The sequence below is a fragment of the Chenopodium quinoa genome, unplaced genomic scaffold (genome assembly GCF_001683475.1).
Source record: "Chenopodium quinoa cultivar QQ74 unplaced genomic scaffold, ASM168347v1, whole genome shotgun sequence".
Taxonomy (NCBI): Eukaryota; Viridiplantae; Streptophyta; class Magnoliopsida; order Caryophyllales; family Amaranthaceae; genus Chenopodium; species Chenopodium quinoa.
In genome coordinates this window covers 1813658-1945083 of record NW_018744460.1, presented here as the reverse complement: position 1 = coordinate 1945083, position 131426 = coordinate 1813658, and the positions used below count along the sequence as shown (strand labels likewise).

At 34.0% G+C, this 131426-nt stretch overlaps 15 protein-coding genes and 1 long non-coding RNA gene across 17 annotated transcripts; 9 read left to right on the top strand and 7 right to left on the bottom strand.

Moving 5' to 3' along the window:
- Nucleotides 1-15900: 15900 nt before the first annotated feature.
- LOC110697372 (bZIP transcription factor 53-like) lies at nucleotides 15901-16395 on the top strand. The gene has a single exon (XM_021874754.1). It carries the CDS (start codon nucleotides 15901-15903, stop codon nucleotides 16393-16395), a length of 495 nt encoding a protein of 164 aa, XP_021730446.1.
- Nucleotides 16396-21180: 4785 nt separating this feature from the next.
- Nucleotides 21181-23195, top strand: LOC110697198. Its single transcript, XR_002506469.1, has 2 exons — nucleotides 21181-21339; nucleotides 22619-23195. It is a non-coding gene; the product is annotated as an uncharacterized LOC110697198 (long non-coding RNA).
- A 580-nt stretch (nucleotides 23196-23775) lies between these two features.
- LOC110697196 (probable ubiquitin-like-specific protease 2A) lies at nucleotides 23776-27282 on the top strand. The gene is made up of 7 exons (XM_021874543.1): nucleotides 23776-23964; nucleotides 25229-25475; nucleotides 25561-25728; nucleotides 25839-25970; nucleotides 26486-26567; nucleotides 26668-26778; nucleotides 26864-27282. The coding sequence occupies exons 1-7, from the start codon at nucleotides 23910-23912 to the stop codon at nucleotides 27017-27019; spliced, it is 951 nt and encodes a 316-aa protein (XP_021730235.1). The 5' UTR covers nucleotides 23776-23909; the 3' UTR covers nucleotides 27020-27282.
- Nucleotides 27283-27330: 48 nt separating this feature from the next.
- Nucleotides 27331-29694, bottom strand: LOC110697197 (probable bifunctional TENA-E protein). Its single transcript, XM_021874544.1, has 3 exons — nucleotides 28887-29694; nucleotides 28098-28315; nucleotides 27331-27841 (listed from the first exon to the last, which is right to left on the bottom strand). Exons 1-3 carry the CDS (start codon nucleotides 29007-29009, stop codon nucleotides 27523-27525), a joined length of 660 nt encoding a protein of 219 aa, XP_021730236.1. The 5' UTR covers nucleotides 29010-29694; the 3' UTR covers nucleotides 27331-27522.
- Nucleotides 29695-32048: 2354 nt separating this feature from the next.
- Nucleotides 32049-32540, bottom strand: LOC110697371 (leucine-rich repeat extensin-like protein 3). The gene has a single exon (XM_021874753.1). It carries the CDS (start codon nucleotides 32538-32540, stop codon nucleotides 32049-32051), a length of 492 nt encoding a protein of 163 aa, XP_021730445.1.
- Nucleotides 32541-36270: 3730 nt separating this feature from the next.
- Nucleotides 36271-37852, top strand: LOC110697417 (jasmonate-induced protein homolog). Its single transcript, XM_021874794.1, has 3 exons — nucleotides 36271-36656; nucleotides 36898-37287; nucleotides 37458-37852. Exons 2-3 carry the CDS (start codon nucleotides 36919-36921, stop codon nucleotides 37653-37655), a joined length of 567 nt encoding a protein of 188 aa, XP_021730486.1. The 5' UTR covers nucleotides 36271-36656; nucleotides 36898-36918; the 3' UTR covers nucleotides 37656-37852.
- A 10727-nt stretch (nucleotides 37853-48579) lies between these two features.
- On the top strand, nucleotides 48580-51430 carry LOC110697195 (ubiquitin-conjugating enzyme E2 32-like). The gene is made up of 5 exons (XM_021874542.1): nucleotides 48580-48828; nucleotides 49698-49829; nucleotides 49913-49997; nucleotides 50417-50580; nucleotides 50673-51430. The coding sequence occupies exons 1-5, from the start codon at nucleotides 48715-48717 to the stop codon at nucleotides 51084-51086; spliced, it is 909 nt and encodes a 302-aa protein (XP_021730234.1). The 5' UTR covers nucleotides 48580-48714; the 3' UTR covers nucleotides 51087-51430.
- A 309-nt stretch (nucleotides 51431-51739) lies between these two features.
- Nucleotides 51740-55699, bottom strand: LOC110697192 (pentatricopeptide repeat-containing protein At4g39530-like). Its single transcript, XM_021874540.1, is given in 2 exon segments — nucleotides 51740-53601; nucleotides 53604-55699. Coding segments are annotated over 2 exon segments (2535 nt in total). The 5' UTR covers nucleotides 55555-55699; the 3' UTR covers nucleotides 51740-53017.
- A 315-nt stretch (nucleotides 55700-56014) lies between these two features.
- LOC110697193 lies at nucleotides 56015-61053 on the bottom strand. Its single transcript, XM_021874541.1, has 7 exons — nucleotides 60677-61053; nucleotides 58280-58777; nucleotides 57359-57863; nucleotides 57043-57137; nucleotides 56864-56950; nucleotides 56664-56791; nucleotides 56015-56502 (listed from the first exon to the last, which is right to left on the bottom strand). Exons 2-7 carry the CDS (start codon nucleotides 58682-58684, stop codon nucleotides 56358-56360), a joined length of 1365 nt encoding a protein of 454 aa, XP_021730233.1. The 5' UTR covers nucleotides 58685-58777; nucleotides 60677-61053; the 3' UTR covers nucleotides 56015-56357.
- A 520-nt stretch (nucleotides 61054-61573) lies between these two features.
- On the top strand, nucleotides 61574-63080 carry LOC110697191 (albumin-2-like). 2 transcript variants are annotated; one of them, XM_021874539.1, is made up of 3 exons: nucleotides 61574-61814; nucleotides 61894-61933; nucleotides 62139-63080. In XM_021874539.1, the coding sequence occupies exon 3, from the start codon at nucleotides 62168-62170 to the stop codon at nucleotides 62885-62887; it is 720 nt and encodes a 239-aa protein (XP_021730231.1). In that variant the 5' UTR covers nucleotides 61574-61814; nucleotides 61894-61933; nucleotides 62139-62167; the 3' UTR covers nucleotides 62888-63080. The 2 variants fall into 2 exon arrangements, with proteins under 2 accessions (XP_021730231.1, XP_021730230.1); XM_021874538.1 differs by lacking the exon at nucleotides 61894-61933 and having other exon boundaries at nucleotides 61577-61814.
- Nucleotides 63081-63166: 86 nt separating this feature from the next.
- On the top strand, nucleotides 63167-64722 carry LOC110697190 (probable carboxylesterase 5). Its single transcript, XM_021874536.1, has one exon. It carries the CDS (start codon nucleotides 63212-63214, stop codon nucleotides 64133-64135), a length of 924 nt encoding a protein of 307 aa, XP_021730228.1. The 5' UTR covers nucleotides 63167-63211; the 3' UTR covers nucleotides 64136-64722.
- Nucleotides 64723-77261: 12539 nt separating this feature from the next.
- On the top strand, nucleotides 77262-78797 carry LOC110697370 (coiled-coil domain-containing protein 186-like). The gene is made up of 2 exons (XM_021874752.1): nucleotides 77262-77586; nucleotides 77632-78797. The coding sequence occupies exons 1-2, from the start codon at nucleotides 77262-77264 to the stop codon at nucleotides 78795-78797; spliced, it is 1491 nt and encodes a 496-aa protein (XP_021730444.1).
- An 11739-nt stretch (nucleotides 78798-90536) lies between these two features.
- LOC110697188 (transketolase, chloroplastic) lies at nucleotides 90537-94690 on the bottom strand. The gene is made up of 7 exons (XM_021874534.1): nucleotides 94111-94690; nucleotides 93230-93320; nucleotides 92888-92993; nucleotides 92506-92788; nucleotides 92116-92264; nucleotides 91885-92038; nucleotides 90537-91807 (listed from the first exon to the last, which is right to left on the bottom strand). The coding sequence occupies exons 1-7, from the start codon at nucleotides 94582-94584 to the stop codon at nucleotides 90848-90850; spliced, it is 2217 nt and encodes a 738-aa protein (XP_021730226.1). The 5' UTR covers nucleotides 94585-94690; the 3' UTR covers nucleotides 90537-90847.
- Nucleotides 94691-95814: 1124 nt separating this feature from the next.
- Nucleotides 95815-98050, bottom strand: LOC110697189 (40S ribosomal protein S20-2-like). The gene is made up of 4 exons (XM_021874535.1): nucleotides 97912-98050; nucleotides 97697-97830; nucleotides 96788-96901; nucleotides 95815-96297 (listed from the first exon to the last, which is right to left on the bottom strand). Exons 2-4 carry the CDS (start codon nucleotides 97803-97805, stop codon nucleotides 96155-96157), a joined length of 366 nt encoding a protein of 121 aa, XP_021730227.1. The 5' UTR covers nucleotides 97806-97830; nucleotides 97912-98050; the 3' UTR covers nucleotides 95815-96154.
- A 1522-nt stretch (nucleotides 98051-99572) lies between these two features.
- On the bottom strand, nucleotides 99573-103698 carry LOC110697186 (chloride conductance regulatory protein ICln-like). Its single transcript, XM_021874533.1, has 7 exons — nucleotides 103390-103698; nucleotides 103176-103299; nucleotides 102276-102408; nucleotides 102068-102127; nucleotides 101922-101984; nucleotides 101049-101143; nucleotides 99573-99986 (listed from the first exon to the last, which is right to left on the bottom strand). Exons 1-7 carry the CDS (start codon nucleotides 103554-103556, stop codon nucleotides 99909-99911), a joined length of 720 nt encoding a protein of 239 aa, XP_021730225.1. The 5' UTR covers nucleotides 103557-103698; the 3' UTR covers nucleotides 99573-99908.
- A 2011-nt stretch (nucleotides 103699-105709) lies between these two features.
- LOC110697185 (probable calcium-binding protein CML13) lies at nucleotides 105710-109175 on the top strand. Its single transcript, XM_021874532.1, has 2 exons — nucleotides 105710-106381; nucleotides 108829-109175. The coding sequence occupies exon 1, from the start codon at nucleotides 105920-105922 to the stop codon at nucleotides 106361-106363; it is 444 nt and encodes a 147-aa protein (XP_021730224.1). The 5' UTR covers nucleotides 105710-105919; the 3' UTR covers nucleotides 106364-106381; nucleotides 108829-109175.
- The last annotated feature ends 22251 nt before the right edge of the window (nucleotides 109176-131426 follow it).

The following is a 131426-nucleotide window of genomic DNA, read 5'->3' as shown; positions in this document are numbered from 1 at the left end:
ATCCCACTAAAGGCACTTTATAGTTGAAGATTCTTTTACATTCCTCCTTCTCAAGGGGTCTTGCGAATCTAACAAAATATTTCATGTTTCTTTTTTCTTATATACGAATATAATTACTTTATCAAACATGGTAAAAATTTCTAAATTTGACAAGTTGTAAATGCGAAGGATTTCTTGTTCAAAAAAAAAAAATGCGAAGGATTTCGGAAAATTTTTCAAACTAAGCTCCATTTACTTCTTCCGTTAACAGTTAGTTGCAACATATACTATAAATAGGTGCTACCTATTAGTTGCAACAAACTTATTTTTTTCCTTTTTTAGTAACTTTTTTATGGTAAAATGACTAAAATACCCTCATTTAAAAATTGTTAACACATAATACTACACATAATTACAAATTTTTATAACCCTAATCTAACTTAATTATCTAACTTTTTTCCCCAAAAAAATCAGATCAATTCTGAATTTCACCTCACTCTCTCCTCCATCTTCATCTCCCCACCATCTCTCTCCTCCATCTTCTTCGATCTTCATCTTCTTCCTATCATCATCATCATCTCTCATCTTCTTCCTTCTTCATCTCTCATCATCTTCTTCGTGGTTGTAGGTGGCTATTTCGTGGTTCGTGGATGGTTGCCTCGTGGGTGGGTGCAGATCGTGGGTGCGGTGGTGGGTTTGAATTGGGTTCCTGCGGTGGTGGTGGGTTCGTGGGTGCGGTGGTGGTGGCATCGTGGGTTTAATTTTCTGGGTTTGAAATGGGTTTCTTGCGGTGGTGGTGGGTTCGTGGGTGTGGTGGTGGTGGGATCGTGGGTTTAATTTTCTGGGTTTGAAATGGGTTTCTTGCGGTGGTGGTGGGTTCGTGGGTTTAATTTTTTGGGTTTGAATTGGGTTCCTGCGATGGTGGTGGGTTCGTGGGTGCGGTGATTGGTTCGTGGGTGCAGATCGTGGGTTCTTGGGTGAGGTGGTTGCGGCAGTGGTTTTGTGGGTTAGGTGGTTGCGGCGGTGGTTTTGTGGTTGCTGGGTTGTTTCGGTGCCGCTGGGTGGTGGTGGATTCGGTGCTGTAGGGTGGTGCTAGTGGTGGTGGGTTATTAATTTAATTTTAGTTGAATTTTTTTTTTTTTTGGTTGGATTAATACTTAATCATATGCTTTTAATCATGCTTTATAACTTTTGCTTTGGTTTCCGCAACAAGTACAATTGTTGCAATTAACCGTTAACGGAGGAAGTAGAATATATACTCCATTTTAGACGCGTGGCAAAAGTATTTACCAAACTAAGCTTGAAGGAAAAACGCCACCTAGGGTAGCATTTTACCCCTAACTGAAATGTTTGAAAAAAAATTCTGCCAAGGGTAAAATGCTACCCTGGGTGGCGTTTTTCAGCATAAAATGCCAACCAGGTTGGCATTTTTACCTTCAACATAAAACGCCAACCTTTACCTGCAAGATACTATTGGCAACAGCCTGCTCCCGAAACCTACAGGCTTCTTGCCAGCCTGTTGCCACTCCCACCACCAGTTCAACTACTGCCAACCACTCCCAACTAACACCAACCACCACAAACCACCACTTCGTTCACCTACAACCAACAATTTAACAACCTTCATCCACCAGTTCCATAAAAAGCATGAATGCGTACAGTACAGTTGATAAATGGGAAAAAAAATCAGTTAAAAAAAGCCAATTATATTAATAATATTTGTTTGTATACTACATACTAGAGAATCCAATTACAACAAACAAACAAAAGCAATTCTAAGATCCTAATTCATCTATTCGACGTAATTGCTCTCTATCAACTCACGGTCTCCAACGACGAACATACTGAGTTACGGTTCTAAAAGGATCTGGGGGAGGAGTTCTGAAAGAATTTGGGGGAGGAGTCTGTTGGCTGGATGACGGTCCCTCCTGTGATAAGTATGGCGCAAACATGGGTACGGTGAAATCCTTCGGGATTTCACCACACTGTGAGGACGCTGTAGGGGACGTGTGAGTCTGTCCCCTACTACTCTGGCCTACCTCACGGTGTGAATGCTGTTGGGAGCCTCCACCCTACTGTTGCTGTGATTGGTCCCGCCTCGGGATAAGATGACCATGACCATGTCTTTGTAAGCTAGTCACAGTCATCGCTTGAATTTCATCTATCTGCAGTATGGTGGGATATGATATGTTCAAGACTCCCAGTGCATCATGTATAGCCAGCATATCAAGTGCCTGCATAAGTCAACAATCAGTCAATTCAATAATATCAGAAATTATAAATTGATAAAAAAAAAAATTCATCTAAAACTCACATATCCACCGATGTCTCCAAAAGCTGACTGATAATGAGTTGAGGGTGGGGTATAGTTAGGGTTGATGAAGCGTCGGGTAATGCTCCTGTACCATACCATGTATGGATCGTGATACTCCATCCGGCCTTGGAAAGGCGCACCATCCACGACGTGCTGCAACCGCTGATCCCACATGTCAATGAAAGGGGCATGCTGAACTGCCCAGCTCACGTCCCCTTTCCTCGTCGGTCTGTCCTATACAAGTGGACACTCGTGTCACACGTGGTGGGGACAGCTTGACGAAGGCTGAACTATCGCATGAATCTGTCGGGGAGGTGAGCCTCCACTACCTCAAACCGGATGAGGATCGTCATGCCACGCCACTCCATCTGATGATCATGAAGATATGGGGGCATGGCATCGACTAAGTCAGCGACGTACGGATCCCACGTCATCTGCATACACGCCGTCAGTAACATCATAATTAACTTATTGAAACAATGAACGAGGTGTTAAATTAGTTTTTATAGTGTAATTGATCACCTGAGACACGCTCAGCCTGTCGAATGCGTCTTTGTAATACGATAGACTCCTCGCTGCATGCACACGAGTAAGTCTTCGCACCAACCACCTAATTATATATAATAACAGTGTTCATGAAAAATTATTAGCAAAATAAAGCGGTATGTGGATAACTTAATTGTAAGTCATACATACCTGCAACTGTATGCCTGGTCTTGTGAAGGGAGTGGCGGAACCTCATATGCATGCTCCCGATCATCTTCCTCCTCATGGCCACCCTGTTGTCGATAGTTAGCAACCCTAGCTGGCCTACCAACGTAGATGTGCTCCCAAGCCCATAACTGTAATAAAAAACATAAGTTAAGTTTAGTCACCGTTAAGTACGTAATAGTTAAAAAAAAGGTACAAAATTAAAGGGACTACTTGAAGCACAATCAAGGGACCACCGATCTCCCATCTACCTTGCTGGGATGCTTTGCATAGATGGCGATACAAGGTCGCCAGACATGCACTACCCCAGCTGTAGTCACGTATCCGCTCCCAGCTGTAGGTAGATCAACTATATGTGACTACCACTCTTGTTACTAAATAACGATCCTATCAACATGAATAGGTACGCTTGAGCGAATCTCTGAACGACTTCGTCATCAGCATCAGGAGGCAACACCCCAAATGTCTCTCGCAACCATATGTGTCTCAGCCCTGTGCCTCTAATATCGGCGACTTCAGGCCTCACCCCTAACACCCTCTCAACAAGTGATAACTTGTTATTTTCTATGATTTTAGAGTGATTTTGAGCCCTAGAATTGTGGGAAATCAATGTTTAGTTCACTAATTACTCTATTTTTATGCATTTTTTATGTATCATATGCTTCACGGGTTTGCTAGTGTTTTGGTGCATATTTAGGTATAAATATGACACTTTGAAGCTTTTGGACAAAGAAGAAAAGAAGTTGGAGACAAGAAGAGGAAATAAGGGAGCTATGGAAGAATGAAAGAAGCAAGGAAAAGTGTACAAGAGTAAAATAAGAGCATTTGGAAGGGTTTTGGAAGGATTATTTCACTAAGGTCAACTTCAAATGACTATAACTTTTTTTCTACTCAAGTTTTTGAAGTGATTCAAATTGAATATTAAAGTTTATCTCAAGAGCTTTCCAACGACTACTTACATGCCTTATTCCAATGAGTAATGAAGAAGTTATGACCTTCCAAAACGAAGTTGTTTCGCCAGAAAAAGTTGTACGTCCGTGCCAAGTGATGCACGTCCGTGCAAGGTCAGGCAGAAGCTACTGTTGTCATTTTTATAGGTCTGCACGTCCGTGCCGACCTGGAGACGGGTCGATTCTTGTTTTCTCCGCCCTTTTACTTGGGGGTTATATAATATCCCTTTAGCTTCATTTGTAGGGGGATCTTCTTAGTTTTAGTTTTAGCTTAGGTTAGGGTTTTTAGAGAGAGAAACTCTCATTTTCTAGAGAGAGAAAGTGAGAAAAGCTTGTTAAAAGCTTGGAATATGAAGAATTGAAGGAAAGAAACTTGAAGATTTGGATACTCCTTGCAATATCAATGAGAATTTCTTACTCTCTCTCTCTTATTTTGTTATTCTATTTACTTATTTTTGTACCTTTTTATCCTTAATTACTTGTTTATGTTAGATTAGTGTTTGATTTTATTTTCTTAGTTGTTAATTCCTTTAGTTTTGCAATTTATTATGATTTGTGAGTAGTTCTTTTACTTGGGATGGTTGAAACCATTGATGAATTCACAAATACTTGTTTGTATGTGTTGATTTAGCTAATGTGGGATGTTAATTAGTTGAGCTTAAGTGGTTTCATTGTTAGTTCTTGTAAGTGGCCATTGCTAGAACTATTTATCTAAGATTTCTCAACGAAGGATCGAGAGATGAACTTGAGATAGCTCCCTTATACTTAATTGACTTAAAATGCCATGAGAATAGGAATTTCTAGTCAAGGGAATGTTTATGTCATCGTGATTATGCTTTACCACTTGTTTTATGCTTTGTAACCACGAGAGTAGGTTATATTCATGACTCAAGTAATCCCTCTAGCTTGAGAGAGTAGTTGGGTGCCTTAGATGACTTCCCCTAATTTATCCCCAAATTGTTATGTCTTGTATGCTAAATTGTAGTTTGTGAATGACTTAATTGGTGGATACCTTCCCAAGATCCTTTTTATTATTGTTTGTAGTTTTTCTTCATAACTCATAACCCAAAAAGACTTGACTTAGCTTATCACAAATCGATATTTGTTAGTGCTCCCCTTAGTCCTTGTGGGATCGACCCTTACTTGCCCTTTCTACCCATTTGAGAGACCAAGTTAGATTTTTATCTTTGGTAGGCTCGACGACGGCCTATCAACAAGGTCACAAGGGTCCTCTATAATGGGCCCTATGACTGCCCTACCACGTATTGGGAGTCGTGTCAGTATCGCCACAACTCGGAGCGTGACGGTGGCCTCCCCAACTGGTAGATGGAAGGAGTGAGTCTCCTGTCTCCATCTCTCAACGAGCGTAGTAATTAGCGCTCGATCTATAGGTGTGAATGTCATCCTATGAAATCCGTCAAAACCCACGTGATCGATGTAACGTAGTACACGCGGGTCGACAACCCAGTCTTCCACCACCCTGCTAACATGGTGCCGGCAAAGCAAGCACCGTGCTGGATCAACCCGTAGAACAAAAAAAATTACATAGTTAGATAAATTAACATAAAAAATGCCAAAAACATTAAAGATTTGGTAGATGAAAACTTACTGACTGCTCCCATGTGTCACGGCTCCGATGGCTGTCCTAAAGTGTCAGGATATAAGGGTTAGCTGGTCCCGGTCCTTGATCGTGTCCCTCCATGATCTCTGTTCATTGCACAATGTAAAACAGGAAATCAGCAACATCATTGTGTTCGTAATGGACGAGTTCTCTTATTGTGTTCGTCCTGATGACAACGACCGCATTTGATTGGTGGACGATTAGTATCATCCATTTCATTTCGTATGTGCTTTGACTTGGCCGACCAAGTCCTCGGACCATGCTCTCATTAGGAATGATTTTAGGCCCTCTATATGTCCTCCATGTCGTTTCACAAAGAATAGGCCAGAACTTTGGGACATAAGTATTCGCATACGCTCAGATCGTAGGAAACTTTCCACCCATGGTTCCTCAGAAACTGAATACTTAAGACATACGGTTAGAACATGAGAGCACGGTAGGTGAAATATCATAGGTTTGTTGCATGTACATGTTCTCGAATTGAAATTGACGGTATGCTTATGGTTTCCTTTTCTGCCTATCCTCTCTCCTCGGTGTGTTTTTACTTGGTATATGAACCCGAATGCAACTTATCCATCTCGATCAGTAACATGAACCCGAATGCAGCTTATCCATCTCGATCAGTAACATGAACCCGAATGCAGCTTAGAAACCAAGACCAACTGGAAGTGTTTTCCCCTTTAACTATTGCAAATGCTAAAGGAAATACCTGAAAATTAGCATAAATACTTGTAGCAACCAATAGTGTCCCTTTATATTTCCCATACAAGTGTGTCCCATCGATAGAGATAACAGGCATGCAATGTTTGAAACCATTGATGCAAGGTTTGAAGGCCCAAAACACTCGTTCAAACACTTCCATGTTGTTGTAGTAAAAGCCTCCCACAATAGCTTTGGGTTTGACTCTTAGAGGGCTTACATGAAAAAAGGAAGTATGTTGTACGAACTCTCCCAATCCCCAAAAATTTCCGCAATCGCTTTCTATTTGGCATACCATGCTCTTTGATAGGGAACATCGAATTGAAATTGGTTAGAGATGAGATCTTGTATGAATTCAACTTTCAAACATGGATTTTTCTGCACAAATGACTTGACATAGTCATAGATTATGGAGGAGTCCAAGTGCCGGTGATTGCTGGGTGGAACTTCACTCACGCAATTCTCACGGTGTGGGCCCTTGTAAGATACAATCTTAAAGGCATCTGTGTTCAGATTTGTTTTTGTACCACGTATCGACCAACCACACTTCCTCTTGCATTTAAGATGAAGGACATTCTCATTCGATGTCACCGTGGTGTAGAATTGATTCTGCTGTATGGAATACATTTTCACCATTTCTTGAAGCACTTTCTTACTGTCGAAAATCATACCCTTCTCAAATTCTCCCCCGTCAACAAATGAAGTCTGGTTAACCTCCCCTCCCCCCCCCCCGAATACATGTCCACCTCATAGTTCTCTTTTATTTGAGTGAACCAAGGCAAGGGAGTTCTAGCCACAACATTATCAACAGAAATTTCGTTGTTTATACCATCTTCCTCATCTCCGCCCTCACCCTCATCATTTGTATCCTCATACATATCAAGAACAGACAATTCGTTGTTTACAACAGTTTCAACAGTCACCAAAGTTAGAGATGGTGTTGCTTGAACATGTTCTTGCATAGGAGAGTAACTATGCAACTGCATTGGTGATGAAATGTCATTGTTTGAGGTAGATGGACCAGATTGCTGCAACATTGACACCGACACCCCTTCATGTACAGGTGTAGTATGTGAACTGAATGGAATGTTAAATTGATCGTCGTGTAACATTCTACTGAACGATCCCATTCCATATTCAAATGACGGAATGTTGTATGAGGGAATTTGTAACGAGCTTGTATGGTATGAGGGAAGATATGTAGGTTGTTGTTCTGTCAATCGAATAGTCTGTAGAGTACATATAGGCACCATTTCCACATACATATCAGTGGGAAGACACCTCATTGCAACGACACTCCTCAGAACCTCCAAATGGTCATCATTCAAAACAGGTAAGATTTGAACCCCACTAACACTCTCAAACCTCATTTTAATGTTCAATTCAACATTTATTGGGTTTGAACCAGTTACAATATAAACCTTGTTCAACAAATCAATGTAAGTCATACAAGGTTTCAATGCCAATGGTTCCATTTTTCCTCCTCTATACTAGACGTTCGATCCGACACACAAAATTTCACCCCCCACCGGCATAACAAAACAATCAATTGTGAAGCCATGTTCTACATAAGAATCGGAACGCATATTAGATGACACAAATACACAACACAACTAAAACCACAATAATTCCATTAAACCCTCAAGCTAAGTGTATATACAAAGCAGTGTTCAACAATGTACTTATTTACCTAATTAATCAACAATGTAGTATATACTTAAATGTACCTAATTCAACAATGTAGTTTGTAAATATACTTAAATTACATAATTACACAATAAATATACATATTTAGCAAAAAAAAAAACACTACATACTTGAACAAGAATGTATGCTTCATATACTTAATTTGAAATTAAACAACATACATATATATATACTTAATTTCAACAATTAAACAACAATGTATTATGTAGTTATACTTATTTCGCATACTTAAACAACAATATAGTACATAAATTATATATTACAAACATAAATTCCCAAAAAACATCAAAAACAGGTAACATAGTTAACTTGAATACATACCTCAAATACGGTAAATTCACTGCGTAAAAGTGGTAAAGAAAGAAGGAGGAACAATTTTTAGTGAGTATGATGAAGATCTAAGCAATGAAAAGTGAAGGATTTGCTTCAAATATGGAGGATTGGGCGAGGTATTGTGCGCAGGTTAGGGTTTGGGAATTGGGGTTTTTTTTGTTTTTTTGAAGAACAATGAAAAAAATAGAACGAAACTGTCTGAAATACCCGATGCAAAAACGCCAACCAGGCTGACGCTTTTGGTACAATTTTTTTTGAAAATCAATTAAGATAAAACGCCAACCAAGCTGGCGTTTATGCCCTGACTGATATTTTTTTTAAAAAAATTGGCCTAGGGTAAAACGCTACCCTGAATGGCGTTTACCCTAAAAGTTTAGTTTGATAAAAGTTTTGTCAAGCGTCTAATATGTAACATTTCTCACTTTGAAATTTTTTCCAAGGAATTCTTGACACACTACTGTACTAGGCTCTAGGTACATAACTAACTACTCTAGTAATTCGGCAGAATTTTATACGAGGTTGTCTCATAAAATACTCGAATAATCTCTTGACTTTAAAATGTCATCTCTAAAGATAATGTCGCCTTGTTTTTTTTGTCTACAACCAAAAATTAATTTTAGTGCACGATTTTGGAAGGACGTAAAATCTAAGACCATGTCTAAAACTTTTTTAAGGAACTTTTGGAAGAATTGCAACTCAAGTGACGATGGAATCGCACAATCTCGTAACATTTTGTTGATTCTTTGATTTTGTTTGTCTCTGCTTTTAGTGGAACATGAGAGCAGTTCGCAATTACAAAAAAATAAATAAATTACGGTATATGTCTCTTTTTATACCTTTTGACATTGGGTGTCATTAACAATGAGTTATATTTTTAATGAATTTGACGTATATTATCTATTTGTATTTTCACCGAGCAAGATATGATCTAGTAGTAGAAGTTCTGCTGAATCATTTAATGATCTTGACTTCGAGACTATATAAATCACTTTATACAGTACCAATAACAATTTTTTATAATTAAGCCATAATTTTAGCTTTATTGATGGAGTTTCCCTTCATGTTACGAGGAAATAAAAGGTTATTCCTTCCTTTCAACTCTCAATAGAGAGTAAAAGATGATGTAAGACTTAATTGAAAAGAAAAATACACCAATATTTCTCTTCATGAACACTGCCTTATAAAATGAAAAAAAAAAAAAATTACGATTTGTGAAAGGATCTATATCTCGGTAAATTTGACAAAAATGACCTAATTCTACAAATGATGTAAGTTAAATGATGTAAGATTTTACCTTAAAAATTGAACATAAATTTTCAAATGAAATTGGAACAAAGTTGAGCATAGTCATTCAACCATTGTGATTACGGAACTCTCTCTTGCATATGAATATGATTGCTAGTAGAAAGAGAAAGTAGCAATGTGACGTTTTTGACAAACACTTTCCAAATTTTCAATGGATTGACTGTGTTGAACTCAGTTGAAGTTGACAACTTGTAGTTATAATTCTAAAATAAGCTTTTTGTATAAGAATATATTCTTTCTAGAATTTATATATGTACACTGGCGAATTAGGGAGTGTATGTACGTAGACAAGAAGAATCCATGGTTTTGATTGTTCTTATCCCATCACTTTTTAGTACATCATTCAATGGATTTGATGCAAGTTATTATTTAATTAACGGTTCAGATAAGAAGATATAGTAAAATACTATCATAATGTTCTTAATCAACTATACTACTGCTAATCATAAGCAAAATTAAACATTTAGTAATTGACATAATGGAATTAGTTTGATGATGTTTACGTACAATATATTGTATTTTAATGAATTGGGTGAATGTCAACTAAATCTGTTAATAAAGTTGTAGAGAAGTTATGTTAAAATTTTCGATATCAAGCAGCCTAAAGAATAAAATAAAATAGAATGAAATTTCTTGTGGTTGTCCTTAAGTCTGATAGATTAGAATGATGTTTTAAATTATAATGAATTTATTATATATAAGTAAATTATAAATATGATATTTTTTTCGTAATATAAAATCTTTAATGTGAAATGATAAATTTTTAATAATTTAAATCCTAAATCATTATTCATTGTTTTACCATATCTTTTATTTTGATAGAACACCAACCACGTCCACAACCAACCTACTACATCAATTGATAAATTGAACCGTGAAATGTTAGCCAAGCTGAAATTGATATAAATTAAATCTTTACATTTGTATAAAATAAATCAATATATTTACCAATAAATGAAAAATTGTTGCGATATAAAATCAAATCTATGCATTGGAATTTTTTATCATCTCCAAAAATAACCAAAGTCATCCATATATTAAGTATGCAACATTTAATCGTATGCCATTACATAAACAAATAATCGTTAAGTATCCTGAATAAATACAATGTAACTAATAATTACAAATATAAATTTAAACATAAGATTTTAAAAATTACCCGGACATTGATGACCCAAAACTAACACAAAATTACTAACACAAAATTCGTTTGATGGGGTTTTGTATCGATACGAAATATTTGTGTCGTATGATGTGTTAGATCTGCATGTAAAAAAATATTTAGTAAATAAAACATATACATATAATCGTTGAGTATCCCAAATTAATATAATGTAAGTAATAATTAGAAATATTAATTTTAACATAGGATTTTAAAAATTAAGCTAAAAATTACCTGGCCATTGATGACCAAAAATTAACACAAAATTACTAATACAAAATTCGCTTGATGGGGTTTTTTGTTGATACGAAATTTTCTTTGTGTCGTATGATGTGTCAATTTATAATGGTAGGTAAAACAAATTTTAATTTAATTATAATTAACGAACAATTTGTATTTCTTATCATAAATACTATCAAAATTTATCTTATAATGATAGGTATCAAACTTTATTATAAGTGTTTATCATTTAAATATTTTTTAGTATATGTTTTTTAGATTTCTTATACTCGTAGTATTGAATTAATAAATTTATCTTTTCCTATATTTTTACTTTATTTTTTTTATTAAAATAATTTAATTCGTGAATTATAATCTACGCGGCATTAAAATTTTAGAGATATCAAATCGAATTCTTTACTTTTATCTAGGTGGCGACATAATTTTTTAATTCAAAAATAAAATACAAATCATTCTTCTTATTGGTCGAAATAAGTATATTTCTTACGTGGCGCTCCGAATGCTCTCCAAAAATTCCTACTTTATTTATATAATAAACACAATGTAAACAATAATCACAAATATACACTTAAACATGGATTTGAAAAATTAAGCTAAGAATTACCCAGCCATTGATGACCTAATAAAATGACACAAAATTCGCTTGATTTGGTTTTAAATTGATACGAAATTTTATTGGTGTCGTATGATGCATCAATTTATAATGGTAACTTAATTATAATTAATAAATGATTTTTATTTCTAATTATAAATACTATCAAAATTTATCTTATAATGATAGATATATAAATCCTATATCTAAAGATGATTTTCTAAAAAAGATAATTTTTAGTTTTTAAATAAATTAAATCGTAATAAATCACTATTCGTTGTTTTTTTTATAATTATTTGATTTATTTTACAATTTAATAATTTCAGACAAAAATATTATAATAATAATTTAATTAAAATGATATTGCCAATTACAAAAGTTTTTTTTAATGTAATTTATAATGCGACTTAATTTAAATTATTGTTGTTTTGTATTTTATTCGTTGTTGTTAGTTATATGACAATAATATGACATCTTTCAAAAAAAAAAAATGTAAATATGATACAAAATTTTCTTGGTTTGGTTTTGTATTGATACAAAATTTTGTTAATGTCGTATGATGTGTCAATTTATAATGGTTATCAAAAATTTTAATTTAATTATAATTAAGGAATTAATTTTTATTTCTTATCATAAACACTATCAAAATTTATCTTATAATAGTAGGTATATAAATCCTATATCTAAAGATGATTATTTTATAAGATAATTTTTAATTTTTTAAATAAATTAAATCCTAATAAATCAATCCTAATAAATCAATATTCGTTGTTTTTACTTACGTGGCAAAATTCTTAAATCTCATTCGTCACTTTTGTTTAGGTGGCAAACGAATTTTTATAATTCCAAAATAAAATAGAAATCTAATTTTTAATTGGTTGAAAATATACCTTTGCTTATGTGGCGCGCCGAATGCTCTCAAAAAATGTCTACTTTATTTATATATATTAGATTAGATTAGATTTTCTTCACTTTGACCGGCATATTTATTGAGATATAATTTTGACCATCTTTTTTTTTTTTTTTTTTTTTTGAAACAATTTTGACCATCTTTTCTTTAATGGCCTATTAATAAAATATAATAGTAAAACATTAAATTATGAAAATAGACATGATATATAACTTAATACTCCCTCGTCCCTTTATTAGATGCCTATTTCTACTATTTATTACTCACATAATAAAGAGAAGTAGGCATCTAATTAAGGGACGGAGGGAGTAACATTTATTCAAAGAAAGCATGCAAATAGTATATAAGTTAATTTAAAGTTAAAGTGATGTAAATATCAAAAATAGAGGGAGTAATATAATAGACAACAGTGCATGCATTTCTAAGTGGGCGATTTTTGTTTGCATCATGCTTCTATTATAAAATGCAAAGTAGGGTCGTCACTCGAACTACTATCGATCTTCATCTCTTAGGACATCATCGGATTAAAGATAAAATTATTCTAAGCTTTTTATCTATACTATTGCTGGAGTCTTTGGCTGCTCCTAATTGGAGGATTAATAAGGCTTTAATGTATCACGGTCTTTAATTGGTGTATAATGTACTATTATACTCCTGGAATTGTTGTCCACTTGTAATCATCACAAAGACTAATTAGATTGTTAACTTGTTTTAGATACCTACTTGTATACTACAAGTATAATTGTCACTATTGCAAATGCATGCATTATTTTTATTGTTTGATTTTTATCTAACGTATTTAAATCTATAGACAACATACATTTTGTTACCTACAATATAGCTATAACTTAACAATTTTATGGTTTCAAAGTTTCGAACTAGTTTGTCTTTGTTTTCCTCACATCCACAATATATTACTATTAAACTTGTTGACCACTTACGCAAAATAATTAATATAAACAATAGTATGAATGATATTTCACATATATATATGTATTTAAGAGGGGGGGTGGGTTAGATAAACAAATACGAGTTGCATGCATAAGGTAGAAAGATTAAAATACGAGGAAGGGGTGTAAAAGCTTTTCTTTTCAAATGCGATGGTCAACATGTTTATATAACTTAACATGTGTCTATGAATAGTTGTGACTTGTGAACACTTATCAGTTTATATAGTAACGTGATCTAAGTATTTTATGACTTTACAAGTGTATAAAATTAATAAATTTGTTTTTGAAATCCAAGGAACACTTTTTAGACAAATGTAAAATCAAATTAAATTTCATACGTAGTATATAAATTGATAAATAAATATTTGGCAAATTTGAAGACTTGAAGTGGTTATCCTTACTTTGCATTATTGAAGTTGTAATTCTTGTAACTCTTATATATGATCTTATCTATCATGCTACTCACGCAAGCAAGACATTTGTTTGTTGGATTGGGAGATAAAAATTAAACAAAACAAAATTGTCACAATTTACATGAACAAAAAGTTAATTTATTAATTAGATTAGGATACAGACAAAATAGGTCTCTACTAGTCTAATCCATACTTTGCGTTTTAAAATTGGTTGTTAATCATCATGATGCAGAACGTCAGATTTTAATTTCTTAAAATTGTCCTTCTTATTTATTTATTTATTTATTTATTTATTTATTTTTACAGAATTCTTAATATTGTCCTTGTTATTAACTACTACTTGTATTAATTAAGAAGTGCTCCGTATTATTAAACGACGCAAATCCTAGAGAAACAAAAGTAACAAAGTCCAATCATTGTCGTTGAATGAGAAGATATACCGTACAATATTGTACGTCCAAAGTTTTAAATTAACAATTAGGAAGTATGTTGACAATAATCATTTTATTTTAGTATTAGTATGGTAAAAGTAAAAAAGTTACTAGGAGCTAGAGTATCAATGAATAAGATATTCTGTTTAGGACTAGCTGGTTAAGGGCAATTAGCTGGTTAAGGAATGAGAAATGATAAAGTAAGAGAGAGTGAGGACTAGGAGTGCTAATCGAGTTAATTGAGCAGCTTGCGAGGAACTCAAACTCGAATTGGTCAATGCTCGATCAAAACTCGACTCAAGTTCATTGGCTCGTGCTCGCTTGAATCAATTCAAAACTTGATAAGTGTAAAAGAAATTCTATATTATTCTGCTCTTTTATCTAAATCGAAAAACTACATTGATACTTTATAAATTTAAATTAATACACTTCAGTAGGTTCTCAAAATGTCATGTGTGCCCAATCATGTGAAATAAAGTAGTTACCGAGGAAGTGCCAAGAGACATAATCAACAAAGAAAAAAAAAAAAGGTGTCTCATTTAAAAGCCATATTAATTCCAAATGAAAAAAATTCATATATCAACTTTACATTTATCGAGAAATAGATCCTTGGTATCCGGAAATCATAAATAAAGAAAAAAATACTCGTACATGAAATTAATAAAGAATATCTACAACCATCTAAATGAAAAGCCGATAGTAAAATTTTGAACCATTTTGGAAACTAACTTTGAATACAAAACAACATGGTCATACTACTTCTATAGATCTATCCATTCATAATTCGCCGTACACCATTTAATGATACTACCTTCGTTTTTATTTAGTTGACACCTTTCTTTTATCACGCTTGCCAATGCACTATTTTAACGATTAATATCTCTAATTCTCGACATTGAAAAATTACAAAAACTGGATATTAATAAAATATATATTGAAACGACTCAAACAAGATTCCACTTGACTATGTTTTACTGTAGCTATAAATCACAAAAGCTAGTCAAAGCATAGTATGTGAATAGTGTAAAAGTCTAACGGTGCCAATTAAAAAAAATGGAGAAAGTATTATTTACCTATTATAAACCTATGCGTAAAAAAAGATAAGGAAGAAAAAAAAAGAACAAAAGGGCAAAAATGTCTTTTTTGAAGGAAAGGCGAAAACGTCATATTATTGTTCCTAAGTACACCTAAGGACTTGCCCATGGACGATTTTTTACCATTCTCATCCATTTTGTTTCTCCTATTTATACCCTTTTTTCAAGATAACTTCTCACCTACTCTCCCATTTTTCCTTCCTTCTTTCTCTCTCCTATCTAATCCATTTTCTCTCTCCTATATCTTTATCTCTCCAAAAACAAATAACAAATCCCATGAAATTTAACAAAAACCCATGAAATAATCATCTAAAAATCTCTCTGTATGAAACACATAACTTTGTTACGACGTGTTCGTCTTGCTCAATCTTTTTCCGTTGTTTTTCTCTACTGGTTTTACGTTTTCTCAGAGATTAACTCGTTTTAAAACCCCATTTTTTTTTAGATTTTTCAAATTTTTTTTTGTGAATTTTCAAAAAAAAAAAAAAAATGAGGGCGTCGAAAAGCAACCTAAGAAGCGACGGAAAAACCTCGTCGAAAGCAGTGGTAAGCTCAGGATCGTCAGGAGGGTGTAGCAGCATCGACGAAAAAAAGCGTCGAAGATTGGATTCAAACCGCGAATCGGCTCGAAGATCAAGGGAAAAGAAGCAGAAACATTTGGACAATCTGCTGAAAGAGGTTAGCGGATTGGAATTACAAAACAAAGAGATAATCTACAAAATTGATGAGATATCTGACGTTTTAGTTGGGTTGGATGATCAAAACAATGAGCTGAAAACGCTAAAAGATAAGCTCGAAACGCGATTGGATGCATTGGAGTCAGTTACAGAGATTGCTAAGGTTGTCAGAGGATCGTCTTCTAATAATAATAATTCAGCAGGAGAAATTAATAATTGTCATCCAATGATGAAGCCTTGGCAATTGCCTTGCCATTACCCTTCTCTCCCTATTTTTGCAACTTCTTTAAAGAATTTTAATGTTTAAGGGTAGTTTTGGGATTTCAATTGTTGTTCTTTTAGTTTTATCATTTTATGGGGTTTAAGGTTTTCTTTTAATTTTTTTTTGTTGTTGTAGGTCTTGGACCGTTTTTATGTGTTTTTTTAATTAATGTACTTTTTATTTAGTCAAAGTTTTTGTTTAATGAAGTACTCTAATTTTCTAGTGCTATACATTTTGTGTTTTTTTTTTCCTTTGCTTTATTTTATTAAATTGCTCTCAAAATAGTTGTATACTTGACCACCGTTTTATAATATATATTCTCACATTCTCACATTTTGAATTCAAATTGATAAAAACTCAAATTTTGATTATCATCAAAACAAGGTCCATAAGTTTATTTTGTAGCCTCTCATGATCCATTAAATGACACCTTAAATATAACTACTACCTCCGTTTCATATTATTTGCAACGATTTGATATAAAGTAGAGAGCAAAAATGTCTTATCGTTGCAAATAATATGAAACGGAAGTAGTATATATATATATATATATATATATATATATATATATATATATATATATATATATATATATATATATATATATATATATATATATATATATACACTTATTTCTAAGGTCACACTCTTTTCATTTTATTTTGAATTAATATATAATTCTAATACAATGAAAACAAGTTCAAACTCACTTTTTAACAAAATTTATTAGTGTAGCGATAACATAAATTCATATTATATACTACCTCTTTTAATTGTTATCTGCAACTTTGGGGTATTAATTAAGACATAAAAAATTTCAAAGTTGCAGATAACAATTGACAGAGGTAGTATAAGAAAAGTATTTTTCAAAAAAGTCAAATACAATATTTTGTACAATTGTACGTTAGTAGGAGGAACTCTAGAAAGAGGTACGTTCAAAGAGAGAGGGAAGAATCCTTGAACTACGTCGAGGGATCACATAGCTAGAGAGAGAACATACAAGATACAGCCAATTGGTTCAATTCATTAGTTCATCTACAATCTCGTGTGCCATATTAGCGGGAAAAAAACTATGGCTGCTTAAAATATAAAAGCTAGCTCATCGTATAGTTTAATAAGTTGAGTAATGCTGTCAAAACATATTATGTGAGGTGATTTACTCTTAAAAGTGCTGTTAACTTGTTACACAATTTACAATTTTTTTTTTCTTGGTGAGGACACATTTTATAAGTTAAGGCCCCGTTCACTTCACCTTATTTTTATCGAACTGAAATTATTTTTGCTAAACTTAAATTATTTTTACTGAACTGAAATTAATATTACTGAACTGAAATTATTTTTTACTGAACTGAAATTAATTTTACTGATTCTCTGTTATATTTCTTCTTTATAATTCTGATTTTTACTGAACTGAACTTATTTTTGCTGAACTGAAATTATTTTTGCTGAACTGAAATTATTTTTACTGAACTGAAATTATTTTTATTGAATATTATTTTCTTAAGGTGAAGTGAACAGGGCCTAAGATATTATTGCTGGCATTCTTGTGATGAGAGAGAATTTAATGTAGGTTGATTTGATTTTAGAATATATTTAGGTAACAATCTTGCAGAAATAGGAAAGAAATCAAAAATACAAAAGAAGAAAGCTGAGTAGGACAATAATTATTAATCTTAATTATTATTTTCGAGAGGTTGTTTTTAATTAAATTTTTTTGATAATATAATCCTAGAAAAATGAGGTAATTTGAGGCCTAAATTCTACGGAGTATGTCATAACTTAACTAACCTCTAAAGCATTATTTATCGATCTAAAATTAGACATTTTAAAACATTTAATTTTAGGCCAATCTATTTACCTTGTTTTCACTCATGTTATAGAATTAATAAGTTTAGAATAGCACATAGGTTCAAGGAAATTGAGTTTTGATACAAGTCATTAAGTTAAATTTAGTAAACATAAGGCTATTTAAGGTTAATTTTAACTGAAACACGAAGTAAGATCTAATAAGTTTTGTTACATTGAGATAAATTTAATTTAATTTCTTCGATAAATGAAAATTAACTAAAGTAATCACACCTTGGCCTAGCTGTGTTGGATACTTGTATGTGAACAAAAGGCCCAAAATGTATCGATGCAAAGTAGGTCAACATAACTAAGCAAAGCTTGGCGGAGAACTTATTTTGCGACTTTGAGGTCACAAATTCGAGCCTCACCAATTACACTTGCTTGGAGGTAGGGGGATTCCTTTACCCTCCCCCCTATATCTCTCAAGCGTCGACCTACGAAGATTGGTTGGCTTAACGTGTGAGAGGTGTTGGTTTAATACGTAGGGACCTTCATATTACTTTAAATAAAAAGAAATAGGTTAATAAACTAGGTCACAATCCTCACAGATACCACCAGTCCACCACGGCACCACCCATACTGGATAATAATCATGAAGTCGTTAATAATGAATTACAACAAAAGTTTTAAATTTGGTAATACTGTAATAATTTAGAATATTATTTTTAAAAAGGTGATTTTTCATCACAAAAACAAAGATTTAAAAGATGGTTTTTGACAAAATTTCCATTTTATTTAAAAGTGAAAGATGAGCAGGATTTTATTACTATAAATCGAAATTAATCAAAGGAAGTATAGAAAATGAATCCATTAATTTTACAAATTTGAATAACTCCATACCTCATAACTATGCCTCATGCGCACTCACACCTTTCTCTCCGACGAAGACGGTTTTTTATGGAGTATTGACTTTTGCTACTGGGGCTATGCTAATTTAATTAGTTATATCTATATTTCCTTAGAGTTCAAGATTATGTCATTTAGATACCATGTTGTTAACCAAATAAACTAATTCAATCAAAAGTTTAAGTTGATGGTTGAGGCTTATAAATATGTTATATCATATTTACAATTGTGTTTTTCCTTACCAATTTTTTTAATAAAAAACATATTTTAATTTCCTTGATCTATTTTCATCTTTCTGCAGTATTGCTTTTTTCACAATACAAATGACTAAATTTCACTTTTGACTATTATTATCATTGATGAAGTTCATTACACTATCAAAAATGCTAAATATTGATACCACTCAAAAGCACATTGAAACTTATGTAGCAAACTAGCAACATTTTCTGAAAAGTCCAACACAAAATATAGCAAATGAAAAGAGACTAGCAAATAATATCCATTATTCCAAATTTCCAATGCAAACGAACTACTTGTTCATTGGGCCCCGTTCAGCCAGATTAATGGGCTGCACACTCATCCAAATTCCCTCATTATTAATGACATTGTTTGATTTGAGCTTAGAGGTGTGAATTCGGGTAAATAGGTCGGATTTGAGTCGGGTTAGCCTAGGTCGAGTCAGCTCGGGTTAATATCGTAACCTATGTGGGTTGGGTTTGGGTTGGGTCATGTTTGAGTCGGGTCATACGTCTTATTGGGTTTGGGTCGGGTCAATAACAGGTCGATTTATATTCGGGTCGAGTGAACAATAGGTCGGGTTTAATTCGGATTTTAACGGGTTAAAATGAGTTAGGGTCATTCTCGAGTTCGGTTCAAGTCAATAATTTGCGGGTTATAATCAGGTCGGGTCATGTTCGGGTTCGTGTTTCAAATATTGGGTTAATTTGGGTCTCAGGTTGATTTCAGGTCAGGTCATATCGGGTTCGGGTATATTTTCCGTGTTGGTTTATTAACAATTCATGTATTGACGTTTATGTTTAATCATTATCAATTTCTTCATTTATTACATTTTTTTCGCTTATTTAAGGATAAATAATTTCATATTAGTTCAAATTCGAATTAAATGTGATCATGTAAATTTAAGATAAAATAAAAAGTTCATATTAATTTCGATAAGAATGTTTAGACCCTATTCTGATCTATTTTTCATTGGTTCCACTCATTTTAGGAAACAATTTCAAATTAGTTTTTATTTAAGTTAATAAGTTCAAATAAGTTTAGATAAGATATATATAATAAGTTCATATTAATCCCATAAGATAGTTTAGTTTAGATTTTTAGAAGATAAGTTTGAAAAATACGTCATATAATGTTCGGATTCGGATCTCATATACTCGGGTTGGGGTTTAGCTAGGGTTAGTTTCAGGTCGGGTAATATCGGAATCGGGTCACCATAATCAGGTTCGGGTAAATTTTTCAGTTCGGGTCAGCTTTTAACAGTTCTAGTAATAGGTCGGGTTATATTCGGGTCGGGTTAGTAACAGGTCGGGTTAAATTTGGGTCGGGTTAGTAACAGGTCGGGTTAATTCGTATTTTGACGGGTTAAAATGGGTTTGGATCAATCTCGGTTTAGGTCGGGTTCGGTTCAAGTCAATTATTTACGGGTTATATTTGGGTCGGGTCATCTCCGGGTCGTTTCATATTCGGATTCGGGTCTCAAATACTCGGGTTAACTCGGGTCTAGGGTTGGTTTCAAGTCGGGTCATATCAGATTCGGGTCACCATTTATTTGGTTTCAAACAGGTCGATTAATAATCGGGTTCGGGTAAATTTCTCGGATCAAGTCAGCTTTTGACAGCTCTATTTGAGCTTAGTCCACACATATTTGTTTTTTTGGTAACGAAGGTGTAATATGTTAGTCAAAAGGGTGTTGGATTGAGTTCAATAAAGTCGAGTCACTTTTATTTTAATTTAAACTATACTAAATTATTGTGTTTCAACAAGTCAGAAATTCGATTTTGGTGTTTTGGGGATGGGTGTTTTACACTTGCCTACCCAACTTTAATTCCAAGCAAACTTTCCAATAAAAAAAACAATTGGGTAAAAAATTGGTTAAGTGGACCCTGTTAGATTTTCCGGAAGCAATCTCCATTAGTCCTCTATAGTCTATCCTCAAATCAATCAGTCTACAATAATACTATAAGGGCTCTTACATCTCATATTTCTTCTTAATCCTACAAACTACCCTTCTCATTTTCATCTCTCTTCGCCTTTCAGATCTCTCTTCTACTACAGGTACGAACTTTCCCACTAATGCAACTTCTTCTATTAATTTTATTTCTACATTTTCGATATGAATAATGGTCAAATTAATTTTATCCACCATATCTCTAGGTGATTTAAGCTTTGTTATTAATTTTTGGTTTTGTTTGAATCTACCTATCTCTGAAAATCATTTATTTTACTTGTAGAAAATTTATTTGTACATGTAGAAAGTTTAATGGGTAGCTGCTAGATTAATCTTGTTAAAATGAACTTTATTCTGAAGCTCGAATCAACCAATAGTAGTTGAATTGGATTATAAGATATGTATACTAATAGTTAAAATTGTGCGTTGACAAATGTGAAAGTCTTTAATAAATCGTAAATATTGTGTTACAGGAAGAGTAACATGATTTTACTTGGATAGAGCACACCCTTAAGATGTGCATATGTGGAACTTTGTAGTTCTTGTTATTTGCTAGTACGATAAAAGAAGACATAGTTGATCGCATTATACGGTTAATGGGCTACTTCCCTTATTGTCATGGTTGGAAAACCTTTTTTGAGCATTAATGTGTTAGTATGTGTATTTTTGCGCGAATTATTTGGATGATACTCTAATTCATTGATATCAGTGGTGTGCCTATATAAGCTGGATATATACGGACTTATTATAAGTGATTTGTAAATTTTGTTTATGTTGCTTATTATAAGTGATTGTGTTCGTTGCTGGGTGGTTTCTCATACATTTGAAACTACAATCACTTTATAATTATTTAGGCTGTAGTGTACTTCAACTTTCTTGTAAATGAGTAAACTGTTAGATAGATTTGCCTAGGCCAGTGTCATACTGTCATTGATACTCTGATAGTAATCTCTGGCCTATCTGATTGCTACCTTTATATGTGTGGTTGGATTGCTGAAAGTCACTCCCTCTAGTAAAGAATCCCGGTTCTTGAAATAGAGGCTTACTGCACTACTCTTAACGGAATTAGTTGTCACATTGTATAACACCTCACAGTATAGCATATAGCACAATTCGCTGCACTACTCTTTATGGAATTAGTCTGTCACATTGCATAAAACCTCACAGTGAAGGATATGGCATGATTTACTGCACTACTCTCTTTCATCTAAGTTAGTGGTGGCATATTAGAAATTCCAATCATTTACTATCGCATGAAATTTGTGATTTTTTTTTTTTTTTTTTTTTTTTTTGTATTTCTGAACAGAGTATTACAATTCCTCTTAATTTGGTTTATGATTGGCTCTGCTATCTGCTTGTATTATAATGGAATTATTCTTTCCTCAGGAGGTTTCAGTAACAGTTTATGGCTATAAAATCCCCGGCTCAAGTGGTTTCGTTGGATCTATTCAGGGAGTTGCTCATTGCTATTTCGCAGTCTGAACCTGAAAAACTGTCTTGTTCAAGGTCACTGTATGAGCATTGTGAAAGCTTAAATGGTGCTAATAAGGTGAGGGACGAGGACATAACTGAAGAGTTAAGGTCAAAATTGATCTCGATTTCTTGTGAATTGTCTGCAGATAACATCATTCAATCATCAGTGGGCATGCAGGAGGTTTAATGTTGATGCCTTTGTGGTTTCCGTAGGAGTCATTAGGTCTGAACGCTGTAATTTCTAATTTGATGTTGTAACATTGCCATTTTAGCAGGGATGCTTTGTGTATCAGTTTGTGATGTATGGCTCAAATGTAAACTTTCTTCCGCCCTTTCATTGAGCTGTCTCTAATTATATGGCAGTTCAATAGCATAGAGTGATTACGCGTAGGGTGTCACCATTCAAAATTAAACGTTTTACTATGTATTTGGAGAAAATTCATGCTTACTGCCAAAGCTTTTGCAATAAAAAGACCTGATTTGGAATCAAGGTAGTCTCTAACATCAAACCCCAAAGTTGAGCTTCCATTGGATGTATTAAACCATCAAAATTCAATCTAAAATGACATTGTAAAGGAGAAACCTTCAAGACTATCACTACTTGCTTATCAACTTAATGTTTTCACAAGGAATGCCAAATAAGCGATTAAAAAAGATTAAATATATGTTATCAATACATATAATTAAATAGTGTCATGTAAATATTTTGGATTAGCATTTATGTAATGGACAAATTTGTACATTAACATATGTGCAAGTCAATGGTTTCTTGCTTTCAAAAAAAAATAAAAGTTAACTGGTTTCTTCAACCCTCGTAAGCAATTATTTTTGAATTGTTGTAATTAATCCATTGATTTAAAACGGAGGAAAAATGTTTGCAATATTGATAAAACCGAGGAAATAATACGACAAATATAGGAACCAGAAAAGACTATGGATAGAATAGAAGCACTCAACGTTGAACTGAACAGAAAAATGATTAAAGTCCACCACAGCAAAATTACCAAAATACCCCGCTCACATTTGCTAACATAAAACGGTTCACCTCTCTGGCTTTCTCCTCTTATTTATTTATTTATTGAGATGATATATAAATAGAGTTGTTAAGTACGAAGTATATCTCAAGTACAAATTGCACAAATTAAAGAGGGAAAAACAGTGAAATAAGGGATTTTTTCAAAAATTGAGCAGAGCAATTTTTGTGATGAGACGACGAACAAGAAAGCCTCCTTCCAATGAATTCGACTTTACTATTGCTGGTATTTTTCTATTTCCTCCCAATTCACCATATTTTCAAGCTTTCATTTTGCTCAATTTTCAATTTATGTGCTACAATATTTTATTAAAAATGCATTCTTTTTGGGGTGGGTATTTAATTTTGGGTTGTTGGGGTTCGTTAAAATTACAATTTATTATGTTTGTTTAATGTTTATATTCTGGGTTTTGATTGATTTGTTGTGACTTCTTATGTTTATGCATGATGCATGAAAGCTATAATTACATGAAAATAAATTATATTATATGAATTTGTTAAGTTAAAAAAAGGTGTGAAATTGGTTTGCATTTATGAAATTGGTGTTAAATTCTTGCAATTGGGTAGTTCTTCTTGAAATTTGAGCTAGTTAGTTTGCATTTATGAAATTGATATTAATTTTTTACTGGTGAATAGTGATAGATCTATAAAAATAAAATAAAAATGAAAGAAAAGAAAACTCTGTGATGCTGATTAATTCTAGTGATACAGAGAAAGTGGTTGGAAAAAAATGTGTTCTTATAATTAATCCTAGATTTTTTTAATTTTTTTTTGTTGTGATTAATTTAGGAAATTTTAGGTTTTGATATCTTAAAACAATGTTATTGATAGATATTCTTGCGGATTATCATCTTTCTGTTTTTTTTTATTTGGCAATTACTGTGTTGGAGTTTTGGACTTTGGAGGCTTAGAACAATCACCTGTTCTATAATTATACAGATAGAACATGAAAATTGGCAATTGATATGGACTGCTTGTCCCCCTTTTTACTTTCACCGTTGGATCTAAAGGTCTTAATTATGCAAATTGTCGAGATTTTTAACCATGATGTGCTCAAAATATTGAAGTCTAATATGTAGCCAAGAAACTGTTCTTAGAATTTTAAGTTTCAAAGTCTTATTTTTTACTAAAGGAATGTTTTTGATCAACTTATTGTTGTACTTCATATTAGTGAGTTTTAATAAGGTAGTTTATAGATACAGTGTTTTCAGCTATAGAAGTCTTTGGTATATTAGGATATTATGTTATATCTTTGATTTGATATTATTGTTTGTAATCTTTCGCACCATTTTCATGTATCATTGTTAGCCTTTAATACTCTTTTGTAACACTATAAATAGTTGTATTATTTCATGAATCTATTCAAAGCTTTTCCATATTCTCATTCTCATAACTCTATCCGATGGTAGTTTGTTGTACTATGATTCATTTCAAAAGAGATGCTTTACATAAATCCTGATCCCCCCCCTCGTTTTTTTTTTTCCTGGCAGGATTATTTGGAGATAACATATCTAAGCATCGTTCCTGCTGGCTACACATAGCTGCAGCTCAATATAAAACTGAAAAGAAAATAACTTTGACAGAATTTAAGGAGATAAAGAAGAAGTTTAAGCACACTTCACCTTGTTTTCTTGATACTTTTGCCCATGCTAAGCGCTCCAAGTTGATGGGTGGCCGTCATATTATCCCCAGGATAAGAAAGAAGCTAGACACTGAAACATTTGAGCATTACATGGAGTAAGATTAACTTCTGAATACTCCATTTATAATAACTTTTCCTTTAATTTTGGCCCATTTAGCATTCTTATTCTACAACTTTCAGGGTGGTTTGGAAGAGCTTTTCAGAAGAGAAGAGGATGTCATTTACATATCTTGATAGTCTGTGGTTTTCATTGTACCGAGAAGCTTCTACTAGACCTAAAGTTCTGACATGGATTAAAAAGAAAAGCATTTTCTCCAAGGATTATGTGTTTGTTCCTGTTTGTTGTTGGTAATTGCTGCTGTCTATTTAAATTTGCTGCTATACCATGTTATATCTGGGTTATTTTCATTGACTGCATCTCTCACTTGATTTTTTTTTTTCCTTTTTAATTTCACTAGGAGTCACTGGAGCCTCTTGATATTTGTCCACTTTAATGATAGTTCTGACTCGAAAACTAGAACCCCATGCATGTTGCTGCTGGACTCACTTGAGAATGCGGAGCTAAAGAGACTTGAACCTGAGATTAGAAAGTATGATACTTCACTTTTGTTTCTGTAATTACTGCATTGCACTTCAAAAGTTGCTCTCCCTACTTGTTTGTTCTATTTTTTCAGAAAAGAATAATGTGTTGTTATCTTGTGGTTTAGGTTACATGGATACTTGCCAATGTATTGATATTTGTATTGGTAATTTATACTCCCTCGGTCCCTAAATTAGAAGCCTATTTCTCTTTATTATGTGAGTAATAAATATTAGAAATAGGCTTCTAATAAAGGGACGGAGGGAGTACTATAATAATTCATACATTCTAGGATTTGAATCCTGTTGTAGCATATCATTTTCTTGTAATCTTTATGAAACATTCCACTGTGCTAAATTTGACTATTTATTGTGTTAAGAAACCAATTTCATTGTTAATCAGGACAAAGAAAACTGAAATTCATATTGTGATTGGGTGATTCACATGAATTCTGACCTTAATACCCTTTTGGTGGTTTGCTTACCCAGTTAATTATATTACGTTCAATGGTTGTCTTTGGTTCAGGTTTGTTCAGGACATCTATAGGGTAGAGGGCAGGGAAGAAGACAGGAAAGTGATTTCCCGAATTCCTCTCTTGATACCTAAGGTGATCTTAGTCCTGATTGAAGTATATGAACCTTGTATAGTTTTATCTATATTCAGGAACAACCCTAATCTGCTTTACGCATATATGATGCCATTTTCAGGTGCCTCAACAAAGGGATGATGAGGAATGTGGAAGCTACGTTCTCTATTTCATCAACTTATTTATGCAATTTGCTCCGGAAAACTTTTGTGATTCTGATTACCCATACTTTGTATGTACATGAATCTTAATTCCTTCATTCTTTACTGCATGTATTTCTTGTCACCTTGTATTGTAATTTTATCGTCATACTGCAGATGCGAAAAGACTGGTTTGATCTTGAAAACTTAGAGTATTTCCGCAACAACCTTGAGAAGGAACTGTCTAGTAAAGTAGCTGTTAAAAGCACACACTCTTCTAGTGTATCTCAGCGGCTGTGTAAAAACGATGGTGTTATATTGTTGGATGACTGACCTTCATCCCTCTCTTGATGGCTGGCTAATGTATTTTTTGTAGCATAACAAACACTAGGGCAGAACCGCAGAAGCAAACCAATCAATTTGTATATACTTGAGCTAATGCAAAAATGTGTCAGATGCTATGTTAGCCCTCTGTATTTTTGTGCTTCTGCGTCTGTAAGTGTCACAGCTTGTACATAAAACTTGAATGGATTGACAAGCTAAATCTCTAACTTTTGTAGCACAATTGTCTTATGGAGTAGCATTGTACAAGTTGACCTTGATGTATTTGTTTATATTTGTGTCAAGGTTATAAGCTGATAATATGGTAATACGATAGTATTCCTTTTATATCGTATGTAACATAATTGTTGCCTGCCAAACTAGCTTTTACAAGCACTTTTCAAATTAAAAAAAAAAAAAAAAAAATGCATCTTTATGATTCAAAACCAACTTTAAGCTGTAAAACATACAAGAAACACAATCGAAACACAAATACAAACACATACTTTCTGCTCCTAAGTCATCTGTCCCTCACTCATATTCCAGAACTCAACTTCTAGCTCAAGAACTTGCAAAAGCATTGCTTCAGCTATATTTTGCACATCCTGCGATCCCTTTGAAATACTTCGATCAGCAATTTTCTGCAGAGATTCACAATACTTGCCAAACCCTTCACTCCCCCATCTCTCACAAGCTTCTTTGAGTTCTGACGGAGTTTTGGCATCAGCTTCAAGACAATGGGCAAAGCTCACTTGGTAAACAGCCTCAATAGCCCAGAAGGCTGTCATTGCCACTGCATAACTGACGTCTGGTTGCATCAAGCTTTCTAAAAACCTAAAGATTGAGCACGTACGTGAGCACATTACAATCAACATAAGGTAATACTGAAAAAAATGATTTCTGCTATGATTAATCAACAATCTTAGTAACTACTTGTAACAAAGGAACTTATTACATTGAGTACATCCCCTAAGCTGAAAATCGAGTCTTCATGATTTGAAATTGTGTTTTCTATATTTATCAATATTCTCCATTTAATCCCTTTGTTAGAGACCTGAGCAGAGTGTTATTAGACAGTTCAGCATGTCACCTGCAGTAATTCTGATTTGTTTTCAGAGGAGTGATCTCACTGAGCTTGACATCCCATTTTGCAGCTTCATTCTTAAACCAAGAAATTTCATCATTCAGAGAAGCCAAACCAGCTAAAATAACTTCCATATCCGATTCATCATCTGATTCCTTACAAGCTTTCACCAGTACACTCGCAACAAAAGGAACAAATTTCCTGACAAATATGTAATCCTGACTCTGAATTTGACACAGAGACGATACACACTGAGTATTCCGATATTGATGCCATGATCACAAACACATAAATACAAGCTAAGCATTGCGAACAACAGTATTAAGAAGACACACACTATGTCGAATACTCGTATAAGGTTAACTAAACAGTTTACAAAAGCTATGATGAGGCCTTAAAAGTCTGAGGGCAAGGGCGAATACAGTCATAGGGTATCAGAGTTCAATTCCTTAAATACAAACATTCTTAAGTAGTTAAAGTTTGTTAAAATCTGCTCTGGGAAATTGGGATTTTCTCACCATCAAAATACATAGTTTAAATCCCAATAATATCAAAATAATCTTCAACAGAATCAATTTATGCTCAATTTCAACAAGAGTAAACCAATTCAAACCTGAAATATATAAAAGATTATATATTCTCTGATTAGTGAAAAATATGAACCACAAACCTACATTGTTACAAATTATTTTCTTCATGTTTAGAGGGCGATTTAAAAAAAAAAAAAAAAAAAAAAAAAAAAAAAAAAAAAAGTCAAAACAGTATAAACTTTTAGAGACAGAGAAAGTAACTAACCAGCCAGCGTTTGAAAGAGGAGAGATCAACGGAGCCATCGCGGATAGAGCGTATAAAAGCGTGGCGAGTTGCTGCAGTGTAGACTGTATCATGGATGTTTACCCGTGTTTCTATGGTTGCCATCTTTCCCCTCTCTTTCTCTCTCCTTTGACTTTGCTTTTGCCTTTTGACTTTTTGTCTCTCTTGCTTGCTATCGGAGATAGCAGAGTGTGGCAGTAGTTTAGACGTGCGCTAAGCTAGTGGCACTGGAAAATTTGTTGAAGAGTATTCGGATTTTAAGCCATTAGATGAGGCCTAATTTGACTTGGTTGGGCAGTTCGAGTCGGGGTAGTCTAGGTTAAAAGGTCACTTGATAAAAGAGGGACACAATAGTGGGTTGGGTCAAAGACATTGCAAAGAGAAAAGCGTATATGCTAAGAGGATCAAAGAAGATAGATTTTTTTTTTTTTTTTGAGGGCATCAAAGAAGATAGGTTTTAATGAAACGTTCATGAAAGAAAGTTCAAAATTAATAGTCACATACAAAGTTTATTTATCAATTGGCTATTGATGTAGTGGTAATTGGGGTTACATTTGGTAGGAAGGACCGTGTGTTCGATCCCCCGCAATAACCATTGGGAGAGGACTGGAACCTTACCACCAGAACTGATCCTCGAATCCAGATTAGCCCAAAGGGTGAACCGGGTGGAACACAAAAAACAAAAAAACTTACGAAAAAAGGACACCTAATCTAAACTTAATTGGAAAAAAAATCATCTATGGTGGTTATGCAAAAGTAAGTAACCTATAATTTTTACTTCAATATATCTAATTTCTCCGTTCTTTTTTACTTAATCTGTTTCTTTTATCACGCTTGTCAATGCAAAATTTCAACGATCAATAATTTTAATTCTCAATGAGTAAAAATTATAAAAGATATATATTATGATAGTACGTACTTATTGAGACGAATTCAAAAAGATCTACCATGAATATGTTTTTCTTTACATATTATCCACAAAAGACGGTCAAAGGAGGGGTGATAAATAGTGTAAAAGTCAAAGCGGATCAAGTAAAAAAGAACGGATGAAGTATAATTTACCTTTTGTAAAAATTAAAAAAATGGATTAAAGTAATATTAGTGGCACTAGGTTGATTAAAGGTGAATATAAAATACAAAGTACAAGATAAATAAGATTTTGGTTAACTAAAAATACATATGGAGTAATACAATAAGATTGTAAACTTTGGTCTATACAAAAGTGAACAAAGATATACGAAGTAGAATAGTAAGGTGAAAAGAAGCTTTATAGACAAGGTTTTTGGCAAAAACAAGACTTTTATTTAGGGATAGAGGAGTACATGTGTATATCATTATTATCAGTATGTTGGATTGTGGTTCTTGTCTATCCCTTTCCCGCGTCTTAGTCAACACACGCACTATGCGTTTCAATGTCTTACAAACAGTAAGATTAACATCAAAGAATAGATGACAGTGGTAATTAATTGACAATAGTTGTTTTGGGTAAGTCTGCAAGGTAAAATTACTGATACAGTGATACGGAGTAGTGTAACGCCTGTTGTCTGTGGGTAAAACGGAGTCATAATGTTTTTATAAAAGGTAAAAAAAGGTAGTACCTTTAAAGTGCACCAATTGATGCTAATTGCTAAATTGGTGTTGAAAAAAGTGTTTTTGCTGTTAGAAAATTAAAATAGGTTGGTAGATAGGTAGTTTTAATGCTGAGTAGTAATGACTGGATGGGCAACCTAAATTTAATCGGATCAAATTCTAATATACTTGAACATACAAAGCGTTCTTCCAAGTTTGGAGGTATAGGTATGCCCGAGTATATAATAGACACTCTTAAGATCCCTAATGTACAAACCATGTGGACCATTAGGTATCGTTGCAGACGTTCATCTGCAAAATACAGCGTAGTTTATGGTGATTTCCCTGCTTGATATAACTAAGCTAAAAAACAAACATGATCGAGATTAATGTCCTTATTGTAGATGTATACAATAAACGCAGTCTTGCTAAATAAATTATTGTTCGTTCTGGCAGGCAAACTTCCGAAAAAATGAAATCAGTGATCAACAACAGAGTCAGCTAGTTGCTAGCGACAGCATCACTAACAAAAGGCAGTCCTTCTACTGAACTCTAAAGACAGTGATGGTTTATAGCATCCGTCGCCAGTACCCGTACCTGTTATCGAGTTTGGGCTCTATATAAGCGAAGGTCAAGGCATGTGTTGTTTGTGTACAAGGGCCCGTCGCAGTTGTACAACTATTGTTCATAGTACGAATCACAATCCTAAAAGTTAACGAACCGAATAAACAACAAAACAAATGATGCTAAAATTTAAATGACTAGTTTTTATTGACAGGAAGTGGGGAAGGATGGTGTCAAATCTCATTTTACATTGTCTGAAAATCAGGTTTCCCAATATACTATTTTACTGAGGAAACGATAAAAATAGCATATAATTGATTAATTGAAACAAAAATGATGAATGGTATATAGGCATATAGCTAAGTATCCTTTTTTCTTGCCCTCCTCGGTTGGTGCTTCCGTGATTGATGGCCGCTTCCACCAGCTCGTTGTTACATTCTCTTATACAGTATGTTCAAAGGAGTGTGCCAATGTGCCATAGAGAGCTTGAATTATACCAAAAAAAAAAACCTCTGCCAAGGCACCTTTCCATAAATCAGTCGAGTGTGACACTTGGACACATACAGTGTGACACTTGGACACATACAGATCACAGACGTACCCGTGTTACATATTTTGCAGCTTCCACATCTGGGTGTCTAGAGTCTAGACTGTCATCCTTGTAAATAAGTATGGTAGTACTGTAGCTCATGATTTTCTTCTACCTATATCATTGTAACATATACACGTGTGATTGGTTGTATACTTGTATTTTAACCATGTTGAGTCCTCGGCATTGTAACAGAGCAATCTTGTTTCTGTATCACTCGCACATCTACCATTCGGCAAATGATTAACAACACAAACCAATGCAATAACAAGCCCAGGTTTCTGAATTTGCCACGAATTCAGTATTATTCTCCCAAAACAGTACCAGATCAACAACAAATGAATGGGTTAACTTCACTTTCACTTCAAATCAAACACAATACACTTACAAACCAAACAAAACCCAGCAACCCACCATTGAAATCAAGCAGGTATCGGACCCGGAGTCGACCCAACAAACCGACTCGGAGGATTCAAACTCGGCGGAGGAGCAGATATCACCGGCATTGGAAGATCAGCAGGCGGCGGCGGAACAGGAACCACCACCGGCGATATCATCACGGGCGCCGGAGGCGGTGGTGGCGGCGGCATTACCGGGCTAGACCCCGAACTCGGAGGTGGATACAGGTTCGGGTTTGGAGGCGGGCTTAAGGTCGGGTTAACATTAGGAGGCGGGTAAGGGGATGGATTCGGGTCTGGGTTCGGGTTAGGAGTAGTACTAATCAAAGGAGCTGGAATTGGATTTGGAAATTGTTGAATAGTAGGTGAACAAGAAGAATCAGAAGTAGATTCAGAACATTTATGAGATTTTCTAAGGCCATGTTTGATGAGAGTGAAGCCCAAAATAAGGCCCATAAAAGCAAGAACAATGACAATGAAGATGAAGATCTTAGTTGCTTTACCAACATAACACATTTTGAGCAAATATGGGAGGAGAGAGAAAGTGAGTGAGCGAGGAAGTAGAAGATGAAGAGAGGATTAGGGATGATGGGTTGGGGTGTTTAATGTTATGGTGTGGTTTATGGTAATTGGGTGGGGAGTGTGGTGTGGCACGTGAGTGGCATATTGACAAGTGGTGGGTTACATGTGAAATTACAGCTCAGTAAACATAGGTTAGTTTTAGTAGCTTGTTATGTGGCTTGCTTTTAGTAGCTAGTACAGTAGCCTTTAATGGCGTTGTTTCCAATTATACCTGTATTACAGGTTTCGTTGGCGTGGTCAACTCAACCATTCTGTCCTAAAGTTAACGAACGCTCATGCGTTAGATAATATTTACCTCCGTTTTTTTACAAATTTATTTTTTAAAAAGTTTATTTTTAATTGATATGTTTTTTTTGTGTAAATTTTATACCTTGTATTTACTAGTGTATTTCACTTACTTTATCATTTTATCTCATTTTCTCTCTTCTCTTTATATGTGTGCTTAAATTAAATGTGTCAATTAAATAAAAACGGAGAAAGTATTGTACACCAAATTAACATATACAGTTTAGTAACCATTTTACTAATGAATGCTAATTTAACACTCCAAGCCTTCGTTAAAATCCCTTTAAAAGTCCAATTGCATTTTATTGCATCTGTTTTAGTTTTACAGTTTTACTATACTCCGATTTATAATTGTATACGAAGTACTATACTTTTTGCTTCATTTTAAGTGTTCCAATTTTAAATCCTATGGAGTACGTTATTGACACACCACTTTGTCCAATTTTGATTATTGTACGAGTAAATACTTGTTGTAATCGTTTTAGTTAATATTTTCTATTTTAAGTTTCATGCTAGTATACATTGGGTCAATATTTGAATCTAAAGAAAATAAATGAAGTGTTTAGCAGTCAGGTGCTTGATAAGGGTATAATGATGATTTCGTTGTTAAAAAGATGATTTCCTACGTTACTCCGTATCTTGTACTCAGTACTCGTATGATTGTTTGGGTTACTCACTTGATCACGCTGAGGATTTCTCTACCTCTAATAATTTGAGTCATGAGTGACTCTAATAACACGCGTTGATATTAAATTATACTTTAGTTGGTATTATCATGATACCAAAATACTTATTCAGTAGTACCAACGAATGCAAAAATATTTTATTGGTATCGATATAATTCCTTGTTGATATTTATATGATACCATCTAAACAAATTTTAATACCAACGCTGTATTATTAGAGTCATTCATGACTCAAATTATTAGAGGTAGAGAAATCCTCTAATCACATTACCTCCAACTTTTAAACACGGGAGATGAAAAACTGAAAACTGCTTTCTCAATTCCTAGTCCATAGGGTCACATCCAAATATTCTCAATTTCTCATATACGGAGTATACAATTGTTGTACTCCGTAAATGTTAAGAGGTGAGTACAAAATTCTAATCTCAGTCGGAAATGGGTGATGTGAAAAATATACTACTTCCTCCGTCCCATAATACTTGATACAATTACTATTTTCGTTCGTCTTAAAAATACTTGACGCGTTATTAAATATAAGATCGGACCACTAATAAAAATATATTTTCCTATACTCTCTTTGGGACCACAAACCCCAAAACCCAATTAAATCCTACATTATCTCTCTCCTCACTACTCCCACCTCCCCCACTTTTTGTTTTCATTAATATAAAGATACAAAAGAGAATCTTTTATATAATTGTAGGGAATTTTTCAAACTCAACTTTGAGTCTCACTATAACCATATTTGGACGCCGGAACCATGGCAAGGACGTCCAGGCAAGGCGCCACAACCAGTGCACTGGCGTCCAAGCCAGATGCCACAACCAGTGCAATGGCGTCCAGCCCAGGCGCCTCAACCAGTGCACAGGCGTCCAGGCTAGGCGCCACCACTAGTGCACTGGCGTTTCTGCCAGACGCCGCCGTTACCGTTTATTTTATTTTTTTAAAAAAAAAATTGAAAATCCGGAATTCTATTAAAAACAGTTTTTTTTTTTTTTTTTTTTGAATTATGTTTAATAAATTTATGTTTTGATTTAGGATGTGGAAATTTATGTTTTTTATTTGATTTTATAAAAAATATATATACTAGACTTATAAAAAATAACACATAAAATTAATAAATATTAAAAAAAATCAAACACATTAAAAAAAAAAATTAGACATAAAACAAAATTATTTAAAAGTAACACAAATTTTCTGATTTTCCCAAAAAAAAAAAAAAAAAAATTAAAAAAAAAAAAAAGCGGCGAAGGTGGGGCGCCTGGCCAGGACGCCCACCTACTGGCGGTGGCGCCAGATCCGACAGCCATAGCCAGTGGGCAGGCGCCTGGTTTGGACGCCTCTACCGTTGGCTGGGCTTCCAAGCCACACGCCACGCCACGCCACCGCCAGTGGGTGGGCGTCCTGGCCAGGCGCCCCACCTTTGCCGCTTATTTTATTTTATTTTTTTAAAAAATAATTTAAATAATTACCTTGCCACCAAGTCGCCGCCTTTCCTCCGCCGTCGCCGCCGCCACCTCTTTCCCTTGCCGCTTTTAGAAAGATGTAGTGAGTGGTTTTTTTTATAAACAAAAAGGGCAATAAGGTCACTTCAATACAAATTTGTGGGCTTTATGTGGAGATTTGCGGGCGATGTTTAGCGATTCACTAAAATATACATTGAGACGATTCAAACAAGATCCCACTTGACTATGTTGTATCGTAGCTATAAATCACAAAAACTAGTCAAAGTTTAGTCTGTGCATAGTGTAAAAATCAAACGGTGTCAACTAAATAAAAACGGAGGAAGTATGTAATAGCTAAACAAAAAAAAAAAGGCAAAGTTCACGATGTTATAACCATAAATCTCTCAAAATGATCAATTGAGGAAAAAAAAAACACCCTTGATTGCATGCACAATTCAATCCATATAACAGTTATCACACCTAAAGGAATACATTCGTTGAAATGACACTTGAAATTTAAACGACGAATCAAATACAAAAGGCAAGAACTAGATTCTAGTCTTTCTAGATTCACATTTAGACAATTAGACATGTGTTTTAATTTTAGATCTTTTTTTAAAAAAATCTTAATGTAAAAAAAGAAAAGAAAATCGTACTAGCATTGTCAATTATATGCAAATTATTGATGTAAATATAATACTCCATACATTAAAATAATAGTACATAATTATCAAAAAGTTGTTACACTTGTTTAGTTGTGTACCTTGACTAAGATAAACTTGAGAATTCATGAACACGAAATTTTGAAAGAGGGCGCTCCAGTATTCTTTCAAATAAACAAATATTGCTTATCTAATCTAATGGCAGAGTTTTAAATAAGCGGAAAAAAAAAATTATAAACAGGGTTAAAACGCACATATGAAACTTAAATACATTTAACAAAGCTAATTGAATCAAATAAAAATAAAGTGGATTCAACAAAGCTTATTGAATTAAATAAAAGTCTAACACATTTAAATAAAGTTAATTGAAACAAATGAAAGTCAAATGCATCCAATAAAGTTAATTGAATTAAATCAAAGTCAAATGCATTTCTATAAATTATATTAAAAGAAGCAATTAAAAATTTCAATAGTATAACATGTTCATTATATCGGCAAACCTGACTAAACACTAAATATTGCAATTAAAAAGAAAAATTAGAGTATCATCTATCTAATAGTATTTTATGGGACGTGGTAACATATATTTTTATACTAAGCTAGTAGTACAAAGTAGATAAAAAAAATGCAAAAGTTAAAGTATTGTGCACTTGTGCTGCTATTATTCTGAAATGTATAATAATAAATACGTAGTATGACATTTGAATTTATTTTTTTTCCCCTTTCTATAACCATTCAATTATGGTATATTACGTAGTTTATACAATTTTTTATTTTTATTTTTATTTTCTTATGGGACCTATATTTTATTTATAATACTTGTAATCAATAACAATATGATAAGCATCTTTAGGGATGCTTTTTTTTTTTTTTCTTGTTTTTCCACTATGGTCTATAAATATGAATAATATGCCAACTTTTCTAGCAATTGTGCAGTTAATTAAGTAAAGAGGTTCTTCACTGCTTGCCAAGGTATAGTATTACTCCTCTCTGTCTCTTATTATTGTTTGTGCTATAAATTAAACCATTTAATTTCCTGAGTAGTTTTATTTTTATGGCAAGTAATGTATATCTTTCGTGTTTTTTTTTTTTTTTTTTTTTTTTTTTTTTTTTTTTTTTTTTTTTTTTTTTTTTTTTTAAATTATCATATTCATATTATATGTTTAGATATGAATTTCATCATTAACATCATCAAAACTTATTAATTGAGCAGACTAGAATACGTACGTAAGCAATGGCTTCAACTCAGGTTATTCCACAAGATCATCAAGCCGCTCTGGATGAGTTGGTGAAGCAAGCACAAAACGATGTCGTTCCAAGGATGGTCAGTGACTCGCAACAGCAAGAAGTAGCTCTCCTTGGAAACCTGAAGAATTTGACTACTGGAGCCATGAACCTTCATGCCGAAAAAATGTGGTCCGGAAGCTTTTTTCAAAAGTACAGGGATGATATACCTAGTGGTGTCACTATTGGGTTCAGCATACTAGCCAATATTCAAGATGGCATCAAGTCGGCCGTGGTCTATAGTGGCAGAAGCAATAGTGGACATCAATGTGGATGGCTCGTCGCTTGGTCCAACCCAAGGGATATACATGCTAAGAAGGTATGAAAGTGCACAACTTTTGGACCTGAGTCACCTAAGTACCTAACTAAGAATCTTATAAAGACGACTTAAAAAGAAAAATGAAAAAATGTTCGACTTATAGTGCACGGTAATTGTCAAATACTAGTATACTACTCCGTAATTGTCAAATTTGATGGTACATGTTGCAGGTTTATGTGGAGTGTAGGCCAATTGCGAAATACAACAATATAAATTGGGAAATCATTGAGAGTGAGCTGAATAAATCTAGTAGTAACTCAAGCCACAGTGATACATCCACTCAGACTTCTATTCATGCTCGCATACTTTCCATGGAGCATCCGGTGAAATCAGAAAGCGATGGAATTACTATCGCATCGTTCAACTAGTTGATTAAGGATTTAAGGCTTATAATATAACCTAAGTAACTATGATATGTGGGATAGTAATTAATACAGAGTAAGATTTGAAAATATGTAGTACTACTTACGTATGTTACTATGATGTTACTACGTATTTACGTAATTGTCCTTGTATGTTACTCGCTCTATCAACTAAATAAAAATGCTTCTTTTATACAATCTTATCTTTATACTTACAAAGTACTCCCTCCGTCCCATAATACTTGGGACGTTGGGATGGATACGTAATTTAAGAAAACTACAAGTGGATTTATTTAAAGCATTTGAATATTATTGTAGACACCTGACTGTGTCTCCCCAAAAACCAAACTCAGTGATGAGTACCTTTCATGTTTTGATTATCGAGTTAGGTGAAGAGTTGAAGAGTCTCATGAATTCTCTTTAGCCTTGACCATTTCTAACCTTTCATTAAATGTTTTAAACCAAAATCATTCATTTCGTGTCCTTTTGAAAAAACGTCCAAGCCAGATTACTTTGGTCCATGATATCGGTCTAATTATTGTGTAATTGGATAGGGCTTGAAAAGAGCTTTCCAACGAAATATTATAAGCCCAAATCCGACTTATAACGGAGAAGTTATGGTCAAAATATTAAACCGAGTCTGAATCAAGCCTTACCTGCGACCAAATGAATCAAGCCTTACAAACTTTTAGAATCTTTTAGAAGGTTGTTTTCAATCCTAAATCCATTAGGATTTACTGTGAGCTTCTAGAATCCTCAATAAGGTTCTAATTTATCCTGTTTTCGAAAAGATAAAAATTTAAGAATTTTACATCGGATAAAACATCTATTTTTCAATGATTCTAATCCCGATAAAAAAAAGAATACGTACGGAAATTTGGTTAACCAATCCGATTGGAAATCGGATTTCATACGAATTCTATCTTTCCAAAACCATCGCTAAGCGACAGCATCATCGCGCCGCGATGGAACCTGTTTTACTTTGATTTGATTTCTGACTCTTTTCTGATCCTTCGACCCTCTTTTTTCCTTATAAATAAAGGTCGTTTTACCCCGTTTTCAATCACCAACAATCATCATCTAATCCCTTTTCTAATATTCTTTCTCTCTCTTTTGATTCTTTTCTTAGCCTAGCCTAAACACGTCCTAATACCCATCATTGATACTTTTCCCTAATCAAACACCGTACCACTACTAGAAATAGGCCGAATACCGACGGACTTCTTCCGACGGATACGTATTTCCGTCGGAAAAATCAGAAATTCTGACAGAATTTTATTCCGTAGGAAATCCATCGGAAATTTCCGACGGATTTTAGTTCCGTAGGAAAATTTAGGCTGTTCCGACGGAATATTCCGTAGGAACAGTAAATTACCAACGGAAGTAAAATCCGTCGAAAATTTCCGACGGAATTTTCCGTCGGAACAATAATTTTCCCACGGAACTAAAATCCGTCGGAATATTCCGACAGATTTTTCTCGTCGGAATTCTACATTTCCGAAGGATTTTCCGACGAAACTATTAAAAAATAATATAAAAAAATCCTAACCCTATTTTCCCTTATTTCTCCTCAGCCGCCACTTCCTTATTTCCCCCTCTCTCTTCTTCTCTTCCCTTTCCCTCTCCTCTCCTCTCAGACTTCTCATTCCTCTCCTCCCTGTTCTCTTCTCCCCTTACTCTTCTCTCCTCTCAGACTTACTCTTCTTCTCCTCCATTTCTCTCTTTCACTCTTCGGTTTCTTCTCCCCTTTCACTCTCCTCTCTGTTTCAAAACCAACAACAACAACGCAAAAAACATCAAAACCACCAACAACGGCGCAACAATTAAGGGCTTCACCGGGCAACCGAGCAATCGCAACAACCACCACCGACATCAACAAATTTGAAGAACAATTTTTTAAATCTTTCGTTTTTATTTTTCTGATTTTGATTTTAGATTTGTAGATCTAGTTTGTGTTTATTCGATTTTATTTTTCGGATTTTGATTTTCCTACTTTTGTATTATTCAATTTATATAATAGATTTGTTATTGTTCGATTTGTGGGTTAGATCTTTTTTTTTTTAATATATTCTTAATTTTTTCAGTTTTTTCGGTGGTCTGGGTGGGTGTGGTGGTGGGTGGGTTAGGGTTAAGGGGGAGGGTGAAGTACGGTGGTCAAGGTGGGGGAAGTCTGGGTGAGGATGGTGGTGGGTTTTCTGGGTGGGGGAAGTCTGGGTGGGGGGTGGTTGAAATACGGTGGTCTGGGTGGGTGTGGTACGGTGGAGGGGTTTTCTGGGCAGGGTGGGTTTGGTTAGGGTTAGGCAGGGTGGGTTTGGTTGGTGTTGTTACGGTTGTTGGGGTAGTTTGGGTGCGTCAGGGTTTGGGTTAGAGGATTTTGGTTGGTGGTGAAGTGGGGTTTGGTGGGTTTCGGTGGTGGGTAACGGTGGTGCGTTAAGGTGGGGTTTGGTGGGTTAAGGTGGTGGTTTACGATGGTGGGTTAAGGTGGTGGTTGATGTTAGGAGGGAGGGTCTGGTCTGGGTGGGGAGGGGGGGTCTGGGTGTGGGTGGTGGTGCCGGAGGTGGCAGGGCATTTATTTTTTATTTTTTTTTGTAGCAGTTTCCGGCGGATTTGAATTCCGTCGGAATTTTCCGACGGACTTTCCGGTGGCCGGAAAACCTCTCCCGATGAGTAAATTCCGTCAGAATTCCGTCGGAAAACACTATTCCGACGGAATTGGCCATTTTACCTACAAAGGGTGTTCCGACAACCAGTTCCGATGGAAATTCCGTCGGAACAGTGTTTTACGACGGAATTAAGGGTGTTTCCGACGGAATTTTTCCGTCGGAAATGACCTGTTTTCTAGTAGTGTACCTCCTTCACGAGCTTAGAATACTCCTAGCCAATCTCGAAGTTGCCTTCAACCTCGACGTGAAAGGTTGATAGTTCTGAGGGTTTGGTCCCAAAATCTATATTTCAATTCTTATTTATTTTATTTATTTTATTTAATATTTCTTGAAGTTTACTAATGTAACACCCTAGAAATTCCTTTACTTTAAAATACCTGTTTTTCTCTTTTTAAAATACGAAATAGGAAATTCTAAGATATTACCGCCACAGTGAAAACGGCTAAGGCAATATCAAAGACACACAGCGGAAGACTCATTTTAAAAACCATTCAAAACAAGTCAACTTAAAAAGTCAAAACAAACGAAAGTAAAGTCAAATGAAGTCAACCTACAACTTGGAACCATTGTAGACCCTTATCAAACCCCAAAACGAATGTTAAAACCTTCATGTGTTAGTATCACAAGCAAGTATATAATAATCAAAGCAAATAAACACACCAAATTCTTATGGAAACTAAACAGGAATCGCTCTTCATTCATGCCCATCATGAATATGCTTCATCACCTAAAAAGCTTTCCTTTACTTTGTCCCCACTACTTGCCATTAGAAATGGGTCGTCGCAGAGCCAAGATAAAGACAAGGCCAAACAAACATACAAACACACAATCAGCAATGCCGAGTACATAAGCGTAAACAGTACACACTAACATGCTTTTATCCTATCAACACACAACTTACCTTGTTGCACCTGTTTACAAGCATACAACATACCATACAGCCAACCAATAAATAAATGAATTGCTTATTTAATTTGATTACGCATCGAATGGGTTTCTTACCAAATCCCTGCCCCAAATAAATTGAGGTAAACTACATCGGGAGCTAACCGGGTAGGCAAATGCCAAATGAAAGTGATTGGACGTCCTACGCATAAAATAAATAAAGGAAAATACAGCGTCCTGTACTCCCAATAGAAGCTATGGTTAAATATAAAACCACATAACTCCCCTCATATGTTCATACTTGAGGTATATACGTTCCAAGAGTTTTGGTGCGTAATCTCTTTCACTTTACGTTGTCTACATATTTTAGACTTGGTGATGACTCTCAAAACATTACACAATCAATCATCATAAATCATTCAAGCAATCAAACATACCAATTTAATTCTTGAATAATTAGTGACCACATAAATTTAATGTTGAACCCTTTTTAAACTACCTCGACGTTAAATAACACCTTAAGCGCATAAAGCACTGCAAATCCTATCTCTCGGTGTTTAGAACACCTTAAGTGCACTTAGGCACTGCATTTCCTTTTATTCCAGTGTACTAAGACACTTAATAGCTCAATTCCCATGCTTAAAGCATCAACAAAAATTATATGAACCATCATAAAATTCTTTTATTTTATTCGAAACCAAATTAAACATTTAGTTTAATTAAACATGCTCTCAATCATGCCAATAATAAAAGTGTGGTTCATATTCAACATGCCAACATAATTAATTCCAATCATCTATTCACCTCAAGTAATCCATACTTCACAAATCAATCACGAACATCAATTCAATCAACAATTCCAACCAATACCTATCATGATACTACTTTGGAATTAATTAAACAAAGCCTAGCATGCTTCTACACACTTAAATAAATACCGAGTACGCGAACGTACCTCAAATATGATCTCAAAATCGCCACGACTACACGAAATCACTCACTTGGAAGTCTCCTACAACCCAAAATTATAAAGAGACATTACCTATTCATAATAAATCTCCAGCAATATATATACTTTTTAAATCACATTTATACTCTCTAAACCATTCTGAAAATTCATTTAAACCACTTACTTTTATTCCCAATTAATGGGTAATTAAAAATCCTTTTAAGAAACATAATTCTAACTTTTAAATAAAAATTCGAGCATTATAAATGTAATACCCCGTATTTTTCAAACGTATTTTCCAATTAATTAATTAATTATTATTTTCTAAAAAGGGTATTTTAGTAATTTATTTCACTATTTGAATTTTGGAGCCAAAATGATATTTGAATATTGGAGTCAAAATGATATTTGAATTTTTGCGCCAAAAGTATTTTAAAACTTAATTATTATTTTTAGATTTTGGATAAGATTTATCATCCATTGATTTTATTTTAAAAACCGGATTCATTATATATATTTCGGATATTTTATTTAAGCAAAAAAATAAATTATATTTTAATTATTTAATTAATAGGTCTGAAAATTCCTAATGATTATCTAGGGATTTCGGATTTTCCTAGTGTGGAAAATCTGATTTTCTTAATTTATTTAGTGAATAATTGGTATTCTCTTAATTAATTATTTTATACAAAATAAATTATTTACACAATCATTTTAATCCCTTAAATCTAGCAAAATAATTTCCTAAATTCTACATAAGGGGTCCGATAATTTGAGCTATGGAAGCTCAAAATTTTTGGCCACCTTGGTTGATTTTTAGGTGATTTGTTTTGGTAATTTATATTTTTAATTATCTCTCCTAAATCTATTATTTTTCCTTAATTCTTATTTCCCATCTCCTAAATATTTGATCATCTTATTTCTCTACCTTATATCATCCTTGATTATTCCCCAAGCAAAGCTATTTGCCATATTATTTTTCATGACAACATACTTTCCATAAATTAATTATTTATTAGTCACCTTAATATTAAACTTTCCATAATTCTTTAGCTCTCTTCTCCAAGTAATTATCTTAATCTTTTTTACCATAATTCTTCCTACATTCTCATACCATAATTCTTGCATGAGCTAGCCTATAAATACTCCATAAATCATAGCTAAACACTATTCAATTGCTCTTGAGCAGTCTGATGATAACGAGCATTATTATTGCAGACTGCAACAATGCATGGCTCGCAGTCCAAAGTGGATCGCGTATAGCAGTATTCTGGTTGTAGTAGGATGTTTTACAGGATTCTACAACTTATCAAGTAGTTGATTCTAGTTGAAAATTGTGAGTCATGCTTGTTAGGTAAAATGACCAAGTCATCTTTTACAGGAACTGGTGAAAGAGCTAGTGACCTTTTGGGACTCATACATACAGCTCTAATTTAATTTCTCTCTAATTCTCTTCTCTTCTCTTCTTCTTGTTCCCTTGCGCCACCACCACCACAAATCACCACCTCCACCGCCGGCTGACACTGACCCCAGCCGCCGGTTGTTGCCCCCTTTGCCGCCATCTCTCTTCTCCTTTTTCCTTGGTTTTCTACCTCTTCTCTCCTCTTCTCTTAATTAATTAATTAATTAATTATTAATATTAATGGGGTGTTATAAAAATTATCATGAGTGTTTTTATATAAATAAAATCAGATTTTTTATTCAAGTTTATGAAAAAATAATTTATAAGGTTCATGTACATATAGTTGGGGGGTTTTTAATTTAATTGTTGTGATTATTTGTTAGCCTTATATTAATTAAGGTTATATTTATTTGTAGGGTGTGTTTGATCAAAGTTCTTGAAGTCCTTTTTTGTGTTGCTAGCAAGGATCAAAGGTACGTTTAGGTGGCTAGCTACCTTTGAAATTGATTGGATTGAATAAGCATGTTTTATATAATTAATATAGTGATTGAATTAAATTGAATTGAATTATGATTTATGAAATAAAAGCATGTTTAAAGAATTGATTTTTATAAATATATTGAGGATTAATTTTATATCATGTTTTGAATAAATTATTTATCATGTTTTAAAAAGGTTTGAGTTTGAAAGCATGTTGAATTAAATAAAAAGGAGGTTTTAAATTGTTTTATTATAAAGATTGGAATTATTGATTTAAAGAGGATTTATTGAGTTATTTATAAAAGCTTTACAAGCATGAATATTATATTAATCCCACTATGCGGATTCATTGAAGATTATGGACTTTGTATGACCTACTCTTTCCTCAAGTATAGCCTTTCAACATAAAGATACTAGCTTGGGGGATGTGCACAATTAGAGAGGAATTGGTTTTTGAAAAGAATTGATTTTTTTAATAATCATTATTATTGAATTATTGATTTATTGGAATTATATTTGATTATATTGAGAATTGATTTTTAAATCATGAGTTCGGAATTATTGAATTAATTATTGGAATTGGTTTTAAAAACATGTTTGCTAATAAATTGAATTTACTTATCTTGCACCTATCGTACTTAGTAGCATATTTTGCTAATTCGTATTTCCTATTTGTTTTGTTTCGCCCATTTTGCCTTAATGGTAAGTAGTGTTGACTATTTTCAGGCGGAGTCAATAATTGAGCATATGGTAGTCTTGGGATGTTCTTCACCTAGTTTAGGAATGTTGGTCCTTGTTTATATTTTGAGTACTCATAACATTAGTTACTATTTTTACTAAGTAGCAATAAAGAAAGAATTTGAATTTCCGCTGCAAAGTTGTGGTTTTAATTAGAAGTTTGAGTAGCCTTGCGTAATCACGCGGCGGTAATACGCCTAAGTCTATCTCTACAGTATAATTATATGTATTATATTGGTATTTCCGTAGAGAGAGATTTGAAGGTGTTACAATAAAAACATATAAACTTGCTGTACTTTTTATTAAAAACATTATTTTCAATAGTTTTCATCAACTACAACCAAATCCCATCAATAGACAATAATTTAGAAACTTAGGGTTTTCAATTTGGGGCTTTTTAATTCAAAAACCAAATCTGAAAATTATATGCATATTAATCATAGTTAAAACATCATAAAATCATTACACAACCCAAAAACAATAATTAAATCAAGGCTAGATTAAATTAAAACAAAGAAGATTTTTTTCTTTTTATGAGGGTTGCGCACGCACACCACCACGACAGGGTTGCTGCCGCGCGCCCGCCGGTGGTGCTGCTGTTGGCGCCTGTTGGTGGTAGTGGCTGGCCGATGGGTGGTTGTGGTGGTGGCCGACCACTAGTGGGTGGCGTGTGTGGTGTGTGGCATGAAGGTGAGAAAATAAAAGGGGATGGGGAAAAATTAAGGAAAAAGAAAAATAAGAGGAGAGAGATTTTACCTTTATGTATTCTCCACCTTAGGCAAAGTTTAATTTGTTCATATGATGGGTATTTATACCCTCTCTCAAAATACTCTTAACTTAAATTCCTTTTCTACCCTTAATGATTCCTACTCCTATTCAAAATGACATTTGCCTTTCCTTAAAAGTGCATTGACTTTAAAATTTCCTTTTATAAAATAATTATGCCTCAAAGTTTTTAAATAATAAAATAAAATATTTTCAAAGCAAATAAATAAATAAAAATGGACCTTTAATTAAAATAAACCTTTTTAAATTAATAAAATACCATAAATAATTGATTTCAAATTAATTAAATACGTCATGAAAATAACGTTTTAAATTAATATACGTATAAAAATACGGGGTATTCAATTAACGTGTGTATTGTTTTGATAGAAAGAGATACGAGGCATCAAAGTAAGTAATTCGATTATTTAATTATTCTTTAGATATATAAATCATGCTTAGAATATTATATTAATTCCTAGTATCATGTTTAGGGTGTTAATTAATATTTCTAATATTATGTTGATTTCTAGTACATGTTTAGATTAATGCTTTGATTATGGTTATTAGTGACATGCTAGGGTTTATTATTAATCCATTTAGTATCACGCCTAGAATAAAAATGTTTTGATGTTATTATGATGATGATTGTTGTATCAATTATTATATTTCTTGATTATTCATGATTTATTGTTATTGCTTGATCACGCCCTTTCTTGCAGGTTTAAAGGGAATTTGTACTTGAAATCACGCATAAAGATAATTAATAATATTTATTTAGGCTAATATGATTTTAATTTAAGTGGTCACCAATAATAGATTTGATTGTGCATTAATAATCAACCAACATAGATTAAATATGTTTAGGATTAACTTGATGTATGTATGTTGATCGGAAAGCGCACATGAATATACTAAGAATTAAGTAGAGGCCAATTTAGGGCGAGTACTCTTTTAGGTTGGATTCGTACCATCATCCCCGAATATCCAGTCATGGTTGCGGACCACTATGGAGTTAGCGAGCTCCGTGATCGTGAATGGGGTGTAACCTTCACACCCGTGAACAGTTTACAAGTTCTTAAAACTTATTGATGACTCTTTTATCTCTAGCTTCCTTCCCTTTGGACGCCACCATGCTTAAAAACGTGAATCGCTAAACATCGCCCGCAAATCTCCACATAAAGCCCACAAATTTGTATTGAAGTGACCTTATTGCCCTTTTTGTTTTTAAAAAAAACCACTCACTACATCTTTCTAAAAGCGGCAAGGGAAAGAGGTGGCGGCGGCGACGGCGGAGGAAAGGCGGCGACTTGGTGGCAAGGTAATTATTTAAATTATTTTTAAAAAAAATAAAATAAAATAAGCGGCGAAGGTGGGGCGCCTGGCCAGGACGCCCACCCACTGGCGGTGGCGCCAGCTCCGGCAGCCAGTGCCGGTGGCGTGGCGTGTGGCTTGGAAGCCCAGCCAACGGTAGAGGCGTCCAAACCAGGCGCCTGCCCACTGGCTATGGCTGCCGGATCTGGCGCCACCGCCAGTGGGTGGGCGTCCTGGCACCTTCGCCGCTTTTTTTTTTTTTAATTTTTTTTTTTTTGGAAAATCAGAAAATTTGTGTTACTTTTAAATAATTTTGTTTTATGTCTAATTTTTTTTTAATGTGTTTGATTTTTTTTAATATTTATTAATTTTATGTGTTATTTTTTATAAGTCTAGTATATATATTTTTTATAAAATCAAATAAAAAACATAAATTTCCACATCCTAAATCAAAACATAAATTTATTAAACATAATTCAAAAAAAAAAAAACTGTTTTTAATAGAATTCCGGATTTTCAATTTTTTTTTTTTTAAAAAAAAAAACAAAAAAAGAAATATAAAAAAGGCAAAAAAAATAAAATAAAAATAAACGGTAACGGCGGTGTCTGGCAGAAACGCCAGTGCACTGGTGGTGGCGCCTAGCCTGGACGCCTGTGCACTGGTTGAGGCGCCTGGGCTGGACGCCAGTGCACTGGTTGTGGCGTTTGGCTTGGACGCCAGTGCACTGGTTGTGGCGCCTTGCCTGGACGTCCTTGCCATGGTTCCGGCGTCCAAACTAAGCGCCACCTCGTTTTCCGTCGAAGATGACGTATCTCCGGCATCCCTCGCCTCTCCGGCCTCTCCTCCAGTCTCCCGGGCAACCCAGTACGACTCCACATTTGTTAGATCGAGATTTGTTCACTTTGGGTACGATTTTAGAAATGGGCAAAATTGTCAAATCATGTCTAATTTGTGGGCTTTATGTGGAGATTTGCAGGCGATGTTTAACAAATCCCATATTTTATTAATATCTACTTTTTAAAATTTTACAATATCAAAAATTAGATATATTAATCGTTAAAATAGTGCGTTGGCAAACGTGATAAAAGAAAGGTATCGACTTTATAAAACAGAGGTAGTATTACATATCATTCTTTTTCAATATTAGTAGTAAATATTAATAACAATTTCAAGTATGAAAATAATGCAATAACCCAGGACATCACCCGAGACTAAGGTCTGTTTAGTTCAACTTATTTTTACTTATTTCTAGAAAAAAATAAGTTCAGATTAGAAAAAATTAAGTTCAGATAAGATTAGATTAGAAAAACTAAGTTCAGATCAGATCATCGTTTTATGTGCAATTTTTTATCGCTAAATATCTTTAAATTTCGTAATGAAAAAATAATGAAAATTACATATTAATAAAATACACATTATTACAAATCTAACAAGATTTCACTTGATATATTTTTTCCTTACAGATTATCGTACACTTAAGGTCAAAATTTGGTAAAATCAGACAATAAGATCAAATCAGATCAGACCAGATTAAATAAAATCAGATCAGCAAAAATAAGGTGAACTAATAGGGCCTAAAAAGCGAGTTAATCCATTGTAAAGAGTAGAAGATTAAGAAACCAGAAGGCAAGACCCACATAAAAACCACCCAATGATAAAACGACACATGAGCAAACTCGTTGTCCATGACGTGTCAAGCAACTACCAAACCAAAACCGTGTCATCTTCTTTCTCCTCTCTCATTCCAATAATATTTTAACATATTCCCCCGCCCCTCTTTCTCTCTCCTCTTAACCACCGGAGCAAATCAAATTATCAAGCATACTCCGGCGATCTCGTCGAGAAACTCACCGGGAAACTTCCTAATCATGGCGACCACCGACAAATACAACCTCAAGAACCCGGCTGTCAAGCGGATCCTCATGGAAGTTAAGGAGATGCAATCCAATCCTTCTGACGATTTCATGAGTCTTCCTCTTGAGGTTTCTCTCTCCTCTTTTTCAGTCTTTTTTTAACATATTTGCGTTTTATATTTCCGATTTGATGCTTCTGATTGTTTTCTAGCTTTGTCGATTGTTGTAATCTCTTTATTTCTTCGTTTTTGTTTGATTTTTTTTTTTTTTTTTTTTTTTTTTTTTTTTTTTTTTTTTTTGGTGTTGAATGTATTTTGAAGTGTGTGTGTGTGCTTTTTTTTAATTTTTTATTTTTATTTTGGTAATTATTGACATTTTGTGGTTCTGTTTCTGGTTAATTTTGTGTTATTCATCTAATTGTGGATTTGTTGAGCATGAATTTGATCTCGATTACATTTTCTAGGGTTTTCATCGGGATTTTTTCTTTTTTATTGACATCTTTTTTGAAACATTATTTGCTGAATTAAAATTGATTAGATGCTTATTCGCGAGTAATAATTTATCTGGCAGTGAAAAAAAAAATTGGTTTTTGATGGATTACCATGATGGATTTGTTGATTTTGTGCTGAAATAGTTTGGATGAATACCTAGGTTTCTGGTGTTACTTTTAAAATTGGTAATTTCGTACTGAATTGTAGAATTTTTAAATTTCCGGCAGCTTTCTTTCAAAATTTTGGTACTAAATTAACAATTAGAGTACGTGTAATGTGTTTCGTACACTATGAATTTATTATCATGAATGTATAGCTTGTCTTTTAATGCTGAAAAAGACTTTAGAAGAGGATTACAGAATTATAGGCGAATTATGGAATTTTCATCTCGTTGCCTGGGTTTGACCTTGCAATTGAATTGGAAGTTAGATCTTTGGTTGCTTTAATAGGCAAATCGGAAACATTTTTCTTGTTGGTGATTGAGTTTTGCTGGTCTGGTTCATTTAGGAGAACATATTTGAATGGCAATTTGCGATTAGAGGACCCCAAGATACTGAGTTTGAGGGTGGAATCTATCATGGAAGGATTCAGCTACCATCAGAGTATCCATTCAAGCCTCCTTCTTTCATGCTGTTGACGGTAATTACTTTTGCTCAGTCACTTCCTACTATTTTCCTGTTCAAACAAATTTAATGATGTCTGTATTCTACGAATCTATGCAGCCCAATGGTCGTTTTGAGACCCAGACAAAAATATGTTTGAGCATATCAAACCATCATCCAGAGCATTGGCAACCATCTTGGAGTGGTAAGCTGGACTTTATTTGCTTTTCATGTTTCAAACACCAAATTATAGGTGTACAAGTTATGCTTGTGTGCCATCGTTGTACGGATAGGCTTAAGTGTGCCTTTCTTTGTGTCTATGCTGCATGATTCTCAATTGCTGTAGAATATGCTGCTAGATTAGTGTTATTTAATGCACTGTGTGAACTGTGAAGCATAGAGTTCTTGAGGCTGTTTGTTTTTTTTAGTTCTTAATCAGCATTTGATAGGGGAATGAACATATGTGTACATGAGACTATGAGAGTGGGGTTTGATCTGGCAGCTTTGGACTGAAATATTGAAGTTGGCTTTTGAAATAATAAGAAGAAATATTAAGATGTGTGCATGTATTTCTCTGCATTTCATGGTCAATATTCATGTTTTGTTTAATGGTGCTGGTGGCAGTTCGTACAGCGTTGGTGGCACTCATAGCTTTCATGCCAACAGCTCCTAATGGTGCTTTAGGATCTTTAGACTACAAGAAGGAAGAGCGACGTGAACTAGCTATTAAATCTCGTGAAGCATCACCAAAGTTTGGAACTCCTGACCGGCAAAAGGTGATTGATGAGGTTAGTTCATGCTCTTCAGTGACCTGCCTCCCCTCTTATTATGCTGCATACTAGTGTAACTTAATGTTAATTAATACCTCTCGACTTTACAGATACATGAATACATGCTTAGTAAGGCTCCACCAGTTCCTGAAAACCTGAAGCAGGCTTCTGAAGAGAACCCAGGTGAAAAGGAGGCTGAAGCAGAGGGAAGTGAGAATGCTGGAAGATCAGCTAATTCTGTAGACCCTGCAAATGCAGGAGGTGAGAGAGCTGTCGAGGAACCTCAAGCAGCTGTTGACAATGCTAATGCTGTGGATCAAAGGGAAGCAGTTCCTAGACAAGTTAGAGCTGGAATTCCAAACCAACAGCTTCAACACAGGCCTGCACCAAGGAATCAAAGGCCCAGTGATGATCGTTTTCTCACATGGGCAGCCGTGGGGTTGGCTGTTGCCATTGTTTTTCTTGTACTGAAGAAGCTTGTGAAATCCAGTGGTTATGACGCTATTTTTTTGAGCGAATCGTAGATACTAGATATGATCGATTTTGTGTGCAAAGATGGCAGGCAGATCAACAAGTCTTGCATTTGTAAGAATATATTGAAAGTATATGGTGTAGTGTATATTGTGTAGGCCTTAATCAAGCTATTTGATTATAGCATTATCATGTTAACATTTATATTGTGGTGAGGTTATACCTTCTCTGGAATAGTACGAATAGTATCCAACATTCTAAAGATGCTTAGTAAACTTGGTTTTTGACCTCACTGATAAAGTTTGGTCTACTGATGGTGGACTTTAGTTAAACTATATATGTAACTTATGTAAGCAACATTCGCAGATGAATATTGGTGTGATCAAGCTTCTGTCTATATTTTGTTTAGAGAACCTATGAAGATTTTAAAATACACTCAAGGTTATTGTTTTTGCTCATTTGATGATTAAATGAGCAATAATCATCCTTTAATCATCAAAATGAGTAAAAAAAAAAACACTTTAGGTTGACCGTGTTTTGGGTGTATATAACAAGATTAACAACTTTGGATAACCTAGTCTCATAAATCATAACTTTGGCTTAGAAGGGTCAAGGTATAGTCATAACAACATTAGACCAGAAGAAATGAAGAATTTGGGCAATGTATAGTCAAAGCAGCATTAAATAGGGGGGACGAAAGAGGAACTTGAACCAAAAAAAAATACTTGTATTACTACAATTAAGCTCAACTCCTTGTGGTTGTTATTGCTACGGAATACTTCGTAACACTTTTTAATCACTTTTAGCTTTCAAGATGGATATAACTACATCTATTCATTGGGTAAATAATTAGCACTAATATACAATTAAAAAAAAGGTAGTGTTGAGTTGTATTTCACTATCATCAATCTGTATTAGAGATTTTGAGGCGGGTAAGCCATTTTTTTTTCCATCACAGATGCCGCCATTAATCATGCCTAACCCTCCCCTCTCATCTCTATGTTTATTGTCTTATAAGACAAGGAAAAGAGGATGCAAGTAGGTACTAGGTAGTAGACTAGTAGTTGGTTTTGAAAAACAAATAATGTGTATTTTTAGCTACTTCAGAGCTAATTACCAGCATTAAGATGCTTGCTTCTAGGAGGATCAATAGCAAGAGAACCATTTGAAAATGAAGAGCTCAAACCAGATTCATGACAAGAGAACCATTTGAAAATGAAGAGCTCAAACCAGATTCATGACGTTCTAGAGCCTGGCTGTCATGATGATCATCTCCAACTAATCCATCAAAGTGTCCTAAGATTTCTAGTTCAAGTGTTATCCTCGCGCGAGTCCCTGCAGCTCATTATCCGATCCGATGTCAGCTCAACTGCATAGCCATCAACAATTTCAGAAGACTTTAGTCTTCGGTAGAGAGAAGATCGTCTCAGAAGCTTCATATTCTTCTCAGCTTCCCGCTGCTTTATTTGTCTCAGTAACCACCAGCAGGTCATAGAGTCATGAGGACTAATACGAATACGTATTGAAAAGAATCCTTGTAGCCGTCCACCCAAACCCTGCTAGGTTCTGTATTTGCTGAGCTCCACAATCTTTTCCCTGATACTATCTCTAATGGGTGGGAGGAGTGGGTGACAACAAGCTTGACTGCTACTTTTCTACATTGTTTAATATTTCCAGTAGTCTTTTAAATAATCGATCCCTTAATAGTTAATCCATCCAAATGGCTCCATTACAGCAATGTCATTAGGCAAAGACAGGTGACAACTTGAAAAAGAATTTTAGTACTATCACTATCATAGCAATTGAAATTGGACTCTGCATTAGTATTCCAAATATTTATTAGCAGTAATTGCACCAGAGACGTATGAATTTCCTATCTAAGCAATTGGCAACTACGGAGTATCTTGTACCTATCAAAATCAGATGAGTAGATAACCTGACGACATCCGAATTCTGTCAATAGAACAATTGTCATTCATTTTCTTCAAGAATAATCAATTAGGGTAGGAGCTGTGTCAACTACATGACCGACTCCTTTCATCTCTTTGATCAAGTTATGCAAGACTGAGAAGACCTCATCAGTTCTGCAGTGTGATATGTCTCTTGACACAAAAGTATTCACTTTATCATCTATTTCAATCCAACTGCAGCCTGGCTCTTTGATCACTAGATTCGATTCCATTTTTTCCCGGATCTCCTTCACCTCTGTCCACATACCTTTGGATGCATATATATTTGAAAGCAAAATGTACGATCCACTATCTTCTGGGTCAGAGGATATAGCCATCTCTGCAGCAAAAGAGCCTAATTCATAATTTCCAGTGGCTCGACAGGCACTGAGCAAGCTTCTCCATACTATAGCAGCAGGTTTAACTGGCATTTTCTCAATAAATTCTTTTGCATCATTCAGCTTACCAGCTCGTCCAAAGAGAGACACCATGCAGGCATAATGCTCCATACCTGGTTCAATTCCGTAGCTGAGCATCGTGTCAAAATGTTCACGCCCAGCTTCTACAAGGCCTGCATGGCTGCATGCCGAGAGAAGCCCAATAAATGTCACATAGTTTGCTGCAACCCATCTTGGAGCATCTTCTCATACAAGGAAAGAGCTTCTTCAGCTACTCCATGATTTGCATAAGTGGAAATCATAGAATTCCAACAGGCAATATCCTTCCACGCTGTGATATTAAATAACTTGTATGCATCTTGTAAGCATCCACACTTAGCATACATATCCAACAGGGCATTTGTGACAAAAGCATCACTGTCTAAGGTAGATTTCATTAGCTGACAATGAAACTGTTGACCATGGCGAAGACTTGCAAGATTACTTGCTGCAGTGAGCATTGCAACAAAAGTGAACTCATTAGCCTTTTGTCCAGCCACTTGAAATTGACTGTAAAGCTTAAGAGCCTCTTCATTTTCCAGCTGTTGAGTATAGCCAAAGAGCAAAGCATTCCACACTACCACATCTTTCTCACTGATCTCATTAAACACCAGTCTTGCCTCCTCGAGAAAATTGCATTTACAATAGACATCTATCAAGGCACTGCTTGCAAACAAGTTGCTAGACACACCTACCTTGATGATAAGGCCATGAATTTGCTCGCTTAATTCCAAAAAAGAAAGTGATGCTGTTACCCCAAGAATGCTAACGTATGTTAAGAGACTGGGATGTAGCAGCTTAATCCTCATGTCATGGAACAAATTCAATGCTTCAGAGATCATTCCCAATCTTGAGTATCCCTCGATCATTGCATTATAAGATGTCACATTGTTCTGAATCACAGAATCAAATGCCATTCTTGCATCAGCAAGGGAATTACACTTTGAATACATATCAATCAGTCCATTTCTCACATATCCATCAGACTCGAGATTTGCTTTAATAATATAAGCATGGACCTGTTTTCCTGGCAAAAGAGCTTCAAGTGAACCACATGAATTGAGAACGCTTGAGCAAACAAAATCATCAAGCTTCCTACCACATCTGTTCATTTCATGAAACAATTGTAAGGCGTCGACATGAAACGAATTCTGCATGTATCCAGCAATCATAGTGGTCCAAGAAATAGCATCTTTTGCATCAATCTGGTCAAATAACTTCCTTCCACTTTTTACTCTACCACATTTCACATAAGAATCTAACAGCACATTCATTACAGAATTGTCCAATTCCATTCGTCTTCTCAATACATAAGCATGAATTTGCTTCCCCCCTTCAAAATACTCGAGCACTGAGCAGGCATTTAGTACACTAGAAAGAGCATATCTATCAGGGACATCATGATCCCTCATCAACTGATGAAACAGCATAACTGAAACATCGCTTCTTCCACTCTTAGCATATCCTGTCATCATTATAGTCCAAGTAAACAAACTTTTCTCTTTCAGCTCATCAAACACCATTCTAGCATCATCGATATCACCTATCTTCGCATAAAAATCAGTCAAGGCAGTACCCACATACACATGTTCACTCAAACCACTCTTTACAACAAAACCATGCACTTGAGTTCCCTGTGCCAGAACGCCCATCTGCACACAAGCACGCACGACGCTTGCTAATACATACTCATTAGGTTTCTCATTGCAACTCCTCCTACATTCTGAAAAGGCCATTAAACCCTCTTCAGCAAAACCATGCTGCACATAAATTTTAACCATGGTAGACCAAGATATCAAGTTTCTCTTAGGCATTTTATCAAACACTTTCTGTGCATAACTAATACAACCCAGTTTAGAGTACAAATGCAAAAGAATGTTTCCCAGAAAAATATCGTACCCAAGACCAGAAACAAGAAGGTAGCCATGAATTTGTTTACAGTACAAAATGGGTTTTTCTGAAAAGCTGGGTAATTGTAAAAGATGGGCAAATTCTCGACGAACACTTTGGAGTTTCCGAGCAGAAATCTGGGTTTTTGGGATTATTTCAGATGAAAAGGTTGATAAAGATGAAGACTGAATCCCAGTAATTTTATAGCACAATCTTAAGCATGTATTTGTATAGTGTTTTCTCATTCTAATTATGACATTATTTACAATATAGAACAAGTCGACAAACTCTATTTTGACCTTTGAGAGAAAAATTTCGTACGTTAGATAATACTCACATTACAAACCTTTTTACAGTCTTTAAAAAGAGTAGATTTCAGTTTTCGAATTCAATACAAAGTACAAGTACATACTAGAAGAGTTTCGTATTTTTTATTATATGAGGTATAGATTATACTAGTAAAACGATTTACAGAAAGACAAATAATGTACTCGTATTTTTTACCGCTTTATTATTTTTTTATTTGTATTACTCTATATCTTTAGCTAGTAAAACTAAGTCATGATTAGAAACAAATTATTCTAGATACGAGTATATGACAAGGGGAAGTGCCCTCATGGACTGAAACCCAACATGAGTTAACTCAACACGACTAGCACGCAACACCCTTCAGAAGGGGACATAGGCAAGGTCGATCCCATGAGATACAAATCATTACGCACCCAAGTAATAGGTAAAATTAGAAGATACCATATGGTAGCACCTTCAAGTTCTAAATTACACATTCTCATTTCAGTTACTAGGCTACAGCATCTGGTACTGTTAGTCTATAACATTTACATAGCGATAGAATTTCAGGTTACACTAACCAAAAAATATCATCTGCCTGATTTCTATTCCCTACATCATCTTGCCACAAGTTCTAATCTAAGCTAACCTAGATATCAATCTTTGCTGCCGGTAGGATTTTCGAGGTCATATTACTATGAACATCATCTACAGTAAAATGAGGTCATCCCGGACAAAAAAGGGCACCACACTGTTAAGATCAGCAAGCAGGCAGAAGTTCCACATTTCCTTGCACTGCTTTGTAGCAATGCAGGCTGCACAGAGGGAGTTTCGATTTAGAATCCCGATACTTGTATTCATTAGTACAATTTGGTCCGACACATTTTTCACGCGGTGGAGGATATCTGGAAATTTTCAGGTCAGCAGATATCAATGTTTGATTTTCCAAGACCGGCAAAGGAAGGATATCCCAAAATAAGATCCTCTAAACCACAATAACTATGTGAAAGAGTTTTCCAAAGAATGTCAATATATGGAATAGCAAAAGCGCTGCATAGCTTCATACCTGCAGGGCAAGGGATCAAGTATCTTTGGTAGCCCCATATCAACAGAGAAAGTAACAACTGTTCCATGTGGACCTATGATCCATCTCACTGTATTGGGTCCAAGTGCCGCAGTCTTGCCAAGCCTCTCCTGCATAGATAGACTTTTATGACATGGTCCTACAGGAGAATGCATACAGCACAAGTATACATCTTAGATTACCTGAGCCAATTCTTCCTGTTGCTTCTTCAGCTTCTCTCCTTTCTTCCGGTTAGAGTCTTGTCCGAGTATTTTTCTGATTGCTTCATCCTATGACATGTATGATAGGGTATTTTCTAATAAGGCAAAGCGAGAAAAGAAATAAAAATAACAGTTGAGGACTGAAAGAGCAAATGGTGAACCTCAGCTTCCTTAGCTGCCTTCTCAGCCAGAAATCGGCGCCTTTGTGCAATTTCAGCTTTCCTCAGTTGTTGCTCTACTTCAGAAAGCTTTTGCTCTGGCATGATCAACTAGCAGGTCAATGTATTTTCAATCAAGAATTTGGCAGAAAGACCATCAGCAATATCAAGGTAAGGCAGTGTAAATCTAATACTTCCAGACCCTACCACAAGTGGGAAGCATAAGCATAGATTGATTCATTAAATCTCAAATCACGTTTTAATTAAAGGATGGAGATACATAACTAATAAAATAAATAAATAAATAAATAATGTTTACTTTTGGAAGGGGCACTGGGTAAGCCATTTGGGTATTCCACCAGACCACCAGATTCAGGACACTCAAGAGCTCTTTTACGTGTAGTAATGGTCAGCTCTTGCCCATTAGGATCAATAGATTCTCCAGTAAGCCTTTTCCTCTTGCTCTTGAGTTCATCGTCTGAAGTCAGCTCCACTTCAAAGTCATTATCCTTGTGCATTCTCAGCTTCTTTCTACCATCTTTTGTATCACTATGAGCTAAACCCATAAGACTTACTATCCCTTTACTTTTCCTGCCAATTTCCTCTTGCCTATCTCCATTGCCAGAAGAAGCCCTAGATGCTCTGACTTTCTTCAGGTAACGAATTTCCTCATCATCTTCATCATCGAATCCCTCTTCCACATCAACTTTCTTGGCAGCTCGCTTGCTCTTATGACCCGATTTATACATTGCATCCCTGTTTTGAATCACGTATCTCCTTGAAAAGTTATCTTTTGCATCGAAAACACTGTTCCCGGGGAAGTCCTGCAATCAGTGGTATTCACACACTTACTACAAAACAATTGCTGAGTGAAGTCACTTGGTTAGTGACTTGAAAAGAAAAAGAAAAAGAAAAATTATATAGAGAAAGAAGAGCTTTATGATGGCAGGGCCAAAAGGACATCTACAAAATGTATCAAAATTAGTACAATAATAGAGAATGACTTCTTTTAACAAAATCAATGACCATCAGTGAGATAAATTAGAGTATCTCCCCGTCAAAAAGGAAGAGTTTTTTTTTTTTTTTTTTTTTATTTATTTATTTTGTTTTCATTTTTTTTTTCCTAATATCAGATCCAAAAGCACCATCCACAAACGAAGTCATGTATAACAATATACTCCATAGTTATAAATGATAACTTATTTATCAAAAAATTACTTCACAAAAGCAACTGAGATACCTGTTTTAGGTGAGCACCAGAGACATCATGCGAATCAAAAGATCTTATACCAAGTGGTTCACCCCCTAATGCAATCTCTGTTGTGGGTTTGGTATGAAGTGTGTGGGTGATGCCACCAAGCTTTAGCTTCACTTTCTTCAGCTTGTTTATGTCAGACCTGTTGTGATCACCAGGAGGAGGATGGTAAGTTTCAAAATCATTCCCCGTCCCTGAGTTGCCATTTGAGCAATGCAAGCTAATGGCTTCATGCCCTTCATACTCTGTTGGTGAGCTAGGCACAGAGAAAACATTAAGGAAATTGGTAATTGTCTTTAAATCAGGATGAGGTCGCCTATTAAAGTTACTTCTCTTTTTCCTTGCAGCAGGAAAGCAGGGACTGGTTGCAGGGCCACCGAGCAATTCCATTTGCAGAACTTACTCAGTCAACTTAGTTTAGAAGCTCTTTTTCTCGAAGAAAAAACTGATCGAATATGCTATATTAAGCATATGTCTGAAATACTGCATTGATCAAACAATAGTATTAAAAATTGACAAATGAACAACAAATAAAAATAAAAGAGAAAAGCATAGAGGTGGAACCACCAATATCATATTTTAAATTTTAGACCCTTAACAAATTTTAGCATCAAAAAATGAAATTCGGAACATATACTTATATAATTTTCATATTAGGAACTTCAACTTTAAAACCAACATGCTCGATACAGCACTATAGATGTTAACCAGTGCACAGTTATATCTTCGGAATAGCCAAGATAAAATAAAGGTCAAAAGGCTTTGTTCACCGCATGGGCAATCAGACTTTATAAACCCAGATAGCTGCATAGCTATTGTAAAGTTTTCATACTCTCAAGGCAGAGAACATTGCTCCACAACACATGTCACTCCTTTCCTTTAATTCTGTCCAAATTAAAAGCCATTTCACTTAACTTCATAAAAAAGGTTTTTTAGCTCTACCTACATTGAGTTAATTCAATCATGGTCAAGCAAAACTTGCTCCCATAAACATATTTCTTGCTATATATATTCAAAAGCAGCCTCACACATCAGTTTTTTTAGGTTGTCTACTTGTCTTGAAAAGTTGAAGTAAAGGACAAGGTTCAGCTACAAATTCAGAAGTGAGGCTTATAAGATTAGATATGACCATCTATTTCACATCATGTCAGTGTGAAGCATAGCATGTTATTTGTTACATGTCTCACATGTGACAATACGGCACCAATGGAGATTGGAGAGAAAATGTATATTAATTATAACACAATTCCTTATTATCAATAACATCAAACAACATCAGACTTTAATCATGGACATGGGATAACATTTAATCACTACCAGCAAAAGTGCTGTAGCAGATCATTCAGTAAGGTAATGAAGTTACAGGACAAATACTAACATTTGTGCACCAAATATGAGGAACCCTCTCTACAGAACCTTATTCAGATATTCAACATAACTAAATTTGGTACATGTCTTTACCAAGTGAAGAAATCAAACTAAAGAAAAAGAGTTAGTAACTTACGCTATCTTGTTATTTCACTTGCTAAAAATAAGTTCAGTGGATTTGCATGAGGATGAAGCATTGGATCGTAAGGGATGGAGGAGGAAGATTTTAGTGGATAACCACACGGAATAATCAAATTTGGCTCATGTAGCCGACCCCACTTATGGGATTAAGGCTTTGATTGATTGATTGAAAAATAAGTTCAGACATGATAAATTTAGTGCTTAAAATTCACTCAAGTGAAATGCCAATAAGTCAAAACAAGTTTAAAAAGGTTAAATTCAAGGCTACCCGGTTATACTTGTAATACGTTAAGACAAGTGAAAATCGAGTGAAGAGAACTAACCCCTAGTTCAAAGGAGATGCAAATACAGACTACCCAAGTCAAATTCACAACTGAAAGTTCTAATAAATTCAAGAGTTACCAAACAATCTACAGACTACACAACTCGAATCGATTAAGGAAAATGCAGCAGTTCTAGTATCATACAATAGTTCAATTAGCCCAATTCAACTCAGCACCTTACTTAAAGCCATACTTACAATATAGTTATGACAATCAACTTGAAAAGGGTGTTAAAAAAAAATAAAAATAAAATAAAATAGCTTTTCAGTTCTCAGAAATACACAAAATGCAAGCAAAAATAAGATAATTCTGGTCAAATTACGCAAAATTGCTATCAATTTGTACCCAATACAAAGCAAGAAACAATCTAAATTTTGAACGAAGCATAATTGAGCCTAAGAAATTGCATGCAGAAGGTTCAATCAGTTACTAAGTTGTACAAGAATATTCTAAATTGCGCACCAAAATAATCCACTACACTAACAATATAAGAGACAATAACTTCAATTTACAGGAGAACATTATCAAATTCAAAGAGAATTGCAGTTACCTTGAAGAAGCATTGAAGATAGATCAGAAACCCTAGCTCGATTTTGGGGATTTCTGAGGAGAGAGAAATAAGTGAAAAAAATATATATATAAAAAAATGGGATTAGCCTAAACAAGGTTCGAATTCAGGTGTTTCAGTTCCAGAGGAGTTTTAATTGGCAGAAAAATTAAACTTTTTTTAATAATACTCCATAGCCGGCAGTTAATACACAATCTTTACTTTATATTTGTTTTTTACCTGCAATTTCATGACATATATTTTGAGAAAGATATTTAATAATGTAGACAAATCAATAATCAAAATAATTTATACACATATATCCAATCCTTTCTCCATTGCCAATATTAAAATTATATCCGTAAATTTATTCATTTACATTCTCTAATCACCTCCTAAAAAACTAAATGTATGTGTCTTGAGGCTGGTAGTAAAGGAAAACAGATGAAGTACTACAATTTGCAATGAATAAAAATTGATTTTGAAAATGAAATAGCGCAATAACATTAGATTAACGACGCTTGTTATTACATTAAGTATTACTCTTTTGCCATACGGATTATATATTATTCGCATTATAGTTCATTTTTATATGTTTAAGAATAATCACTCTAATACCGGATTGCCTCCGAACCTCCGGTGGAGATTAAAGCTTCAACCTTATGGTGCAAAGTTCCTCGATCTCTATTCGACAAGTTTATGATTAATCCATTACTTCATATTAACTAGGAGTATTCATTACCCAAGCCACTAGCTATATTCGAATAAAACAATACCACTATCCATTAAATATAATAAAAACTGACCATCCACTTCGTATAAAAAATACCTCACAACTTTAGAAGATAGCAATTCGATATAGCATAAAGATATCACATAATCACATATCCTGTGATCAAGCTTTTTGGGAAGAGCGTAAATAAAACGCCCATATCTACTGTTTCAGGATTCCCTTGGCCTAGGGTTGATAATGGTGTTCTGAATTTACGAAAATGACCCACCGTCATCCATAAAAAGCAAAGCAACTTATCATATTTCTATAGGCATTGCTCGCATGAGTTACAACTCAAACTCATCTTTCTTCAAATCTCTATAGGCATTATACTATACTAGAGAGTTAAATTGGAGCTATAAATTATCGGTAACCTCCCCTTCTCGATCTTCTTTTTTATATGTTTTTGTTTATGCAATCTTTAATTTATCATTTCATGTTTTTGTAGTACTCCATATTAAATAACAGAGGACATAAACATAATAAAGGTAAGACTCCATATATAAGAGGTCACTCTAGGACATATTCACATATATGAATGATTTTGAAGATATATAATTTGTCACGGGACGTACAAATGGTTGTTTTATACTTCGTACTAGTATATATATTGATGGAGTAATTTACGTAGTACGTGTTTCATAAAATGATTTGATGGTTGTGATTAATTAGTCCTTATCATTCAATGATCAGGTGATTGTCAAGCAAGTCAAGATCGAACAATGACGTCGTCGGACATCTATGTAACTGCGGCATTTAAGTCAGTTCGTCAAAATGAAGTCTACATATTCATGCAAAATGAGTACGTTCTATGTGACTATGCACCCGGTAAGAAGTATGACAAAATATTGTACGGACCAGCTCATATAGGTGCCGTGTTTTCATCCCTCGAGTGTACAATATTCGGGGAGCTAGGAATAACTTGTGCATTCGCGTCTCATGACCTTGGAATTGCGTACATATTCTCCGGTAACATTTGTGCCAAATGGTACTACGGTCTATACTCTCCTAACAACAAAATCCTCGAAGGGCCAAAGCTCATCGTAGAGATGTTCCCTTTCTTGAATGGGACAGTTTTCGCGAATGGTATAGATGCTGCCTTTGAATCATCGCGTCCTTTTGAAGCTTACCTCTTTAAGGGCGATCAATGTGCTCGTATTAACTATAGTGCTAATGGTCAGCTTATAAATAACGCTCCAATACGTCAAAATTGGCCTTGTTTTAAAGGTACAATTTTTGAACATGGAATTGATGCTTCTTTTGCTTCACATAATCCACATCAAGCGTACGTGTTCAAAGGTGATTTGTACGCACGTATAAGATTTATTCCTGGTGTGAGATTTGATGTGTTAATTAGCACAGGAAGAATCAAAGACTATTGGATGGGTTTACAAAGGATCTTGCCTCGCAAAAATACTATTTACTGCAGTAATTACAACTAATTAATACACGTGATATGCATGCTCTTTCCTCACTTAATCCAATAATGAGAAAGAACATGTATAGTACTGCCATTATCTGTAATTTTTGATAGTTTATTGCTGAAACTTTCATAAGTTACAGAAAATTACGCGCCTCTGAATTTGCCTTCTCATATTTATACAGTTGTTCATACATTTCTCCCACTTGTCTAAACACCAGAGATTGCTCGAAACGTCACCTCTAGCCTTATACTATATTGAGAAATTTTCTCATCTAAACCTCAAACGATTTTAATGTATAAGAAGCACTACATTAATTTGTTTTAAGTGAGAAAATTGATCACGATGAATTCTAGCAGCATCAACAGTAGCAAGTCTGAGAGGAACTACTCAGAAGCAGACATAGCTAAAAAATTCCTTTTCTTCAATGTCCTGAAAGATGGCCGAGTCCATGTTTTCACATCAATATTCGAGAAATCTCCTCCATCTGACCACCCCGTCTCCACCCCTGGTGTCGAAACCAAAGATGTAAATATATCCCCTGACATCTCTGCTCGAATCTTCCTGCCTACTTCTGCTGTCAAGAAGTCTACAGGTAACAAACTTCCTCTTCTTTTTTACATTCATGGAGGAGGCTTCTGTATGCAGTCTGCCTTCTCTGTTGAGTACTCGCTCTTTGTTTCACTCGTTGTGGCTGAAGCCAAGGTTATAGCAGTGTCTGTTGAGTATAGCCTCTTCCCAAAACGCTGTATCCCTGCTTGTTATGATGACTGCTGGGATGCGCTCCAGTGGGTTGCGTCGCATTGTAAGGGCTTAGGGCCGGAACCTTTGATTAATGATCACGCTGATCTTGGGAGGATCTTTGTTGGTGGAGATTCTGCAGGAGGAAATATATCTCATAACATATTAGCTAAAGCAGGTGTAGTGCAACTCCTTGGAGATGTTAAGGTAGAAGGAATGATTTTGATTCATCCCTTTTTTTGTGAAGGTGAACCAATGTGGATGTACATGTGTCCTACGAATCAAGGTCCGAGGGATCATAGGCTGAGCCCTTCTGTAGAGGATTTGGCTAGGATCGGGTGTGACAGGGTGCTGGTTGTAGTGGCCGGGATGGATAGTAAGACCTTGTACGATGCAGGGATAAATTACGTCGATGATTTAATCAAGAGTGGGTGGAAAGGGACAGTGGCGGAGACTATGGAGAACAAAGGTAAGGAACATTGTTTTCATCTTTATGATTCTTTGGATCCTGAGGCTGCTGCTATATAGCGCCGAATTTCTTCCCTCATAAACCATCCACACCATGCTCATGCCCAAATTATATAGAGTAATAATGGACAATACATCAAGTTTCGATTTTTGACATGTTCTTAATAATAATGTACCGTCTTCTAAAAACTTTACTAAAATTACTTTGTAAGATTGTATTAGTAATAAAATTTAACACGTATAAAAAAAAAAACCCTCTTCTAAACTAGAGGATCTGAGTGAATTTTCTGATCCTTGTGCTCATCAACTGTTGTTCTTCACTTATGTGAAATTTAATTCGAGCAGTTCATTATTATTCTTCGTCTTGATTATATCCTCTAACCCAGTTTGCCAACGCATAAAATATTCTTACAAGTTTGTTTCCACTTTGCATTGCTAACAAAGTAGACAGAAGCCAAGTTTGGAAGGCACATAATAAGGCAAACACGTACATGTCCCTATCATAATAGTTTAATTAATTTTTGAATTCCTATACTTCTAACTTGTAATAACCTGTTCTGCAACTTCAATTTAGTTTGGCCTTTAAGAGAGCAAAATTTTATATTCTATACTAGATTAGTACCCGGACGTTTCTTTTATATGACATAAGTAATTTAAAATCTTTATTCATGTACTACATAAACGTCAATTTTAAAAGGAAGAATGATGTTTTCGGTGTTTTTATTTTGTGGAAGTACAAAATTATACTTGATACTCCCTTCTTCCCTTATTGATAGTCCTTTATAGCCAATTTTAAGTCTCAAAATAATAGTTCCATTTGCTTTTTTTAAGTACCATTAATATTAAATTTTTACCAAAATTCCCTCCATTTTGCAACAATATTTGTGTAAATTTAACTTTCCCATGTAAATTTTGCTTTTACATGTACTTTTATTACTTTCTCTCTCTACTTCTTTGCACACCCAATGTAAATTTACCTTTCCAATGCACTTTTACTACTTCTTATTTATGTTTATTAATTCCCGTGAAAATTGTCCATAAGAGACTATCATTAAGGGATGTAGGGAGTACTATTCCAGTATATTGTCATATCATTGACATTGGTGGTTATCATTGTTATGTGTGCAACAATGTATAGATACTTATGCATTAAAGTCAAAAGTGTAGATTTAACAAAAAAATCATTAATAATGTATGACATTTCACATTTAATTGGAAAGAAATTTTTTAATGTGTGAATGACACGTGGAATAGTTTGAGTTTGATGATATCAACATGTTTTTTTCTTAAAAATAGTTAATAGTAAGGCCGGCTATTGGGCTGTGTAAACAGCCCAATAGCAAAGGGATGGGCCCTTTTTGATATTTATTAAAAAGTATAAAATGTTTTTAATGAATTGATACTTGTAAAGAGCACTTTAGTTGAGATGGTACGTCAGAAATTGTTGAATGTTACTCCTAATACAAGCTTTAAGATGGCCCTGGTTAATAGATTAGGGGCAATTCACAAAGCAATTGTGATTTTGCTCTATAGCCATGTTGGGATTTGTTAGGATACTATTTGATTGTTATGCTATATTTATCTTATAGTAGTTACCTTAAATATATTATGGGTATTTTATCGGAAGGTTGTACGCTATTTATATGCTGAATGAATACATTGATGGGCAAGCTTTAAGTCCTTACCTAAAACTGTACATTGTATCCGTCACTTAGGTGAACCTACAAACCCATATTAGGGAAAGTACCTTTGCATCCTTTTCTTCATTATCAAATTTTATACATGAAATGTATTTGTTCTTTGCCGCACTTGGTTACAGTGAAAAGTTTAAATCGTACGTAGGTACTCTTATCACGTATATTTATTAATTGTTCATTTAATTATAATCTTAGCTCTGTATACTATTGGTCCAGAGTCTCTTGCATCAAATCACTTTGTGACATTAAGTTGTATAGTTATTCTCGTTTGTATTTGACGTGGTGGTTATGTATATTGTTAAATTTGTTGGGAGATTCTAAAACATGCTTCGAGCATAACAAGCCTTGACTTTAATCAGCTGTAAATGTGTGAAATTTTATGATGGAAAATTATTGAGTATTAAAAAAATAAATAGATAGTTAATTAACCAGTCAAAAGTATGTTGCTAGTTTATGTGTTTGTTTAGTACGTTTACATAAAAAGATCGGGAAAGAGAATTATCAAATTACATGAAAGTATGTTAAAAATAATTATTTAATTAGAAAATTACATGAAAGTATATGGTTAGTTTTACGTTTTTGTCTTATTACATTCTCATTAATTATTAGAACAAACAAGTTGTTCAATTCCTATTACATACCAAATATTACTTACAATTCTGTTTTTTTTTTTTTTTTTTTTTTTTTTTTTTTGGTTCTAATAGTAGATACAAATAAAGACTAACATAATCCATAATCTATATATGATTTTAGGTTACTGCCATGACTTCTTCCTCAAATCAAGCTCTGAAATTGTCCTCAAATTTGGATAAAACAAAACTGGACCTAAAAGACAGAATAAACTTGATGGAATTTTCAATTTTTTCCAAATTTGTAAAAATTGAAAATTTTTAAGAATCAAGTGGGATTTTGATTTATGGTCTAGCACGCTTGTTTGATGGGAATAACTCATTTAATTTCAATAGTGATGTCTGCTTTAGATTTTGTGTCGAGGAGGTTAGGCTTGCCCTTGGTATCGAAAATACCGGGACTGACTATGTTTCTCCTTATAATTCCAAGTCTCTTCTCGAGTATTTAAAGTGTCTTGAAATTGAGTTCGATTAAAAAAAAAAAAAAGAGTTGAGCACTTGTAAGTCAAGGGCTTGATTGAAGGAAATGAAGATTGAAAATGAAAATGAAAATATTAAATAGTGTTTAGGAAGTTATTGACACTTTATATGATTGACCAAGTGCTACTCCCCTCGACTAAGTATCAAATTGTACAACCCAAGTTTTTTTGGTTGGCCGATGACCTGGAGATGGTCAACACGGCTAATTGGGCAAAAGCCGTGTTTGACCACCTTGTTACTGCTTTGAATTGGAATTTGTTATATACACCTGGGTGCATCGTACACCCATAAATATTTTATCCTCATTTTGATGATTGTTTTTCATTTAATAATCAAATGAAGAGAAAAAACTAAGCTTGGATTAATTGGGTGTACAGTACATTCAGGAGTATATAACAATCTCTCCCTTTGAACTCTAGAATGAAATTTCTTGGAGAAAGAAAAGGGAATCAACATGTTTTCATTGGTGCTCCTCCTGTCTTTGAGGTATTTTTTGAAATATATTTGTCAATTTGATTTTTATTATTTAGGCACATGTAAATACATATTTATTTTTGTTTAGGCAATTATCTTTAGTCTGATACCTAGAATTGCCCCAAGACTTGATCCTCTCATCCAAAATTACAAAACCAAAAGAGTGAAAAAAGTCAAGTCTTGGGGGCTAGAAAATTTTACTAGTGATGAAAACAAAAGAAAACATACAAGTAGAGAAATATCGAAATATGAAAAATAATAACTCTAGCTAATAGATTAAGGGAATGGAGAAAACACGTACAATAAATTACGATCAAATGTAACATATAAATCGTGTATAATATCGTGTTTTCACACATCAAACTATTTTGTAAAAATTTAGTACATTCAATTATAACATGAAAAAACTAGAAAATCTTAACTTGGGGAAATAATATGCGAATTCGATCTACAAATTGTAAAAATTTAGTACATTCAATTATAACATGAAAAAACAAGAAAATCTTAACTTGAGGAAATAATATGCGAATTCGATCTACAACAAATATAAAGTACCCAAACTTAAGTATATAAGTCAATAAATGTACGAATACAACATATTTCATATGTGCAATATATGTACAAAAATAATATAATAAACTTATTTATGTTTAATTAAAATCAGTAATAATTTATTTGAACCCACTTAAAAAGATTGCTAGGTTAACCACTATGTAAGATATGTTTAAATTAATAAGTTAATCTTTTAATAGAATTTTGAATTTTCACAATTGCAAGCCTACAACACTATTACACATACATGCACACTTATAAGCATAAATGCAATATCTTCAAGAATTAGTCAAGTTTATAGGTAAATTAATAAGATGTGAAATGTTAAAATTATTTGAGTATTCTATTTCCCCATCACTTCAGAAAGCGATAAAAACACTAAAATAATTATCAGAGTTTTATGTTTCACCACTACTTCAGAAACGATAAATAAAAAAAAATTAAAAAACACAATACCCTGATATAAAGAGTCAAATCATACACATATAATAAAAATACTTATAATTAGACACTACACAAATACTATCAACATTAATATTAAGTTTTGCTAATTGGGTCATCTATACTAAAACTACTCACTTGATTAGATTGACACATAAAAGCTCGCTTCTTTCTTCAATGATCCCTCTTTACTTTTCTACTTAGCTTTCGAAGTTCTAGCCTCCATCCTTATTTGGTCAATATTTTGTTTTTCATGAACTATGTATGCTTTTTTCTTTATCACAATTTGTTTGATTGCTAGAAAAGAATTGAAGTAATAAGAAAAAAAAAAAAATTATTTCTAACCTTTTTCTTCTTTTACTTTGCCATTATATTCTTAACTCAAACCAAACCTTTTTCTCATTGAAGCCTCATCATTCTTTCTATTTCCATTAAATGCCGAGATAACCTGATCTTATTGGGCCAAAACTCCTTAACTGGCCCAATTACTACCTTTATGATTAAGCAAAGCATAAGTTTTCTCCACTATCAAATTATCAAATATCCTTTCCATATATACGGAACTTTTACAGTGGATCCAAACAATTCACATGAATTAGGTTAGAGATTTGAAATCATTATCAGAAAATATAGTTGTTGATATATTGATCATATAGCATATCTCTAACAGTTAGCAATGCATACGAAACAATTTCAATTTATTCAATGTATCTCTTGTTCTATTATACATATATATCGAGTTATCGACAATTAAGATTATGTAGCTTTACATTACCTAATCAGTTATCACCTTATGTGTACTGCGGAGTATTTAATGTCCTATCATCAATTGTCTCTAAAATCACACACATATTATGTCAAAATTTGTCAAACACATCTGACATATCGGGGTTTTTTTTTTTTTTTTTTTTTATATATATATATATATAAATATAACATATACCAAAGATAAATTTTTTAATAACGTGTTGTTCTCGAACCATGAAAACTCACAAGTTATAACATAGAAATGTGGCCTTCCATTATACAATATTGGGAAAAAGCCAAAGACTAAACCTAATCATTGAGCTAAAAGTGGTCCCTTTAATTTAATTAATGTTCTGTTTCATATATACATCTTCTGTGAATATACATACATTTAGACAATGTATGGCCGTATGAATCAGTCAATATTAGCAGCTTCCAATCTTCCAAATCTGTAAGAATTCATATGCAGTAAGACTTTTTATTGCATGAAATATCTTTTTCGTTGTTTTGTTAAAACAATTTGCTTAATTTATGTTTTTGTCGATTTCGTTTCATGACATCTTGGCTTTAGGGTATAAATATGTACGGAGTAACTTTTTATGATCTCATAGAGTATATTTATCACGATAGATCTATAGATTAAAAAAAATTCACTATTTGTTCCTTGTCATTTGCTCAACATCATCCAATCCGTTATGGAATTCATATGTTGTTTATGCGATTTAGAAACAGAGAAGATGTTTGTTAGACAATTGTGGTTATTAAGTAATGGCTTTTGGTCGATCATATCGTTCTTACTTTAGTTATCTGCTTCATATTACAATTTAGGTCTTTAAATTGGAAAATTTGCCTAATAAAAGCTAAAGAGGTCTATTGCCCAAGTGTGCAACTAGTTTTATCCGTTTTAGGACATCAATCATTAGATAATCCCCTGAAATTTAAATCAACCAATATTAGCAACACCCTCTCATAAAAGAAATTTTAGCCCTTAATAGGACTTTTTTGGCCCCAATGATGACCTCCTACAATGATTATTTCATCTTTTATTATGTTCTTTTATCCTCGTTATCTAGAGTAATTCAATCACTAGCTAGCATATTCTTTTGCTTCGCTTTCTTTTATTTTATTTTAATTGCGAAAATAATTTATTGGGAAAATCTTCTCCGTTTGGAGCACTTTAAAGGTGGTTTAGAAATTCCCTTATCTTTTCCCCCACTTACTCTCAAAGTATTTCGTTTGTTATTTTAAATCGGGTTGATATGTGAAAAGTTTCGATCAGGAAAATAGTTTTTCCTATAGCTACCTAAAATCAATAACCCTTAGGGATGGAGATAGTAGTATCATGTTACATAGGTATGTACTCCGTATATATTAAAGCAACTCATCATAAATTGGCATTTATGTAAATATCCCCAGCGACCATCTAGTTAGTTAGAGTTAGTAAAGTTAAAGTCTTAAAGCACACTTACTCATTAATTAATTGCTTAAATGACGGATTAGATTGTCGTTAAACAATAGTTGGCTTTAATTTGATTCTTAGTTAAAAACTATTAGGAAAAAATGTCCATTATATATATGTATATGGGGACCAATCGAGCAAGTTGTAAACTGCTTTAGTGCAATTCCTAGTTGCTTTTTTATGGGTTGTACGTCAATCACATACTATGTATTATTTCTCTAAACAAAAACCCTTAATCATGAAATTAACTAACATTTCATCCATTCAATGTTTTCCTAAATTATAAAGTTTATGTTAGCTAACAACTAACTGTGTTTAATTTGTCATCCCAATCTCCATCATCAAACTTATACTTATTAAATTAGCACTATCTACTCTGATCCGTATGAACAATTACGTAGTTATTTCGATCTTTAATCTTAGCGGATCGGAAAGAGTATGAGTCTTGTAAACGATCATTTTCAATTGTAAGAGCTACGTTCCTAGGGGCACAAGTGAGATATGTAAAAGATGTTTAGGATAAATTGTCACGATCAAAGGTGTCATATATATATGAATTTACAAAATAGCTATGGGATAATGTGTTAACACTACATTAAAAGTCAGTTAGAAGAAAACCAATGCAAAAACCCCTTTAAGTATAAAATATCAACATACAGACTAAAAGCTTGAGTCAAGGTGTGACGGCCTTACGATATTATGGACTAATAATAACTTGTTCTATAAGGCTTTAGAACTCTATCAATATTAAAGACTCGATCATCTAGGTGTTATCGGATGCATGGTACAAACTTTATTTGACATTTTCACACGTTGATTATATAATTGAACATATATGCGAACTAAATTAGTGAATCTTTTGGGACTTTGGGAGCATATATACAAGTATATACTCGCTCCGAAATCATAAGTATTATACTATAGATTTATATATATGCGTAGTAGTAGCAACATAGGAAAAAACGATCATTGATTATAGTGTATAAATAAGTCCCACGCGTGCAACCAAATAAACGTATTTGGTATATTTTACTACACTAGCAGTAAGGTAGAAAGAAAAAGACACAAAGAAATGAACAAAAAAAACAAACATAATGGAGTAAAGTATGATTATACGTACAAAGAGTAGCCAAATATGTCAACGACAATGCACTGAGGCGCCGCTTCCAACTCTTTAGCTTTTGTTTATTTGATGATGCATATAAAGTCTTAGTATTGCATTTTACTATAAAAGTATATGAGAACATATTTGAATGATGGCGGTTTGTTCTCCTTCCAAAAGCATCATTTGGTTGCTCCCTTAATGGGGCTTCCACTACTTCTAACCCATGCACACGCTTATGCACATCTATACGTTTTTTTTTTTAGCTAATATACCCTACGCGGATGCACCTACATCATCGGATAGGATAGATGATGCAGTTGCGTAAATTATATATGCTCCATAGATGATCGAGTCAGGACATATTCTAAGTTAGGGGGTCTTTCTCTGTAAAGTCGTACTTAATAAATCTTGAAAAACTAACGTATCGAAAGAAATAACTACAATTGAGCCTGGTATATTTCATGGACTTACGAAGATATTTTGGACGGGCATATGTAATGACTCTAAAATGCATTATATATAGTCAATCGTGACTAATTGACTATATATGCATATATATAGAGTCTTTGTTTATCGGTTATTTACTGAATATGGCTACTTTTTGGCTTTTTGCTTTACCGCATTAATGAAACAAATTGTTGAAAGAAAAGAAAAAAAGAAAGCCTTTTGTGAGTTTTGTCTTAATGATGATTCCTAAAAAATATGTATATGGGTCAATGCTATGAGCTGTAAATGGTGATAATTAACACCTTTGGAGGCCCTAGATTTTTCACCTTGATTAGCGATCATATTGGGCCTTTTCTTTAAGCCACTTTGGTAAAAATAATTAATAGTCATCATAGATTCATATCCCTTTGATAATTTGTATGTCAATAAGAGTATAAGACAACAATTGTTTACTCTCTTCATTCTTTAATGCTAATCAATAGCAAAATCTTCAATTTTTTCGAGAGTCAGGCAAAATTTTGCAATTCCTCGATATGGGATATTGTTTTTATCTTTTCTCGATATTAAAGTATATTCCTTCCTTTTCCTTTTTTTTTTTTTGTGTCTATGGTGTGTCAATATTATTATATTAGTACTCCGTATCCTTTATGACTTAGGGGAACTTTTGCTAATTTAGCCACTTGTATGTGTACAATCACTTACCATGTCTGCTGCTACGTTTACTATACATGTGTAAATGTGTTGAACTTAGAGCACACTACCATCCCATACACTCCTGAATGCACCATAAACTAATTACGGAGTAATAACTTTAGCACACTAATTATTGATGAGATGAAAAGTAGCAAGAGCAGTTAGGGTGCAAGTGGAAATTAAAAATTTTACCAATAAATTCGTATATGAAAGATTGTAATAAGATTGAAATAATCAAAACATCCTTCAAAAACGCAAGAGTACGTACATGCATTGAACACCCAATCGAAAGCAATATCATTTGCATTTGCATGCATTGTATTGTAATGTGTGAAGAATTCAAATTTGGGGGTCATTTCATTGACATAAAGATTTCCTAAAAGATGATTCAGAATTTTGGTTATCAAAACTTAAAAAGGAATAAAAGTAAAGGGGTAAAAATGATTAAAATTAAAAACAATGAAAAGCAAAAGTTAATTTAATTTAGTACTCGTACATCATAAGCTTACAAGCTCAAATCCCAATAAAGTTTATAGTGTCACCTAAATGAAAGCGAATTTGGGAAAGTAATGACATTGAGATTAACATTATGCCAAACATTAGGCAGAACTATTTGATAAAAACGACGTAGCTTTTGTCACATTGCTTTGATTCGGTGAATGTGTCATTTTAGTCAAAGTTTTTACAGAAATACGACTATTGATCCTGCTAATAGCGCAAGCAGTACGTTACCAATAGTCCCTATTAAAATTTCACAAGGGTGTTTGCTAAATTACTTTCAAAATTGTGTTAAATAACTTTGATTAATTAATTGGGTTTTAAATCTGTTAATCCAAAATTCCTAACTCGTATCAAACAAATTATTTAATAGTGCAAAAACATGATTAATCTCCTACGCTAATCAAATTTGCTAATACAATTATTTAATATTGATGAAGTATTGCGTTGTATATCTCAAATGCACAATTCAATAATTATGGTGGTTAATCCCATCTCTCATAAATCGATTCTCAAGATTATCCTTAAACTGTTGTGAATCATCATAAGATTCCATAGATATCATTTTACTTCAATCGATTAGACTTAAGGGATAAAAGCAATCATGATCTTATTACAAAGACGATATTCACGGGTTAAACTTATAATAGTAAATAAAATCTCCATTTTCTCTATTGACCTATTCTTGTTAGCTTATTTTAATGCACAATTGTTTTTGGTAGCTAGTCTTATTAAAATATGGCGAAGAGAACAAATCCTACAAATTTATCTATTTGCCAAATTAAATCTATTACTCCGTACTCAACAATATAATATAATAACAATATTACAAAGACAAGCTAGAGAGCTACCTGAATTCTATCACTTTCCGCTACTGGGTTAATACATAGTACTCGTACAACATCTAATTTTGTCGAACTTGCCTTAGGGCTTAGGTTATAGGAGAGTGTAGTTGATAGTTGAAGTGGTACATAAACTGCAGAAACTAGAAAAAGAGGTGTTTAATATCAAGGAGTCAATAATCTGCAAGAAGAGCAGAAAAAAGTGTGAAATTTGAGTGTTGCATAAAACATAGGGACCATGTAATGGCATGCAATTAAGGAAAGAGGAAGAATTCCTTGTCTTGCACTTCGTCTTCGTGTTTCCATTGCCCATACTCAGTCCTAAACAGTCATTGTTGGTTCAAATGACAATAACGTATGCCCATGTTCAAAGCATAAATTATGAATGATTTTACTTGTATAATTTTTTGAATAATGTTAAGTTTGGACATACATTCTCTCACTAATAAATTTAACATAAATAATGATCATTCAATTTTTGTTTTAAAACCAAATACGGAATACAAGATTGGACGGATTTTTTTTTCAACTCTCAAGATAAGTCAAAAGTTATTCTGTTTCAACGATATAGGTGATTTTCTAAGTTATAAATAATACGGAGTAACGAGTGATAGAATATCTCAAAACTTCACGCTAGACTATAAAAGTAATTAATCACACCATACAACCGAATATATGTTAATCATTAATTAGTAATTTCCAATTGTGATGCATGTTAATTATTATTTGTAAATATCAAATTGAATATTGTAGTTTAATGGGAGAGGACCGGAGGAGTATATAATTTGTGATGCATGTAATCTAATTGTTAGCTCTTGTCTCACGTGATTTATCTTTGGTGAATATTTATTCGGAATAAAACTCCTAATTAATACTACATTCTCTCTAAGCATATTGCATGCAGCATGCATTATTAGTCCAAGTTTCTTTTGTCAGTATAGAGTTATTTTATAGCTTTCTCAAGTAACATATGCAGGAAATATAATAAGTAATTTAACGGTGATATCTTACTCCAGTTCATTTACCTTTGGTCCATGTTCGTTGTCATCATAAGAGAAATGATAAGAGATTATGATTGATTTTGTCATAATACCTTAACTCATTAACTACGACAAATGGTCACTAATACATAAAAGGGAGTGAAGGGTGATACAAAACTCTACGAATACATTAGTCTCTCAAAATTAAACAAAAATGGGCCTCTTTAAGTGTATGTTAATTCTATTATTATCAGACCATCTACTTTAATTCAGAAGTGGATAGAATAAGATTGAAAAAAGAAAAGACAGACACAATTTTCAACAATGATTCTAAGATAACAATATGGGCTTTGTTAGTAGCCGGTTCAAACAATTACAATAATAATAGGCATCAAGTAATTCTCTTAATATTCTGTTTAACGTTCATTATTCTTTAATTTTTTTGGGACGCTAACAAAACTTGTACAATTTTGATGAAATTTAATTATAGGCGGATATATGTTAGAAAACTAAAACCCTAAAAGAGAGAGGGGGGCGGCCTATTCAAAGTGTTGTTATTTTGCTATGAATAGAGTGAACAAAGTTGCCATAGCTTTGGTTGTATTGTTGTTGAATTGACTACCTTAATATTTTGATGATTGACTTACATAAAACAAACTCTGACTAATGATGTTTATGAGTCTTGGTTGAACAGAAAGATTCAGGTACACAAATACATGTTCCGGAGTAGGAACAACAGAGTTTGGAAGACTTGATGATGAATGCAAGCTTTCAAGATGTCCTCATAACTCTATATACTTAGTTACTCAGTGTACGAGCTTAAGAAACAAAAGTGTTGGAAGGAATGGAAGGAATTAAGAAGAAACTCGAAGTTCCTGAAGGAACCTGTAGTTCCCGAAGGAACTTGACGATTGACTCAGAAAGTTTTAAACGAAAGTTTTAAAACAATTTTCATATCCCTTAATTTAAGGAAGTGATAAAAATCAGTTTTGAAAAAGATTTAAAAAGATTTTATAAATAAATAAATAATTCATTAATTTAAAAAGATAAATTTTAAATTAATTAATTATTTATCTTTTAATTAATAAATAAATAATTATCTTTTTTATTAAATAATTATCTTTTGAATAAGTCTTTAACTGATTTTTAACTTGGTAAATATTGGCTGCTTAAATTAAGGAGCACGTTGAATTTAGGAGTCAAGGTAGGGAAATCATGTTCCTAAATTTCCTCTGCCTACATCCCAACTTCTCAGTCAAAGAGAACGTGGGATTAAGGGGGAAGTGGGAACTTGATGGAAGCTTGGTTTAACTCCTTATAAAAACAGATCAACGTTAAGTTTTGAAAGTGTGGAAAAACAATCTTAAGTATTCTGAGCATAGAGTTTCAAAGTGTTTAAAAGAGAAGTTCCTTCCATCCTTAGTCTCTTAAGTTCTTTAGGAAATACTTGTAATCATTGTGTAATTGGGTTTGGGTTGTGAGAGTTGTAAAGTGTGAGACTTGAGAGAGTTGTTTACACTGTACAAGTGATTCGGAGTAGAATCACAAAGTGTGAGAAACTGTGATTGAGGGATCACAGTTGGGTAACTTGAGTTCCTCACGGAACTTGAGTCTAGGCAACGTATTAATGATTGTAAATCATTTTTACATAGTGAATTTATTCATTGCCTATCTCAGTGTCTTTTCTCTTAGTAGTAGATTTAATTCCGCAAAATTTACCATAGTCTACATACACTACAATTCACCCCCCCTCTTGTAGTATACATTGTTCTATCAATTGGTATCAGAGCAAGGAACTCGGAAAAGCAGGAAGCCTTGTCGAGTCAAGTTCCTGGAGGAATAATGTCGAAGGACGAGAGACTAGCTGAAGGTTATTCTACACAAAGACCTCCACTCTTCAATGGGAAGTACTACGCCTATTGGAAGACGAGGATGGAGATGTTCATACAGTCCGAGAATTATCAAGTCTGGCGAGCTATCGAGGTAGGAGATTACGAGGTAACAAAGACCAATGCAGAAAACGAGGTAATTCCTAAACCTATTTCTGAATACGATAGAAGCGACTTTGAGAAGAAAGAGATTAATGCTACTGCTTAAAAACTCCTAGTTTGGGGTTTAGGGCCAGATGAACACACTCGTGTTATGGGATGTAAAACAGCAAAAGAAATATGGGATTTACTAGAAATAACCCACGAAGGAACTCATGAAGTTAAACGTTCTAAAATTGATATACTGCTTTCTAAATATGAACGTTTTGAAATGGGTTCAAAAGAAACTATTCAAGAAATGTTTACTCGTTTTAAAAATATTACTAATGAATTAGTTTCTCTTGGTAGAGTTATTCCTATGGATGAACAGGTACGCAAAATTCTAAGGAGTCTTCCTGAAGATGAACGGTGGAGATCCAAAGTGGCAGTTTTGCAGGAATCAAAGGACTTTACAACTTTGAACCTTGAACAACTTGCAGGTTCCTTAATAACTCATGAGCTTCACCTATGAAACAAAAGCCAAGAAAGTTCAAAGAGCCGAGGAATTGCTCTAAAGGTTGTCCAACCAAGTGAAGAGGATTCCGAATCTGGAGAGGAAGAAGCTGCCATGCTAGTCAGGAAGCTAAAAAAGTTGTACCGCAACAAAAGGTTTGGTGACCAAAAGAAAAGGAACTTCAAGAAAAACCAATATTCCAAGGAAACTGGAGGATGCCACAAATGTGGGAACACAGATCACTTTATCAAGGAATTCCCTCTCTGGGAATCAGAAAAAGGAAAAGGCAAAATGAAGGAACACGGAAAATCTAATACTCCAAACTTTTCAAAATCTGATTACAGGAAAGCCATGATAGCTGCGTGGGGAGACACAAGTTCCGAGGATGAAGAAGAATCCACGGAAGAAGAGACGGCAAACCTGTGTTTGATGGCTAAACACAGTGAGTCTGCTAAAAAGTCAGAGGAGGTAAATCTCGAACCTAAATTTCTGAAATCCCTGTCAAAAGACAAATTAATTTCTTTGCTCATAGAAACTTTGGATGAATATAAAGAAATATGTCTTAAACTTGGACAAAATGAAAAAGCTCTAGAAATCTATAAGGATCATATGAAATATTTGAATAGTTCAAGAACAGATGTTCAGGGAAGATTCTTTGATTTGCTAGATAGAAACACTATGCTTAAAGAAACACTGGAAAGAGTCAAAAATGAAAATATCATGTTAAATGTTGAATTGACTCAGTATAAATTGTTATGCACTAACATTGATTATAATAGTGCTCTTCAATTGCCTTTAGTAACCTTTAATGATGATCTTGAAAATTTGAAAAAAGAATTGCAGGTTACTAAAGAAAAAAATGAATCCCTTGAAAAGGATTTAGAAAGAGCTAGAAACAACAAAAGTGCAATCCACATGGGAGTTCCAAGGTGGATATCCGAAGCTCAAACCAGAAGGAAAGAGGGTTTGGGTTTCAACCACAAAAAGAAGAATAGTGGTAAAAAGAAAAAGTACGTGGAACTCCCTAGTGAGACTGTGTGTTCCTTCTGTGGCAAGTCAGGACACAAAGATACTGATTGCAAAAGAAAGGAACTTAAGTCCACTAAAAATATAGCTTATGTATGGCAAAAGAAAAATGAGTTTTCTGTATCAACAAAGGAACCCATGAAAGATGGGGTTCCTGAATCTAACCCTTAGTTTCTTTTGCAGGTCGTAGTGAGGGGGAACAACCAATGGTACCTCGATAGTGGTTGTTCCAAGCACATGACAGGAGATAAATCAAGATTTCTCTCACTGACGGCCTATACAGGAGGAACATTGACCTTTGGTGATAACAAGAAAGGCAACATTGTTGCCGTAGGAAAAGTTGGAAGGTCAAGTTCCCAAGCTATTGATAATGTTTTTTTAGTCGAGGGCCTCAAACACAGCTTATTAAGCATATCACAATTTTGTGATAAAGGAAACTCTGTAAGTTTTGATTCTGAAAAATGTAGAATCATTCAGAATGACTCTGGGAAAGTTTTGCTGGAAGGAACTCGGAAAGGAAACACTTATACAGTGGATCTCAATACAGTTCCGAGGAACAACTTAACTTGCCTCAGTGTCATTGAGGATGATCCTTTACTGTGGCATAAATGTTTTGGTCATGCAAGTTTCTCTTTGATTGATAAGTTAAGAATAAGGAACTTGGTAGAGGGACTTCCTTCAATCAAGTTCCTATGTGACAAAATTTGTGACGCTTGTGTGAAAGGAAAGCAGGTTAGGACATCCTTTAAATCTAAAAAGATGGTGAGTTCCACGAAACCCTTAGATTTAATTCATATGGATTTATGTGGTCCTATGAGAATTCAAAGTAGAAGTGGAAAGAAGTACGTCTTAGTAATTGTTGATGATTATTCTAGATTTACATGGGTTATTTTTATGTCTAGTAAGGATGAGACTTTTGACGAGTTTGTTACATTTTCCAGGAGAATTCAAAAGTCCACAGGTCATCAACTGATACACCTTAGATCCGATCATGGCACTGAATTTGAGAATTTTAAATTTGATGATTTATGCAGGGAACAAGGCTTAAGTCATAATTTCTCAGCTCCAAGAACTCAACAGCAAAATGGAGTTGTGGAAAGGAAGAACAAAACCTTAGAAGACATGGCTCGAACCATGTTAATAGCCAGCGATCTTCCAAGGAACTTCTGGGCAGAAGCCGTGAATACAGCCTGTTATATTATAAATCGTGTCATGCTAAGGCCTGTATTAAATAAGACACCCTATGAACTGATGAAAGGCAGAAAACCGAACATATCTCATCTTAGAGCATTCGGATGTAAATGTTTTGTGCATAATAATGGTAAAAGAAACATAGGGAAATTTGATGAAAGAAGTGATGAAGCCGTATTTCTTGGATATGCTACTAACAGTAAAGCGTATAGAGTTTACAATAAACGTACTATGTGTGTTGAGGAAAGTGTGCATGTTATATTTGATGAAACTAATCCACTTCCATGTACACAGGAACATGAGGACTATGACTTTGAAATTGGTCTAGTACGTTCTCAAGAACAAGAAGAAGATGCAATAATTCCAAATAAGCAGCCAACTCGAGTAAATGAAAATCATGAAAATCCGGAGAAGGAACTCGACATACTGACTGAAGTTCCTTCGACAGAACAGCCTCAGATTGAAGAACCTGCCGAGGAACCAATAACACAAGAGGAAATCACTTAAGAAGAAGCAACTGGCTCAAAAAATAAGAATAGTCGAGTTACTATCCAAACCTTCCAGCCCAAACCTTGGAAGCACCAAAAGTCACACCCACTGGACAAAATTATTAGTGACTTATGCAAAGGAACTCAGACTAGATCGCAAATGAGGAACTTTTGTGCCTTCAATGCTTTTCTATCTACTTTGGAACCTCGCAACCATAAAGAAGCCTTAGAAGACCCTGACTGGATTATAGCCATGCAAGAGGAACTTAATGAATTCAAAAGAAATCAGGTATGGCATCTTGAACCTAAGCCACTAGATAAAAAGGTCATAGGTTTAAAATGGGTCTTTCGAAACAAACTTGATGAATATGGTACAATTGTAAGAAATAAGGCTAGGTTGGTTGTAAAGGGATATAACCAACAGGAAGGTATTGATTTTGAGGAAACATTTGCTCCTGTTGCTAGACTTGAGGCTATGAGAATTTTAATATCTTTTGCTGCTTTTATGGGTTTTAAACTGTATCAGATGGACGTAAAGTGTGCGTTTTTGAATGGTTTATTAAAAGAAACAGTTTACGTCGATCAACCCCCTGGATTGGAGAATCCAAACTTTCCAAACCATGTTTTTAAACTTGATAAGGCTCTCTACGGGCTAAAACAGGCTCCAAGAGCATGGTACGAAAGACTGTCCAAGTTCCTTTTGGAAAATGATTTTAAACGAGGAAAAATTGATAAAACTTTGTTTTTAAAATCTAAAGGAACTCATCTCTTAGTTGTGCAGACCTATGTTGATGATATTATATTTGGTGCAACTAACGAATCTTTGTGCAAGTACTTTGCTGACTTGATGTGCAGTGAGTTCCAAATGAGCATGATGGGGGAACTCAATTTCTTTTTAGGACTGCAGATCAAACAAACAGAATCAGGAATATTTATACATCAGCAAAAATATGTCAAGGAACTCCTGAAAAAGTATAACCTTGACAGCGCAAAGACTAACCACACTCCTATGGGAACTAACTCTAGGTTAGACGAAGATCCCTCAGGAACTTGTGTGGACCAGACAAAGTACAGAGGTATGATTGGTTCCTTACTATACTTAACTGCAAGTAGACCTGACATTTCTTTTAGTGTTGGTCTGTGTGCTAGGTTCCAATCAAACCCCAAAGAATCGCATCTAACAGCCGTCAAGAGAATACTGAGATATCTCAAAGGAACTGACGACTTGAGTTTATTCTACCCAAGAAGTGACACATATGATCTTACTGGATTTGCCGATGCCGACTATGCTGGGGATTTGGTGAATAGAAAAAGTACATCAGGTATGGTCCAATTCCTAGGATCTTGTTTAGTTTCTTGGAGTTCCAAGAAACAGAATACAGTTGCTCTATCCACAGCAGAAGCAGAATACGTAGCAGCTGCTGCATGTTGCTCACAACTGTTGTGGATAAAACAACAATTACGTGATTTTGGCATAGTTCTTGAATGTGTTCCAATATACTGTGATAATACAAGTGCTATTTGCATATCAAAAGATCCAGTACATCATTCACGTGTAAAGCATATTCATGTTAGGCATCATTTTCTAAAAGACAATGTGGAAAAAGGCTCTATTAAACTAGAATTTGTACAAACTGAATATCAAATTGCTGACATTCTAACAAAGCCTTTGAGTAGAGAAAAATTCGAAAAGATGCGATTGGAACTCGGAATGATAAAGCTGAATTGAGCAGTTCTTCTTAGAACCCCAAGGTATGTCTTAGTGAACGACTGAGCATTGCTATATATAACCTTGGTGTGAAAAACATAATCTCGAATCTTGCAATGAAAGAGTGTGTAATTCTAATGAGTATGTGATCATGTGATTATGTTGATGAAGAAGACAAATTAAGCCATATTATTTTCCAAGTTCCTTTTTGTAAAGCTCTGTACATGTTAACCAGTATTTTACTTTGAAGTAACTTACTGGAAGTTTTTTTTTCTTTCGTAATTTTTATTTTTTAAAATTTTATTTTTATCTTTTTAATTTTTTTTGTTATCTTATAATTTTAAAAACAACAAAAAGATTTTTTTTCTCAATTAGATTCTATCTTATTTTTAATTTTATCTTTAATTTTTATTATTGTAAGTAAATCACAAAATCCTTTATCTTACCCCACTAAACTTTCAACCATCATTCATCTCTGACTTCACCCCACTTACCACACGCAACCCATTCACCTCAACCGTCACCTCCATTAAAACACCTCACCTCCATTAAACCCTTCATCTTCTCCAATACACTCACTGAAATTTCCTCACCTCCAAACTCTTTCCTCAAAACTCATCTCAAACCATGAAAACCAACCTAAATTCAAATCCAATGGAGCAAAGATCCGGAAAGAACACCACGACGGAACCAAAAAGAAAAGCCGAAGAATCAAAGGAGAAAAAAGGAAAGAAGAAGGTTCCTCGCACCTCGTCCTCAAAAACCCAACAAAGAAAAACCGACAAGTTCCTACTTGGGTACGCAATTGACCATGATTTGTGCAAGGCTTGTAAGTTTTCGGAACTTTTGGAGATTTTAGATTATCAAAATTGGATTTACATGTTGGATTCGTGTGCAAAATCTCAAATTTACCCTAAGTTGATGGATGAATTTTGCTCCTCTTTTACTTGCGTTAATGGTGTATGTAGTGCTACCGTTAGTGGTGTGGATATTGAGTTTGATGCTATTTATTTGGATAAATTGTTCAAAACCCCAAATTTTGGATATCGAACCTATGTCAAAAACAAATCCAAAAACACCGTTGATGGCCACAATGAAACCGAAATTATCAAATTTATTGGTGGAAACCCAAAAGTTACTACAACTAACCACAAAGCCTTAACCTCTTTACATAAACTATTGTTCAATATTATTTGGAGAGGAATTCTTCCTCGTTCCCAGAAACGGAGTACTGTAACTCTGTTAGATGCATCCCTCATTTTCTGTTTGGCGAAGAAAGTTAGTATTAACTTTCCTGCTTTAATGATAGCCCACCTGGACCATTGCATTCCCGACTTACACATACTCTATGGTTCCCTTTTGACAATTGTGTTTAAGGATTTGAAAGTTCCTTTGCCACAAACCGAGAATTACATTCTCAAGCCTGAACACATCCTTCAAAAAAAATCACTGTTAAAGCTGAATTTAAAAGTGGTGCATGGGAATGTTTGTTTTGCATCTGATGTGCAAAGTGAGTCTGAGGGGGAACACAGTGAGGGGGAAGGAGAAAAGAGAGAGGAAGATAGTGAGAAAAATAAAGAAGAAATTGGTGAGAAAGAAACAGAAAAAGATAGTGACAAAGAGGACGAAGAAGAAAAGAGTGATGGGGCAGTAGTAAAGAAGAGTAGCAAAGGAGAGAAAACATAAGGTAAATCAGAGGAAGCAGGAGAAAAAGAAAAAGAGAAAGACACAATTGGAAAAGAGAGTGAGAGTGATATAATAGAAAAAGAGAGTGAGAGTGAGAAGGAGGAAGAGGATGATCAAGAGAAATTAATGAAAGAGTTGCTTCAGGAAATTGGGGGCTCTGTCAAACACACCCCTGTAACAGGAAGAAGAAGGAGAAGTATCAGACTTGCTACATCTAAACCCAGAACCCTGCAATCTGAGCCTGTTATTGTTGAGTTGGATGATGATTCAACCAAAGTTTCTGAAGGAACTTCCATCCAAGTTCCTCAGGGTCCCTCCTCATCTGTTCCAGAAGAAACTCCATCACCACCTCCAATTCCATCCCCTGCTCACCAAACCACACCTTCTCCACCTGCTTCCCAGCCTTATACTTCTGGTTTCGGATTCACTGCTTTTAGCTCTGGTCCAAGTTCCTTGCAAATCCAGGAGGAACTTCAGCTTTTGTCCACTACACTTACACAGAGTATAACTAACCTTTCTTCTAAAGTGGATAACCTGGCTACTAAAGTTGAGGGGCTGCAAACTCAGATGCTTTCTCTGGAAGATAAAGTAAACGCTCATATGGACTCCTCGACTCAGGAACTCAAAGCTAAGGTGAAGCAAAGTTGTTACAAAATCATTCTTGATGCAATCAAGGATGTTCCCTTACCATGAAGCTACTACCATCTCCTAGCCTTTGCCAAACACACCTACCCCACTGTTTCTTGTGATTTATGAACAATGTTCTTACTGTTTAGTTTTCTTTAGTTTATTTTGGATTTTTTGGTTGTTTTACACATTTCGTTTTGTTTTGACTCGGTTTGTGTTAAACTGGCTAAGTTTGTCTTTGAATTTGATATTCTCATTCTGGTTGCATACGAACTGTGTGAGCATGCTTAATCGTTCATGAATTCAGATTTACTACTCCCTCCGTAGTTTAGTACTATATATAGCATGCTCTTTCTATCATTTTGATAATGTCAAAAGGGGGAAGAGAAGAACAAACTCAGAAAGCCGGACTCAAACCGATTCCCTTCAAGTCTTCATCATTTAAGTAAAGGTATAAATTTCATAATTTATTAATTTCATGAATGATGCAGACTTCTTACTACTTAGTTTATTTTACCGTTTTGTTTATTTAATTAGTTTGCTTTGTTAATGGTTACGATAATTGCCTGGATGTTTATTTTGTTTAACCGAGTTTGTTTTTGTTTGTCATCATCAAAAAGGGGGAATATTGTAGAATTGATTACCTTAATATTTTGATGATTGACTTACATAAAACAAACTCTGACTAATGATGTTTATGAGTCTTGGTTGAACAGAAAGATTCAGGTACACAAATACATGTTCCGGAGTAGGAACAACAGAGTTTGGAAGACTTGATGATGAATGCAAGCTTTCAAGATGTCCTCATAACTTTATATACTTAGTTACTCAGTGTACGAGCTTAAGAAACAAAAGTGTTGGAAGGAATGGAAGGAATTAAGAAGAAACTCGAAGTTCCTGAAGGAACATGTAGTTCCCGAAGGAACTTGACGATTGACTCAGAAAGTTTTAAACGAAAGTTTTAAAACAGTTTTCATATCCCTTAATTTAAGGAAGTAATAAAAATCAGTTTTGAAAAAGATTTAAAAAGATTTTATAAATAAATAAATAATTCATTAATTTAAAAAGATAAGTTTTAAATTAATTAATTATTTATCTTTTAATTAATAAATAAATAAATATCTTTTTTATTAAATAATTATCTTTTGAATAAGTCTTTAACTGATTTTTAACTTGGTAAATATTGGCTGCTTAAATTAAGGAGCACGTTGAATTTAGGAGTCAAGGTAGGGAAATCATGTTCCTAAATTTCCTCTGCCTACATCCCAACTTCTCAGTCAAAGAGAACGTGGGATTAAGGGGGAAGTGGGAACTTGATGGAAGCTTGGTTTAACTCCTTATAAAAACAGATCAACGTTAAGTTTTGAAAGTGTGGAAAAACAATCTTAAGTATTCTGAGCATAGAGTTTCAAAGTGTTTAAAAGAGAAGTTCCTTCCATCCTTAGTCTCTTAAGTTCTTTAGGAAATACTTGTAATCATTGTGTAATTGGGTTTGGGTTGTGAGAGTTGTAAAGTGTGAGATTTGAGAGAGTTGTTTACACTGTACAAGTGATTCGGAGTAGAATCACAAAGTGTGAGAAACTGTGATTGAGGGATCACAGTTGGGTAACTTGAGTTCCTCACGGAACTTGAGTCTAGGCAACGTATTAGTGATTGTAAATCATTTTTACATAGTGAATTTATTCATTGCCTATCTCAGTGTCTTTTCTCTTAGTAGTAGATTTAATTCCGCAAAATTTACCATAGTCTACATACACTACAATTCACCCCCCCTCTTGTAGTATACATTGTTCTATCAATTGTTATCACCATCACTATGAGCTATTTAAAACACTTAATACCATATACTTATTACGACATATGGTTATAACGAACTCTATCATAATTAATGATCATACAAATTAAAGTAATTGGTTGCATCACGTAGTGATTGCAAAGACCAAGGGATAATTTTCGGTATCAGTCTAGGAGGTAGTAATCTACTAAGTATAAAAGAATTACCGTCAAATATGTTTGAATTCTCATACTAAATATGTAAAATCTTACAATAAAGAACATAGGAAATTGTAATGGAGTTGGCGATGTTACATACTTGGTAGTTATCTAAATAGCTCAATTGCTCAATCATACGAAAACCTTGTCATATATGACCAGCATGAGTTAGATGATTAAACTAGAAAATCTCAACATCAATATATCGTTGAATCGATCATACACAATATATAATATGTTCACGAGGTTAGATTAGAGCGTCAACAATTTTTCCTATTGCTTACCCATTGTCACATCTTCGAGCAAACTTTGGTTGTGACTTATTATTAATGGGCCATTTGGCTATTTTATTCAATTCACCATATTTCATATCTCTGTTCTTTATTTACTATAGAGTGCGTAGTTTAGAATAGAGTAGAATTAAACAATCAAGTGATATTATTTGGGGTAAAAATAGAGCCAAAAATGTGAAAAAAGAGAGAGAGAAACGGAGTGTATCAAATTAATTACGAAGTAATTATCAATGTAAGTTGTAACATTGCAATTAATTATTCAGTAATTATTGTAATTGCAAAAGTAACTATGTAACTACCCAAACTCGACTTTTATTGGTAACAATCCAAGTTATACTTGGCGAGGGATTGCGGAAGCTAGGTGGGTGCTTAGGAGGGGCTTGCGGTGGAGAGTTGGTAACGGTGAGAGCATTGGGGTGTGGTCGGATCCTTGGATCCCTGGGACTCAAACTCTTCGAGTTCTTTCCCCTCGTGGTGATTCTAGTGAAGGGCTGACGGTATGTGACTTTATTGTTGTTGAGAATTCCTGTTGGAAAGTGGATTTATTGTCTCAAGTCTTTTTGCCTTTTGAGGTTGATAGGATATGTAGTATTCCTATTAGTTCTCCATTGCCGAATGATTCTTTATGCCCCTATTCATATGATGTTAATTGTTTCAGAGCTAAATCTTGTGTGATTTGATTTAACTCTTATAAATGGGGTTGGACAATAACATCCTATAAAATGTTTATTTACTTTTTTTGTCCTCATATATGTCAATTGTTTTGTTAAACTTTTAAAAATAGTGTGCGGACATTGATATCCTTAAAATATTTGTTTACATATTTTCCGTCATTAATATTGTTGATTGAAATAGTCTACATACATGACTAAACATGGCGCACCCTAGTATTGATAAAATTAGAAATCTATTATTGCATACTATCCAACTCTAGTCACCTTTTTAGGGACAAAAAAAAGTTGAAGTGGAAAGAAGTCAAGAACACAGTTAAGATAAATAGCATTTATGCTTAAAAATCATTAATTAGTTAGTTATTTTGACTTTATAATTTGTAGCCAAAAGTTATTCATAAACTTACTACTATCTAATCTTCATGTAAAAGCAAATCTAAATAAAATGTCACATTTTAAAGCTTCCTCTAATTGAGCTTGAGCATATAGCTAATGTTCCACACAAAATTCACCAAGGTTCTCCCAAGCATGAAAATGTCGATCTCGACGATAAACCCCAGTACTATTAGCAAATACAGTGAAACATTTCTCCGGAGTACATTTCTTTGCATCACCATTTTCAACGTACAAGACCGATTCACAGTACCCATTGTCGCGCCTACCCCAACAAACCGTGGCATGTCCTGGAGATGGTGTAGACAATGGCACTGGAATCCTCACCCATTTCATAGGAGGAACTACTTTGATGTTACCTAAATCATGGGAACATTCTACCTTAATAGGCTTTACATCGTGATTATGAACCACAATGAAGGTAAATCTCTGAGGAATATTGAAGGTTTTACTTTCAGCAATGCTCAAATTCATGTTGCAGAGTTTAGAGAATATGAGTAATGTGGTTGCTATTTTGAGAAGTTGGTAAAAATTTGCCATTTTTTTAGCTTGTTGATAGTTGAGATTCAACAAGCTTCTTTATATAATGTAGCTTGTACAAACCTAATTAATATGGTTTATGTTTGTAAGATATGGTTTAGCAATAACATGTTGAGTTATAGGTGTAACTTACCCTATAAATTAATGTTGTTGCATAGAGGATGCAGTTTAGACTTAGGTTGGAAACTTCGAGTTTCACAAAAGTACAAACACAACAAGCATTTCAGGGTAAAATATAAGCACATTTTGAAGTAATATTATAGAAAGGGTTCACCAGTCATAATTTTTGTAAGCAACAAACAACTTTCCAATTCTGGCGATCACTAGAAGCGTTATTGATGAACTTTTATGGTTAGTTTCATTTTAGATTACACACCCATAGCAGTGAAGATGTCAGTGTGGGTAACGAACACACTGTCCAGACACATGCCCAGTAGATGCATTGGCAAGTGTTACAAAAATGGACAGTTGGAAACCTTAGAAGCCTTGATGATCAACTTTCAAATGGAGTTATTTGATTGTTTCAATCAGAAAGGATATGGATTGTCATTGTGGCATAAATACTGGGAACCAACTGAATCAACGCATATGTTGGCAGAAACACATTTCATCAATAATAGGATCAGAGCAGCAGGTTCGCATCGTAGAAGTAGCCGCGCCTGATCTTATAAAACAGTCAGTCATCAGTTGCCTATAATAATGCCAAAGATGAACATATATAAGGATCTACAAGAAACAAACCAAAGCAGTTTTATTATTGGTTCATAAAAGAGAAAACTCAATCAACAATCTTACAAAAGATTTAACTGTTACAATTCTTACAAGAGCCAAAATACAGAGAAAAATGTGAAAACCTCTCAATTTCCTAAAGAAATAGACATACAAGGGAAAACCAATGATGCTATTTCCCAAAAAAAGCTGCAGATAAGAGATCATCGATGCAGTAACTAACAGAAACGATGCTACAATGCCTTAAGCGATTAAGCCTATTAACTCAGGCCTGAATTGATAATTTTCAACTTATCTGTATATATACATTTGAAGAACGACACTGCAAGTTCTGGTTGAATGACAAAGAATTGGTGATTGCTATCTTCAGTAGTAGGGCATATCTTCCCTTGATTCAAAGCAAGAAATTGGAGCAGCTAGCGCTAAAGCAGGAAATGGGAGCAGCGCTACAAACAGTACAGCTGTAAGACTGCATTTGTACTGTTATATCAGGTCACCGCAGAAATTGGCAACGAATGGAATGTGATTCAGAACAGCAACCCCTCAGTGAATTGAAGTCGTTTTTTTTTTTTTTTTTTTTTTTTTCCAGACAATCAACATCTGGTCATCTCAGACTGTTATCAGCAAGACTCAGAACCTTATAACCTTCCCTACAGTAGTTCCTGAGATACAGAAATCTTATGTTAAGTGAAAGAAAATTAGTGGCTGCATCTAGTTAAATTAACAGGTTGTTATTTTCTGAAAGAAATAGAACAAAAACTTAAACAAAGTATTGGAAGATCAACACTTGGTGTTTTTAGCTGTAATTTTCCAAAGCATTATGTTGTCATCTTCCTCTTCTTCATAGTCGTCAAATCTGTAGGCTTTGCAAACCTGTTCCCCCAGCCAGTCTGTTCAGTCTACTTATTTCGATAATTGAGAGACTTCGTAAAGAAGAGGCGCATCTCTGAAATGCCTCTACAACTTCTGATTCATTCTCTATCTCCCGATCTCTTCTTACTTTTATGCAGAGATAAGTCAGACTATTTGTAGGCACTTGCATTGTTGGTCCGCAGGTACCATAATTTGACACTGACAGAAGTATCATCTGCTGTTTTCAATATTTGGAATTTTTTACTCTCGATCAAGTCCAGCATTTCAAGTCTTGGACAATGAGGAATTGACGTCAGATTTGGGCATTTAATTAATTACTACGTATGTATGTTTTATTAACCAAATGGCGATCGAAATATGTACTTGTAGTTGTAGTTGACATTATTTACTACACTGACATCCTAATCGCTGTTTAGAAATATGTACTTCGTATGTAGCAACTACGAGTATTGATTAAGACTTCTCCAAAATTATTAGTCAAGAATCTGAAGACCTCGTCAAAACTCAGAAGTCACTGCAAAAACCAGGGTATTTTAGTGAAGTTCTTAGCACAAGAAGTTTCTTATGTACTAGGCAAAATAAAAGAACATAAGATTCTAACATTAACATCAAGTACTTTTAGTAAGGAATTACTGTGATGCACATCAACAAACCAACCAAACATCGTACAAAGATACGAGGTTGAATAAGCAGCCATATCTCAAGAAAACAAGTACTAATTGAATGGGAAGAGAAAACTGCTTCACATAATCGGCATCACTGTCATTGTTCCTTATTAGAAATATGTTGTCCATACTTTAACATTGAATGCAAGATTTAAATACAAATCAACAAACATTCTTACTGTAAGAAGCCTTAGAAATTCATCTAGACAAATGGAACGATCAAATCCGCTTTCTTTACAGTAACTAATTTTTTTTTCGATTTTACTGTAATACAGTACTCACTAGATTGACCAGGGAGCCTTGTCTACTTGATCAGTTAACAAAAATGGAAAACAGGAGGCAAAAAGAATCTGCAGCACCGTGGCCTAACAAACTGATTTTGCCGCTTCAACAACTGCCTCAACTGTGATTCCATACTCCTTGTATATCCTCCCTGCTGGTGCACTAGCTCCAAACTTGTCAATACCGATTGCCTTCCCCTTCGATCCCACTATCTTGTGCCATCCGAAGGTTGATCCTGCCTCAATGCTTACTCTTGCTGTAACATCTGCAGGAAGGACACTCTCCTTGTATTCATCTGATTGCTGTTCGAACAGCTCCCAAGACACAAACGATACAACTCTAACAGATTTTCCTTCTTTTCTTAGCTCATCACCAGCTTTGGCAGCAATTTCCAGCTCTGAACCAGTTCCAATCAGAATAACATCAGGCTTGTTGCCTGAAGAGTTGTCTGAGATGGTGTAACCTCCTTTTGCAACTCCTTCAATGGATGTTCCGGGCAAGTTAGGAAGTTTTTGCCTAGAAAGAGCAAGAATGGATGGTGTCTTTCTGTTTTCAACAGCAACCTTGTATGAACCAGCAGTCTCGTTACCATCAGCTGGGCGGAGCATTAGAATGTTGGGCATGGCACGGAAACTTGCCAAGTGCTCGATGGGTTGATGGGTGGGTCCATCTTCTCCAAGCCCGATAGAGTCATGGGTCATAACATATATGACTCCAGACTCTGACAAGGCAGAGATCCTCATTGCTCCTCTCATGTAGTCAGTGAACACAAAGAAGGTAGCACAGTAAGGGATTAGCCCAGGGCTGTGAAGGGCAATTCCATTGCAAATGGCTCCCATTCCATGCTCTCTAACACCAAAACGAACATTCCTTTCTTCCGGTGTGTCCTTTTGGAAGTCTCCGAACATTTTTAGTAAGGTCATGTTTGAAGACGCAAGATCTGCACTACCACCAAGAAGTCCTGGAAGAACCTTTGCAAGGGCGTTTAAGCATTGTTGTGACAGGTTTCTGGTTGCGTCACCTGGGGTCTCAGGTGTGTAAGTCTGCAAAAAGAAAGTAAACAATTCTATGAATCCAGCAATTTTAGCTAGGAATGAGAGATGATGAAGTAGCTACTCACAGGAAGAGCTTTCTCCCAACCAGCAGGCAATTCACCAGTAATGATTGACTTGAACTCTGCTGCTTCTGTAGGATACTTCTTCTCATACTCTGCAAACTTTGCAGTCCACTCAGCTTCCAAGGAAGCTCCCTCAGGGGTATGGCGGCTCCAGTGCCTGGGGAATTAGTAAATTATAAGTTAGTATATAACAATACTAAATAAAAGGAATGAAAGTGCAATTATGTTGCTTACTTTTTCACCTCCTCTGGAACGTGGAATGGCTCGTAAGGCCAGCCAAGATTCTGCCTTGTAGCCTCAACTTCCTTAGAACCCAATGCACTTCCGTGCACACTGTATGAGTTTGACTTGTTAGGAGACCCAAAACCAATGGTGGTGGTAACCTGCATATACAAAATGCTTTAATCATCTGTCTCACCTATTTACTACACCCTCAATCGCATATGAGAAATAGAATTTCACTCATTGGATGAAAAAAAAAAGCCGGTAATTATTAGTCCAATGGCTAAAACAGTCAAAATTTTCACATATGAATAAATGCAGCGTCATGCAAGATGCAACACATCAGATAAAGAATACTATAACAAGCAAAGCCTTAAAAGTTGCAATGAACAGAAAAGAGACCTTGATCAAAGTGGGTTTGTCCTTGACAGACTGAGCTTCCTTAATAGCAGCACGAATTTCATCGTAACCAGTGTTACCATTCTTCACCCAAATAACATGCCAGCCAAGGGCCTCAAACCTCAAATCAACATTCTCAGTGAATGCAATGGCAGTGTCACCATCAATAGAAATGTGATTATCATCATAAAGGGCAATCAATTTTCCAAGCCCCCAGTGACCAGCAAGCGAGCAAGCTTCCTGGGCAATTCCTTCCATCTGGCAACCATCACCAAGAATGCAGTATCTGAAAGTTCAAAGATTATAAGTATGATTATACATGCAGAAGTAATCTGACAACCAAAAACACAAATTAGCAGAGCAAAATAAACAAAGAGGGTACTACGTGTAATGATCAACGATTTCAGCATCAGGTTTGTTAAATCGAGCAGCCAGATGCTTCTCTGCAAGAGCCAAACCAACAGCATTGGCTATGCCCTGACCAAGTGGCCCTGCATAATGTGAAATGCAATGAGTTTATCAACAGCATTAGCATTAACTAATTCATCAATAGTGATGGACCATTTTTAATCATATCATGGAATTTTTAGTATGTTGGGGTTAAAAAAAGATTGTATTGAGATTATATGTAAAAGTTTAGCGATTAACCAAATCTGTTCATCGGTGTTATAACATGAGTTTCTCCCATTGATAGTATTTTCATTAAACAAATTAACAAGAGGCCAACCAGTTGTAACTTCAACTCCAGGTGTCTCGAAATTCTCTGGATGACCAGGAATTCTGCTTCCCCATTGGCGGAAAGTCTTCAAATCCTCTTCCTGTTACAGAGTTCATATAATGTACTAACAGTCAGAAAACACTTATATATGACTATAGGAATCATAGATTTATGGAGCTGATTAAGAACATACTTTCTCTGTTCCATATTAATTGTCGTGTAAGGTTATGCACACAAGTTTAAAGAGTTAATCATAAGCATTTTGATTTGTAATCAGACAAGTAATGATGCATATACAACCATACAATATAAACTAACAAATAATAGTGAATCAATATTATCGAGGGAACATTAATTAGCCACAATGACCTTCTGACTTTCTAAGTAGACAAATTACTGGTAATTAAACTCATTAGTCTAAAATCCCCTCATGCCAGCAAGCTTATTGTTCAGCCACTCCCTAATTATCAATTACATGAGCTACTTCATCATTGTGAAATTACTAAATTTATGATTGAAAATTCAAGAATAAAAAACAAAAAGCATATTTCAAGATAAACCAAAATTCAAGTACATGATCATAACCCCAAAACTACCAAGGAGGTCATGATGTAAACTTTTATCACTTAGACATGCTTAGCTCGATTTTCGTAACACATCATCCCAACCCCTGTGATTAAGGATATGACATAATTTTACAAATCAAACCTTCATATATTTATTTCATTTCTATCATCAGATACCATAAATAGTAGCTTGATGGAAAATTAAATTTGAATCAATCATTCTAAAAGTAAATACAGCTTTTCATACAAAAATTAGCAAAATTAATAATATCATAGCAATAACAAATAGGAGAAATCAAATTAAATCATAGACAAGGGACTAACCAAGACACTGTCATAGCCTGCAAGATGAAGAAGAGCATACTGAAGCATACAACCATGACCAGCAGAGAGAACAAAGCGGTCACGGTTAAACCAATACGGGTTCTTCGGGTTATACCTCATGATCTCATCATACAATATATGTCCCATGGGAGCACACCCCATAGGCAAACCCGGGTGACCAGAGTTTGCCTTCTCAACAGCATCAATAGCCAAGAACCTTATGGTATTGACAGACTTTTCGACAAGTTGATCAGTGTCTGTCGATTCCAACGCTTCCACAGCCGCAGCCCTCACAACGGTTGCACGAGGCGCAGCACGCCTCCTCCTAGAGGAGGATGACTTAAGGAGCACTCCATTGACCTTAGAGGTTGTAGGGACAATAAGGGAGGATGTAGGAGTGGTAGTAAGGTGTGTTTTCGGGTGCGAAAGGAGTGTTTGATGAGATAGTGTGCTAAGAGAAGAAGAAGCTGCCATTGATATTGGTTTTGGATAATGAAAATGGCAATCTTACTTCTTTCTCTCTTGGTTAGAAGATGGGATAAAAGAGTGGAAGATGGGAGTGTTAGTTTGTTGTGGAGGGGAGTATTATGAGAGGATGAGGAGAAAGAAGTGGGGTCCAATAAATCTTGTTTTGAAATATGTATGGCCGTTGATAGGAGGAGGAGTGATGGCCGTTGGATTAGGGCATGGGTGGATCTTAGACGTTGGTTGTGGGTAGGAAATGATAGGCTTTGTGTTTATTTTGGAAAAGTGAGGAAAAAAATCAAGGCAAGGGAAGTAGCCAACCACGAATTGTTGATCTTAACAATTAACAAGGAATCGAAAAGGTGAATATGCCTCATTCCATACCGTTTTACAAGTGGAATATCTAGGAAATAATACATGGAAATATGGCATGTGAACATCGTCGAACATAGGGAATATAAGCATAGGCGATACGAAATTTTACCTGGTCCTGTAACAGGGGTGACAATGGTTGAGACGTCTATGCGATTCATACATGATGAAACGTATTAGCTCATTTCATTTTTTGTATGTTGGGTTCAAGAGAGCCGAGCCACAAACATTAAACTAAAATACATTACATTGTACTACTGAACTGAAGTTCCAACGAAGGCTTAAATTAGAAGCGATTCTTTATAGTTTGTACAAGTATTTGATAATGTATATGCAAGTCTCTTCGAAATATGACTTTTCATGGTTTTCAGTTACTATTCGATGTTATCGAGGAGATAGTGGGAGGGGAAGCAGCATAGCAACTTCAGTCTATAATATGCACAATAGAGTCGATACACTGACTTCTGCCTGCAGATCAAAGCCTTCAAAGGCATCAAGGCATGCCCAAAACTATACTCTCCAGTACAATTCCAGTTCAGATGGAAGGATATTGTCCCACAAGTATCCAGAAGAAGAGCTTGAAATGTTGCTAAAGCTTCCATCTTTAGTACTCTAGAAGATGCACTACTGTTAAGCAAATACCACCATTTTCAGGGCACTAAGTTCAACCTTTCAATCAAAACATTAACATATATATAATGTAGCATTTTTTTTAATCTTATTATCTCCCTTGTACTGCCAAAAGCCTAAACAAAGTTCAAGTTTCAGCGTTCATAATCACTCAAGTACAGCACAAGTGTTGAACAGAGTGGAATTAAAATAAATTTGAAACACTCAAGTTAACTAATCCAAAACAGAAATCCCCCCTAGAGTATCAAATGATCATCTTAGTCTCACAAAAAGTAAATGAAAATACAACTCATTCGGTGTCACCGCTCCTCAGAAGAACACAAACAAGTGCTACTTCGGAGTAACCAACAAAATTTTGGCATTGAACAGCCATACTCAAATTGGATAGTTCTATAGATAAAGCATTACGAAATAACGCATGTTCAATGCTTTCAAAAACATGATAAGATTGATAACATTAATAACTAAATGAAAATATCTCTTCAAACAAACAATTCAGTTATCTCCAAAATTCTGAGTAAGATGGCACCACTATATATGGCAACAACTATGAAAGCCCTAAAGCATAGCAGAACATCTAAGAGTCTGCAATTGTAACCTCAACCTCAACACCAGGTTCAATGGTGATGGATGTAATCTGCTTGACCACATCTGGGGAGCTGAAGAGGTCAATGACTCTCTTGTGGACACGCAACTCAAATCTGTCCCAGGTGTTGGTTCCTGCAAGATTAAAACAAGCCACAAATGTAATTATACACAGAAAATGTGCTAAAAGAACATCCTGCAAGAATTCAACAGGTACGAAGACAGACCATCTCACTAAATTTCCCTCAATACAATAATTACTCCCAACTCCCAACAAACAATACATATAATGTTTTAAGAAGAATATATGTATGTTACAATCACAAAAATTTAATTGTTTCACAGATTGAATTCAAATCACAGGTTATAAGTAGCTTTCATTTAAACAAGAAACTTGAATAATGTTATCAAGGGAGAGAAAGCAGAGAAGACCTCTTGTGTTCAATAATGTAAGCAAGGACTTTCCGAAACAATCCAACATCAAAAAAATCAAACTAGTTCATCCATCTATTACAATTATTATTTATTGTCCTCAAAGAAATATTAGGACTTAATTATTACAATTATAATTTATTAAGTCCTCAAAGTTATATTATAGGACTTAGTTATAAGAATTGTGACATACCTTCACCACATGGGGTTTTCCTTGTTGTAATCTTCAGAACCTTGGTGGGCATCCTTACTGGTCCCTTGACTCTAAGACGCTTGTCCTTGGCACCACGTACAAGATCAGCACACACTGTTCAACATATCAAGCCATGCAAAATCAAATTTAGATACAATTAACTCAAGAGTAAGCAATTTCTAATACTGATAGTGAACTCCACAATCATAGTACAGCAATGACTCAAACACGTAGCTGCAACTAATTTACAGCTTAAGAACACTAGCAAATTACAACTCAAATGTAGATACATCACTATAGCAAAGTCTACGGCAAGGATGTCCTGTCTCATGTAGAGCTTCATCAAATGCCTCACTTCTAAATTTGATTCAGTTCCCTATCAAAAATTGTTCAGTTACAATTTTCGAATATTAGGTTAATCAACTGGTGCTAAAGTAAGCGTGGCAATAAACGTGTAATACCCAAATCTGAAGTAGACATACAAAACCTAGTCAATCAAACTAATCCATAGATGCATTGCTGCTAATTCTTCGTACTCATTTCAAAAGTTTTGGGATACCGACATCAGATCATCTTCAACATGATATTATCGTTTCGGCAAAACAAATCCAATCACCAAAACACAAAATCCAAGGTTCACCCAAAAAAAAATTCCAAAAATTCATCACTACATTATAGCCCAAATGAATAATCTCATCAAAATAACATACTAAATAAACATCACAAAATTCAACTACTACCTAATGAATAAACGACATCAAATTCATTCAATTATACAAACAATTAAAACCATAAGCTAAACTTCAGCTTAAAAGCTAATAATAATCAATAAAGCAATAAACTTGATAACAATAATTACAACAAATTCATAGAACCCCAAATCAAAAACAAAACAAAACAAAAGAATACCTTTCTCGAGATTCTTGACATTCTTAGAAGAAAGAGTGATTCTGATCTTGTGAGTAGGCTCAGGGGCTTCCTCCAAACCAGGCTTCGTGGGTTTCATGGGGTACGCCATTTTTGCTGCAACCTTTGCTGTTTACCTACATATAATTAACAGAAATTAAGATGAATTTTCCATTGAAATACAATGATTAGCTTATAGAAGAGAGAGAAAAGAGTACCTGAGTGAGGCTGAGAGAGGAGAGAGAAACAGGAAGACCTAGGCAGTGCGACGGCAAAGGCAAAATGGAGAGCAAAGTAAAGAAGAAAGGGTTTGTATAAATGTCACAACCAAAACCCTAGATTTTCTTATGGGTTTAGGGCCGGCTTTTTTTATTCTGGTTTATGGTGGGATATACTATTGGGCTTTCATAGTGAAAGGGCTTCTACTTTCATTTGGTTGTTAAGGTGAGAATTATATCATGAGCCATTTAGCTTGAGAATAAAACTATTGCGTTTAAAAAAATAAATAAAAAATAAAAAACAACAACAACTATTGCGTTAGACCTGTCAATTCCTGATCCGATCCGATAACCCACCCAACCCGATTCCAAACCCGTTTTACTGAGAGAGAACCCAAACCCGACCCAACCCAAATGACCCAAAATAGATCTGATTTGACCCATTTATCATAATTTGTAATGATAACCTTTCCAACCACTCGAACCAAACGACCCGAAATTTGACTCAAACCCGACCCGTTAACCCGAATTGACAGGTCATTTGCATATCGTGGTTCTGAATGTATAAATAGTATTACGTAATTGAAATTTTTAAAATTTATCTTGTCTTTCATATATAAATAGAATTAATGAAAATTATGTTGTATTAATTATTTTTCAAATAAAGTTGGACTTGGATTAGGTTGATATGAGAGATGGTCAAGCACAATACAAAAATAATCAAACTCGACAAAACCCTAACATAGCACGAAAGGCACGTTAATGGGTTATGGGTCGTGCATGAATTTCATTTACCAAAGTTGGTTGGAGCCAGCCAATCAGGCACGAGCACGACAATCCAATCCTCTTATTTTTGACTAATTTTGGATACTATAAAAATTATTTCCTTGTAATTGGGTTTGGCTATGCAAGGGCTTTGAAAGAAAGAGGGTTGGATTGACAGCATTGTCCATTTGCTTCATTAAAAGAGTGTGTGATTGTGTGAACGTAAAAGTGTTTTGTCCCTTGTCTAATTTTTCAAAAATCTTCTATGTGTCCTTCACTCCTTTCCTCTGTTTATAGAACCTTGGGCATCTAGTTTCATAATCACATTATGGTCATTTGTTCATGGATTTAGATTGCTTGATTTCTCATGAATTGTTGGACTTCAACCGCCTATCTACTCGTTTCTGATCATCGTACTATAATGAGTGATTACCTGCAAGTTAGCCATTTACTCATTTGAAAGTGTTAAAAATTGCTAAAACCTCCCATTGTTGGGATAAATAATGATTTCGACCAACTTGAGTCTTCACAATCACCAATAAAGATTTACTAGTATATGAAGTAAAATATTATTCCTAGGGGAACAAGTTTTAGAGATACACTGTAGAATATTACCAGTTTTAAAAATTTAACTGCATTATTTAGATTTTACAGGATGCATATTAGGTATTACTTAAGGCGAACATGTAAGTTGATACAAATTATACGCATACACAATGGACCCAATGGCTCAGCAAGGAGTCAAGGACTCAAGGGTAGAAGATAAGAACTTTATTGATTCAAACGAGTTAAGGTTAGTTAAAATAAGTTCCGATAAGGGACCCAAATATCGTGTTTGGCTAGTGGGAAGAAAGCATGATCATTTTCAAGGGTCTCAGAATGCAAGTTATCCATGATTTCACAGAAATTCTTGTAGCTTGGTAAGGCCTTCAAAATCTCGAGTTAACAAAACTAGTTCTTCATCCCCCATAAATGGACAGGATTTGCACAAAAACTCTTAACCACACATTATATATGTGAGCGCTTACAGTTACATGTATATAAAGCTCTAGCCTGTTCTCAATGTCTTCCAGATTTAAGCACAAGTTGCTAACTATTACCAGTCAATTACACCACAAGATTTAGCACTATACAACCACAATCAACTTGCTCAATGCTTGATTTCCCTGAAAGTTGGGTCTCAAAATCAGAACTAAATTTATATCTATAGAAACATTTGCATTTGCTGTAGATCACTGGCGGCCATTGTTTCTATCATGTTCATGCTCCATTTCTTCTGCATCTTCAAAACATTGGTCATTGATTTGCAGCTGGAACAGAAAAAAAACATTTTTAATGACGGCTTTCTATTATATGCTAGACTAACAGGTGGGAAGATTCATTGCTGAGACATTGAAGTAACAGCAAAATTATGGGATCAACAAAACAAAGACAAATCAATATCTAGGTCAAACCAGCCTCAACTTAGATGGACAAAACGCATAAAAAACAAGAGACAGCTAAACATGTTCCTGCATGGCGGACTTGGTGGTAAGGCCAGGTAAAAGACAGCACAAATCAACATCAATTTTGAGTGTTCTAAGGATTATTATAGCCAACTAAGGATACATATTCACTCGAAATCTCCTGGACATAGATGCCCCCGGCTGAGGTCATTAGTCTTTATCTCAATTAAATAAACCTAGAGCCTAATATTTCAAAGGTGAAGAGAGTAGGGCAACTTCCCATCTTAAAGCTAAACATCAACACTCCTCAATATAGCCACAGGTTACTACATAGTCTACATGTATATACCTACAATGAAAGAGAGAATAATAAAAATGGAAGCTTCATAGTCATACGGAGTAATTTCACAAAGTTATTCCTGTAAAAGTTTACAACACACTCAATTGCTCCCAATGCCTCTCTTTGAAAACCAGAAAGTATCTATCGACATAGCCAGAATCATAAAAAAAAAAAAAAAAAAAAAAAAAAAAAAAAAAAACTGTTCCACCCAAGAAAAACACAGACAACAAACCCAGATCACAACATCCAAGAAACTTTAAATAGACCCTGTTTGTTTGTAATTGCTGCATAACATGGATTCAGGGAAATACTAGTAGGGACTTAGCTCCACTTGACAGTTACTAACATATATGGTTGGTTACTCAGTTTGATTGGTCTCAAACTCTTCCTAATGATATCAAGTTTATTATTTAGGTTAAATAGGACAGTATGTGAGACCTTCTCAGACTATCCAAGGGCTTGAAATTTAATATTGACAGAGAAAGGCAAAAAGAGATGTATTAATAAAGCTCTTTTGATCATAAGGGCAATAAACTTTGAGATCAAATATAAATTATACAAGTATGCATTAACATTTGTAAACATACCTGAAGTACATTTTGTGCCAAGTCATGATCGCCATTTGAATGACCTATTGAATCGACAAGATTCTCTGAAAAAGTCCAATTAGAAGCATCTCCTCCTGTTGCAGAACAAAAGTCATGAAATCAGTAGGAATTAACCCAATATGGTGGTAAAGGGAACACATGAGACAGGAAACATAAGAGAGCATCCCCCAATGCAGGTAGGATAAAGGGGCTTGAGGGCTGGAACTTATCCTAGGTTAGGAGCATCTTTCCATACAGGTCATGTATACTGTATAGGGCCCTGACCAGGAGTTAGGTGTTTGTATCTAACAATTTTTCTAGGGCCTGGAGTCTAAGTGATTTAAATCAGGAATATCTTTCCGGTCTTGTTCTTGTATAATCACTTGATTGTGATTTGGAAGGTAGAATTAGGAGTAATTGAATTTTTTGTTTCCTAATTAACTGAGTTTCCTAAGAGTTCTAAGTAATGTTATGCTCCATAGTTCTAATAGAATTAGATTAATTGTCATTCTTGTCTGCCTATTTATTAGGGTTTTGAGTAAGAGCTATATATCTTCATGGTGAATGTGCACAGAATGCAGGGGCCACCAATGAGAGAGAGAGCATTGTGAAATAATTAGTGAGCTAGCTGTGAGGGGCAGTATGAAAATTTTCAAACATGCAGAAATTCATGGAGAAATCTTCACGCGAGGTTATTTGTATTGCTATGTTGATGTCTTGATGATAAATAACACAAGGTGGAGCGGTGGACGGGAGCCGTGGAAGAGGTCATTTACCATACAAATACTGTATGTCCATTGTTACTTTATTTCAAAAACACAGCACTTCACTAGCTAAAGGTTGCTAAATCTGCTAGTGAAAATTGACAGTTACCTAATGTCTCAGCATTTAACTGGTCAGCACTGAAGATCCAATTGTGCTCCTCTTCATCTCCACCTGAACGTAGAATAGGAATCAAGGTCAGTAGACAAGATTGATAAAGCAAAGTTATCTTCAATTTGCATTTAGAAGTTGTTTACCTAGTATGGGTTCAGGATTCAACTCGGCGCATTCACAGAACACCTCAAACAAAGTTTCCACTATCAAACATAAACATAATGGTATTAGGAACATATTAGAATAATCAGGAGGATGCATGATATCAACCCCCCCCCACCCCACCCCACCCCACCCCACCCAAAAAAAAAAAAAAAAAGAGAGAGAGAGAGAGAGGAGAAAGAAATATACATTGAGTAGGATCTGATGGAACAAGCCTCATTTCTTTGACCTTTGATAATCCAGAAGACCAATCAACAGTTTCCTGTTGCTCTTCATCTTTATCTTCGTCTTCGTCTTCGTCTTCATCGTCTCCAGTTTCAATCTACAGTTGAGAATGACAATCATAACTTGAAATCAGTAAGCTAGCTCAGATACATGATTCCAAAGTAATAATCAACTGCCTCAACTAAAAAATCACAGAGAAACAGAACACTAGTCCTCATACTTCAAAACATTAATCTGATAGTTTAGTGTTTCAGTGAAGACCACATTTGGGAAATGAACGCTCAGGACTATTTGGTAAAATCAAGGCCCCTTTCATCACTAACCTAAGGTGAGACCCTAGTTCAACTCCGGGTTGGTGCCAAGACAAAAGTGATAATAACTATCCAATAGACTGCTACAAAAACCATTTTCCAAATCATTAGGGTACGGTACAAGAGAATCAAGCCATCAACCAAACTAGAACAATAAAATCTTTACAGCTTATCACCAACTTGATTCTCTCATACCAACAAACAAAAGTGCATAATTTCCTTTATCTGCAAGCCACGAATGGTTATTACCTCCAAAACTAAGTTTTTTAAATCTTTCAAGACCATTTTCCATTATCAAATGACGTGTGTTTACTCAATTGTCCATAATGCTAATCACATCAGCAGAAAATGCTAATCAATCATCTCAATTCAATTAACACGAGCTCCCGCGAGCAATTTACTACTGCTCAACCAATTATCAACTAATACCTTTACAAACATACTCAATTAACACATAAATCTACCTTCTGGAATCAAGTAAGGCAAGAAAAAAAAAAGAAAAAAAAAAAAAAAAACACAAAGAACATAAAATTCAACCCAACAAAAAAAAAACCTGGGTGTAAATGCAAGGAGAAGGATAAGCTTGAGGGTCTCTAGAAACAGCATGAAGCGAAATCGAAACGAAATCCACAGCATAACCTTTGCTTTTATCAACATCGCTCAACCATATTACTTTCCTACAATTACAAAACACAAACAAAAATCAAACATTTGCAATCGAAAGAAAAACAAAAAGGGGGAAAACTGGTGGAGGAGAGAGAAAATACTTGGAGGAAATGTAAAGAGTGCCGGGTGATTCAGGGGAGCGAGTTCCGAGGACAATGGAGACAGAAGGTTGAATGTGCATAAGCACTTCGCCATTGTCGGAGTCTAGAATTGGTTGACCTACGTCATCGTTGGCTCTTTCGGTGAAGATTCGAAGCCCTAACGCCATTTTTGAGAGCTCTGAATTAAGGAGTTTGTTTCAGAGAGAGTGATTTAACTAGGGTTTTAGGCGTTTTGCAGTTGGTCTTGGTTTTGGAAGGAGGGAGAAGGAGGAAAACTGGAAAAGGGTTTTTGTTTGATCGACAAGGAGGGACTTTTAATTGACCAAAACACCCCCATAATGGTAGAAATAAAGTTGTCTCATGCCTCGTTATTGGACAAATGCGTCATTTTGAATTTTTACACTATCTCATTTAGTTTAGAGATGATCAAGGGGCAAGGCGAGGCGGGCCGGGCTGAGGGTTAAAAAAATAGCCAAGGTTCAAAAATGTTTGTCAAAAACCCACAAGCTTGGATCAGACCGCTTTTTAGGGTTGAAAATGCATGTCAAAAATAGATTTAATTTGCTTATGAATATTAGTCAAATTTATACAATATATTAAAGTTAAATGAATTTATAGCCTTCAGTTTTGGACAATTATTTGTTTTTCTAGACTTGTAAAGAAAAGAGGATGAGATGTTTTTCATGGACCCCATGAGACTTGAGTGGTTAAAATCAACTTTGCTTTTACACTACTATCAATTTTAAATAAGGAAAAATTGGTCGCAACACCGTGAAGTATGGGTTAGGTGCACTAAGCACCCTAAACTTTGCGTAGTAGCCAAAACGCCACCAACTATGGTATTAGGTGCGATGTGTGACTTAAAAGAAAAATTACGGCCACTTATTTATTAGGAGGAGGTGAATCTTTACTCTTCAAAACAGTTAAAGAAATGGTGAACAGTTCCTATCCACTTGGCACTCATAGATTCACCTCCTCCGGGGTAAAATAAGAGGCCGAAAATTTTCATTTAAGGAACGCATCGCACCTAACACCATAGTTGGTGGTATTTTGGCTACTACACAAAGTTTAGGGTGCTCAATGCACCTAAGTCATACTTAAGAGTGTTGCGGCCAATTTTGCCTTTAAACAAATACATACACATCTTTTTTCATCAACTCAAGATCAACCACCACAATCAATTAGTGGAAGTGGTTGTATATGATTGCAAACAACATTATATAACCCTCGAGATGCATCATTTGAGTTTTCAACATCGAGTTTCGAGATCTCTTAAATTGGTCCAATTTTGTGTATTATAGCCTTTAAAATTTGCATTTAGAGAATTTATGAACTTGACAAAGTGACAAGTTAGGTTAGACATCAACATGTTTTTCAAGATTCTCATAGGAACTAAAAACCTTGGGAAGCATACTTGATGCCCAAAACTATTTCATTCATGCCTTCACCCACCTTGTTATCCTTTTTTAAGATGCATTTCCTTGACATGGCCTTGCATTGCATTTCATTGCCTTGGTCGTAAGGCAAGCCAAAGTGCCACCTATTATTGCGAATAAAAGGTGTTTTTTTTTTCTTTTTTTTTAGAACAAGGTGTTTTATGTCTTATATATATATATATATATATATATATATATAATTTATATGTTTGCTTCATTATAGTATTGAGATTGCGCATCTTAGATTGAAGACCATTATATTTATGTGTCAAAAGAAAAAAGGCTTATTTTTTTTTGGTGTTGCTTAGCCAAATTAACAAAATTATAGGTATCCCAACAAAAACAAAAGAGTTTGAGTTTTGAAGGATTTGGGATATTTTCCATATCCACACGTTTATAGTTTTTGTGTGCATTTAGTGATATTTGTGGCGGACATATGTTAGATCAAGTCATTTTCATGCTTTGTGTCACTAACTCTCATGTCAGTCTGACCCATGCTCAACTCTATATAATGTGCTGAAATATCACTATAAAGAAGAAATTTGTTGCTAACTTGTTACAATTGAGGAGATATTTGAAATTGTGGGTTGAGTTTAATATATTGAGATACAATCAGACAAAATGGTTCCCAATAAAAACTAGTTAAACACCACACAATATTATACGTTTATGCATAGCGTGTTTAAATTTGAATTGAAATTGTATTTAACGGTGTATTTCAATTTATACCAATCTTTATTAATTAATTTTAAATTATAATTACTCCGCTAATACATAAGAATACGAGGTGAATATGTTATTTTAATTGTTTTTTTTTAAAATTATTTCTTGGATTGGAAAAATTGAAATTTTGAATATGTGATTGATTACTCTATTACAAAAAAAAAAAAAAACAAAAAAACATAGCCCCGTTCATTCAAACCTCAAAAGACGCAAATTTTCGAGGAGAGAGAAAACAGCAAAAAGCCTTCTCCTTTTCCATAACATCTCCACCTCTCCATCTCACAAACACAAACATTCCCCACCGTCTTCATCAAAATCCCAGTTTTCCACCCCACAAAAATTCATCAAAAAACAATCAAACCCAGAAAAAAATGGGCAAAGATTTGAGCGATGATCAAGTAAGTTCCATGAAAGAAGCATTCACCCTTTTCGACACAGACAACGATGGCAAAATCGCACCATCTGAGCTCGGAATTCTGATGCGTTCATTGGGTGGAAATCCAACACAAGCCCAGCTCAAAGAAATCATTTCCCAAGAAAAATTAACAGCAGCTTTTGATTTCAACAGGTTCTTAGATCTAATGTCTAAATACCTGAAACCTGAACCTTTTGATCGTCAACTTAGGGATGCATTCAAAGTGCTTGATAAAGAGGGAACTGGGTTTGTTGCTGTTTCGGATCTGAGGCATATTCTTACTAGTATTGGTGAAAAGCTTGAGCCTGCTGAGTTTGATGAATGGATTCGTGAGGTTGAGGTTGGATCTGATGGTCGAATTAAGTATGAGGATTTCATTGCTAGGATGGTTGCTAAATGAGCTCTTTCTCTCTCATTGGTAAGATTTTTTGAATTTTAAAAAAAAATTAATTGGTTTTTTTCAATTGTATTTTTATTCATCTGTATTTTGAATTTAATTTTAGGGTTTTGTGATTTGTGGGTGTTGGGTAATGCTTGATTCTGTAGTTTTTGATCTGTTTATTTGTTTTGTATGATTTTGTTATTTGTTTCTATTTTGATTTGTGGATGATGGGAACCTCTTATAGGGTGTATTGATTATGTTTCGAAGTTTTGTTGTCGGAGTATAATGGCTAATTTTAGGGAAATGATGAATGTAGATCGTCGGCCTGTGCTTGCTATCCATGAAATGGTGGTGGAAAACTGAAATAGATTATGAAAAATTATGGTATTATGTATATAGGTACCATTTAGGTTCTGAGTTGGTGTATTTTTGGGGTTTAATGATGAATTGCCTTTGAAAAGTTTGTTGAAAAGGCGATATTAGTGCATGTAGGAGTGGTTTTTGGGGTGTTAAATCTGTAGGAGATATTGCAAGAAGAGGGAGATGTCAGAGAATTAGGTTACGATCATTGGTCAGGGACTCAGGGTGATGAAGCTTATTTCACCAGGGCTTAGAGCCTTAGATACTGGTCAGGGACTCTGAGTTGGTGTATTTTTGGGGTTTAATGATGAATTGCATTTGAAAAGTTTGTTGAAAAGGCGCAATTAGTGCATGTAGGAGTGGTTTTTGGGGTGTTAAATCTGTAGGAGATATTGCAAGAAGAGGGAGATGTCAGAGAATTAGGTTACGATCATTGGTCAGGGACTCAGGGTAATGAAGCTTATTTCACCAGGGTTTAGAGCCTTAGATACTGTTGCTTGAGAATAATTGGTGTTTGGTTACGGCTGGGAAAAGAGTGCGAGTGGCTTAATTTCCAGGGAAGAGAGAGCGAGTGGCTTATTTTCCAGGGCTGAAAGAGCGAGTGGCTTATTTTCCAGGGCTGAGAGAGCGAGTGGCTTATTTTCCAGGGCTGAAAGAGCGAGTGGCTTATTTTCCAGGGCTGAGAGAGCGAGTGGCTTAAGTTAGTCCTATTATGGAATCTTTCTAAGAGCTGTATATAGCCAATTAGTGGAGACCTTTTATACTTCTTGTGGAGCGGTTCTTTTAATAAGATTGAACAAATGCCAAGCAAGCCATTAAAGCTTGCCATCTAAATGTTGTCTGTAGAGAAGGTTATGTGTTGTCTGATATACTTATGCCTATTGGCTTTAATGAAGTAAATTTCTTTGCTACTTCCCCTCTTCTCATTAATCAAATAATTGACGGTGTTAGATTGTTGATAACAAATGTTTAATGGTTCAAAAGAAGATTAAGCTGTTGAGACCGTAAGTATGTCTGAGTTTGCTTCATCTCTCTCTTGTTGTGGAACATTCCCACATGAGTTTGTTAACAGATATGGTGTCACTTTCAGCCATTGGCTTTCACGTTTGAATCATGAGCCCTTTCTTTGAAAATTAGCCTTTGAGAATCCTATCTTACGTAGAATGTTTTGATTAGTATAGTCTTAGGGAAGTTTGTGTATTGCCTAAATCATCTTTGTGGTGGTTTTTCACGTGTGAGATTTTTGAATGGCTAAGCTTCCATGAGTTAGATGACGAATTGTCTCTTTACTCTGAGATGTATAGAATTTTGAGGTTAACATTGTTAATCCAGCCAGGGTGAGCATTCAATTAATGATAAAAATAAGGATGGAACTGGATATGCTGTAACTTAGACATTTTTTTCTGGGATGTAGAAGCTAGAGGCCAAACAATTGTTCTGGGTTCTTGAGGAAAACAATTGCACAGAGTTAATTGCTTGTGTCCCAACTCCCATATGATATCCTTGGGAGTTGTTCGAGTAGATTGATTTTGGGAGGTATGTTCTTATCAAAATACACGCCTTTAAGGTTAATGCCATTAGTGGAATCGAATCCTTATGCTTAGGTGTTCTGTTTAATATTTATATTATGTTATGGCAGGGTGCAGTCCAAAGGCAGCCTCAGGTCACTAAGACCTGTCTCATTATTTGAGACTTCATTTATAATTTTGGTAAAGAAATGGGTCTCTTGACATCGTTGTTTCTTGCCGAATTATCTGGCTATTAATAATCTTATATTTTTCTAAACAGTGACCAAAACTTGTTCCTTAAGCTTCCATCTGTAGTATGATAAAAAAATTTCAAGGCAAAATTAACTATGCCTTAAGTGGTCTCTTCTTGGGTTTCTGCCCATTTCACGGTCGTTATTGTTTCTGAAACTATGTTTATGATTTTGCTTGCATAAGTGATTAATCTTCTGATGGAAGCATAGCTAAACATTGATAGAGATTTTTCTGGTTTTCATGTAAATGGAGGAGGACAGTTTACCTGTGGAGCATAACCTTGCATTTCCGTCTTTCACTATTGTTTTGAAGCTCATATACATATATATTTCCAATAATAACACGCTCTACTTCTTTATGCAGGCGACCCTTGGAATCTCTGGTTTTTGTTCTGCCGAAAGGGTTGGCAAGCCTATATTTTCCTTGCCTTGTATGGTTATTGGATTCAAGTTTAAGTAGTGTGCTACCTCTAGCTTTCTTTCTCTCTTCTAAACAGTTAAATTTTAGTTTATTTTTCACCCTTCTTTATATTGTTAATTTAAGGTTTGTGTTTGGCTGACAAATTGTGCTTGTATTTGGAAGAATCACGATTTGTCTCTAATTATCATTTGATGACGTTTCTCATGTCCTTTGGCAATCTACTTTATAATTATCTTGTGTGTAGCCCTTGATGTAAGAACGCCAGAAAAAAAAAAATAAAAAAAAAAATTGAAACATTGTTGAATTGTCATTCAAAGTTAATATTATCGCCCTCTTCAGTCTTCCCTACTGCAAATATATGTCTACTTCTCAAATGTGATCTCTCTGAGCAGCTTTACACCTGCTAAGTTTTCGCTCCTTGCCTTCTTTTCTGAAGTATTTATCTTTTCTCTCGCTGTTTTCTGCCATTTTGAATTTCGAGTAATATCTATTACTCAAACTCAAACTTTTAGCATCATATAGACTCTGCAAGTCCACATTGTGCAGCTTAAAAACTTAATACTATATTTAAAAGAGGACATTCATGCAGAAAATGTAGTTTGCGTTTCATCAAACAAAAGCACAGAGACAATCTTTGATACAAATTGCTACAGATCGAAGATAAGCAATTATTAAGGTTTCAGAAAATCCTTGTATCTAAAGCAGTTAAGTTACTTAGCCTAAGTAGTTGGTGAAGACGGCGGTGAGTTAGGATTCTTGCTAACATACTTCCTCGCCCAAACATGCTTTCCATTGATGGAGAACTTTGATCTGCCTTGCTCACTAAGAACCATGTCCATTGCCTTTGCATCGCGCACCACCAGCCTTGCATAAAGAGGTTGTTCCTTTTCACCAACTTCTTGCATTTGTAGTGTCTCAATTACATCTCCGAAAGACCTTAAGATGTCAATGATTCATTGAAAAAAATGAAAATTAATTAGTCAAATCAATATATATTAGTCAAGGCGAAAGGCAAAATTACACACTTGAAAACATGCGCAAATCAAGTTACAATACGGAATAATATTTTATTTAGTGCAAAAATTAATGAAGGGTGCACGGTAAATAACACCTAATAAATCTAAATTTCACGCAAATCTGTTTAAAATCAACTCCTCAAAGAAGAGATGGCAATTAATTAGACAAACAAGATATATCAATCACACACAATTATACAAATACAGTACGAGTATAACATAATCAAATGACGCAACAAATTACTCATTTAACAGTAACAATTAAAAATCCGCTCTATCCAATTTATATATCAATGCATACATAATAATTATGTACTAATATTACAACTAATTTACTTAATGCTACGAATATTGGGACACAAAATAATTGTCAAGTTTCTTAAGGTCAAACACCAAATTCAAAACATACAAAAGCAAAATATACAAACAATAATTGTTTATTATGAACTAAATTAACATGCAAAAATAAATTATAAAGGAGGAACGAAAAATACCTATTAATAAACTCACGCAATTCATTTTCAAGGATAGGATAGCCTTTGGAAAATGTTAAGAAAACCGTCCTTTCACTTGGAAGAAGAATTGGCTTCTCATCAACATTATGAACTAAAGATGTTTCACTCAATTGCAATTCCGCAAGTAATTGTTCCACAAAATCCTCTTGTAGAACTTGTGATTGAGCCTCTAAACCATAATTAGAAGGACTAGCACCAACCCCTTGAAAAAATGAATTATGGTTCACCACATTAAATTGATCACCTTGTAAGGGCACATTCAATTCCCCGACCCTAATAATATTAGGATAGGGAACCAAATTTCCGGGAGGCAAAGCGGGGCGAGGGGTTGGAGTTGGACTAAAACCACCATTTCTACCACCAATGACACCGGGATTAGGACTACCACGAACACCAAGTTCGGATGGCTTAGGGACACTTTGATTGTGTTGATTAACCGCGATTGTAGGCCTATTTGCTAAAGCAATTTGCATAAGGTCTCGAAAAGCCCTAGCACAAGTATGCTCAACAAAATGACCAACACCAAGAAGAATCCTAATACGATTCTCATGAAAAAACTTAAGGTCAATCACTTCCCTACTATTATTCCCTACAATGCTTTTTATCATAGGAATATCATTGGACTGAACCAATAAAGTGTCGGACTCTATTACCTTAAGACATATAAAAGTCTCCTCGAAAATGGCCTTAAAAACATTATCATGATACTTCACGATATTGGCTATGTATTGAGCCATGTTAAGCCGCTCTAGCCACATCCAAAAGGCGGTAGCATGCATGGCTTCCACAGGCTCACGGCCCATGTCGAAGACTAGCCTAGCAAAGAGATGGCGGTCAATGTTGTGAAAGGCAAAGTACTCTTCTTGGGTGATTGTTGTATCAAGGGCAGGGGGAGATGATGAAGAGGAGGAAGAGGCCATTTTTCAATTTTTAATTTAGTGCTCTATTTATTTATTTATTTTTTTTATTATTTTTATTGTATGTTTTAGTATGAAAAATAAAGATATTATATATCAAAGAGTTTATACATACATGAAAAGGTGCGAGTATGAAAGAAATTAACAAAGAAAAGAAAATGAAGAGGTTCCATGTTGTGAAATGTATTGGATTACTATCTACAAATATGGAAGATAATAATTTGTGATTCATGCCAAAGTAGATACAATGCAACTGTTCATTATTTTAATTATAATTTTTTCATTTTAAATGAATCATTTTCAAGTGTTATAATCATAATAGGATTGGTTTCATCCAAAAAAATTTAGTTGATTTCCTACCAAAATAAAATTAAAGATAGGTGATTTTCTACCATAAGTAAAAATAAAGATAAATTGATTACATGAACCAAATGACAATAATGTAAGTTTCTAATTAAACTTATGAATACAATAATTGTACTCAATTATTTAAAGTAGAGAGTAATGCTTTTAATCATGAAAATTGAAGTAAATAAATAATTCATTGCTAAGAAAAAATTAAGTATCTAAAACCTTGGTAAAATTCGACCACCAAGAATAAGCAAGTTAGAAATAAAATGGTAGCCGAAACCTCCGGCCAAGTTCCGCGTACGCGGCGGGGATATGGTGGTGATGGTGGTTGAATTGGATTACACCTAATGACTTTTTTTTATTTGAAAGAATTACACCTAATTACTTAAATGTTGTGATTATCTCTTTTGATTTGTTTCCATATTATTTGATTTATTTGATTATTTCCTGATTATGTTGATTTGCTTCCTTTACTAAAGTAACATTATTGCTTCCAAGGCATCATTTAATGGATTTATATTTTCAAAGTTAATTAATATTATTATTGTACCAAGGAGTACAAGGTAATTAAACTACTTACTTAGGTGTGAAAGCACTTATGCCCTTATGGGCTTTTTGGCAAAAATTGTTTGGGCTTTAATTTCAAGTGTATGAATATTGTATCCAAATAAGAAAAGGATAAAAACCACTTAGGACAGTTTGCTTGCAAAATGCCACATCGTTAAATAAAATAAAGTACATAATGAATTAGAGAAATTGCGTGTGGATTACCAAACAAATAATTCAGACATACTTGTCTTTTTCGGACGTGCAACCTCAATCTTAAATATTTCTTCCACTGAGCAATTTTCCTTTCTAAAAATTACTTAAAGAACTACTCTTAATCCTCACTATTTTCTTTGATGTTTTGCCTTCTTCAATTTCATGAAGTGTGGTACACCTTTAACAATCTTTAACTTAAAGTTTGTAGTGATGAAGAAAACGGTCATGCACTTAATTACAATGATGTGTATAATGCATTCTAAATATATCAAGTGGGGTTAATTGACTCGTATGATTTGAACATAATAACTCTGCCCCTACACTTAAAGCAATGTAACAATTTACAAACATTTTGTAACTAGACGTCACATTGGATAAGTTTAAAACTGGTTATACATGTGTGTGTTAGAGTGCTAGAGAGAAAATACCTTCAAATCAAGTACATATTTTAAAAAATTTCATTGAACAAGAAGACAACAACAATCTTTGAAAGAAACGAAAACATGGCCTAGCATACAGAGTTCAGAACATACTTTTTTTATAGTAGTTGATTTGACTTAAATCTATTAGGCCTTGTTGGTTGGCAAGGATTGTGTTGAGTGAGGACTCTTGCGCACATACTTCCTCGCCCAAACATGCTTTCCATTGATTGTGAACTTTGATTTTCCTCCATCACTAAGAACAATTTCCATTGCCCTTGCATCGCGCACCACAAGCCTTGCATATAGAGGTTGTTCGTCCTCACCAACTTCTTGCATGTGTAATGCCTCAATTATATCTCCAAAAGACCTACAAATGTAAATTATCGTATGAAAAAGATAAAAATTAATTAGACAAGCAAGATACATAAAAATCGTACCCCGTAATATTAAAGCAACAAGTAATGAAGTGCATGCAACAAACATTACTTACTCAAACGTTTGCGCAATTTAATGCTTAAGTACGTATAATAAAAAACAAAGCGTGCGCAACACATAATACCTTTTCTAAATTCTATGCAAGTCATATCTAATTAATATATGCAACAACTAATAAAGCGCAACGGTAAACAAAATATCTTTTTAAATTTTTTACAATTCAATTTGTGAAACAAACTATAAAGAAAAGATGGCAATCATTGACTATAAAGCGCGCGAACTAGCATAACTTTAAATTACGCAAACTATTATACGTAATCTATTAAAATATGAACGAAAGGGTTTTAAAATATGATAAAAAAACCCCATAAAAACCAACAACTAAATTAATAAATGCAACAAATAATGGAGGATTGAGAGACTACCTATTCAAAACACATATCACACCATTCAATTTTATTAAAAGAAGATTAAACAATATATGCTAATTATGAAATATGATATATAATAAGCAATTGAAAGCATGATATAATACCTGTTTAAAAATTTACGCAGTTCATATTCAAAAATAGGATAGCCTTTGGAAAAAGTTAAGAAAATAGTCCTTTCACTTGGAAGAACATTTGACTCCTCTTCAAACCTTTGAACTTGAGAATTGTCACTCAATTGCAATTGGGCAAATAGTTGATTAATCATTAGCCCTCTATGTAGGACTTCTTGTTGAGTCTCAAAAGCATGATCAGTGTTGTTGCTAACAATATTGATTGGAAGGCTAGAAACATAATTTGAAGATCTAGCTTCATCCCTTTGATATAGTGGGACATAAGTTGAATAACTTGCCCCATCCCCTTGAAAATGAGGGACATAATTTGAAGAACTATTTCCATCCCCTTGAAATCGAGGGACGTAGTTTGAAGAACTAGATCCATCCCAATAGCTAGTTACATCCCCTTGAAATAGAGAAACATAATTTGAAGAACTAGCTCTATCCCTTTCAAATTGAGGGACATAATTTGAAGAATTAGCTTCATTCCCTTGAAATCGATGGACATAATTTGAAGAACTAGATCCATCCTCTATAAATCGAGGAACATTATTTGAAGGACTAGAACCACCTCTAAGGAATCGAGGAGCATGATTTGAAGGGCTAGAACCAACCCTTAGGAGTCGAGGAACATTATTTGGAGGACTAGAACCACCCCTTAGAAATGGAGAAACATTATTTAGAGGACTAGAACCACCCCCTAACAATCGAGGAACATTATTTGGAGGACTAGAACCACCCCCTAACAATCGAGGAACATTATTTGGAGGACTAGAACCACCGCCTAACAATCGAGGAATATTACTTGGAGGACTAGAACCACCCCTAAGAAATCGAGGTGGAACATTATTTGGAGGACTACTAGAACCACCCCCTAGATATCGAGGAACATTATTTGGAGGACTAGAACCACCCCCAAGAAATTGAGGAACATTATTTGAAGGACTAGAACCACCCCCTAGGAATCGAGGAAAGGAATTATAATTGGACTCATCAATGAAATGATCAATTCTCAAAGGCACTCTAGAATCCCCAACCTCAATACTAGGATATTTAGCCAAAACATTCATACCATCCCCAAGATTTTCTTCATGAATTCGCGGTAAGGGGGTTTGTGAGATTGGTGTTAAACCCCCAATTCTACCGCTACCATTGACACCAACACTAGGACTACCATGAATTACATTAAACGTGGGTTGATTTGGGAGAGGTTGGTTGTGACGATTAGTTGGTATAGGCCTATTTTCATAAGCGATTTGAATAAGGTCTTGAAATGCCTTAAGACAAACCTCTTCAACAATATGACCAACCCCATTGATTATACTAAGACGATTCTCATAAAAAAACCTTAGGTTAGCCATCTCATCCTTATCTTCCCCTATGATATTTTGCACCATGGGAAGATCACCATTGCGAACCAAACTATTGGACTCGGCTACCTTAAGACACAAGATAGTTTCGTCGAAAATGCCCTTAAAAATTTCATCAGGACATGTAACGATGATGGCTACATACTGAGCCTTTTTAAGACGCTCAAGCCACATCCAGAAGGCCGCTACATGCATAGCTTCCGCAGGCTCACACCTCATGGTAACGACTAACCTAGCGAAAAATTGGCGATCGATGTTGTGAAAGGCAAAAAACTCTTCTTGGGTTAAGGTTGTATCACTATCATTTTCTGTTTGGTTTTGGAAGAAAAATGGTGAAGAGGAAAATGCCTCCATTTAATTTATTTTTTTTAACTAGAAATTTATTTTTGCTTGTAGAATTATTGAGATTTCTAATATTATAAAAAGAGATGATTAAGAGGCTCCATGAAAATTTTGAGTAAGGAGTGAAGAATAGTTTTAATTTATGATTTCTAAAAGTTAATTTAAACTCTTTATTTTGAGGATTCAATGTTAATGCAATAATGCAATGCTTTAATAATTTAATAATATTACAAGGAAATATTAATAACGTTTTGATTATTAATATAAACGATGTTCACATGAACCAGATTGGAAGAGATAGAGAGAAACCTATTTAGATAGATTAAGAAAGAAATAGTCCATGATATCATATACATTAATTTATTGATTTGCATTATCTCTCTTTTAATACATTTCCATATCCATTTTATTTCAACCTAAAACATGTCCAAGTGTCAGTATTCGATGATTGAATAGTTGTTATTTATTTTTGTTTCCAAAAGTGGATAAAAGAAATGCTTATATTTTTGTTGGACCCTTCAATTACAAGGCAAAACCTCCAAGCCCAGTCCAAATACATCTAAAAAACCCTACCAACTGTTCAATCTATTGACATTTTGAAATAAATCACAAGTCTACCCATTAAACCCCAAAAAACGAGTAATAATATTGCAAAAGCGTAAAACTATAGATACATCGGATATCCACGTAAGCTCATTTAGCAATAAATGGATAACCTAACTAAGCTATATTAGTTTATTCTACAAAAAAAAAAAAAAAAAAAAAAAAAAAAATTTAATTCCACGTGAACGCTAGATGATTGGATGTCCCGTAAAAGAAGCTTTTTCATGATAGATTATGAGCCCATTTTCGATTTATAACAAAAGAAATATGATTAGATTATGGTCAAATGGGATACCTTTATACTCTTTGGGGACATAAATCAAGCACTACAGGTTAATTGATGCAAGACCAATTGATTTGGAAAGTATACTTCTATAGCTAAGCTTTCCAATGATACATCCAAAGGCCCATAAATCGGACTATTATAGTAAATTGATGCAAGAACAAATTGTTTGGAAAGTATAATTTTGTAGCTTTCCAATGATATAGGTACAAAATGGAAGGAGTAGTTTATATTCGTCCTTCTTTAGATTTATAAATTAAGGCTTGTGACAAATTGTAGGGAATGATAATTTGAATAAATTGTGATTGGAGAGAAAACACTCTTGTATATACACACGAAATATTAAATACGTAGTACATAATTTTTATTTCATTTAACAAGAATACAGAGACATAAAATTAAGGCTTCTCAAAAATTCCCAACGTAAAATTAATTAATTGTAACTTAACACTTCCGTATGTGAAATCTATTTAAGCTTTATTAGTTGGCGAGGTCGCCATCAATGGTGAATGAGAATTCTTGCACACATACTTCCTCGCCCAAACATGTTTTCCATTGATGGAGAACTTTGTTCTGCCATGCTCACTAAGAACTATTTTCATTGCCCTTGCATCGCGCACCACGAGCCTCGCATAAAGAGGTTGTTCATTTGCACCAACTTCTTGCATTTGTAGTGTCTCAATTATATCTCCAAATGAGCTACCAACGTAACATATATGCCATATTAAGAAAGATGAAACTTAATTAGTTGACCAAGATATAATAAAGTAATGAAGTATGAGGCAAAATTACTTATTCTAAAATTTGCGCAAATAACATGCCCAAAAAAAAAAAAAAAAAAGAAAAAATTGCGCAAATAAAGTTACAATACTCATAACATATTAAAATGCAACAATTAATTCCAAAATCAACGCAAATATAAAATGACAATTGCATAATTTGACAAACAAGATACATAAAATGGCATACAAATATACAAACTAAATTGAATGATGCAACCATTAATAAGGGAGCATGCATGGAAACTAATAAGATACCTATACGATTAAAACACAATTCAAGTTAAATATATACATGATGCAAACAAGACATTAATCAGGATAAACAAATATGTTAACCAATGCATGCAACAAACAACAGGTTGCAAAAATGATTACCATTTAACAAAAACAAAAACCCCGTAAAATCTAACTCAAAAACAATACAAACAAGAACAATAACCATGATCTAATATAGCAAGTAAAAAAAATATACGTGAAATAAGAAGGCAGAATAAAAAATTACTTATTAATAAATTCACGCAATTCATTCTCAAGAATAGGATAGCCTTTGGAAAATGTTAAGAAAATTGTTCTTTCACTAGGAAGAACATTTGGCTTCTCCTCAATTAGAGAATTTTCACTCACTCTCAATTGCTCAAGTAATGGTTCAACTAGATGCCCTCGTAGGACTAGTGACTGGCTTTTTAAGCCATAATTAGATTTATTAATAACCCTATTAATCGAAAACACAGAACCATAATTTGAAGAACTAGCGCCAACTCCTAGAGATGATTTATGATTCAACACATTAAATTGGTTACTTTTCAAGGGCACATCATTCATCTCACCAACCCTAGTACTAAGATTACGATAATTAACCAAATTCCCATTATATTTGGACGATGACATAAGGGGGTGAGGGGTCGGTCTAAAACCACCAATTCTACCACCACCAATAACACCACGACTAGGAGTACCACGAACACCAAGCACGGAGGACTGAGGGATATAAGTAGGCCTACTTGCTAAAGCGATTTGGATAAGGTCTTGAAATGCCCTTACACAAGTTTGTTTAACAAAATTAGCAATACCAAGGAGAATACTAACACGGTTGTTATGGATAAACTTAAGGTCAACCCTTTCCCTATCTTTCCCTACAATAATTTGTAACATGGGAAGTTCATTAGAGTGAACCAAAGTATCGGACTCCACCACCTTAAGACATAGAAGAGTCTCCTCGAAAATAGACTTAAAAATGCTATCGGAATAGGTAATGATGTTGACTATATATTGCGCCATGTTAAGCCGCTCTAGCCACATCCAAAAGGCCGCAACATTCATGGCTTCCATAGGATCACGCCTCATGTTGAAGACTAACCTAGCAAAGAGTTGGCGGTCGATATTATGGAAGGCAATGAATTCTTCTTGGGTGATCGTATCCCTATCCCATGCCTTTTGGTTATGAAAGGAAGATGAAGAGGAAGAGTAAGCCATTTTTTTTAGTGTTAGTAAGAAAAAAAATCAAACTCTTTGATATACCGTATAATATACAAGTAAAATACGTGCATGATTTTATAAACTATATAATACATCAAAGAGTTTGTACAGATTATGTGAAAAGGTATGAGTATCAAAGATAGAAGATGAAGATTAATGTGATGCATGTGAAATGTTGTGTACCAGTTATTTAGTATCAACAAATATGGTAGATAATAATTTGTGTTTGCTATATTCGATTTGCGGGGGTGATACAATGCAACAATTCATAATTTTTTTACTTATAATTTTAATATTCTATAGGACATGTATAGGTATTCAATCGATGTCGTCGCCCGAAAAAACTACCGTAATTAATAAATGATTTATCACCAAAAATAACTTAAATTAAAGATCACTTAATTACATGAACCAAATCAGAGAAAATAAGCAGAGTAACTGAAATGCATGGTTATTACGTGTGTTTCACTGGGTTAATAATCTTAATATTGTATTTCTTAACTGTTCATACATATAATATGTGTCACTTATAAAGTTATTAAATAAGTGAGTCGAACTCATAGTGAGACAACATATGAGCCATCCGATCAATAAAATGCAAACTGAAAAATAGTATGCTCCAACCATGAATCTCATCACAAAAAAATTTAACTACAAATAAATCATGTTTATCCTAGCCTAATTGATTAAGGAAGCTAAGAAAGAAAGACCCACTTAAATACTCAATCTTTGAGAATATTAATCAAATAAAATTACAATGTGCCCACGTATGTCTAGATTGAGTTTATTTTTTTTATTTTTATTTTTTTTAGGGCAAAACTGCTATTTCAAGAAGCACACTTACCCAAAGAAAGATATTAAGTAGAAGCGCTATAAAATTATGAAGAAAAAAAACCCCCAAAGAGAATAGTTTTCAACCATATTTATTCGATCTCTTATCTATTGCCATTTAATTTAATCTAACAATTGTATACTTGTAGTTTGGCCTCAATTTTAGCAGTGAATTAAAGAGACGACATGTTATTTTACACTGCCGGTCTCTTTATTTAAATATAAAAAGTTGATATATATGTTCAAAATCTTGTACCAATTCACAAATATTGCAACATTTGGATTTTTTTTTAATTCATAATACTCATATTTTTTTACTGACTATATATTGATTATGATTTAGGGAAAAGTTATGTCGAACCCTTGTTAAATACGCCTCTCTATATATAATTTCAAAACTAGCATCGATGATTATGTTAGTAATGATTTTCCTATATTCTATATATGTATATATTTACAGATCTAAATTTATTTTTGATTTTAATCAACATCATTATTATTATCAATACAAAATCTCGCTCAGATATCCACTGCAATTATCAACAATCGCTGTAAAGCGCCGGTAAAATTGAAACTTTTAAACACATATATCACTGCACGAAACTCGGCTAGGCAATCAACACCAAAAAACGAAGAGGAGATCCAGGGAAGAGCTTCATTCCGACACCGACAAAAATGTCGATCAAGCAAACCTCTTACCACCGACCACCCAAACTAGCGGTGTCGCCACGCTACCGGTAAACACACTCTTTCATCTTTCTCTTTTTTTTTTTTTCTTTTTCTTTTTTTTTTTTGTGTGGTGATTTAAGGATTAAAACCCCAAACCCTAACCCCTAACGTTTGAATGTAATTTAGGAATTGAACTCAAATCTTGGTTTTTTATTTCTCACATAAAGAGGTAAGAAGTTAATACATACTCATAATTTATTGTATTAAGAGAAAACCCTAAATTTTATATTTATGAATTTAATAGATTAGTTAGGAGTTTCTGAGTATTTATTTTAACTTGTTTAATTGATAGTTACACACTGGAAAGTTTAAAATTCTACATGTTGTAATATTTATGAAATGCTGTAGTATAACAATACCAACTTATGTCTAAATTCCAAAAATTTAAATGTACAAAAACTTCTTTGAAATGCTCAAGAACTCATATGTCCAAAAACCTAATCTAAAGTCTAAAAAATTAAATGAGATATTCAACAAATTATTTAAATGTCTAACACCTTGTACTTGTTTCACCGTAAGTCTGGACTACCAAATTTGTTGACAAGAAATAATTATCTGAGATCTCCTGCCAAATTGACGGGGGTGATAGAAATTAGACTTATCGCAAAGGGGAGTTCTCAGCCTCAAGTAATGCGTGCCTTAGAACACGGTAGTAAATCACGTTTACTAAAATAATACTCATATGATTATTACTCCCTTTGTTTTAAGATAGTGTTTTATTTAAGCCGGAAAATTTATCAGTTCCTAATTTTGAACAATAATCTCTTTGATTATCAATAATTATATACTTGTAATTTATTAAAGTTGATAGTCGAATACTATAAATTGAGACAACAATTCTAACAAATATCTTCACCACTATATTAACTTTTGTGTAGCTAACACTAACCTATTAACATAGGTCAATGTAGTGTATTTGATAATAAAAAAGTCAAATTGAGTATTTTTTAAAATGGAGGAAGTAATTGATACTCATCTTATTATCAAAAAGAGGCCTACTAGTACCAAACGACATTCTTATTGGTAGATTAAAAAAAACAAAAAAAAAAAAAAAAAAAAGCACTTTGATATAAAGATGATTTTCAAATATACTTAATTTAATATCGAGTTTTACTAAAAATCTATTGGTTAAGACACGTGTTACTTAAGGCTGAAAACTTTCCATTTAGGCCTGGTTTGGTTCACCTTATTTATACTGATCTGATCTGGTCTGGTCTTGTCTGATCTGATCTGGTCTGGTCTGATATGATCTGATTGTTTGATTTGACCAAACTTTGACCTTAAGTGTACGATAATCTATAAGGAAAAAATATATCAAGTGGGATCTTGTTAGATTCGTAATAATGTGTACTTTATTAATATGTAATTTTCACAATTTTTTTCATAACGAAATTAAGAATATTTAGCGATAAAAAACCGCACATAAAACGATGTTCTGATCTGAACTTATTTTTCCTGATCTGATCTGAACTTATTTTTTCTGTAATAAGTAAAAATAAATTGAACTAAACAAGGCCTTAGTGGTTGTCAACAATGAAAAGAGTAAGAAGACCTTAACGTGTCATGGTGCTCATGGACATGCCGGATTGCCGGTGATGATGTATGGAGTACACTTGACCGTTTTGATTTCAGTTTCTCTTTTGAAATTTTTTGATTTATTGCCTCAATTTTTTTTTTTTTTTTTTTTTTTTTTTTTTTTTTTTTTTTTGTTTCCTCTTAATGTAAGTATACAGCTATACATTTTCCAAGCGTTAGATGAATCTTCCTTCCATACACTTGGGTTTGTGCCCATTGGCTAATTTGAATAAGCAACCTCTCCCATAAAAAAAATACAAATAATAAAATGAAGCAAGCCTTTTTCCCTATATTTGCTCTATAAACCCAAAAACATAACCAAAATATAATAAATTAAAAGAAAATGCATTTATTAAAGAACTTTAATGTTTAGTCAAATTTATAAGTTGTTTGTATTAATTAGGGGTGATAATGAGTTCAAACAATTTAGCCTAAAATGGGGAAAAGGTTGCGAATTACCTGCCTATGGAATAACTTTTAGAGATCATGAAAATTAGCTTCTCACATAAGGAGTAGGATTTTTATTTATTTATTTATTTATTTTATTTTTTTTTTAACAAATTGAGTAATGGACTCCATAACTTCTTATTCAGTTAGCAATTTGAGCACATTTATTTTTATAACCAATGAAAATATATATATATATATATATATATATATATATATATATATATATATATATATATATATATTCTTTTTTTTTTTTTTTTTTTTTTTTTTGAGAAGGTTTTCCTAGAAATTTGAAAAGCATTGGACTTTAAGATTGATCAACAATATAACATTAAAATTTATTAATTGGTGTACTAATCTATTGTATTGTAAGAGAACTTCATAAGATTTGATATTCTAGAAAGATTTACTTCTCACAACCATGAAACTGTACCATCAATAAATCTCAATATTCCATATTGTTTGGTTCCATAATTCAAGGAGTAAGAAAAAGGATGAAAGTTTGTGTGCAATGGGATTGTCTAAGCTGCTCATGTCGCATCGTTAAATATCAAAGTACTTATGTGATGGTGTGGGGTAATGTTGTAAAGGTGAATAGGTTAACGTATACTTCCCCCATTCTTTTATAGTTGACACATGATATTCTTTTATCACATTTGCTGATATACAAATTTAATGATATCTTTATTAATTAAAATGTAGAAATTATGAAAAGTTAATTTTAACTATCACATAATAAAATATCTAAAATACCCAATTCACTAAACATCATTCATATCTTAAAACTAGTTACTTTAGCTAAAACTAAGACTACAAGCATCCCTTCTAAAGTTCTAATACTAATTAAAGTACTATAGAGTTGAGAAAAAGGTCATGCTTGAACAATATGCTACTTAATTAATAAATTCTAAACAATATGTAAATAGACGTGACATTGTATAGGGTTGAAAACTACTAATCTATGAAAGGGAGGAATAGAGTATCAAGAGAATGGAAATTTATTATTCCTCACTTACTTCTTCATTGACTGGATAGGTAAACAAAGACAATCTTTTAAGCCAGCCAAATACATAATCCTCACTTCTTCTTTGACTAGGCAAACAAAGACAATCTTTTAAGCTAATTTTGATAATTATTGCAATAGATGAAATAAAGAAAAATAATACATAGCATATAGATTTCATATAATCCTAGCTCCTTTCATAATCATCTAGAGTATTGAAAGAAGCTAAATTTAGCCACTTTAGATGGTGAGGACGGAGGTGAGTGAGAATTCTTGCGCACATACTTCCTTGCCCAAACATGCCTTCCATTGATGGAGAACTTTGATCTACCATGCTCACTAAGAACAAGTGCCATTGCCCTTTCATCACGCACCACAAGCCTTGCATATAGAGGTTGTTCATTCTCACCAACTTCTTGCATGTATAATGCTTCAATGATATCTCCAAAATTCCTACAAATTTAAACGATCATAAGAAAAATAATTTTTAAATCAATACACACTTATTATTACGTAGTCCATACTAATAGTAATGCAACAAGCACAAAAACACACAAAAACTCGTGCAATAAATTAAACATGTTCAAAATTTCAATTCATACAACTTAGATTTAGTTAATTTAATTAATACAACAATTAATAAAGCACATGCGGTAAATAATTCCATCTATTAAAATTTTCGGTGCAAATCCAATTCTACCAATAAAAGCATGCAACAACAATAAAGCACACATGGTAATAACAAACACTTACTTCGGCGCAAAATTCTTCCAATAAAATTCTAATACGTAGTAAAATTTTATTTTACTACACATTAGAATTAAATTAAAAAAATATCTAAGAATTTATGACAATTATATAATGCAACAATTGATAATAAAGTCGGGAACTAGTAACTATTTAAATTGGGCGCGACTCATTTAAAAATGCCTATTTAAACTTTCGACGCAAATCAAATTATATTGACAAATGCAGCAACAACAACAAAAGAAAGTTCCTCAAAAAAAAATCAACAACAAAGTATACATGGTAATAACAAACACTTAATTAAAATTTCACCACACATCAAAATTAAATTAAAAAAAAAAGGATTTACGTCAATTAATTAATGCAACAATTGATAGTGAAGCGTGGAAAATAGTATCTATTTAAGTTACGAGCGATTCAATTTAAAATAAGGAATCAAGATTAAGAATTAATTCATGTATACATAAAATCCAAAATAACTTAATTAATAAGTAATGAGAGGATGATAGATTATAATTTTAAAATATCATGCATGATACTCAATTTTAAAATATAAGATTAAATAATGCATGTCATTTATGAGCTAAGATAAAAACTAACAGAAAGAAAGAAATAATACCTATTGAGAAATTCACGCAACTCATTTTCAAGAATAGGATAGCCTTTGGAAAATGTTAAGAAAACCGTTCTTTCAGTTGGATGACTATTTGGCTTCTCTTCAAACCTTTGAAACTGATAATTTTCACTCAATCGCATTTGCGCATACAATTGATCAACTACATTCCTTTGTAGGGTTTGTGGCTGGGTGTCTAAACCATAATTGATGTTATTGGCTTGAATCAGAGGGTCATAATTTGAAGAACTAGCACCACCCACTTTAAAAGAATAATTACCATTAGACACATTATAATGATCCCTTCTCAAAGGCACACTAAAATCCCCAACTTGAAGACTAGGATAATTAACCACAACATCTCTACCATCCCCAAAATTCTCTTCATTAAGGGATGGCAAACGCGATTGATGTAAGGTTGAACTTAAACCCTCGACGTTTCTACCAATAATTCTACTGACACTAGCATTAGGGCTAACATGAAATAGACTAAATGAAGGACGATTAGGCTGTTGGGTACGATTAATTGGTACAAACGACCTATTCTCCAAAGCACGTTGGATAAGGTCTTGAAATGCGTTGAGACATACTTTTTTCACAAAATAACCAATCCCAAGGAGAACACTAACACGATTCTCATGAATACCCCTAAGATTGACTTGATCCTTAGTTTTCCCAATGATGCTTCGCACCATGGGAATATCATCAAGACAAGTCAAATGAAAATCGGACTCGATTGCCTTAAGACACAAGAGAGTCTCTTCTAAAAAGACTGTAAAAAGGTTATCAGAAAAGTCAAGGATTGTGACTACAAATTGAGCCTTTTCAAGCCGCTCTAGCCACAACCAAAAGGCGGTGACTTGCAAGGCTTCTGTAGGCTCACGCCTCATGTGAAAGACTAACCTAGAGAAGAGTTGGCGGTCCATGTTATGAAAGGAGAAGAACTCTTCTTGGGTGATGGTGCGACTACTATCACCCTCTTCCATTTGGTTTTGGGAAAAAGATGGTCAAGACAATTTTTTTTTATATATTTTTGATGTGTTTTTTTTATATGTTGTAAGAAATACTAATGTTTTCAATGGATTTGTATAAAAAAAATTTGAGTACCAAATTAAAGAGTAAATCACAAGAGACTTTATAATGGTAAATCTGAGTGAGGTGTAAGTAGTTTTAGCCAAATGAATCACGTTGGATGCATTTCAACAATTCAATATTTGAATAGTTTCTTTCATTTCATAATAATTAAAAAAAACAGTTCACATGAAAAAACCAGCTAATTTTCACTTGATCCTGATTGGGGAGAAATGATGTAATATATATAGAGAGAAAAGATATACAAAGTAAAGAAAAAACATAGAAAGAAATATCATGAATGCTTTAGCCTTTAAATGTTTATGATTCTTTTATTAATTATGTTGATTTCTTTCCTTGTTTTCCTTATAATTATAAATCTACTTATACATTTTAATTTGCTACCTCTATTTAACAATAGATTCAACGTTTTGACTTTTTACGCTATTTATTTGCTAACTTTGAATATATTTTTTTTTAAATACATTTTTTTAAAAATACATTCAGCAAGTTAACGTTTATAAAAAAAAAAACTATTAAGTTGGTGTTAATGTATATTTTCAAAATATAATTTTTAAATTTTTTTTTTCTATTGATTAATGTATACACAAAGTAAGGATCTAATTAGTGTGTTGGAAAGTATAAAGGTCAAAACGTTGCATAGTAATACAGAGGTAGTACTTTTTGCAACACCTGTGACTTAATTGGGCAATTTTTTATTATTTTATTTTTTAACATATACTCGACTGTACCAATATACCATAAACCAAATTTATTTTACCTAGCATCAGTCAAATGGAACAAGTAAATTCCAACACAAATACAAATCACCTTAAAACTAGTTATATCGTAGGTTTGATCAACGACCGTCTTAATAAAAAACTTCATCTGAAGCAATACAATCTATGAGTTAGCACTACTTCGGCTTGAGATCCACAGATGTGTAGTTGTTGGGGTGAAAAAAACTCATATGGTCTTCTAGATACATCCGGAGATTATGAAACCATAAATCTTCAATCTTTGGCAGACGAACAAACAAAGAAATTAAGCCTAATAGAATAAACACCATCATAAAGATGGGATCCATTATTGAAAGCAATTAAAAAGTTTTTTGGGGCTTACCACCGGTAAAAACACCGGTGGAAGCCCCTACAAAAATTTACAATTGAGACCAGACGAAAAGAGATGAAAGAGAAATAAGAGAAAAGGAGAAGAGTGAAGGAAAACCTTGAAAAAAAAACAAAAAAAAATCTAGCAATGGAAGCTAGAAAAACCCTCCCAAGGAATAAACCCTAGAGGGAACCAAAAAACCCTCTTAAGGAGAAAACCTCAAATGGAACAAGTAAATAGAGACTAAGGAAGTAATTATATCCAACTGTATTTACTCTATACTCCCTTCTTCCCTTACTTTATTTTGGTTCCATTGTCAATTTTTGGGTCAAAACTTTAAAAGTTTTGACCATAAGTTTCCGTTAATTTATGAGTGATAATATTATCATGTGAGATTTTGTTGGATTCGTTTCATTGTATATTTATTAATATCAAGTTTTTATAAATTTTACGCGTATAGAAATTGAGATATATATACAGTTCAAAACGCGTTTTGAAGACCGTGATAGAGTCAAACGCGTTACAATAACTTCAAAGTTACAACTAATATGTAACGGAGGTAGTACAAAGCGACAAAAGAAGAATTAAATGTTATTAATATAATTAAAACAAGAATAAGCAACCATCATCGTCTTCATTTGATCAATAACTTCAAAGTCTTAACGAATGACTTTTGTCCAGAAGAAAAAAAAAAGTCTTAACGAATTAGTTCTTGATATTTGGGCCTAAACCCCTTTATTTTTTTCTCATGGATCCACAAACCTTTCATGATCGATCTAAGAGTCCGGCCCATTAAAATTTCTACTGTCCCAATTTAATATATGGGCTTCAGTTGGGCTATCACCTACAATTTGGATCACACCAAGATCCAACGAATCAACCTTGCCAACTCTATCATTGTCATAATTAATTACACCTTCCTTCAATTTTGATGTTGAATGCCTAAGTTTTTTTGTATTTGATCTCCATTTTCTTCTCTCTTGGATTTTACTCAAAGAAAATTTGTGCTTAGCTTTTGTTAATAGAAAATGTAATGATTCCTCTTTAAATTTGTTTTTCCGTGGAAGAACGGGCAACACTATTTGTTTTTTGACATTTGTTACGTGCATTTTTTAATACAATAAACGATGAGAGGAAACAAATAAAAAATAAAAAAACCTTGCTTTGATTTTTGTAAGGACTAAGAAACAAGAGTTAAGGAAAAAATTATAATCTTTTCAAGAATTATAAAGGTAATTGTCTCCTCAATATGAGGATAGAATATCTTCAATCATATCACTAAATTTTAGCTGTTTTATCTGTATAATTAGTTGTTTACTAATTAATCTATTTTTAGGAAGGTAAACATCATAACCTAATAAGACTAGTCTAGAAAGTTTAAACATTCTGCCCAAACTCAGGCAATTTTTGGGCCATGTTAGATATGATTAGCTCTAGCTTGCATGCCTCTCCTTAAAAAAAAAAATACTAAAAAAAATGAGCAATAATAATATAAGGTTGAAAGTTTAAACCATGAGACGAATATTTTTTATACAAGTAAAATATATATATATATATATATATGGAATTAGTTATAATTGATATTGATAGTTTTAAACTACAAATTTAACAAGGTTATTCATACTAGCTAATTCCCAATTGAGGCAATAAAATTTGTAATAAATAATCGATCCAATGTGAAAGTCATAGCTAGTATTCAATTCATTCAATAAATTTTTCCTGTACACTATACGTCTAATCGTCTATACATGATATGAATTAGCAAATATTCTTATCTTCTACTGTTGTACACTTTGGGTTCATGATAGGAAGAATCAGATGCTCACGAATCAATTCCTGTCCAGAAGAACATAATAAAGTTAAAAAGGTATAGCCATAAAAACATTCACATTTATTAAAAAAATTCATATAATTTTTTTGACAAATGTAAAATCATGGAGTAAATTATATACTGTCAAAGACATGGTCCATTATATTTTTCATAGCAGTTAGGACAATTTAGCACACTAAAAATAAACTGTTATTTTGATCATTTTATTCTCTTTCCTTTTTTTTTACCTTTTAATTTGTTGGACCAGATGATCTCAAATGAAATAAAAAATCAAAGCATCTATAAAAAGTAAATAAAGTCATTAAAGATAAGCTGAGGAAGTAACTAAGACAAAAAAAAAATTGTTAAATTTTATTTATTCAAATGCTCTTTCTTTTCTTGTAAAGTTTTCATGGAAGTGAGTGAAAATAAATTAAAATTGATATATTCAATTATTCATAGTCTATAACTTTAATTTGGTGGGGTGAGCATGCATGCATCCCCCTATTCATATTTTGCTTCTTTTTTTAGATTCTTATAGCTTTTTACAGGATGTTAGCTAGTAATTACCTTAATTAAATTATTGATGCATCTAATTGTCATCTTTATGATTAAAATGATTGCTTAGTTTATGATTATATTCGCATTATCAAGACACACCAGATTCAACCTAATAATATCTAAGCTTAGGTAATTATTTCAATGGATTTTACTCATCATTTAGTATTATATTAGGGACAAATGTGAATGAATAGGTCAGATTAATTATTCTTGTTTGGATGTGAGACTTAGGTAAAGTTTAGATTTTCATATATTGTAAGGAATAAGATTGTTTTTAATAATATTTCGTAGAATAGGTAATTAGGTATATATTGGTTTGTGGTTGATTTAGCATGTAATTATATACAATATTTTTGAAACAAATTTTACAAACAATATAAACTTTAGTCATGTAAAATGAGATTATGAAATATCCCGTATTTTGGTTGTATAATCTACGGAGAATATGAGTATCAATTTTACTTTTAAGGAAAATGATGACTACTCTAGTTATCAACTTATCATTATTGATTAAGTTGTTATTTTGTTTACATTTTGTGAAATTCTTTCATACTAGTATTTCTGATTTTCTTTTGTACTTATCTTACTCAGTGTACTGATCTATCTTTCTCTCTGCTTCTGTATACAAAATATATTCTTTTCATTTTTTACGTTTTGACTTAACATTCAAAAATTTGACTATATAAAAATTCATTATTATAAACATCAAAAATATATTATGTGGGAACTTGTTAGACGTTGGATTCAGTTTGAAATATATTTTTAGAACATTAATCATTGAAAAATTCATTCATATTTGTACTCTAAAGACCGTAAAATATAAGCATATAGAATATACGGAGTAATAACATGTTAGTACTGTACTAGAACCCGTTATTTGCAAAATTTTCTCATATATAGCAAAAATTTTCTAAAAAAAAAAAGTCAGCGAGGCTTTGGAGTAGCACAATTGCTGCATGCACTAGCTGCTGTGCTTGTGATGCAAACTTTATGAGTAGTAGACTAGTAACTTTAATTATTTTATTTAAGCTCTTTCATCTAAAATTCCTTTAATTTATGAAGAAAGATGCCCTTCTACTAAGCATTACTTAACCTTATGCTATGCATGCTCTGCTGACAACTCCACCATTCTCCCATTCATTAAGAGGACTTCCTGTTTCCTGAAGCCTTGCTCACCAAATTACTTGCTCCTATATTTGGGGCCTGGCCCTTATAGTCCTAAACTTTACGTAATATTATTATCGACCCACATTTTTAATTTTGATATGTAAATTTTCTAATCAAATCCAAAAATATGCTTTTAAGTTTTACTAATCTAATATGCGTGTATTTGTCAAACTAGATTTCAAGTTTACGGTCCTGAATTCTCAAGCAACCCTAGCTTGAAGGGTCTCCATGAATCCGTATGTGCTTACGTTCATTATTACGTGAATCCTATACAAGTATACAATATAGCGACTGAAGATATCACTCATTATGTGAGGCTAATTTAATTTGCACCTGGCTAACATAACACAATTTTAAGCTGAGTTGACATTGCTTGACTCGAATGAAGTCTGCCCAAAAATAAATATAACTAGCATCATTGGGGTACTGATTTATACAAATTTATCTTTCTAAATGACTTCAATACATTCATTTCCAACACAAATTGATTAGAAATTGGATACAAGTTAACAACGTGTCAACGTTATTTCCAAATATTGTTTGAACTAACCAAACTAATAAATTAAATCCGACCATCACATGTTTGTATACTTGTATTATATCATCTTTCTTTTCATATAGCAATTTTAGCTATAGAAATTATTCGACAGCTTAAAGTGGAAATCTGGACCCTAATCATATTATTAGGCTAAGCACTTAATCTCACGAGTTGAAACACAAGTATAGGAAAAGCAACTACGGTATGTAGAACACAACTTGAATCCCTAACCATGTTGGAACACATGCATGTCATCTTCCATTAGTTATACAAAAAAGCTAAACTTTTTTGTAATAATTAATCAAAGATTGAATTGACTAACCACATTAGTATGATTCTTGAACATTTCCATAAAGCAAGATCTTGTCTAGGAAGAGAGAAAAGGCTTATCAAAAGACTACAATTGAGACAAATTAAAGAGAAATAATGGTTATAAGGAAAGGTTTTCCTAACTACGAGTAGCACTCTAGCAATTAGCGTTGAATGTTAACTTTCTTCTAAAGCACAAAATCGTCATT

Bases quoted from the DNA above. Each gene is read 5' to 3' on its own strand.
- LOC110697372 (XM_021874754.1), top strand. From the start codon at position 15,901: ATGAGGGCGTCGAAAAGCAACCTAAGAAGCGACGGAAAAACCTCGTCG.
- LOC110697196 (XM_021874543.1), top strand. From the start codon at position 23,910: ATGAGACGACGAACAAGAAAGCCTCCTTCCAATGAATTCGACTTTACT. The intron at 25,476-25,560 runs GTAAGATTAACT...TACAACTTTCAG, and splicing joins ACATTTGAGCATTACATGGA to GGTGGTTTGGAAGAGCTTTT. The intron at 26,568-26,667 runs GTGATCTTAGTC...TGCCATTTTCAG, and splicing joins TTCCTCTCTTGATACCTAAG to GTGCCTCAACAAAGGGATGA.
- LOC110697197 (XM_021874544.1), bottom strand. From the start codon at position 29,009: ATGGCAACCATAGAAACACGGGTAAACATCCATGATACAGTCTACACT. The intron at 28,316-28,886 runs GTTAGTTACTTT...TGTCAAATTCAG, and splicing joins CCTCTTTCAAACGCTGGCTG to AGTCAGGATTACATATTTGT. The intron at 27,842-28,097 runs GTGACATGCTGA...CTCAATCTTTAG, and splicing joins ACAAATCAGAATTACTGCAG to GTTTTTAGAAAGCTTGATGC.
- LOC110697371 (XM_021874753.1), bottom strand. From the start codon at position 32,540: ATGTGTTATGTTGGTAAAGCAACTAAGATCTTCATCTTCATTGTCATT.
- LOC110697417 (XM_021874794.1), top strand. From the start codon at position 36,919: ATGGCTTCAACTCAGGTTATTCCACAAGATCATCAAGCCGCTCTGGAT. The intron at 37,288-37,457 runs GTATGAAAGTGC...TACATGTTGCAG, and splicing joins GGGATATACATGCTAAGAAG to GTTTATGTGGAGTGTAGGCC.
- LOC110697195 (XM_021874542.1), top strand. From the start codon at position 48,715: ATGGCGACCACCGACAAATACAACCTCAAGAACCCGGCTGTCAAGCGG. The intron at 49,830-49,912 runs GTAATTACTTTT...GAATCTATGCAG, and splicing joins CTTCTTTCATGCTGTTGACG to CCCAATGGTCGTTTTGAGAC. The intron at 50,581-50,672 runs GTTAGTTCATGC...TCGACTTTACAG, and splicing joins GGCAAAAGGTGATTGATGAG to ATACATGAATACATGCTTAG.
- LOC110697193 (XM_021874541.1), bottom strand. From the start codon at position 58,684: ATGGAATTGCTCGGTGGCCCTGCAACCAGTCCCTGCTTTCCTGCTGCA. The intron at 56,951-57,042 runs GTTCACCATTTG...TACATGTCATAG, and splicing joins AGGCAGCTAAGGAAGCTGAG to GATGAAGCAATCAGAAAAAT. The intron at 56,792-56,863 runs GTAATCTAAGAT...CTATCTATGCAG, and splicing joins AACAGGAAGAATTGGCTCAG to GAGAGGCTTGGCAAGACTGC.
- LOC110697191 (XM_021874539.1), top strand. From the start codon at position 62,168: ATGACGTCGTCGGACATCTATGTAACTGCGGCATTTAAGTCAGTTCGT.
- LOC110697190 (XM_021874536.1), top strand. From the start codon at position 63,212: ATGAATTCTAGCAGCATCAACAGTAGCAAGTCTGAGAGGAACTACTCA.
- LOC110697370 (XM_021874752.1), top strand. From the start codon at position 77,262: ATGGGATGTAAAACAGCAAAAGAAATATGGGATTTACTAGAAATAACC. The intron at 77,587-77,631 runs GTTCCTTAATAA...ACAAAAGCCAAG, and splicing joins GAACCTTGAACAACTTGCAG to AAAGTTCAAAGAGCCGAGGA.
- LOC110697188 (XM_021874534.1), bottom strand. From the start codon at position 94,584: ATGGCAGCTTCTTCTTCTCTTAGCACACTATCTCATCAAACACTCCTT. The intron at 92,994-93,229 runs GTTGGCCTCTTG...CACATTATGCAG, and splicing joins TGGAGTTGAAGTTACAACTG to GGCCACTTGGTCAGGGCATA. The intron at 92,039-92,115 runs GTAAGCAACATA...CTAATTCCCCAG, and splicing joins GTTCCAGAGGAGGTGAAAAA to GCACTGGAGCCGCCATACCC.
- LOC110697189 (XM_021874535.1), bottom strand. From the start codon at position 97,805: ATGGCGTACCCCATGAAACCCACGAAGCCTGGTTTGGAGGAAGCCCCT. The intron at 96,902-97,696 runs GTATTCTTTTGT...TATGTTGAACAG, and splicing joins TGTCAAGAATCTCGAGAAAG to TGTGTGCTGATCTTGTACGT. The intron at 96,298-96,787 runs GTATGTCACAAT...TTAATCTTGCAG, and splicing joins GAAAACCCCATGTGGTGAAG to GAACCAACACCTGGGACAGA.
- LOC110697186 (XM_021874533.1), bottom strand. From the start codon at position 103,556: ATGGCGTTAGGGCTTCGAATCTTCACCGAAAGAGCCAACGATGACGTA. The intron at 102,409-103,175 runs GTTTTTTTTTTG...TCTCAACTGTAG, and splicing joins CTCCTTGCATTTACACCCAG to ATTGAAACTGGAGACGATGA. The intron at 101,985-102,067 runs GTAAACAACTTC...TTCTACGTTCAG, and splicing joins GAATCCTGAACCCATACTAG to GTGGAGATGAAGAGGAGCAC.
- LOC110697185 (XM_021874532.1), top strand. From the start codon at position 105,920: ATGGGCAAAGATTTGAGCGATGATCAAGTAAGTTCCATGAAAGAAGCA.